This window comes from Lagenorhynchus albirostris, chromosome 2, assembly GCF_949774975.1.
Source record: "Lagenorhynchus albirostris chromosome 2, mLagAlb1.1, whole genome shotgun sequence".
In the NCBI taxonomy this organism is placed as follows: Eukaryota; Metazoa; Chordata; class Mammalia; order Artiodactyla; family Delphinidae; genus Lagenorhynchus; species Lagenorhynchus albirostris.
Window position 1 is genome coordinate 102,894,174 of NC_083096.1, and position 144,179 is coordinate 103,038,352.

At 43.3% G+C, this 144,179-nt stretch overlaps 2 protein-coding genes across 2 annotated transcripts; one reads left to right on the forward strand and one right to left on the reverse strand.

Moving 5' to 3' along the window:
• The first annotated feature begins 11,891 nt into the window (after positions 1-11,891).
• On the forward strand, positions 11,892-38,941 carry CNN3 (calponin 3). The gene is made up of 7 exons (XM_060139534.1): positions 11,892-12,195; positions 32,491-32,612; positions 32,820-32,886; positions 33,707-33,844; positions 34,193-34,309; positions 36,359-36,505; positions 37,826-38,941. Exons 1-7 carry the CDS (start codon positions 12,139-12,141, stop codon positions 38,165-38,167), a joined length of 990 nt encoding a protein of 329 aa, XP_059995517.1. The 5' UTR covers positions 11,892-12,138; the 3' UTR covers positions 38,168-38,941.
• A 1,577-nt stretch (positions 38,942-40,518) lies between these two features.
• SLC44A3 (solute carrier family 44 member 3) lies at positions 40,519-119,333 on the reverse strand. The gene is made up of 13 exons (XM_060142474.1): positions 119,197-119,333; positions 116,834-116,970; positions 115,584-115,677; positions 97,206-97,366; positions 95,462-95,551; positions 93,917-94,041; positions 89,708-89,894; positions 78,779-78,944; positions 67,941-68,097; positions 65,308-65,394; positions 44,584-44,721; positions 41,817-42,053; positions 40,519-40,721 (listed from the first exon to the last, which is right to left on the reverse strand). Exons 1-13 carry the CDS (start codon positions 119,328-119,330, stop codon positions 40,623-40,625), a joined length of 1,812 nt encoding a protein of 603 aa, XP_059998457.1. The 5' UTR covers positions 119,331-119,333; the 3' UTR covers positions 40,519-40,622.
• Positions 119,334-144,179: the final 24,846 nt, after the last annotated feature.

The following is a 144,179-nucleotide window of genomic DNA, read 5'->3' on the forward strand; positions in this document are numbered from 1 at the left end:
ATACAAGAATGCATTGTTTTATTGCACTTCATTTATTGTGCTTTGAAGATACTGCATTTTATATAAATTGATGGTTTGTGGCAACCCTGCATCGAGTAAATCTATGGTACCATTTTTCCAATAACATTTACTCCATGTCTCTGTGTCCCATTTGGGTAATTCTCCCAATATTTCAAACCATTTCGTTATTGTTATATTTATGATGGTGATTCTTGATGTTACTGTTGTAATTGTATAACATAAGACACCCATATAAGGCGGTGAACTTAACTGATAAATGTTGTACGTGTTCTGACAGCTCCACTGACCAGCCACTCCCCAACACTCTCCCTTTCCTTGGGCCTCCCTATTCCCTGAAACACAGCAATATTGAAATTAGGCCAATTAATAACCCTGCAATGGCCTCTAAGTGTTCAAGTGAAAGGAAGAGCCCCACATCTTTCTTAAAGATGTGAGACTTTAAATCAGAAGCTGGAAATAATTAAGCTTAGTGAGGAAGGCATGTTGAAAACAGAGAACGGCTGAAAACTAGGCCTCTTGTGCCAGTTAGGCAAGTTGTGAAGGCAAAGGAAAAGTTCTTGAAGAAAATTAAAAGTGCTACTCCAGTGAACACACAAATGATAAGAAAGCGAAACAGGCTTATTGCTGATACATAGCAAGTTTTAGTGGTCTGGATAGAAAGAAAGTTTTAGTGGTCTGGATAGATCAGACCACCCATGACGTTCCCTTAAGCCAAAGGCTAATCCAGAGCAGGCCTTAACTCTCTTCAGTTCCGTGAAGGCTGAGAGAGGTGAGAAGCTGCAGAAGAAAAGCTTAAAGCTAGCAGAGGTTTAAGGAAAGAAGCCATATCCAATAACTTAAAAGTACAAGATGAACCAGCAAGTGCTGATGTCGAAGCTGCAGCAAGTTATCCAGAAGATCTAGCTAAGATCATGAATGAAGGTGCTACACTAAATGACAGGTTTTCAATGCCTGGCTTCAGAGCTTCAAAGGCAGGCTGACTCGGTTAGGGGCTAATGCAGCTGGTGACTTGAAGTTGAAACCAGTGCTCATTTACCAATCCCAAAATCCTAGGGTCCTTAAGAATTAGGCTAAATCTACTCTGCCTGTGCTCTATAAATGGAACAACAAAGCCTGGATGACAGCACATCTGTTTACAACATGGTTTACTGAATATTTTAAACCCACTGTTGAGAGCTACTGCCCAGAAAAAAAGATTACTTTGGAAATGTTACTGCTCATTGACAATGCACCTGGTCACCAAGAGCTCTGATGGAGAGGTAAAATGAGATTAATGTTGTTTTCAAGCCTGCTAACACAGCATTCATTCTGCAGCCCACAGATCAAGGAGTAATTTCAACTTTCAAGTCTTATTATTTAAGAAATACATTTCATAAGTCCATAGCTGCCATCGATAGGGATTCCTCTGCTGGATCTGGGCAAAGTGAATTGAAAACCTTTTGGAGAGGATTCACCATTCTAGATGCCATCAAGACTGTTGTGATTCATGGGAAGCGGTGAAAATATCAACCCTCACAGGAATTTGGGAGAGGTTGATTCCAACCCTCATGGATGCCTTTGAGAGGTTCAAGACTTCAGTGGAGGAAGTAACTGCAGTTGTGGTGGGAATAGCAAGAGAACTAGAATTAGAAGTGGAGCCTGAAGATGTGACTGAATTGATGTAATCTCAAGATAAAACTTGAATGGATAAAGAGTTGCTTCTTATGGATGAGCAAAGAAATTAATTTTTTGAGATGGAATCTACTCCTGGTGAAGCTGCTGTGAAGATTGTTGAAATGAAAGCCAAAGATTTAGAATATCACGTACACTGAGTTGATAAAGCAGCAGCAGGGCTTGAGAGGACTGACTCCCATTTTAAAAGTTCTACTGTGGGTAAAATGCTGTCAAACAGCACTGCCTGCTACAGAGAAACCGTTCATGAAAGGAAGAGTCCATCTGTGTGGCGAACTTCATTGCTTTATGTTAAGGAGCTGTCACGGCCACTTCAATGTTCAGCGATCACCACCCTGATCAGTCAGCAGCCATCAGCATCGAGACAGCATCCTCTACCAGCAAACAGATTACGGTTCGCTGAAGGCTCAGATGATGACCAGCATTTTTCAGCAATAAAGTATTTTTTAATTAAGGTGTGTACATTGTGTTTTCAGACATAATGCTGTTGCACACTTCATAGACTACAGTGCAGTGTAAACATAACTTTTATATGCACTGGGAAACCAAAAGAATTGTGTGACTTGCTCTATTGCAACATTTGCTTTATTGCAGTGGTCTGGAACTGAACCCACAGTATCTTCGAGGTGTGCCTGTAAGGCCTAAAAATCATACCTATACCTGCTTCAAGCTGAAAGTAAAGAGTGCTTCCATCACTTTACAAAGCAGTTTCTCTGAAAACTTTTTGAAACAAAGGTTGAGTGAGGTCAAAATATTGTTAAAATCTGTGATCATGATCCAAGCATTTTAAAATGCAAAATTGGAGAAAGAAATGGAAACTAGTAGAGTAGCCAATTCTAAACACACAAAAAAGAGTGGAAAAATGTTTTCCTGTTATGTTGACTACATTCTCCCCTAAGTAATAAGGATTTTACTTGAACAAGCATTATAATGTAATAGGTGGTTATTTATCTAGAATGGCTGGGAAATGGGCCCACCTACTTAATTTCATTTTTTGGATGAGGTATCAGATAACTCACTCAAGAATTTCTTTCTTTCTTTTTTTTTTTTTTTTTTGTGGTACGCAGGCCTCTCACTGCTGTGGCCTCTCCCGTTGCGGAGCACAGGCTCCGGACGCGCAGGCTCAGTGACCATGGCTCACGGGCCCAGCCGCTCCGCGGCATGTGGGATCCTCCAGGACCGGGGCACGAACCCGTGTCCCCTGCATCGGCAGGCAGACTCTCAACCACTGCGCCACCAGGGAAGCCCAAGAATTTCTATTTTTAAGTCACCTCAATACTTCACTTCTCTGGGCTTATTTTAATCTTCCTTTAATTCAGAAAACAAGCACAAAAGAATTTTTAGGGCCTCAGATCACCATTGTTATTCTTTTAAGGCCAAATTCCTCACAGCCTTCAATACCTCGCTTGATCTGGCCCTCTGCCTACCTCTCCCACGTCATCCTTCTCCCTCTTGCTCCAGACCTCCAGCCACTTCTCTCTGTTTCTTGAATCCTCCAGCTCATCTCACCATTCAGATCTCAACTTAAATATCACCTGCTCCCTGACCACCCTCTCGGAAGCTGCACACAGACTCTCTAGCACAATATCGATTTGCTGTCTTCATGACTACAAGAAGTTATCTTGCCTATTGTATTTGCTTGATTAAGGCCTGTGTCATCGTCCCCCCGCCCCCGCCCCCTCCCAGGAGACTGAAAGCTCCTAAAGAAGGATCTTTGTTTTTGAGCAGGTTTTGGGGTGATTTTTATTTTATAAATTTTTAAAAATTTTACTTAAAATTTTTTTTTCTATTCTTTTTAAATTTCTTTTTCCATTGGGACTTCCCTGGCTGCCCAGTGGTTAAGACTCCATGCTTCCAATGCAGGGGGCACGGGTTTGATTCCTGATTGGGGAACTAAGATCCCACAGGCCGCACGACACGGCCTAAATAAATAAATACATAAATAAAAAGAAGGATCTTAACTGTCTCATTTACCATTGTATTTCCTGGGCCTAGAAGAGCCCCCAGTACAGGATGGGCACTCAACAAATAGCTAATGAATGGGGTGAAGGAAAGGTTGATCAAATGGCATACCTTCAAAAATGCATTCTATAAAATACATTGTTATCAGCTTATTTTTCATTCATTTATTAGATATTTATTGAATAACTACTGTGTATAAAGTGTGGGAGATACAATGTTGAACAGATTGGTTCCTGCCCTCCTGGAGTTTATAATCTAATGAGAGGTAAAAGAAAAACCAGTTAGTTTAGTTTACTATGTTAATGTTTTTAATACTATTGAATAAAATGCCTCTTTCCCAAATGCCTTCATTGCCAAAAGTAAACATGTTTATTTCAAGAAACAGGTGCTAAGCAACTTTCTGTGGAAATACTGTCCTTTGTTAGAATAGCTGTGTGCTGAAATTCAGACCATTGAGAAAATGATTCCTGCTGCCTCAAAGAGTGAAAAGGAATTGCATTTCAATAGGGAGCTCTGGTTTTTGCATTTCTGAGTGAACAAGTTTACAGAGGAATTAAACTGTATTAGTATTTTGATACCATCTTAAATTATCTAAGCTTTCCGAAAAGCAACAAAGATTGGAATGTGAGTCATTTTGCACTTCAAATGGTTGCTTAGCTGCGATTCTTGATGTTTACCCTACTCGCTGCAAACCGAAGCTTTTAACTACATCCTTATCAAAATCAAGAACACAATCATTATAAAGAATCTCAAAAGAAGCAACTGTATTTGATGAAGGTGAAAGGCAATGAGACTCCGAAACTTTATGATCCTCATTCCCTTTGAGAATCGACGAAAGCAGTAGGATCCTCTCCCAGAAAAGTGTCCCTGAGCACATACACAAAAATCACTCGCAAAATCTTGCGAAGGTTATGAATCCCTGATTGGGACCTCACTGCTCTTCCTAAACTCTTGCCACAGACTGCCAAGTTCTGGCAGCTGTTGAGGATTGGTTTGATTCTGAACACCAAACTTCAACAGTCGGCAATTTCTTTGATCCTGAATGACAATAGATAAAATGACTGGGATTTAGCAGTGGCTTCAAGCAGGAATAAGGCAAGAATAAAGGCCAAAGGAGAGAGAAGGGCAGAGGAGACACAGGGAGAAAATGAATGAGGAGTGAATGAATGAGGAGTGAATGAATATGGGAGTGAAGAGAGGAAGGAGAGAGAGAAAGGGAGACAGAGGCAGGAGGTGGGGGATAGGGAGAGGGAGGCAGCCTTCCCGTCCAGACCTCCAGAGGAAGCACTTACTCCCTCAGCTCCTCCTGGCCCCTCTGGTCCATGACCAGTCAATCTGTCCAGCTCTCCCAGGCCCCTTCCATTGGAAGCCTAGGGTTTCTTTGCTCTGCTTCTCTCAGCCCACCTGCCTCATTATTAAGGACCGCTGCACTTCTCTGCTTCTTCCCGTGAGAGATGGGGTTTCTACTCCTGCTGCCTCCGTTTCTTTACCAACCCTTCCCCGTCTTACCCAGTTATTTGATTTCTACCGTGGTCTTGGGGCTTCTCATCAAGAAGGACCATAGTGAAAAATAAAATGTTTTTTCTTGTCTTCACTTATTTTATATATAGTTACTCACCTTTGCCCGTAAAACTTTCTTCTACCTTGTTTTCTGGGTTCATTTTAGTGACTTTTTTGCACTTCTTCGTTGTTTCACTTGCTCCATCTCTTTTTTCCCCTCCAAAACTGAGCAGTCCCAGAGTTTAGCTCTCACTTTCCTGTTTTCTTTACACTCCCTCCCTGAGGAAACTATGGATTATAATGATGTAGTGTAGTGTGGTAAGAAAAACATGGGGTTCAGAAGCAGAAAAAAACCCTAAATTCTGGTTCTAATATCACTGCTGTGCAACCTTGAACAAGTCACTAACCTCTCTGAGCCTCTGCTTCTTCCATCTGAAAAAAACTGAGGACAATAATATATCTCTAAAATTCTTGTCGTGAAGATTCAATGGGTTAAGATTTGTAAGAAAGTGCTTGTCATAGTCTTTCACTGAGTAAGCATCTTGACCATCGAGTATATGCCAGCCTCAATATAAGATGGTGCAATCAACAATACACAATCTTCTGCCCTAAATCTACTCACAGTCTAGGAAGATGATTGGCATGTAAACAAGTAAATTAAATACACTGTGTCAGGAGCAACAATAGGAATATTTACAAAATATTTAGAAAGGACACACAGGAAAGGGAATAAATACATCTACAGGAGGTTTGTGATACAAGGAAGGCTTCTGGGGAAAGGTGATATTTGAGTTGGATTTTGAAGGATAAATGTTAAACAATAGAAGCAGAAAAAATCAGGTTATGTAGAGGCACCTAACTGTGAAACAGCATGGACTACTCAGGCTTGAAAATCATGGAGAGGCCAGAAAATACTGCGGTGATGACAATGGTGATAACACCCAATTATTGACAGATTGCTCTGTGCCGGGCACTGCCATATAATTAAGCACTTGCACACATGATTTCTTGAAATCCTCATTACAACAACCCTGTGAGGGGAAGAGCTTGGGGCTTGGCCCTGTGGCCAAATGAAGAGCCACTAGACTTTTAAGTAGGGCGGATACTATGATCATAGTGTATTTAGAAAAGTGATTAAGGCATCAGGGATTTTTTAATCATGGTGAAGTACACATAACATACATTTTATTCTTTTTTTTGCGGTATGCGGGCCTCTCACTGTTGTGGCCTCTCCCGTTGCGGAGCACAGGCTCCGGACGCACAGGCTCAGCGGCCATGGCTCATGGGCCCAGCCGCTCCGCGGCATGTGGGATCCTCCCGGACCGGGGCACGAACTCCTGTCCCCTGCATCGGCAGGCGGACTCTCAACCACTGCGCCACCAGGGAAGCCCCATTTTATTCATTTTTAAGTATACTGTTCAGTAGCATTAAGTATATTCACATTGTTGTGCTACCATCACGCCATTCATCCACAGAACTCTTCATCTTGTAAAACTGAAACTCTGTACCCATTAAACAAGAACTCATTTCTCCCTCCCCGCAGCCCGTGGCAACCACCATCCTACTTTCTGTCTCTGTGAATTTGACTACTCTAGGTACCTAATATAAGTGGAATCATACAGTATTTTTCCTTTAGTGACTGACTTATTTCATTTAGCATAATGTCCTCAAGGGTTGTCCATGTTGTAGCATGTTTCAGAATTTCTTTTTATTTCTTTTTAAGCTGAGTGATATTCTATTGTATGTATATACCACATTTTGCTTTTCCATTCATCCATCGATAGACACCTGGGTTGCTTTCACCTCTTAACTATTGTGAATAATGCTGCTGTGAACTTGGGTGTACAAATATCTCTTCAAGGTCCTGCTTTCAAGTCTTTTGGGTATATACACAGAAGTGGAATTGCTGGATCATATAGTAATATTCTATTATTATTATTATTTTTATTTTTATTTTTTTGGCCGTGCTGCATGGCTTGCGGGATCTTAGTTCCCCCACCAGGGATTGAACCTGGGCCCTTGGCAGTGAGAGCATGGAGTCCTAACCACTGGACCGCCAGGGAATTCCTAGTAATATTCTTTTTTTTTTTGAGGAAATCCATGCTGAAAGGCATCAGGTTTGAAGATAAATCTGGAAGAGGAAGCCTGTGGGCAGGATGCCATTCCCTGACTAGAGATGGTAAGAACCTCAACTTCAGGCTATTGGGAATGAAGAGAAGGGAATGTAGGTAAGCAATTGACAAGATCTTGGTGCCTAACTGGCGGTAAGAGAAGGGGATTCTGGATGACTCCCTTACAGGGTATCTCCAGACTTTTTGCCTGAAGTGTATATAAGTTTAGGGACCCCCTTTGAGAAAAAGAATTTTTAAAATGAATTTAAAAATTAAGTGCAAGGTTCTGAAAGGGGTCCATGGAAGTGAGGGGGCCCTTCTAATGTACACCTGAGGGAGAAGAGCACGTGCAGATGACATGGGCATCATTTTATCTGGCCTGCCGACATCCTTTTCCTCTGGGGTTATGCGTCTCCCCTTTCTCAGCTCCTGTGGTGATGGAGGAGCTGCCTACTCACCTTCCATACCATCTCAGGTCCAGATCTCCCAGTCAGGGCTTTTCTCCCTGTGGCTAAGACATTGCTGTGGAGAGGGGTAGGTGACCCAAAGTAGGTCAGTGAGACTCAGTTCTGGGACTTTTGTTGGAACTCTTGGGAAATGGTTCATTTTTCTATTATGCCTTTTTTTTTTTTTCTTTTCTTTGTGGCTACTGAGAGGTTAGGATGTAAGCCTGAACCTTTTGGTGGTAAATCTGACACCAAAAGGGAAGAGTCAGTGGAAGAGAAGAGGTATATGGAGATATACTGGCTTGTGATACACTTTGATTGAGTCCCTGGGTCCAGTCATGCCTAAAGTTAGAACGACTTCAGCCATTTTTGTCTATGTCACTTTGAGTTAGTCTTCTGTCTGCTCTAACCAAAATGTGCAGCTTCTGTATCTGTTCACCAAAAAGAACAATGGTGGGCCCTGCTTGGATCATATGCCTCCTTGGACCCAGTAACTGTGCCTCGGGGGATAGGGCAAACACTTTGACAAGTCGGCCACGTGAAAGCCTCTGGTGGGGAAGGAGGTGGCTCTGAGATTGAGAGACTGACAGTATCCCATGAAGTGAGTGGTGGGTACTCCCGAGATGAAGCCAAAAATTTTTAAAAAGGAGTAGATGCACCTTACAAAGGGTGATTTTAGATTCTTGAGGGATCTAGGAAGTTGGTTCTTCAGAAATCATCCTAAAGCAAGCCCAGTTTCAAATCCTAATTTTGCTCTCTATTAACCATCTGCTTTTGGCCAGGTTGTGTATCCTTTCTTACTGAGTCAGTTTCTGAGTGTAAAATGGGTATAGATAATATTTACCATTTTAGGATTGTTGTGAGGGATGCCTATAAATGAATGACCATTTTATTTATCATCTAAACAGGGACACTTTTGAGAGCAAAAAGGAACACTGTCAAGGAGCCTTATCAGGACTGCCTGAGACAAAAGATATTAGCAGTACCCTCTTTCACTCTCAAAAGTATCCCTATCTGGGTGATAAATTGTATGATCTCTCTGCCCATAATGCACCTCTAATATTGTTTAGCACATAGTAGCTGCTTAAAAGTCGCTTAGCCTCCTCTGAGCCTTCTAATAGAACTGACTGTTTCCTTCTTATTATACTTCTTTGTAATTCTCTGGCATTGTGTTTCTACAGGGGATATTCTCCAAAATATTTTTTACTATTGTCCTGGTGGGAAGGTACATGACAATACGATCTACAGATTTGTATCTGTGAAAGCACTTTCTTAAAGCTCCCCACCAACTGCTTTTAATTAATGGGTATTTGGAAAGGTAGCATTGACCTCTTTAAGAGCATTTATTTCAATTCAAAGCGTTCTGCATATTAAAGACAGCTCCAGTTAAAATACTTGAGATTGTTGGGACATACCCTGGTAGCTATTTTGTAATGTGAAATTTTACTTAAACTCTAACATTTGCTGACACACTTGATTGTTAGACTTTGGTCAGGATTTTCTAAATCTGTCCTGGCAATGATAAGTTAAAGATGTATACTATAATAGAAAACACAAAAAATGGAGAAAAGATTGAACAGATACTCCATGAAAAAGATATACACATGAAAAAATAAGCACATGAAAAGATGCCTAACATCATTACTTATTTGAAAAATTAAAATTTAAACCACAATGAGATACCACCTCACACCTATTAGAGTGGCTAAACTTAAAAATATTGACCATAATAAGTGTTGGTGTGGATGTAGAGAAGCTACAACTCTCATACACTGCTGGTGGGAATGTAAAATAGTACAATTATTTGGGGAAAAGTTGGCAATTTCTTAAAAAGTTAAATGTATAACTTTCATATGATCCAGCCATTCCACTCATAGGTATTTATCCAAGAAAAATGAAAGCATATATCCATAAAAAGACTTGTACATGAATGTTCATAGTTTTATTTGCAATAGCTAAAAATGGGAAACAACACAATGTTCATCAACAAGGGGATGGGTATATATATATATATATATATATAGTGATATATCCTTACAATGGAATACTACTCAGTAGTAAAAAGGTATGAACTACTGATATATGCTACAATGTCAATGAATTTCAAAATAATTTTGCTGAAAGAAGCCATTTGAAATGGACACACTGTATGGTCCCATTTATATAAAATCCTAGGAAACACAAACTGATATGTAGAGACAGAAAAGGAATCCGTGGTTGCTTGACCAGGTTGGGTAGCAAGGAGGAGAAAGAGGGAGGGATTAAAAAAGACCCACTTTTAAGTATGTAGTGGCATTAAGTACATTTTCATTGTTTTGCGACTGTCAGCACTATCTATCTCCAAAATTTTTTATCATCCCAAACTAAACCTTTGTACCCATTAAACAATAACTCCCGTTACACAAAACTCACATTTCTGTCAAGTTTTCATGACAAAATTGAATATGATTCTTGTACATTCTACAAGGAATGACCTTGAAGCAGATTAAAGTGATTTTGACCCTGTGTTCTCCGTCGCCACTGTAGTGAGACAGGCTTACATCATAGCAGGAACGGAATGTGATAGAACTGTGATTTGTACCTCAGATCTGGCCACCATTTCCCACACTCTTTACTCCCAAAGAAAAGTGGGTAAGGTCTTGTCCATGACACTTGGCCACTATCACACTACTGGAAAAACAGCCCAAACGGCTTGCCTCACTTATCCTGTGTCATATTTGTGTGGGAAGACTGAGCTAATTATCATTCCTACCTCCTTACTAAATTAGCAAATCACATATAAATCATTCACCTTCCTCCCTATTAGCCTCCTTCACCTTCTCCCCCCACCCCCCAGTCATTCAAAAGTCCTTGAAAAGCTAATAGCAGTCTTGTGCATTTTCTTTTAAAGTTGACTTATTCATTTCTGCTCCAGGATGGCTCACCTACGGTAAAATATTTGGTTCCTCTTCTCAAGCAGGTTGCCCCACCTGGTTCCATGGTCTGTCCTGGCACAGTAGCTGGTGTTTGATAAACAAAACTCTTATACTAGGGTCTCAGGGATGGAAACATGTCCTAAGTGTGCAGGAGAAAGTGATGGCAGGAGGCACAGCTTTGGAAGCTGGCAGACCTGTGCCAGGATACTTAGGTCTCTGGGTTTCAGCTTTCTCACCTCTACAACGGACATGATGTCTACCTACCGGTTGTTTGGGGGTAGTAAATGAGAAAGTTTGGAAGGCATCTAGAACAGTGCCAGGCGCTCAGGCGAGTGACCAAAGTTCTGTTCCTTTCCTCCTCTCTATCAAATTACTTCGAGATCAGAGGGAAAGAAAGTGGTGGGTTGGAAGCAGGACCACTAAAGAATGGAGGCCACTTTTGGCCTAAAGGATACAAGGATATTTATCTCTACACAAAGATCTGCTTCAAAGAAGCCTACAGATTGAAAAAAAAAAAAACAGCCACCTGGGATTTTGGATTAGCTGAACCCCGTATAAAGATGCTTGTAAAAAGGAGCTGGTGCGAATACAGAAAAGGACTTGAAATGCCCAGGCTCTGCCATGGCACATTCCCCAGTTTTTTCCGCACGGCACACACAGAGTGAACTCGAATTTGGCCCAAAGCCTTGACTGTTCCCATGGCGGCAGCAGGGGAGAGGTCAGACCAACAGGCGTGGGAAGCTGCTAGGTATGGGAGGAAGAAGCAGGTGTCGGAGGACGGGCCCCTTTTCTCAGGCAGAGGGGCCCCGAGGCTGCTCCTGGTGCTTCCCGCAGCGGGTGGAAGGGTCCTGCCCGCCACCTGCGCCCGCTGGGCCTGGAGGCGGGGAGGAGACAGAGGGAGGTGGCGGGTCGGCGGCGGGCCAGCCGTCGTGGGCTTCCCTCCCTTTCGCCGGCCCCCGAGCGAATGCCTGGAAGTTGACGCGAACTCCGGGCCGCTGGGAAGCCCCCGGGCGCGGGGGCAGGGCCGGCTCCCACCGCGGGACTTGCCTCCGCCTGCGCTGCCCCGTCGGCCGGGTCTGGAGGAGGGGCAGCCTCGCCGTCGGCCTGTATGGCGTGAGGGCGGGGACGGGGTCCAGGGACCCGCGCGGGGAGGGAGCGCCGCGCCCGCCGCCCTTCAATTGGCCGCGCCGCCCCTTCGCGGGAGAGGCGGGAGGAGGAGGCCCTCCATTGGTCGGGCTAGCCGGCCAATCCCTGAAGGTCCGGAGGAGGCGGTGGGGGGCAGTTCGTGCGGGACTCCGGAGCCGACCGGGAGGCTCTGCGGCACCTCGTCCGACTGAGTAGCGGAGGCACCGCCCGCGACCCGCCGCCGAGTCCGGGCGATTCCTGCGCCGCCCAGGGGAGCGAGCTCCGAGCATCTTGTGGTGCGGCCACTCCTCGGGGCCAGGAGCGGGGAAGCCGAGTGCGAGAAACCCTCGGACCAGAGCTCAGCCTCTTCCCGCCTACCGAATCATCATGACCCACTTCAACAAGGGCCCTTCCTATGGGCTCTCGGCCGAAGTCAAGAACAAGGTACGCCTGGGCAAGGGTGGGGCGGGACCCCGAGGCCAGAGGTGGGATGCAGGGCTCCGCCCAGGGGGCCCTGGGACGGGGGTGGCGTGGGCACTTCGCCCAGTGCGTCTTGTCTCTGGCGGGCTTCGCGGAGAGGAGATGTCGGGGCGGCGCGAGAGTCGCCGCGCGTCCCCGACCGATCCCCGGCTCCAAGCGCCGCCTCCCGGGCTCTCTTCTGGCTTTGTTCCAGCGCCGCGGGCCGGGACTGGCGGCGGGCGGTGGGTTCCTGGGCTCCTGGAATCCCGCAGCGCCTGCCTTCAGCTCCAGGAGCGGGTCTGCGGCTGCAGGACGCACCCTTCCAGGAAGAGGGCGCTCCTGCGTGGTCATTCGCCCTTAGGTGGGGTCAGTCCGCGCGACTGGGGACCCAGCAAGCAGCCTTCGCCACCCGCTCCGGCCCGGGCTCCTGGCGGACCCTGAACCTTTTCGCATTCCAAACCCCAGGCCGAATTCAAGTGCGCGAGTAAAGTTAGGCGGTTACGTGGCCAAACTGGGTCCCCCATTGTTCTTCGCCTCTTCCCGGGTGGGAGACCGCTGAGCATCCCACGCACAGACCTCAGGGACCACCGGAAGAACGGGAGCCGTCCAGAACCCTTCACGGTTGTCGAATACCGGTGCCAATTGCTGCTGCTTCTGCGGGAAGCGGAGACAAAGCCTGAGTGCGCCGCTTTGGGAATATCTGCTGTAGACTTGAGATTTATTTTTATAAAACACTGAGAAGTTTGTAGTACGTTAGACTTCAACGATATCAAGGAAATCTTTGTGGGTTGCTTTTGTTTAGAGTTTATTTGCTGAGGCGGGCTGTAGTTTGGAGTGATTGGGCTTTGGTAACGCTCGGTTCTGCCACTTTGCCCAGCATAAGAATGCGTTGGGTTTATCTTTAGTACTTTCGGTCTGGGAAAGAGATGAGAGGCGTCCCCCTCCCCAAATCCTCTCCTTCCTTCCTCCCTCCCTGCATTCCAAGCCCATGACATCAGGGGTTTCTGGGGGGAGAGAGCAGCCAATCGGCGCGGAACTGCTCACAGAACGCTCATTGTCTCCTTTCTGCTGTTCTGGCCAAAGCGCCACAAAGGAGGGCTGCTGTGGTTTAATTCCCATTAACCTCCCGGGAGCCGAAGCATGTCAGGATTGCCACCGCACCGTCCTACCGCTTGTAGAATTCACTGGCATTGTCAGAGCTGTAACATCCCAGCGTTGGGGGTGTACGCGCTGTGGAGTGAATTATGTAGAGGCCAAGAAGCGCACCATTGTCACACCCCAAGGGAGAATTGTGGCTCTTCTCACCCCGTTATATAGTCTCCAGATCATAGTATAATTCAGTTGTTAATAAGTTCTAAACAATCTCTGAAGCAAGGAGTTGATTTTAGTCTAGGTATCCAGAATTGGAATTTAGATCTTTTACCTTGTCAAGTGTGTTGCCCATTTTAGAAGACGATTTTCTGAACATTTTTGTAAAGAACAGAAAAGTGAGTGGTTTGTGTATGATTGATTACAAACCCCACCAATTGAAAACTTGCAGAATATTGTTCACTTCTTTCCAAGGTTTGCAAGCGGAGCTTTAGGAATCCTTTCAGAGTACTCAGCATGTCCAAGCTGCTGGATGTGATACCCTGGCTTGTGCACATTAATTTTAATTTGCCCTTGTGATTCTTGGCTGGCAACAGTTGAGTCTCTACCTTTTGCATTGTAAATGAGGTACTGATAACTTTGGCAGTCCTTTTAGAGACTTACTTTTCTTGGACGTTAATATCCATGTTAATTTCTTCTGGCTAACTAATGAAGCAACTTCTGCCCTTTGCCTACTTATCATTGAGCAGACTGAAGGAAATGCGTGGACTGAGGCTAGATCATTGTAATTATTACACATTTTTAAAAATAGTAAAACCTCAGCTTTCAGAACCTTTGGAAAGTTAGTTTTAACTTTAGGTTTATATAACTGTGGGTTTATCCCTTTAAGCATCAAACCATCCTTAATAACCCCTTTCATTTATATGGTTCTTTCATACAGTGTTCTTTCATAGGAAGTCTTTTTTATATATATATAAATTTATTTATTTATTTTTGGCTGCACTGGGTCTTCGTTGCTGCGCGCGCTTTCTCTAGTTGTGGCGAGCAGGGGCTACTCTTCGTTGCGTTGCGGGCTTCTCATTGCGGTGGCTTCTCTTGTTGCGAGCACGGGCTTCAGTAATTGTGGCTTGCGGGCTCTAGAGCGCAGGCTCAGTAGCTGTGGCGCACCGGCTTAGTTGCTCCGTGCATGTGGGATCTTCCCCGACCAGGGCTCGAACCCGTGTCCTCTGCTTTGGCAGGCGGATTCTCAACCACTGCGCCACCAGTGAAGCCCCATAGGAAGTCTTTTGATCTCAGCAGTAGAGCAGACCTCCGAGGATTCCTGGGATTATCCAACATTTACAGATCAGAATGCTGAAGCTCAGAAAGATGGGATTTGCTCAAGATCACAGAAAAATGTTGGAATATTCTAAGAATTTTAATTCTGTGAAATCTTAGTTTAGTGAGGTACTTAGGGATGTTCTGCTACATGTCACTATTGTCCACCCTCCTCCCTGCTATTTTTACTGTTCACCTGTCAGTTCCTGGCATCATGATTATTCATTTAATGCTGTTTTAATCTCTTCTGGGCTTGGAAATCAAATATCCATGTTTGCTAGTCCTTTGTATGAGATACTGCATTTCATTTGAGGGTTCAGAACCACCTGATTGAGTGGGTCTGTGGAACATGATCTTTGTCATTGCTTGGTTTGGACACCTTTTGATTTCTTCCTGCTTTTTCTTTATGTATGGCATAACTGATATGTTGCTTAAATATTAATTTTTTTTCTTAAAACCTCTTTAACAAAGTGGGGGGAGATAGTGTGGAATGGACCTTGGAGTGATGCAGATGTGGGTTCTAATCCCCCTTCTGCCACTTACTGCCTTGAATGATGTTGGGCAAATTATTTGGTATTTCTGTCCTAGTTTCCTAATCAGTAAAATGGAGGAAGCGATAGTTACCACCTCTAAACTCTGTATTGTTGAGATGTATCTGGCTTGCAATAAGTACTCAATGACTATGTTGTGGCTATCAGTTCTTAGTAATAGAAAACTAGTATTGGTATTATATTTCTTAGACTTGTATGTCACTGCCTCTTTAAGTATTCCATTTCTATTAAAAAAGCCTTTGGTCTTTTTATATTTGAATTGAGGAAGTATTTGATCTTAGATAGTTTTAATTAGTAAAATTTCAGGGAAAAGTCAGTAAATTTAAGATACTTGTTTGATAAGATAATAATGCCTGGTAGAACATACAAACTTATTTTTTTTTAATAGGCAAGAAGATGTTTCAAAACAGCCTAAAAAAAGTAGAATCCTTCAGCCTGCGATATAATCAATATGTCTCTAATGACAAGAAAAGGATCATAACTTGCGATCTACAAAGACTATAATGGAGTAGAAGGTCAGGGAATATATAGAAGCTGGTGTAGATAGTTCAGTGAGGGATGGAAACACTCGTAAAGTAGTAAGGTCTTACATGTATCACACAGGTTACGCCAGGCCCTTGACTGCATCTTGGGGACCAAAGGTAAATACCTCTGTGCCTTATAAGCCATGGAAACATGACAGGTCCCAAAAGGAAGCACAGCATTTCCTGACACTTGGCTCTGAACAAGTGTTGGAGTCAGGTACTTTCTTGTAGAGCTGAGGATGCAGTGAAGCATACCCTCACCAGTCTTAGAGCACATGCTGCCGGGAGCTTTCTTACAGGTCTCAGGGAACGTGGAGGAAATTAGTTGTGGGGTGGGAGTGGGTGGAGCTGAAATGATCTTACCTGGGCATGTTTCTTAGGAGGAGTCTAACTGAGATACTAAGAAGAATGGAATTGGAATGCACATTCTAACAGTTTCTGCTCCCAGGGAATGTCTGATTTGAGCAAAGTAGCTTCTCACAGAATCTTGGTTTCAAAATGGTATCCCTCAACAGATAAAAACCACTTTGGAAGGCTAATAAGCCTTTTGAAGTCTTTACCAAAATTGTAAGTCATTGAAGAGTAAGTTAAACAATCATATAGTAATTATTAAATAGGACCAAATGTCCCATGAGGCCATGCTGGCCTACCAGCCCAGTGCCACTTGGACAACCGGTCTGCTCTGCGGATCAGAGTAACCCCAGGGTGTCTGTGGACTCCTGTTGTAAACTGTATCCGAAGGTAGTCTGCCTTGTTTTCTGCTAGAGGAACAGAAGCATGGTAAAAATGTATTGATGGGTTTAGCTTTAGCTTTTTTTTTTAACTTTACAGTTCAGAAATAGGTTTTTTAAGATTTTTTTTCATGTGGACCGTTTTTAAAGTCTTTATTGAATTTGTTACAACATTGCTTTTTTAAAAATTCATTTATTTTTGGCTGCGTTGGGTCTTCTCTAGTTGTGGCGAGTGGGGGAGGGAGGCTACTCTTCATTGCAGTGCACGGGCTTCTCATTACAGTGGCTTCTCTTGTTGTGGAGCACCAGCTCTAGGCCTGCAGGCTCAGTAGTTGTAGCTCGTGGGCTGTAGAGCACAGGCTCAGTAGTTTTGGCGCATGGGCTTAGTTGCTCTGCGGCATGTGGGATCTTCTCGGACCAGGGCTTGAACCTGTGTCCCCTGCATTGGCAGGTGGATTCTTAACCACTGCGCCATCAGGTTTTGGTTTTTTGGCTGCAAGGCATTTGGTATCTTAGTTCCCCGACCAGGACCAGGGATCGAATCCTGACCTCCTGCATTGGAAGGTGAAGGAAGTCTTAACCACTGGACCTCCAGGGAAGTCAGTCCCCAGAAATAGGTTTTTAATTCAGAACTTTTTGTTTATTGTTTCTTTCCACCAGCAATAAGATCTCGGTCTTATTCACTGATGAGCTATATCAAGATCTATATTTTAGAATATAACTTGGCACATAATAGCTGCCCAATAAATATTCGCTGATTTAATGAATTTACCCATCAGGAATAGATTTTACCATCTCTAGAAACTGGAAAGTAACCATATTTGACAAGTCTGCGTAAAGGAATTCTGTGGTGCAAGTGTGATGTTTTTGAAGGACATGGTGATTTTTATAGTTTGCTTTTCTTGAGCAGTTTATTAGTTAATATTACACTGAAAACTTATCAGTAAGATAATTCCTTCTTTGTTGCTGAAGTTCTTTCTTAGACTCCCAGATTAGGGAGGAACAGTAGAGGCCCCTTCTGCAAGGCTCTGTCAGATGCATCTCCCAAAAGACCTCCTTCGAAGTGGCCATTTAGCCTGCCAGGGTACTGTGCTCCTCCAGGTAGGGATGTGCCATTGTGGTTTGCCTGCTTTTTTGGTTTGTTTTCCTGTCTTGGCCAAAACAGTTAAAGAAATAGACAGTTTGCTGAATTGAGAAGAGGTACCATGCTACCCCTTTAAAAATACTCAGACTTATTTACTCTGGAATAGTAGTGGGGATCATTATCAAGCTCTCTATCCTGTGATCTACAGCTTTTTACACTCTTTCCTTTGCCTCTGTTCTTTAAGATTCCAAAAATAAGCTTGACGATGAAGACCTTGCTGCTACCATCATCAAGCAGAGGCATGTCCTCTATTTCCCTATGCCTTTTCCCCTTCCAGGTGGAATCACGAGGTTAGTGTCTTTTCACTTAACAGTATATCAGGAACCACAGTTAATATTATCTGTTACATTAAAAAAAATTTTAAAAAAGAAGAAGCAGCAGCACAATTGGTTTTTCAGCCAATTATGACCATTATATCTAAGAGAGAGAGGAAATGTTTATTTCTCCTCTCAATATGACTAGGTGGTGGAAAGGAGCTTGTTCTTAGAATTTTCTGCAAGTTTCATTTTCTTCTAGGCATTAGCCTTCTATAGCATATACCACGTGCATTGGCTTTCCTTAACTCTGAACTTGTAGCCATGGTGGGCTCTTAGCTATTATTCATATGTACTTGTGCTCAAGTTTTTGTTAAGGGTTTTTTGAGCCTGGGGTTGATCCACACTGTTTGTGGGGCCTGAAGCCTATATAGTTTAGGGTTTATCATTACAAAAAGTACAAAAGAATTTTGCACGTTTTATAAAAACATGGCCATGGGAATCTTTGTGAACTTGAAGATGTCGGGTAGGTCCCCTCTAGGTTCCTCTCAGTGAGAAAGTAGAACCTGGGGGCCTTGGAGACTGACTGGGTTGTAATCTTGGTTCTGCCTCTTACCCTGTGACTGGGCCAATAACCTGTCTGTGTCTCATCTGTAAAATGAGGATGTGCTAGTTCCTACCTTTATAGGGCTTTGGGGAGAAATAAGCAAGATAGACAATCCACGTAATGTGTTTCAAATAATGCCTAGAACCAAAAGTACACATTATGTAAATGTTAGCAATTGTTCCATTTTGCTCTGCTGGGTAGGTTCAGTCCCGTGTTCTCCTGATTAGTCTTCTAGATTTTGAGATTATCGCCAGGACTTGGACATTCAGGCACGAATCTGTTTGTATCTGAATGAGGCTTCTGGCAAATAGGGGACTAAGGAGCCAAGCAGTACCTCTCGATTTCACTTCTGTGTCAGGACTGTGATCTGCCCCCAGAGTCGTGATCCAAGCCTCCTACCCCGGCAGCCTGTGATGCATTCCTGCAGTGAAATCCTGGGGTCTCTCTCCCTGTTCTCACTCTGTCCACATTGCCCACAGGGCCACGGACTTCTGTGTAGAGCTAGAGGCCTTGTTTTCTGGGCATGCCATTACTTGGGTTTTTCTTCCTAAGAAGTCGATTTCTGTTAGACAAGACACATCTTTCATTTCTTGGTTCAGACAGGGCTCGTATTCCTTCATCCACAGTGGACTGATAAACATATTTACCTTGTAGTGTTGTCATTGGAGGCCTTCAGTTTTAAATGGTCTTTGCAAGGATCTACCTAGACCTGTGTGGACCTGAAGCAAGTCCATGAGTAGAGAAGCCTAATTCCTAGCTTTCCCCCGGGTGGTAGGGAGAGGACCTCTTCAACATCTTCCTTCCTCCCAGGACCAGGAAGCTTCAGGGTGTGAGCACGGGCACTGTTGGGCAGGCACATCTGAAGTGGGAAGGCCAGGAATTAGGGATGTGAGTGCAGAGAAAAGAGAAGGCCCTCTGGGCTGGGAAGGACTCTTCTGGGCAAGTCATAAGCTAAGCATTTATGGCCCTTTTCCTCTCTTCCCCCACACATTTTCTAGGGGATCCTAGCTGCTGAGTGGTGGCTAGGCATGCTGGCTATGATATCACTGTTGTTTCTTCTCTCCCCTTCTCAAATGTTTGCACACTAATCTTTCTTCATTATCTCAAGCCTCTCTGCCTGCTTAGCACTGCAGAAGGCCCTACAAATGGATAGAGAGAGTGCTTTATCATTGCAGTTTTCCCTCCTTCCTTTCATTTCACGTGGGAGGAAATAGAGAAAATAATCAATACCATGTGTAGTGAGTCTCTCATCATTCAAACATGTGATTCTACTTTGGATGCAAAAATAGCAACAGCAATCATACTTATAATCGAGTATAGAAATTATACTTATATTAAATAGCATATTTTGAGCTTGTTGGAGTCCTTAGCCCTTAGCAGCTGAGCTGCTCTTCAGAGTCCACACACAGCCAGATCTCTCCCCCTGAATGGACATGCATTTGTCTCTTCTTTTCCCTTTCCTCAGAGGCCTGGATGTTGAATAACCCCCCGTCCCCCAACCTCACCTCGGCCACACACACACACATACACACACACACAGGTGTGGGCTTTGCCAGTCAGGCTTTCGTTCCTAAATTTCTTCCTCTGTGGGCTTCGTTTTTCCATTTTCTTTTCCTCCTTTCAGTGACAACTCTGCTATTGACATCCTCTTCTGCAGTCGGTCTTACAGCATTTTCTAAAACATGCGTGCGGTAGGAAGCTACTTTTTATAGGGGCCAGGGGAAGAATTAAAGTCTGAGGCATCTCTGCCAAATCTCTTACTGTGAACTTTTGAACCATGCTGGCAACGCCCTTTGAGACTACAGATTCTGGGGCTGGTTTGAATCAAAGCCGCAGCAAGTTCATGGTGTATCGGTCTGCTACAGTGATGGTGGTGGTGGTTACTTTTGGTTGCACTCTCATTTCTCCATGAGTTGGAAGGACTTTATGTTAAGCCACAGTGTCTAAGGCACCACCCTGTTCCTGGTTCTTAATCCTCTGTCTGCAAGCGGCGTAGTTGCCTGTGCTGTATTCTCTGTGTATAGCTTAGAGTTCCTATATCTCAGTTTGGTTAGAGGGGTGGGGTGAGTGGGAGAACGTCCAGTGGTGGAAAAGCCTTAGACTTCGGAGCCAGACCTGGGTCCGAATCCCTGCTGAGCCCATGACCATGGACAGGTCATCTCTGCGTGAAGATGATGCATCTACCTTGGGGTGCCACCTTCCTCGCCTATGAGAACCTCTTCTCTTTTTTGATCCTTATTTTGTGAATGAAATATTTGTCAGGAAGAATGCAAACCGTACCAAAATACAAAAGTAAAGAAGTGAAAGCATCCTGCATCCCTTACCCCTACCCAACTGCTTGTACAGCTTTAAATATCATTTGAACATTTTAGAAAGTGAATTAAGGTTTACTGTGTGGATTTCCACTACGTATTTATTCATTACTTCCCTACTGGTTGATATTGTCTTAAAACGTACTTGTGTGGAAAAGTGTGTAAGTTTTGACCTAACATTTAAATGTGTTTATAGGTATTACCAACTTGCTGTCTAAACAGTTGTATAGTTCCCACCAAAGGTTCAGAAGAGAAGGAAGATCTCCTCTTGACGTTAAGAACAAATAAAACTATCAAAGCAGCCTTGTCAAAACTCAAGTCACTTGCTTTAGTTCTTTATTTTCAAGTCTTGAGTCAGTGACATTTGTGACCCCTACGCCATCTGTCACCCCCACCAGACTCAAGTGGGAGTTGGCAATGAGATGAGGCCAAAGAATGGGGCGAGGGCAACTCTTATAAATTATATGATGAGATAATTTTTTAAATAGAAAGCTCAGACAGCATCACAATGACCTCTTATCAAAATAGCTATCAAATAGTAGTATCAAGTAAATGGTTTTTATAGTATATTGGATTTGAAAGAGGAAATCTTTCTAGTATCTGGACAGAAGTGGCCAGCAAAGTGTAGATAGAAGGTTAGGGGTGGACATTTATTGAGTTCTTAAGATTTATGTAAATTAAGTCATTGATTCTTCTCAGCAGCTTCTGATGGAAGTGCTATTAATGATCTCTGATTACTGGTGAGGAAACTGAGGCATGGTGGAGATGGAATTCTAAACAGAGCATTCAGTTTCCAGAGCCCACGCCCCTAACCATTTTAATTGGAGGCCAGAACTCAGGGAATCGGCATCTTTCAGGGGAGGAGGAGAAGGCAGACCAGAGAGGGAAACTCCAGGTCCTTTAACAAGAAGCCAGAGGGAAGAGAGACGGGAGGGGGCCCCAGGAGTGCTGCAGAGAGGCCAGGAAGAGGAAACAGGCCACTGGACTTGGCCACAGAGAGATCACTAGTGACCTTTTAAGAGATTGTTTTCAGTAGAGCAAATTTCCGGTGGGGGTTAGGAAGGAGTAATAAGTGAGGAAATGGAGAGGTTTGTCTTGAAATAAAAGAGAAACAGGACAGTGTTTGAGGCTGGCAGCAGGTTCAAAGATGTGCTTGTTTCAGACAAGATAGGGGGTAGTCTGTGCCCACTGACGGACCAGATAAAGGAAGGGCTCGATACACATGGTGGGTGGGAGCAAAGCAGCAAAGAAGCTTCTTCGCCATGAAAAGTTGGGAAAGGAAAAGGAAAAGGAACAGGAAAACAGAACTGAGGTGGATAAGACATCCCCTTTTCTGTTGCAAGTGCTGTGTTCCTCTTCTCATGGAACCACTGATGTATGATGGTGTATGCAGCCAGGGGTAGGATGAGAGGGTCCAGGCCAAGGCCTGCTCGTGGAATACACTGTTGATTCAGTTGCTTCTCTCTGCTGAGTCCTGCTGGGGCCCCTTTGCAGCCTGGGTACTGCTGTCTCCTCAGTCCCTCGGCCCTTGACCTGGAAAGGATGCGAAGCTGGGCTTATTTTGTTCTTTGTGCTTGGGTGTCCCCTAGCAAGCCTTCATGACATCATGTCCAGGGGACCTTGGTGTTGCGGTGCAGCACTCTGATGGAGGGTGCAATGCTTCCAGAGACACTCACTTTCTCCCCACATTTCTGTGCTCTCAGATGACATTACAATCAGGTAAAATGTGGAGTTAGTTTTTACTGTTGAGATGTGGAGAGTAGCATGTGACCTCACTGAAATTTCACACCCTCTAGTTTTCATTGGGGAGAAAACAGCAGTGATATCTAGCACAGTTAATACCTCTGTAAAACTCCATTGAAATCTCTCTAGCCAGCATCTATCCTACATTTAAAAGGAGGTGTTTCAATTCTGTTCTTCACTGGTTGGATAAAGCCATCTCTCCTATGGGCCGACTCAGCTGTAGTAAGCAGAAGAGGGTCCCCAAGAGGAGCTCCAGATGTACTGAAAGCTGACTGAGATGCTGGGGTCTGTTCCTCCTTTGGCCTCCTTTCCACCCTCGTCTCATCAGTAGTTCAGAGTCAGGGGGCAATGTGTGTTTTGACTGTGTTCTGGGGTAGACAGCTGGGAGCACTTGGATGAATGTGGTCCGTGGTCTGGGAGCGGAAAGGGTTTCCCAGCTCCAGAGAGATGAGTTTACGGTTGACACTTGGGACAGTGGGGGTGGATTTCATGCCTTCTTCCTCAGGTCATAATGGACTCCGAGACTCATCCTGTGAAGCAGACTTGCCAAGTAATCGATGAGGAATGAATAGACATTCCCAAGCTACTGCCGTGATTTTCCTTGTAATTATGGAAAAAGAAAGGAAGATTTTTCAGTGCTATTCACATGCCCAACTCAGATTATTTAGGAGGCATCTAGAGTCCTGCTGAGGAGACAAGTGTTGAAAACCTGGATAGCAGCAAAAAATCTGGTGGATACCTGCAAATACTGTGATGAGTGAGGTGTAGACCCTTAAATATTCTAGAGGTGAGGCAAAGCAAACAAAAACTTGAAGACCATCTCTGTTTTCCTTTATCTCTGGGGGCTTTCGTTAAGATCCCCTTTCTGCAAGATCTCTACAGTGACATAAAATTCAAGACCCAGCCGGCCTCCTTCCCGAGTGAGAGGATGTCCTCCAGCAAGCTTTCTCATGGGTCTCCTTCCCACCCTTGCTGCATCGGCACACGTGCTCTCTCCTCTCCTGTGTGCCTCTCTGGTCGGCTCCCTAGGATTTCTGCGTTTTTATCCGTGGTCTGCCCTATGTGTGGCATTCAGAATTTCTGTGTGACTTCCATCTAAGTAGTTAGATGGTACTAAGCTGTTTCTCCTGCCCCCAAAGCCCCTTCTAGGCCATATGTAGCCATTCCTGGCTGACCAGTGTCTCATGATAGGCTGTGTATGATTCTCCTAATCTTTTCTGCACCCAGTTTGCTCCTTCTCAAAACTGATGCCAGTTTGTAAATGTCCCCTTTTAGAGTGTGGCCCACAGAATTGACTACTAGGTTACAGTGGGATTATTAATTACCTCCTTTGTTTGACTACAAAGCACTAACTCATTCTGTTTTGATCAATGCCATCACCTGGTGAGGTGGTTCGAAGGAGGATTCCAATCCTTGCTTTGGCAAGTTGATTTTCTGAGTCTAGAGGTGACTAATTGCCTAAGATTTTATAGTTCACATACTCCTCTCACACCTGTTTCATTTAAATAATTCTTCCCTTGATTACCTCATGAGGCTGTTTCCATCAAACAAATAAGATGAGCAATAGTATTTTATAAATAATTGTAGACCTGTGCAGACCAAGATAGCATTTGCTTTTTTAGGCTCACTGAGTAAGCATTACTAGTTAGTTCTAGAACGTTGGACAGGATCTTACATATATCTTGAAGAATTTGTTTTATTAAGCTAGGATCTTTCTGAATCTTGTTTCTTTTTAACTATTCCCAATTTATTTTTTATAAGTTTATTAAGTATGCCCAATAGTTTCAAATTGTTAGCTACCAGAACAGAAGAGCACAGATCTAAATCTAAGCCTCCGGGTACACATCCCTAGGAGCTCCTCCCACCTTGACGTAGATCAGCACAGTGGGCATGGTTGTTCCTTCTGACCAGGCCCTACTTCTAGGGTTACGAAACTGGACTTCAGGAGTGCCATAGACATAAGGGACTTTTATCAGAAAGTAAAACAGATATGTCCCTAGTGATCCATCTAAGATGAGATCTAGGAGATGTGACGCCCATAAAAACCAAGCATTCAAATGCAGATGCCTTTCCGTAACAAGAGAGATCTTTAGATCTGTGGCATTTCCCTAGTCTGGTAATACTATCGGTAAATAAAAAATCATTTACTGAGTACCCGCTATGGGTCAGGCATGGGCTCTAGGGGTAGAAAGATGAATGAAGCGTGTTTTGACCTCAAGAAGACATAGGCAGGTGTTCTTGGATATGCCTCACATACCTACCCTGGCTCCTGGTGATGACTACCCTGCCCCCCCCCCCCGAGTGCACACCCTCTCTCTGTAGTCCACTCGAATATGACAGCCAGGTTCTTCAGCCTGTAGTGGAGACACCCTTGGCTTCGGGTGGGAGTGGGGAGGAGTGGGCCCCTCTCTAGGTTCCTGTTACTACTGTTTGCCAAGATTTCTTACATTGTGAGCTATTCAATGTGCACATCTTTATTAATCATTATTTCTGAGTCTAGATTTTTCTGGGAATTCAGCCTCTATGATTACTTCCTCATTGTTTAAGTTTCAACTTTCAAAATCCACCTTTAACTGTGTATGTTCTAAGCTTTGTAGTCTGATGGTCATTTTCTAGATAGAGAAGACAAAGTTGACCTTCTATTGTTTCTGCATTTTTCCTACCGTTTGTTAGTTACAGTATTTGCTTTAGACACTGGACCAACTCCTCTTAAGTTATTTTAACATCTTTCATTTCTTGTTAGTTTCACAATATTCATACATTGAGCCATAGTATCGTTGTATTTATTTGACTATACATGTTTGGAGGGAAAAATTTGCTGATACCTTGATCTGAAGATGTGGCCGTACCGCTCAGAGAAGGGCCAACATTTAAAATGCCCTTAGACGTCACTCTGGTTTACCCCAGGCAGATGTGATTTTCTCTAGTTTTGGAATATATAGTCATTTCCTCTCAAATATTTAGTAAGTTCATGCCATAGAATGAGTCTCAGATTCTATAGTGAACTTGAAGAAGGCATGCAATCTACCTTGACATCAATGTAAAGTGATTTTCTCTAGAATTCCTACCCCCCTTCTCCCCATAAAATACAAACCCACTTTTAATTTTTTTAATTAAAAAATTTTTTTCCAGTTTAAAGAAAAAATATATATTAAAAATACAATTGCTCTCTGATCCCATTCTTTCTTCCCTGTAGAAACTGCTGTCTTACATTTGGTATTTACTATTCCCACAGGATCTGATTTTAATCCAGTGTTTAAAGTTGATGATAGTAGACTGAACATTTGTACTAGCTACTTCTTTTTTTTTCTTTAATTTTATACTTTTTATTATTATTTATTTTAAAAGTTAAAAAAATTTTATACAGTTTTTAAATGTTCCTTTCCATTTACAGTTTTTACAAAATATTGGCTGTATTCCCCATGTTGTACAATACATCCTTGAGCCTATCTTACACCCAGTAGTTTGTACCTCCCACCCCCAACCCCTAACTTGCCTCCCCCCCCATAACTACTAGTTCTCTATGTCTGTGGGTCTGCTTCTTTTTTGACAAACTTACTTCAAAAAAAAAGTTACTTCATCTCTTTCACCAGCAGTAATCTGGAAGAGAATGAGAATTTGGGATGCAAACACAGGCAGGAAGGAGAGTGGAGATGTGTGGTGATGGGAATGGACAGTGGGGATGGGCAGTATCTGAGGTGAGCCTGTCTGTGGTAGAATGCTTTTTGAATTGTAGACAGTAAAGGGAACAGGTTGCGGTGGGGTTTGGTTCATACCAGTTCTGTACTCAAGCTGATATAAATGGCGAGTGTTAATTCTGAGGTGTGTCAGGCACTGAGATGGGCTTCCTCCTCACAATGGCCCTGGAAGGAAGGAGACAACTTGCAAGAAATGAGGTCACCAGGGTTAAGTTACTTACTTATGTCACTCTGGAACTGGGAACACAGTTTTTGGAAGTTTTTGAAATTTGACTTCAAAGCATGTGATCTTTGGTTTGTTGTATCCCCAACGTGAATACTTAAAACTTTGCAAAGGTATTTTACATGTTTGGAGGATCTGTTGGGGGAAGGGTTTAAGGTAGGTCAACCCTGTTAAAGCCTGTTCATTCTCTTGCATGAGATATCAACAAGGACAAGTGATAAAGCAAAGGAAGGGAAGCGGCATCTTGATATTTCAGATGGAAATTTACCATTCGTTTCTTGTTTGAGTCTGTTGTGGACCCAGTCTTTCTAGTCTCCCCTTATTTTAAATACCCTACTTTATTCTTTTTTTGACAAATAACACACCTTATTTAATATTTGTCTCTTTCCACTAGAATGTCAGCTTTTAGGACAGAGACTTTGCCTTTGAACCATGCTTGTTATGAAGTGGCCATTTGAATGAAGGACAAAAGGAAGGAGTAATGCAGAAAGAAGTTGAAGGAGGAAACCAAGACACACAAGGATCACTTGAAAGAGAGGGACGCTGACACTGAATATGATTTTACTCAGAGAGTTTGGGGTAATGCTGGATTATTCTGGTGGCTCAGAATGGCATCTAGTGAGAGTTCAGGCACGACTGACATTTGGGGGACACTCTTGTAACCACCAGAGACAGTAACCTGTCTGTCTGCTTCAGGTTTTAACGACTGCTGGGATAAAAAATGTATCGTGGGAAGGAATATAGAGGAAAGACATGTCTTAATTCCTTAGCAGACTCTGCAATATCCTGGGTGTAAGCCAGCTGTCAGACAGTTCTCGTACATATGTGATCATCACTCAGCCTCATGCCAGGTACAGCCCCCTCTTTCTACTAAATCGCGTCTTGGCCAAACGCTCCATAGAACAGTGTGGAACAGCACACTGGGTCAGTCTGTGGAGATGTTTTTGAAGCTCGGTTTCCCTCATTACTCAGTATCCCCTCTTAGGGATTCTGCGAGGGAAACTTCTCAGACCTCAGCGCCAGGCAGGGCTGGGCAATTCTTAACAGCCAGAAGGAGCGGGCTTTTATCTGATCTAGTGTCTCCCTTTACTGCTAGGAAGTTTAGGCCCTCAGGGCTTGTGTTGTTGAAGGGGATCTTTTTCTAGTGCTGTTTTGTACACGATTCACTGTAAGACATGTGCATGTGGTCTGGAAGAAGACTTGGCAGACGGGAAGGAGCTTACTTCTGGGGAGGTGGGAAAGGGAGTAGGATTTGGAGGAGGGGTGAAGAGAGACCTGTGCTTTTTTGCTCTGTCTAGTGTTTCGCAACTTTGTTTTCCGCATCTCTTTCCCAAAGAGCCTTTTCTTAGACGTTTTTCCTAATTGCCTCCCGACCTCCACCAAATTTAAAACAAAGGAACAGAGTTTGTTGGGGAGGGTCACAAATTATTGTAATATCTAAGGTGGTCTTCACTCCCTTGGGGGGCAGTATCACCCCCACTGAGAACACGTGCTCTACATACTTATACCTGTTTAATTTTTTAAAAACAAGTGCTATAGGACTTCCCTGGTGGCACAGTGGTTGAGAGTCCACCTGCCAATGCAGGGGACACGGGTTCGAGCCCTGGTCCAGGAAGACCCCACATGCTGCAGAGCAACTGAGCCCGTGTGCCACAACTACTGAGCCTGCGCTCTAGAGCCCGCGAGCCACAGCTGCTGAAGCCCACGTGCCACAACTACTGAAGCCCACGTGCCTAGAGCCCGTGCTCCGCAACGAGAAGCCACCGCAGTGAGAAGCCCGCGCGCCGCAACAAAGAGTAGCCCCCGCTCACCGCAACTAGAGAAAGCCCACGCGCAGCAACGAAGAGCCAACGCAGCCAAAAATAAATAAAATAAATAAATTTATTTTTAAAAAAAAAGAGGTCCTCAACAGATGGCCTAAAAAAATAAATAAAAATAAACAAGTGCTATTTTAGAAATCCAGAAGAAAGGCCTTTGTCCTGGAGGGTGACTCCAGACTGGTGCTCTTAGCTGCTCTGAGGAGAATGCAGGGACGAGCAGAGGCTGCAGCCCCTCTGGGCATGGGCCCTGGGCTCAGAAGCACTGGATGGCAGGAGGTGGTCAATCCCATCAGATGCCCTAGAGGCTTTTTTCTTAGTCTTCATTACTTTGCTTTTTTATTGTATTTGGGGGGGGGGAGGCGTTTGGTGAGCTTTAGCGAAAAGCCTCTAGCAGGTGTTCTCAGCGACCATACAAAAGTCATTTGCAAGTGTGTCTTGATGTGAGAAGAGTTGGGAGGCCCCGCTGCAGAGAATTCGTGGGTGATTAGGCAAGGAGGCAGGGCCATGTGAGGAAGAAGGGGCTGCTGTGGACTTGAACGCATCAGGCAGAAATTCTGAAATCCACTTAGGAAGGTCAAATAAAATAAATCTTAAAGAATAGTAAAGAAGTGAATGTTTGTAAACGACTTGGAGGAGTGATTTTTAAACAGACTGGAGTGAAATTTCCATGCGGTGTTAATGAGATAAGATTAAGGAAATTTTGAAGCTAACTTTCTTGTTCTGAGGAGGAAATACCTGCATTTACTTCCTGCCTGATGTTCAGTAATTAAGGCTTTTTAGATGAAAATAGTAAATAAAGTTTATTGGCCAAAGCTTACATTTATTTTTAATTGCTCTCAGTCCCTTGATTTTAAAAGATGTGTAGAACAAACAATTTAAAAATAACCTGTGTAGTTAAAGAATATAATTATGTTAGCTTGGGTTGTATTCTAGTATACATCTAAAGGAAACTTAGGATTTCTGTATCCTATGGAGCAGAGCTGCAGGCCAGAAGCTAAGAGACAACTTGAAATAGATTTTTTTCCCTAGATGATTTTGAAGAATTTTTTTCTTTTTTAGTTTTGAACTTAAAAAAAAAAAAAAAAGGACGGGCTTCCCGGGTGGCGCAGTGGTTGAGAGTCTGCCTGCCGATGCAGGGGACACGGGTTCATGCCCCGGTCCGGGAAGATCCCACATGCCGCGGAGCAGCTAGGCCCGTGAGCCATGGCCGCTGAGCCTGCGCGTCCGGAGCCTGTGCTCCGCAACGGGAGAGGCCACAACAGTGAGAGGCCCGCATACCGAAAAAAACAAATAAATAAATAAATTTTAAAAAAAGGACACATTCCTAAATCTTGAATTCTATTTAGCTGACGTGACTTCAGAAAGCTCACTTATTAGCAGTATTTGGGTAGAAAAATCCTTGCTGCTCCTTCACTTAAAGGAAAACTCTAAGTCAAAACCAATATGATGTGGAAGCATACCTAGTTTTCATTTTTAGTTTACCACCTGGTCTCTTGGCTTTGCATGTACGTGCTTAAGAATTTTTTCTGTGCCTGTGCTATTACATTAAGTCTCAGAGACGGAGTCAGTGAGCCACCCAGAGCCCCACATATAACTAGTCAGAGTCAGGGTTTGAACCTGGGTTCATCTGAGTCCAGCCCTTGATTTTTCTTTCATCATTCCCTTGATTAGAACAGTGAACAGAGAAGATGAAAATTCTCCCTGGCGTTCCTACTTGGATATTTCATGTTAGATCTGTAATCACTCCGTGGTTTGGGGCACGGCACCGAACCTGTCAGAAACATTTTGAACAAAGGAAACATAAATACGCTTTTATGCTTTTTTGGTTGAATAAAAATAAATAAAAATAATAAAAATAAAAAAATTAAAATGGTTGAGAATTACCACCACCACTAACCAACACCCCCCCAAGAAAGACAAAACTCCTCCAACATAACTTCCAGCTCTACATTTGAAAAAATGAAGAGAAAGAATTTCTTTACAATTTTTGCTGATTGACCAAGTTATTTAACACACAGCTTAGAATGGAAGGAGACCTAGTGCCCTTATTCAGCCAGCCTTCCTGTCGTACAGACAGGAACAGGTTCGGAAGTGAGACGAATGAACCAGTGTGCCATGGCAAGATGGGGGGAGCCAGGCTCTAGCCAAGGCAGAGCCCCTCCTACCCTAGCATATTGTGTTTCTTTAGATTTATTGAAATGCATCTCCTAGTTGAGAGTGCTTTGCTTTCGAAAAAAATTCAACTCACACTTAGATATTGCTTTTCATAGCTGATGCTTAAGGAGTACTACTGCCTACTTTTCTTCCTTGCCTGTGCCTTTCTGTTTCCCCCTACCCCTACATTCATATAGAGAGAATTTCTTTTTCTAGCCACCTAGAACAAGACTCCAGTGTGAAAATATAGCCGTCTTAAAATTTTTCTAATGTATTATTTATCCGTTTTCTAAAGGTGCCGTATGTAAGTGGATGCGTTTGATGTGTTGAGGAGGTACATTATCCAGGACTGTTGTCTGGGATGTAATAGGAACGATGGCTCCCTCCTGTGCACCAGAGGCTGTGAGTCCCTGTGGCAGAAGCTTCGCGCATCACTGCCTCCTCCTTCCCTGTCCACACATCCAGATGCCAGTGTAACTCAGACTGGCAGGAAGTCAGAATAGATGTGCGATTTTTAGGGGTTGGGGGTCCCCGGAGCAGGAAATTAACACATTAACATTTTGCCTGATCTCTCTCATAAACTAACCTCCAAGCCAAAACTTGATCCGGGAAACATTGCACAGTGTTAGTTATCTTAACATGAAAATATAAACGCATTGAATTTCCATTTGTGATGCTGGTTAAGTAAATCTACAGCTTAAATAAATTATCCATTATTCTTCAGAGGTGTAGAGCCATTTCTCTAACTTGGAAAGCAGTGCACACGGTGAGGACTTGCTGTCTCCTTAAATGACACAGCACTTAGTGAAGTCATTTGCCCTCTGGTGAAGCAGAGGCCCCTCCTCCACACTTGGTGGGAGGCAGGGGGAAGGTTTCCTCTGTGACTGGGGTAGACTGGAACTTGGAGGGCCTCTCCATGACGAAAATGTCCTCATGCCATCTCATTCCTTTCGGTAATTAAACCTAATCGTGTGTTACAGAAGCAAACATTTCTACTGATTATTTCCATTTCCAGCAACGCTGCCACCCTGCAGCTGACTCCTAAGCTCACCGTCATTACCGTCCCCCTGGGCATTGTCTGTGGCTTGTTGGCACTTTCACCTGTGCTAATGAGAAGAAAAATGACACATAATCTTTCCTTCTTCCCAGGTGTGTTCTTCTCCTTAATAACTCTGATTGATAAGGACTGACCCTGGGACGAGGAATAGCATAAGAACTTGAGCGTGTGATCTTTAACAGTACTTAAATTGTATTATTATTTTTTAATTGAGGTTTATGGTCTTATTATGAAGGGATCTTTCAAAACCTGTGTTTAGCAGGTAGTTTTAGCATGGATGATAGTAAAGCATCTGTGTTGGTAATGTTGCCTTTATCGTAGAATTCTGTAAGTAAAGCGTTAACAACTTTTAATTTTATTAAATGTTTGGGTGTTGGATGCAATGCTGGGTAGGTGCTAAGGGTCCAAAAGTGAATCAAATGCTTTTCCTTCCTGTGAGGAGTCTAATACGACACAGACTATACATAAGCAGAATTTCAGTATTCTAGTGTAAGTGCAATAATTATTACAAGGAAAGCGTGTGTGTGTGTGTGTGTGTGCGCGTGTAGGGTGCAGTGTGTATTTGGCTGAATAGAAGGCATAGAAACACCAGAGCTTTCCAGGCAACAAAACTACTAGACTGGTAGGTATTGCAATACTGTGTAAAATAGTTGGATGTATCAGGAACCTGCCAGTCTCACTCCCTCTCACTCTTTTGGAATGTGGTAACTGATGACTTAATCTTTAACGTTTCCTGTGGCTGCTGCCATATTGTAATGCACTATTAGCCCCTGTCACTTCCTGTCATGAATGGGAATCTGTTTTATCTTGATCCATATTTTCTCCCCCTTAGTCCCAGCTTCCCTCCATGTGTTGCTCAAAATGTGTATGACACCTCCTTAACCAAAAACGTTTATTAGTTACTGAAGCTGTAATGGTTAGGTTCGCCAGTGAACTCCAATGAGTGTAATTTACTGCAGGTCACAGCTGTGGTCTTAATGGATCATTAAACCAGAAGAAGCCAGCAGTTCCGGGTGCTTTAGTGAAACTTCTAAAGTTAGTTAACTTGTATTTCAGATTGCTTCCAAGTATGATCATCAGGCAGAAGAAGATCTTCGCAATTGGATAGAAGAGGTGACCGGCATGAGCATTGGCACCAACTTTCAGCTGGGCCTAAAAGATGGCATAATCCTCTGCGAGTGAGTTTTGGTCCTGATGTGGCCACTCTTCCAGTCCTTTCCACAGGCCTCTGTCTTGCCCACCTTGCCAGTCCAGGGTGTCAGACCTTGATATTCTGCACATGTTTTTAATGCTTTCCTTTACTGATGTCAGAAGAACCAACTTTACATTCCAGTCCTTGTTTGTTGTTCCAATAAATATGGTATCACTTATGCTTTTCTTTTCAGACTCATAAACAAGCTACAGCCAGGCTCAGTGAAGAAGGTCAACGAGTCCTCATTAAACTGGCCTCAGGTAACAGCCAAACCAGCAACCCCTGATTCCAGTCGGTTACTCTTTATGCAGTGAGAACTTGATAACAATTTTAAAATAGACATTTTAGCAGAAATTTGTGCACATGACTATGTTGTTTTTTACAATGTTATTTTTAATGTTTCCGTAATTACTTACAATTAGTTCTGTGATTATTAGATGTTTAGCTTAGAAGTTTTCTTATTATGTATTTAGTCTGTGTACTCTCAGAGAGGATTTGACACAGCTTACACAGAGAAATACAACCTATGGTCTGGGTCCTAGAACATGGGATAAACGAAGGAAAAAGCAAGGAATTTAACATAACAACTAAGGGTTGACTGTAGAGCGCTGTATTAAGCACAGTCTTAGTTCATGAATGTGTATGATAAGTAAAATTGGATATTTTGTCTTGAGCATATGCTTTGAGTTATGAGGATAAACATTTAGTAACCACACATTTTTTTAATTAAAATTTAAACATAATAAATTGTGCATTAATTTTGTACCTTTTGACAGAGAAAATTCCAGCCCTGGATAGGTCAGACACAGAATTCTTTAAAACATGCAAGGAAGATCTTGACTTTAAAGAACTGAAAAAACTTGACTGCTTAAAAATATTAAAAAGACCATTATGTGACCAACTATGAAAATACTCTTCCTTTTCCAGAGAGAGCTACACACACCGTGTATCTGGTTGAGAATCCTTGCCAAGGAGCTTTCTGCCTGGCATCTTGTACCCAGTCATAAAGCCTTAGAATTCTTAGATAATATGAATGTCAGTATTTAGCTCCAAAAGTTGTCTGCTTTTTTTTCTTTATAGTTGGAGAATATTGGCAACTTTATCAAAGCTATTCAGGCTTATGGTATGAAGCCACATGACATATTTGAAGCAAATGATCTTTTTGAGAATGGAAACATGACCCAGGTTCAGACTACGCTGGTGGCCCTAGCAGGTCTGGTACGTATATGTCTTTAATGACTGGTTAAAAAATTCCCCACTGTGTTGGTGATTAATTGCATCTTTGCTCTCATAGGAGTTCAGACTAGGCAGGGAGGAGCCTGTCTCTTCCGTAATTATTAGCTTTGTGGAAAGGCTGCTGACATCTGCTGCCTAGTACTGGATAGCTTAATCAGAATACTCACATTTCAGAGGTCTGGGGTGTTTTTGAATGGCTTTAGATGTGTTTTTACCCCTAGCTTGGGTCTTAAATGAAACCTTCATCTATGGACAGTATCATTTCTTTGTTGTTCCTTCTGTAAAACTCTGTTGGCAGAATCACTAGTTAGTGTGTATATTTCCGTCTAGGCTAAAACAAAAGGATTCCATACAACCATTGACATTGGAGTTAAGTATGCAGAAAAACAAACAAGACGTTTTGATGAAGGAAAATTAAAAGCTGGCCAAAGTGTAATTGGTTTGCAGGTAAGTAATGTATTGCATATCAGTTACTTATTCAGTGTCATTAATTCTTACCATGCAAAGCATCTCTCATAAGTAAGGAACAGATAGATATACTATAGTGTATATTTTGGGATGGATCTGTGGTTTATACAGTTTATGTCCATTTAAAACCCATGAGACGATGATGGTTTTAGAAGCCTCAGGCGTGCCATCTGACTTAGTAATTGTTTCTCCAGGAAATGATTTTTTTTCCTAATTACATTGTCCTATTTTTTTAAGAAAATGTACTTTATAAATTCCTAAATGTTATTGACCAAATGAAGCAATTTTAGAAAACCTCAATACCATTTTTTTACCCTAGTAAAGCATGATTTATCAGTCCTGCGGAATACTTTGTTCAGTTATTTTTTTCCCTTCGTGTTGTTCCCCTGCAGAGTGTCACAAAAACACCACTGCTAAATGCCTAATATGCTAAGGGCTTTACTGTCTGATACCTGCTGGATACAGTGCCTCACTGTTGACTGAGTCTACATGAGTTGGGTTTATTTATTTATTTCAGCTTTATCGGGGTATAATTGACATGTGGATTTATTTTTATACAGTACAAAATCATGTCAGCGGCGAGAAATTGGAAACCGGAATTTCCAGACAGTAATCAGTTGTTTAAATTGTGAGAGCTCCATAAAAGGAACTAGTAATGAAGAAAATGATATACAAGAGTTCAAAGATTAAGGAAGACAAATCAGGTCATAAAATATTAGGCTGGCTAAGAAGTTTGTTTGGGGTTTTTCAGAAGATGTTACGAAAAACCCAAATGAACTTCTTGGCCAACCCAATACTATATAGTCAGTGTGATCCCAATTTTATTTTTTAAATGAACATGCATATTTTTGTATGTATATGTATGTGTATCTGGATATGTACACAGAAACATAAGCTAAAAAAGCTAGATGGTTGGGCTTCCCTGGTGGCGCAGTGGTTGAGAGTCCGCCTGCCGATGCAGGGGACACGGGTTCGTGCCCTGGTCTGGGAAGATCCCACATGCCGCGGAGCGGCTGGGCCCGTGAGCCATGGCCGCTGAGCCTGTGCGTCCGGAGCCTGTGCTCCTCAGCGGGAGAGGCCACGACAGTGAGAGAGGCCCGTGTACCGCAAAAAAAAGCGGCTAGATGGTTATACACAAATCTTTACAATGAATGTCTAAATGGTAGGATTTCAGTGATTTTTTTCCCCTCCCTTCCTTTTTGCTTATATGTGCTTTTTTTTATCTTCTCCAGTGACAGGTTTGACTTGTAGTAATAAAGTTTTCCTTTAATCATCTTGTTTTATAAGGAAAAAAGACCAGCAGTAGAAATGTGTCCCCAACCAGTAGAAGAACAAGGTGTACTGGTTGGTCCTGAAGCCGTGTTATTCTCAGTGGGGAATGAAAGTTAATTATTATTCCTCTGAATATTGCTAAGTTCAGATTCGCCATTCTGCCCCTCTCTGACTCTGTCTAGTGACATGAGAACTAGAGGAATAAAATGTGGTTCTTTTCCCATGAAAATGTTGGTGATTTTAATGAAACTTAAGCCCTTGCTAAGCTGCCAGAGAAGACACCTGGCATTTACTGTCACATTTTATGCAAAACATGTTTGGAGTAGAAAAGCATGTTGTTTAGCCAAAGATTGCTCTGTCCCTTTAAATGGCTGAAGCAGGTACCCATAAATTTGGTTATTTGTGTTAAAGAGGGTAGAGGAAAGAGTTGGAGAGGAAATTACTCATCATTCTGCCACTGTAATAACTTTTCGTGTCTGTCCTTCTCTTTCTATGTGCATGTTTGTATCTGATGAATTATGTTGTGAGGCTTTATATCCAGTGAAGCTTTTGAAATTTTTCTTTTTAAAGTGAGCACCTTGAAATTTATTTGTAAAAGCGTAGATTTTGTATCTAGTTGACTGCAACCTCAGCATTGGAAGGGGCTTGTCAATTGCGTCCCTTCTAAGAAATCTCTTCAGTAGAACAGAAAGTTTTGTTTGTGTCATATATATTGGTGACTTCTGATAATTAGTGATTTTATTTTTAACTTAAAAGATGGGAACCAACAAATGCGCCAGCCAAGCAGGTATGACAGCCTATGGGACTAGGAGGCATCTTTATGATCCCAAAATGCAAACTGACAAACCTTTTGATCAGACCACGATTAGTCTGCAGATGGGCACCAACAAAGGAGCCAGCCAGGTAAGCACTCCCTTTTTGTACTTGTTTCAAAGAGTACAAAAGGGCTATTTAAATTCACACTTACCTTATTCTTATTAACTGAGTCCAAAGCAGTTATTTTTTGTACGAGATATAGATATATAGATATGTGCCTTCAGGAAAGTAAGATTTGCTGAGAAAGCGAAAGAATCAAAGGGCCTTTCCTGTAGCCACGCAAGTATGGTGTGGCCCATGGCTGTTGTTGGCAGTTAGAACAGCTGGCCTTTCTACCTAACCAGAAGAAAAAGATATGTTTATTACAGTGTTCTTGTTCCAAATCCAAGTGAATTGCTCATTCTGATGCTTCTTTTATTTTTAAAGAAGCCCTCAGCTAATTTGGTGGGTAAAATTATCTGGTGTTTTACAAAGAACTCTAGCTAGCATCATGGAAAATGTGTGAATCTAAGGAGATGGAAATACAGCATGGTGAGAATGCTAGTATTCTACCACGACACGAGATGGAAGTATTTCCTGTGAAGAATAAATAGATCACCAGCACCTCGCAAGGCGGTGTGCACATAACCATATCAGAGCGGGACATGTCTTACATCCAACAGGAGTGGGGGTAAAGTTTGAAAAAGCTTTTCATCATGACCTCATGAGGTGTGGTGGTGGTGCCCTTTATGGAATATGTCCTGCCACACGGGGCAGTGTCTCAGCTGCCACTCAGGTTTGCTTTTTTACCGATTAAATCTGAAAGCATGTGCTTGGCATAAGTGGAGAAATGAGGTGAGTTACAGTACCCTGAAAAGGAGGGGAGTGGGAGTAGTTGTTCTGAAGTAGCTGGCTCTTTGGTGTCTCAGAGCCTTCCGAAAGACTCAAGTCCTTAAGGACTGCTCAGCATAATTTTTGTTGAATGTATTACAGACTTTTGAAACTGGTAACCTGGATAGCGTGTATGGTCATACTAGGTACTCAGATGTAGCTTTCAGGTATGCCAGCATTATGCTTTGTTTTTATATTCGTTATGTCCAATCTTCTTATTCCAAAGTAGGTAGTATTGTCTCCATTTTGCATATGAGAAACCTAAAACTAAAAGTAAGTTAACTTGTCTGAGGCCACATAGCAATTTTATAGCAGAGCAAGGATTTGAAGTAAGGGCTGACCTTAGCTCGAAAGCCAGTGAATATTGCTTTGTAAGAGAATCAGCATCAGGATATTTTGGTAAGCTAGCTTTACCCCTGAACCGAATGAAAGTTATTAGTGTTCACATTCGATGGGAATTTCATAATTTATAAAATACAAGGAACAAGAATAGATTTTAGCTGCTGTTTTAACTTTTATACTATGTTTTAATACCAGGCGGGGATGTTAGCACCGGGTACCCGAAGAGACATCTACGATCAGAAGCTAACATTACAACCCGTGGACAACTCGACAATTTCTCTACAGATGGGTACCAACAAAGTCGCTTCCCAGAAAGGAATGAGTGTGTATGGGCTTGGGCGGCAAGTGTATGATCCCAAATACTGTGCTGCTCCCACAGAACCTGTCATTCACAATGGAAGCCAAGGAACCGGAACAAATGGGTCGGAAATCAGTGATAGTGATTATCAGGCAGAATACCCAGATGAATATCATGGCGAGTACCAAGATGACTACCCCAGAGATTACCAATATGGAGACCAAGGCATTGATTATTAGATTCACAGAGGAGCTCAGTATTTAGCCCGTTGTTTTTATTCAGTGAGAACCAAGCTAGCCTTGAGTAATTTTTATCTTGTCTTCCTAAAACACTATTATGCTTATTGTACCTAAAGGAAATACTGCCTTACATACATTCCTTTTTCCTTTTTCTGCCTCTTCCCTAAATAGTTGCCTTTTAGTGCTGTAACAGTTAAATCCTACAGCATAACCAATAACTCACATATGAAGTAAAAAGGAATACTGTGAAAGGGGAGTACTCTTGTACAGTCAATTCTTTTATTAAAGATCTATGCATTTTTACAATCCTCTACTTAAATTGGTATTTTCAGACGATAGGAAGCTTTGTTTTTTTTTTTTTTTACAGTTTAGTATCTGGTTTCTCCATGGAAGACTAAACTCATGCTTATAGCTAAATGTGGTCTTTGCCAACTAAATTTAAGATGCAGCATTTTAGAAATTTATATATCAATGTTTCTACAGTATTGTTTGCTAATTTTTAAATAAAGTCCTGATCAGTGTGCATTTGTGATTATATGTGTACTCATTCTTAACCTAAGCCGACAAGATCTTTTCCGAGTGGTGTTTCGAAAGGAGCATGTACAAAGCTGGCCTGCAGACATCGAGGTCTGGGGGGTGCGTTTGCTCTTCCTGTTTGTGCCAATGTATCGATGTAGAGTTGCTCTGTTTTCTTCCACTGTATTTATTGCTGCATTTCTCAGCATAAACTTATCCCATTGTATTTTTTATAAATAAATATTTTTTTTGAACATTCCTACGAGCCACAGGCTGATTATTTTCTGGCTAACTTCCAGATGGGTAGAGTCAGATTTTTTTTTTTAAGTATTCTTTCCCAGGTACTGTTATAAGATACTTGAACGTTTCTTTACTGAATCTCTACACCAATGCACTGAGTACTTGAGAGGGAGGCTTAGAAAAACGAAGGGACCTGCCCATCGCACACAGGAAATGCCAGCCGGGATTCAAACTATCATCTGACCTTTGCTTATTCCATTGTGACTCATCTGCCTCCAGTTCATTCTAAATCCAACTTGGAATAATCTGAAAATCATCTTGGGGAACATTGGTGGGGATGGGGTGGAGCGATTTTATATTCATATTCTAGCGTGAATAAATATTAAGAAACACACTGGATCAGGAATAGGACACGCTGTTTGATAATGAACTAGGATTTATAGTAGGAAGTGTTAGCAAAACCTAACCTTCAGTTATGATCTAGAGGAGGTCAAACAGCTAAGTGTTGTAATGATAAAAAATTCAATCGCTAACACACTTTTTGACATTTTCTCAGCCAAGTGATTTCCTCTGATAGCACTGGTTCTATTAGGCCTTGGGGGTGAAATGTGCCTGCTTGTTTTTTGCTGAGGCAGATAATGAGGACATAGGGGTGTTTGATGAACCCACAAAAGCACAGTTGACTTGCTCATCGTGCTGCAGTGACTAAGGTTAATGCCTCGGAGAAACTGCTCTGTCGTAAATCCTTTTCCTAAAGGAGACTGTCAGAGCTCAACTAATAGTCTTGTTTAAGAGGAAAGTTGTAATTTGCATTGTTCAAGGGGACCTGAGCTAGCATGCTGTTTCCTGCCCTCCAGGAAGAGGGGTTTAGGGAAACCTTATATTGCACTGCTTGCCCTGCCAAATAAGCCAGATTGGGCGTCCTGTTAGGAGAGTTAGTAATTCAGTTTACCTGTTATCTAGTTGAAACGAGGCTGCCAATCAACACGTTAGATGTTCCTATTTGTTTAAAGCTTTAAAAAGGAAAAGCCGCCAGTGCACGCCCACCGTGGCCCTTTCCTCTGACCCACCACTGAATCTAAATCTGGGAATGGGGTCCAGGCAGAAGGACTTTAAACCTTCCTCCGGGCAATCTCAGGTGGGGCTGTGGTTGAAAACCCGCCTCTGCAGAACGTTTGCTAATTTGTAAGACTTAGCCTTGTACTTTTAACAAAATTTAACTCTTCACATCTGGTTAATCTTCTGCCCGTTCTATACCACACCCATCAGGTGGTAGTTCCTTTTACACTTTCGGTTTTAATTGTCCCTAAATCTAAGAATTGTACTTTGAAAAGCTATAACATATTTAGCACATTTCCAGGAGTGGAAGAGTAGGGAAAAGTCCTCTGTACTAGGGCAACATTCCAGAGATTTTTGCTAAGGTTTACTGGTTGTGAGTGAGGAACTGTCCTTTAAATTAGTTTTTACATAATATGCTTTTTAATTGACCACATAAACATGTTGTTAAAAGGTTTTTAAGTCCCTGTTGGTACAAAAAAGGTTATATACTTTTATGGTTCTAGTATTGTAATGTGGTCAAATAGTGGGGACAAAAACAGGAAGAATAGGGTCCACGTTGGGCCCTATCGTTTATTCTGCGCACGGCTCTTAGGAGGAGGAAACTTTTTCCAGGTACAAATACCTGATGGGCGCGCTTATCTTACAGAGGCCGGAGTTCTGTTCCCTCTTCATTCGTTAATGAGTTCTTGTCTCTCTGTGCCCTTGCATTATTTAATTTGTTGATCCTTTTTATAAAACTCTGAAAAACAAAAGAATGAGTTAGACCAGTGTTCTGTATCTGCACGGATTGGCAATCATATACTTGGCCATATCATTTCGGGGAATTTAATCCTTAAAGTTTTCCCTGTTGAACTAAAATATCTTGGGGGGGGGTGGGTAGATTTCAAAGTCGGTTTTTAATCAGAAAAGTGTAAATTGGAGAAAGAAGACCTAGTTAGCTTCCTACCACCATCAGAAGTATTTTCTTTGGAGTACATACCAAATATGTTAAAGTGCTACTGTATTTTTATGTTTTATTTGGAGAAGAATGAGGATACACTTAATTATAAAACTGTAGAAGTGCTTGTTAAACTTCAGTGCCTGGCCGGACTAAGGAGTGCTTTGCATGCTCTGTTTAAAAGCAAAAGGGCCTATGTTTTAGGGTAACAGAATGAAAGAAAATTGTTAAAATGTCACTTGACCCAGACAACAGAAAGAGATGAGAGACTTCATTCAGCTGTTAAAATATGCCTGTCTACACAGGATAAGGCAAATCAGCAACAACTGTGTTGCAAAAGCTGTTGGAAACAGCTGCCTGCTATTTCCAGATAGCAGTATGGGGGCTCTAATGAGGGTGTGACATTTCTCAACATTGTGTGCTGTGGTTAATAAAGGGCTTCAGAATCGCAGATCTGTCATACTGGCGCTGAAGGTGATTGGTCTACACTGGAGTGGGTGTTCCCTAAAATACACCGGGTATGACATGACGCTTGGGGATGCAAAAATGCCTTAGAAAAAGATCAACTGTGAAACCTCCAGACCATCCAAAAGGCCAGACCAAGCCATTAGCACCAAAGGAGACTTGCACTGCTACTCCACCCAGACCCTCCTACCCTGGGTCATTTGCTTAGTGATAATGGCTCAGTTTCACTTCTTTCCAGGGAGAAGGTTTCAATAAGGGAGGTGGGGTCAACCTCAGATAATATGGCCCAAATCTCGCTCTCAGGACATTGGGGTCATGTGGGCCTCTGGAAGAGAAAATAAGCTGGGAACCAGCCTCCTTTATGTGTGAGTCTTCAACACTTTTGAGATTGTGAGGATGGAGTCTAAAACAGGAAATGAGATGTTTACTTACCAAAAACTCTTGGTCCATAAAGTAGGGCTTTTCTGATGATCCATCATTTGTTTCCAGATCAACAGCAAAACACAGGAAAAGTGCATCCAGCACAGTTTCAAACATAGATAAAAAACTATGGGCTACTAAGTAGGCAAAAAACGCAACCAATAGTAGTGGGATTGCCCACACCTGGAGCACACGGTGGTAGTTAAATGCCATCAGTCCTCCAAAAACTGTGAAACACACCACTAGCACCTGTCCAGAACAAGAGTTTGTTGAAAATGTTTATAAGTTGGTTGGTTAGGATATTTTAGAAAAGACATTTGTCAGGTATAAGCAATAGTTTTCATGTATGTGCATGTGTGGGAGTGTATGTGCCTTACTGTAAAGAGTGCTTGTCAGAAAATTGGGTACAATGAAATAGGAAGAAGAAAAATGAAAAGCTATGATACCAAAAGAAAACCCAGCTAATTTGGAGGATGAGAAGAGTATATATACTTTCATTTTATCTGTGCCCAGTTTTTGTATTTATGCAGATGTAATGGTACCTCACAAAATTTTTAGTGTTTTTTTCACTAAATGCTACAAAAAGCATCTTCATTAAAAACATTTTTTTTAATAAATGCTATTTTTTAAATTAATTTTTATTTATTTTTGCGGTACGTGGGCCTCTCACTGCTGTGGCCTCTCCCGTTGCGGAGCACAGGCTCCGGACGCGCAGGCTCAGCGGCCATGGCTCACGGGCCCAGCCGCTCCGTGGCATATGGGATCTTCCCGGACCGGGGCACGAACCTGCGTCCCCTGCATCGGCAGGCGGACTCTCAACCACTGCGCCACCCGGGAAGCCCTATAAATGCTATTTTTAAAAACAACAGCACAACAACCCACTGAGTGGATATACCGTAGTTGAATATGTGAGTACTTTTACCCTGGGGATTAAAGTGGATGGGCTTTCCAATGCTGGTGTAGGGAGCTAATAGGATAATAGGCTTTTGCTGTATGTAATTATTATATTTCCAGGAATATGATTACAGGCCATGATGTACCTAACTGTTTAACAGACAAATTGGAGCCCCTGTGGAGCCCGCACTGCACTTGGATATCCATAAAGATGGACGCGAATGTCTGCATGCCACTTCATTCGAAAAAAAAAAATCAGCAATTATGCGTTCCTTTTGGGAAATATAGGAAAATGAATTACTGCCTAAAATAAAATACAAGTCTGCTATAGAAGAGTAGCTCCTGCTCACCGCAACTAGAGAAAGCCCGCACGCAGCAAGGAAGACCCACTGCAGCCATAAATAAATAAATAAATTTAGAAAAGAAAAAATGAAACCTCCTTCCAAAAATTCTGGGAAGTAGTTATTACAAAATATATCATCCACAATCCTACCAAGCTAATGTAAACAATACCACTTAGATACAACTACAACTTAGATTATTAGGCTGTTTTGAAAGGCGTAATCAGTTTGTTCTTCTAGAGCTACTGTCCCATGAAAAGTCTCTGGGGCCCAGCTGTGCCTTAAAATATATGTGCAATTAACACACACCTGTGAAGTCCATGCATGTTCTAACTTGTTACTGACAGCTAACCATGACAGTAACGCACCAGAGATATACACCAAATGCCACAGAAACACAAAGTGCTAACAAGGAGCCCAGGGTCCCCATATTTGGCACTGGCACAACTGGAGCCTGATATCTTGTTCATTTTAGGGCACCACGAATGTCCCTGGCATTCGTGTCCTATGTGGAGGACTGGCTGGAAGAAGCAAGGATGTCTAGCTTAGAAGAGGGAAGATGTGGAGGGAGGGTCAGGACATCTGTGGTCAAGAATTTGAAGGGCAGTCAACTGGAAATAGGACCAAACAGGTGTGTAGAATTAAGCCCAGTGGGTGACATGGAAAGAGACACGCGAGTACAGTATAAAGAATCTTCAACTTGAGGCATGGTCAAGTAGGGGCTGCAGCACCACTTTCATCACTCTTTTAGGGATTCTTCCCTGTAACCCAGAAAGGGGATGTGTTATCTTTAGTTCACAGATAGGAAAAATGAGGTTTTCAAAAGACTACATACAACTCCTTGGAAAAAGATGACAGCAGAAATGTAACTGGCTCCACCTGGGACGTTAACCATTCTATCTTTATATTTATGGATCCAATGCTCTTAAAATCATCAGGTTGCAATACTATTTCCATATATTGTTATGACAAACAACCCCTATTAAACATCCATTTTCTGAGGTTAGTAGCATTTTCATTTTAGATATGAGAAAGCAGGATTCAGAATGGTAGAAAGAAATGATCATAGCTAAGAGTAAGACTAGGATTCGAATCCTAGCTCTACCTATCGTGGGATCCTGGACAAGTTATTAAACCTCAGTTTCCTCATCTGTGAAACGGGGTTACTTCACAAGATTGAGGATTAAATGAGAGGATGAGGCATAGCATCTACCACAGAGTAAGCACTTGGGAAAGAGTAGTTCTCCTTCACGGTCTTGTTGTATGGCTTAATTTTTTTTTTTTTTTTTTTTTTTTTTGCGGTACACGGGCCTCTCACTGTTGTGGCCTCTCCCGTTGCGGAGCACAGGCTCCGGACGCGCAGGCTCAGCGGCCATGGCTCACGGGCCCAGCCGCTCGGCGGCATGTGGGATCTTCCCAGACCAGGGCACGAACCCGTGTCCCCTGCATCGGCAGGCGGACTCTCAACCACTGCGCCACCAGGGAAACCCTGGCTTAATTTTTGGATCCCAAGTTCCTTTATTATTTTAGTGAAGACATCTCACCTTTCCTAGAAAAATTACGAAGTCTCCAAAGCAGTTAACAGATGTAAAATGACTTGAATTCTTGGATAAGAGTTTGAGTGCATCTTTTGCTGATGTACAAAAATCTGTCCCATTAATGGCAGTTGTAGTGTATGCATTCTGAAACAAAAGACAATAGTTAAAAAGATGATGAGTCTTACTGTTGTAAAGACAATATAATGCCAATGCAGAATATTTTCAAAATAGAGAAAAATAGTTACTATTAACCCACTATCTCTACCCGTAACAGGTCATTTCATTTTCAAAGTCCCTTCCAGTCTCTGGAATATACACACATATATTTTCATATAATTGTAATAAATGGAAAAGATAAATAAGTATTTCTGGTCAGTATGGTGGATTGAGCATCACCGCTACAAACACATGGAAATGATGCATAAAGCATAACTATCTTAATGCACAGCAGAGTTTGAGGGGAGGAAAAGAAGTTTAGGTGCTAGAAACAAAGCAGACCCTAGCTAATGGTGAGCGCTGAACCCAAAGACTCAATGGGCAGGGAATCAGTAAAGGCTTTAGGAGTGAGGGGCTGGGGATTTAACACCTTGGGGCTAAGAAACAATGCTCAGGCCCATGCCAGGAAACTGAGCTGTCTGCATAAATACAGAATTTATATTCAAACTCAATCAGCCATTCCAGGAAAGTGGTATAGAAATGCAACACCTGCCTACGACCATTGAAATTACTAGGGTCTGGCCATAGGCAGAGCAAAACCACATACGCCCAGGCCAGGGAATGGTGGAGGCCCACAGACAACCATCCCTGAGGAAGATGAAGAAGCCTTCACAGGAAAAATGTACAGGTGACTCAAGGAAATGAACAGCACGTCAAACAAAAGAATCTGCACCTTGAGAACAATCTGAAATAAAGCATTCAAGGAAGTATGTTTAAGATGTTAAGGAGATAATAGAAGGAAGAGTGACCATAAAGAATGAACAGCATGGTGTAAAAAATGAAGAGGCAGTGTAGAAAACAAACGGAATAGAAATTCTAGAAATGAAAAGATATACAATTTAAATGGTTCAGTGTCATTGTTATATATCTGACTTATTTTCCTTTATATAGAAAATAAGCATTTTCATGTTGCTCCATGGCTTATTTATAATTTTAATTTTTAATAAATACATATTTTATCAGGGGGGTGTGTGTGTGTGTAGCTAGGGCATATTTAGACTATTTCAAATATTTTGCTATTATAAATAACTATGCAATGAACATCTTAATTTCCTCATTTTGGATAATTTCTTAAGGATAAATTTCCAGAAATGAGATTACTAAGTCAAAGAGGACAAGTGGGTATATGTGTTCATATAAGAAAATTTCTTTGGTAATTTTTCCAATATACCTTTTCCTTATAACTATACGATAATTTCAAAACCATCTATTTCTTACATTTCCCTTGAAATCTTTAAAATGCTACTTGCACTGCAGTTTACAATTTATAACTTCCCTGGGAAAATACACTGGAATGCTACCTGCTTGGGTTTTGCCTTGCCTTTTGGCTTAAAGGATGAAAGTTTTATCTCATGATATAAAAGTAATCCTTTCATACACTCATTCAAAAACATTGTAAAGAAACCAATTTGGAGTCTACTGCAGTAATTTAGCCCCAGTGATGCAGGTCTTAAGCAAGGTGAGTTACAGAGGAGAGGGAGACTAAGGCCGTGGAATTAACTGACCCTCTCTTGGTAACCCCCTCTTCCCCAAGGCCAACTAGAGAGGAATATTTGGCTCTTAAAGATGAAAGGCTGGTATTCACCTCCCCACACAGGGTACCCTGCTTGCCTCAGAGGGGATATTCTCAGTCAGATGTCAGATGAGGTCCCTGCAGAAATGCCTTAATGGGGCTTCCCTGGTGGTGCAGTGGTTGAGAGTCCGCCTGCCGATGTCAGGGGACACGGGTTCGTGCCCCGGTCCAGGAGGATCCCACATGCCGTGGAGCGGCTGAGCCCGTGAGCCATGGCCACTGAGCCTGCGCATCCGGAGCCTGTACTCCACGACAGGAGAGGCCACAGCAGTGAGAGGCCCACGTACCGCAAAAAAGAAAAAAGAAAAAAAAAAAAAAAGAAATGCCTTAATGGTATTCCACAAGAAGTTTTGATTTCTGACTTATGTAGAATGCATGTGAAATTGCTTTTAATATCCCAAACTGGCTGTTGGTGGACTTAAGTCTTGAGTGGGGACGTGGAAACTCATTGCTCATAATTTGATCAAGCATCTTTGATCATCTAAGGTTCTCAGAGCCCTGAGTACCAGCTCATCATCCTGAAGACACATGTGCAGGGTGGGTAGGTACAGACTGGAAACCAAGGTCAAGGCATTGTCCCAGGTGCTCTGGAAGATCAGGGAACTTTTGTTTTTTCATTCTAACTTTATGGACACGACACTAGCAACTTTAATTAGAACAAAGGGCTATTTAAAAGCATGGTGGTTAAGGTAAGCACAGGCCCTGTAGCCAGTCTCTGGGTTCCAATCCTAGTTCTTTTTTTTTTTTTGGCTGTGTTGGGTCTTTGTTGCTGTGCGCAGGCTTTCTCTAGTTGCGGTGAGCAGGGGCTCTTCGTTGTGATACGTGGGCTTCTTATTGTCGTGGCTTCTCTTGTTGTGGAGCATGGGCTCTAGGTGCGTGGGCTTCAGTAGTTGCAGCACGTGGGCTCAGTAGTTGTGGCTCGCAGGCTCAGTATTTGTGGCGCACAGGCTTAGTTGCTCTGGCATGTGGGATCTTCCTGGACCAGGGCTCGAACCCATGTCCCCTGCATTGGCAGGCGGATTCTTAACCACTGCGCCACCAGGGAAGTCCCTCAAATCCTAGTTCTTACCACCAACTGACTCTCGGTCTTGGGCAAATGATTTAACCCCTCTCAGACTTCAATGTCCTGATCTGTAAAGTGAGTTATAGCACCTACTGCAAAGGGTTGTTGGGAGGATTAAAGAACAGCTTCCCTATAAAGCATTTAGCAAAGCGCAGGCACATAGAAAGCATGTAATAAAGGGTGGCTATTTTCCTCCAGACCTCACCAATGATGAACTCATTTACTACTGGGAAACACAGAGGCCACTCTTTAAGCACGGAGGAGGTGCGGAAAGGACCCGTGGTTTCTTCATCTGTAGACTTTAATCCCTCACATTCTCAGGGACCCAGGAGGGGCAGGACCTGCTTCCCAGACCACGTCCCAGGCCCCCACGTGGTCTTGCTCCACAGCAATACCCCATGCCGCTCAGCCTCTTTCTTTGCATTCGGGCTCTGTCCCCAGCCCCCCACGGCCCCACTTCTGCCCTCTGAACTGAGGTTCTTGGTGTTCTTCCTGATTCAGGCTGGGAACAGAGTTTCTGCGGGACTTCCTTTACCTACAGATCGTAACCTCATAGTCAGTTTAGCACAACTGCTTATAAGCAATAAAAATAGATTTTGCTCCCTGGCTAAAATGATTAAAGGTTAAAATAGTACTTTCCCATGCATGTGTTGACTCCACAGATCTTGGGGGCCCATAACCATTTATCTTTTCTTTAATGTATCATGCCCAGTGAAAGACGGCATTAAAACCACTCTGACAGGGAAATTATATATACGCCTTCCTGCAGCTACTACACCACTAGTATTTGACCACAGGTTCAACCCTGATTGCCGCAGAGACCTAGAATTAATGTCTGAATGAAGAACTGGAGGAGGGAAGAATTGCTCATGACACAGGATACGGATTGTGAATTTCTGCAGTTTCAGCATTAGCTAATTTATACTTATTCTGAGGAGAAGTGCTTCCTTGCCAGGCAGCTGGAAGATGGACTGCAGTAAATGTTCAGTGTTGTAAGTCCTGGATTGGAGCATTTGCATTTGCCTGGCATGACAGAACGCTAAGGCAATCTGCAGACCCTCACAATGTGTGGAAAGGATAGATATAAGGAACAGGGAACACGTTTTGTTGGTTGTGAAGGTTAATCAGGAGATCCTGAAGCAAGGAAAAAGGAGGTAGAGGTACCAGGCTTTTATTACCAGACAAAATTCAGTGTGTCTGTTTAGCATCACCAAGCAAGTGGACACATCTATGCCTGAGACTGAACCCGTGAAAACACACAATCGATACAGGGAAGGATTCCCCGCTTGACTATGGAAGCACCTCAACACTAGGTTGCATTCTCATTCCTTTGCCTGGGACTGAGGACTCCCTGCGCGTACAGGTGGCTTTGCTTTCAGATTCGCATGCACTGTCCACCAAGGTCTGTCACAAGCTGCAGGGGAGGGTGGGTGGAGGTCTTGTGTGGCTGGGAGGATTCGTGAACAATGAACTACAACTCAAGCTCAGGTGAGACAGCAATGTGGAGTGGAAGCCCAGTCTGGGGTGAGGGAGAGGAGAGAGCATGGGGGAGGGGAGGGGGTAGAAGACGTCACATTAGTGGCATTAGGCCGGGCCCCTGCAGGGAACGTGGGGCAGATGGGGCCAAGGCAGCAGCAGAATGCGGTGGACTGAGACTCAGGGGTCAAGCAGAGAATTGTGGTGGGACTCCTCTAGACCCAGATCTCGGCGGGGCTGAAACGCCATGCTGTGGAGCAAGGGGAGTGACAGGAAGGTTCAGCCTGTGCTTCTGGAAGCTCTCCCAGGCTGCCCTGTGAAGGTTCAGGGCAGACCTCTCATTACTGTCTAACGCTGAGCTACAAAGCCCTGTACCTCCCAAAGCTCATTCTCACCAAAGCCCTTGGGGAGCCCCCAAGGCACTTCCACTGTGCCTCCTGGGCTCTGCTTGAGTTGCACATAAATGCCCTGTGACCACTCAAACGTTGAGTGCGTTGGTGTCATTAGCAGTCATAAGCCAGGGGCCAGGCCCAAAGAAAATGAGCTCTTCTGTGGGGAGAAAATAAGAGTACTAGGAATTGTGGGACTTCCCTGGTGGCGCAGTGGTTAAGAATCCACCTGCCAATGCAGGGAACACAGGTTCGATCGCTGGTCCGGGAAGATCCCACATGTCACGGAGCAACTAAGCCCGTGCGCCACAACTACTGAGCTTGCGCTCTAGAGCCCACGAGCCACAGGTACTGAGCCACGTGCCACAACTACTGAAGCCCACATGCCTAGAGCCCGTGCTCCACAAGAGAAGCCACCACAATGAGAAGCCCGCGCACCACAACGAAGAGTAGCCCCCGCTCACCACAACTAGAGAAAACCCGCTTGCAGCAACAAAGACCCAACGCAGCCAAAAATAAAATAGTAAATTAAAAAAAAAAAGAGTACTAGGAATTGTAACTCTTTCCAGGTGCTCTGCTCCCTTCCACCCCACTTCAAGAGATGCCTTAGTGATATGTCCCGAATGGCTTGCCACAGACCTGGCAGTAGCTTCCTAATTTGTCCCTGTGGCCTTTTTTTCACTTTCACTATCAATAGGCAGGTGTGCAACTTCTGTGTGTAAATAAATAATAATAGTAACTAATAATGGTAAGAATCACGGAGTGCAGACTACGTGCCAGGCCCTATTCTAGATCCCCCTGAATGCAGTTAGTCCTCTTAACAACCACAACTGGACGATGAGGTAGCTGCAGAAACCGGGGTGCAGAGAGGTTGGGTAGCACACCCCAGGCACACGCATGCGACGGAAGTTGCATCACTTACAAGAAATGGACCTCTGACTCATTCAGGCCCATCAGTAAAACATTTACTTTGAGCTGTACTCTGTGCTTTTCCTTCCAAAAGGTTCAAAATAATAAAGTGGTGCTCTTAGGAGACGTGTCATTAAAAAGAGCCAAGGATGCGGCAGGATGGTTTAGTAGAAAGAGGCTGGGTTCCAATCACATTGCCTCCAAAGACTGGCTGAATGGCTTCCACTAGGTAATGTCACTTCGCACTTACACGAGCCCTCAGGTTCTAGCTAAAGATGCTACACGTCTGTGCGGTACTTCAAAGTGGACTAGGCACCCTCCTGCTATTGTCTTACTTAATCTGCTCCTCAGCACGACTCAGTGAAATAACCACCATGGGTATATTATTCCTATTTGACAGAAAATTCTAATCTTTGAAGAGAAATGAAAGATTTAAGTGTACTTTTAGGTAACAGAAAAGTTGGATTACCTCTTTACTTTGAGAGTTGTCCAAGAATGTTAATTGCAGCTTTTACACAGAAAGAACATTTTTCCTCCTTAACTCAAGCCGGAAGCCAGCCCAGTCTACCCTGTGTCCTTCATCAGTGAAGGGCAGCCATTCGTCCTCCCACGAAACCGAAGCGGGCCCTTCTTTTGGTGGCAGAACTGTGAACCCGAGCTTCTGCTGACTCTTCAAAAAGGTAAACAGAGTTTCCCTCCGTTTAGGAGGGAAAGGCATTTGCCAAAAGCCATGCCGTGAAGAGCCAGCTTTATTTCTGGAATGGCTTCCTAACAAAATTCTGATATTTATTAACTCAAAATAAAACAGGAACTAGGAAAACAAACCTGAGAAACTGGATGATGAATAAATAACACTGGTATTCATCCTTTCCTCAGAACCAAAAGTAATACAGTGAAATCTGAGGCCAGAGTGATCCCCGTACATCCAAGGGTCTTTTCTGGTGAAACCTGCAGGAACCATCACAAGCTAGTTTCATCTCAGCCCTGTTTTTATCACAAACACATGCTGAGGGAGGTGGGGCACAGCCTCCAGGCCTGGCGCTCGCTGCTTGGATCAGTCCAAGAGCTCACCGCTCACCAGTTGCAAAAGTCCGGCGAGACGGCGAGTGGGGGAATCTGCCGGCCCCTCGGGGTTGGGACCAGGTGGGGTGGAGGCACTGTAAAGCCGGGTGCTCGGCAGTGCTGTCCTGTTTGCGCCTTTTAAATGTATTTCCTTTTTGCTTATTTTTTAGAATAATGGCTTTAGCATTTTCATGCTCATCATTAAAGAAAATCAAGCAACATGGAGACAAAGAAGAAAGCAAGAAAATCGCTCTGATCCCACCCCTCACATCACATGGACCTCACCCCAATGTTTCCCTGCAAAGATACACAGAAGGGAGACAGACAGAGGGAGGAAGTATGGGCAGGCAAGCAACAGTTATAAAAATGGAAACAAAAAGTACAGTTTAAGTAAAAGCACGAATGTGAATTTGACTTCAGCAAAGGAAACTGAAACTGAAGGAATATTTGAATGTCAGACACATGTATCTTCACACACAAGACCTAGGTTTCTAAAGAAAACTTTATAAAATTATTATGAAAAACATTAAGAGGTTAGAGTGCTTATTTTGTTTTTTTTTTTTTAACACTGTGGCTTAAGTTTCAGCAGCATGGATGGTGAAAGATGAGTTGTCTTACGCTTTCTCCCGCGTCCCGAACTTAGTGCGTTTCGTTATTATTCTGACTTTGTCAGGCTTTGAACATCTACAGCCTCTTCTGTGGTGACGGCTCTAGTTACTTAATGGAGTGTACCCAGCACAGCTACTGTGCCTGCCGCCTTACCTTCCTGCTCTGTGCTAGCTGCTCTGACACTCTCCTGCAGGACGTGGTGGCGGGTGGGATTCCTTGGCCAAGACGCCCTCCCTGTGAGGCTCGTGCTCATTGAATGGCTACAGGAAGATGCTGTGGCAAACCAAGAATGGCCTCCAAATAATACTTCTTCATGCAAAGCCAAATTCAATTCACTGGTACATTTGTTCCTTCCGTAGAATGTTAGGATTAAAAGGCTACCCCAGACGTCACCCAGGAAAACCCTCTCATTTTACTGATGAGGAAACGGAAGTCTCAACAGGCTAAGTGACCAGACAGAGGTAACCAAGATGGACATGAATCAGATATTCACAGCCACGCCCCTTCCTCCCCCAAATCCAGAAAAAGCCAAGGAGGCCACTGCATTTTGCTGAACTTGGCCATCATTGATGTGCTAGCAGAGTTCTGCCCTCCCAGTGAAAACCCACCGGGACAAGGATGCGATGCTTAGTGATGAGCAGATCCTGGATACGGGGCTGCGCAGCAAGTGCCGCCTGCCTCCCCACAGGCCCACAGAGGGCTCTCCCTGCGTCAACCTCATCCGACCTGGGTATAATCAGCGGAGGAAATGAGAGAGGCGAAGGGAGGCCTGGGCGTCCATAAGGCAAAATTAAAGTTGCAGCCTGTGAAACAGAAAGCGCAGGGGATGGGAAATGCGCGTACTGTATTTTGATCTTAGGCTTTATTAGAAAGAAGACTAAATGGACGGGCTGTCCCCTGTGAGTGACGACCATCGGCTTCCTCTCCTCCTTACTCTTACTCTTGACAAGGAACTGCGGGCAGCACAATGAAGCCATTAAGGCTACAGACCTGGCGTCATACGGATTCCCACAGAGCAGCTAGCATTCTAGATAAGCTCTTCAGCCTCTGGGCCTCAGCTTCCTCATTTGTACAGCGGGGGTAATACCCACTTAACACACAGAGTCCTTGAGAGGACGAACTTAGACCGCATATGTAAAATGTGTACCAGGGTTCCTGGCAGACCCGCAAAACTCAATAAATGGCTATGTTATTTACAGACCTGAGGAGGTTGGTTCTTTAGTTGAGAGAATGCCAAATATCTCTCATTTGAAGCTCAGCCCGCAGAAACGGCAAGAGGGAGATGGAGGGCAGAAGCGGGAATGTTTACATGTTTTCGTGTATTGCACATCCGGGGGAATAACTTTTGAAGTCAGGTGTGTGTCCCTCCGTGAACACACTGTTGATGGGTGTGGGGCTGGTGAAGCAACGGCCGACCTGTTAGGCTGCATGAGAAAGGCCTGCTGACAGAGAGCCTGGTAGTTGACTAAAGGTCGCAGGCTGCTGGGAGTAATTACTGCTTTGTGCATGGCTTAGCTCAGCATGCAGTGAAAACTCTTATAAGAAAAAAGCATGTATTTAAAGACACTGGCTGTAACAACAGAACTCTTCTTTCTGAAGCTCTGTAGACTATCAGCCCTTCCACTCTGGCCTTCTCTAACCACTGGCACTTCTGCCTGGAAAGCAGCTTTTCTTGCAGTCCGTCTTAGGTGTTGTTAGGGCAGTTCCAACAAGAAAGGGCAGCTCTTTGAGCTTGTATTTCCTTTTTCTTTATTGTCTCCCTGCTACTCTTAGCAGATGCTCCAGGCTCTGTGAAGGCCGCACGAAGCAGGGCTGGGCTGAGAAAGTAGGGGCTCATCCTTCCATCCACAGACGCGTACGGAGGGTGTGCCTCTGCTAAGCTCGGGGCTGGGCACGGGCCACTGAGCCAGACCGACAGGCTTATGTTCTTGCATCTCAGGAAGTTCCTTTGTTGCTGCCGTGATGGAGGCAAGACGTGGGCATGGCCAGCAGGCCCAGAGGGCCCTTCTCACCCCCACTGAGATTCATCCTCATGAAGTCATCTGGCCTCAGCTGTCTCACTGCTTGGATGAATGCGAGTCTAGCAAATGCTTCTCTCTGCCTCACCCCTATGCCAGCTGAGGCCTTCTATAAAAGGCAAAAGGAGGGGGAAGATGAAACCATTTGAAGAGCATCAAAGACTGGATCCACTTGCTGAAACTTCTAGGAACTTTCTAGTCCTGCCTAGATAAGAATGCTAACTGAGCCAAAATTCTTAGTCACTTCCTCTCCTATTTGTCACAGACCTCGTTTCTGAAATGTCTATAGAGATGAGACTCTAAACGGAAGGAGGACTGTCCAGCTATCCCCAGTGTGTGTGTGATCGTTCACTTTGCTATCCTGACTTCTGTTTCGCTTCCCTCATGTATTTCCTCCTTTCTTGCCTCTCTGCCCACCTCATTCCCGCAGGACTCGGAAGGCTCATTCCCCCAGGTGAGGGGAGGGAGCTGGGGGTGTGTGCAGGAGAAGACACCCAGTCTGCATTTCTTACTGGCTTTTGATTTCTAAAATTTTAAGCTCTTCAGGCCCTTCCTACCAGTGGAGAAGGTGAAGGAAGGGGTTTCCCAATATGACCCGAGTCTGGGAGCAACAGGTGGGTGTGCAGGTCTTCCTCCACCCCCGGATTAGAAAATGAGACTCCCCTGCACTGGGGAAAGAAGCGGGGGAAGAGATCTGTGGGTCCTGACCAGGCGTCCAGCTCTGCTTTTTTTTAAGCAGAGCACGGAACAGTGGCAAGACTCTAAAGGCGAGTGCCCACTCCTAGGGTCTGAGTTTGCCAGGAGTGAGGGGGTTCCAGAGACATGAGGGGCTTTCATTGCTAAAACCAGAACAGTCCCAGACAAAGCAGGAGGGTTGGTTACCCTACCACGAGCACATCTAGGCAGACAGGGCCATAGGTGGCCTTCCAAAAGACTCCTGCTTCCCAAGCAGAGCTTGAAGGAGCCATGAAGATGGGAAGATGGATGTCTCAAGGGCAACCTGCGTGTACTGACGCCTGGGGCTACCTGACACCTCATATAACCCCATGGGGGGACAGCCCAAGAATAATGGATTAAACTTTCTGCCAGTCCAGTGGAATGGGAGTTCACAGACAGAAATTAGGTTGAGAGACATGATACAGTATTTCTTGCACATCTGAGATTGTGGATGAGGCGCACATCTGGGTGGAAGTCGGTCAGAGATGAGACTCAGGCAGTGGCAGCACAGAGCACTGTCAGACTCTAGCTTTGAGCAGAACATGGAATCCGTAGCCACTGCATCAAAGTGGCTTTTATTCCCTTGACCACTGTGACTCACACCGCCTTCCTTTTTTTTAAAAACATTTTTATGAATGCATTCTCTAGTCTCTGGCCAACAATCACTACCTTCTCCCAACAAGTCTAATGTCTAAGACAAAGACAATTGGGGAGCGACAGCTGAGGACCGTATTCAGAGTGTCTTGCTTAGAAGGGTATGGAAGGGGATGAAGCATGGACTTCAGAGGTGGCCACTCTGACAATGACTCTGTTCCAGAAGCAGATGCAGGTAAAGAGAAGTGACATGAAGAAACCTGCTCTCCATGATAAGGAAGATCAGATTTGGGGTAGGAGCTATTTAATGGTTTAATTTCATTTCCCACACTAAATGAATTTGGGAAATGTCGAAACTAATCTACAGTCTTTCCATTTCTTAAGCACTTAGGGTAATGTTGAGAACTTGGATTGTGAAAGTTCTATCTTCCATTTGAACCAGCCCCCCACCCGGCCCCCACCCTGGCTGCCATCACAGCTGATGGGCCAGCGTCGGTGGTAAGCATGGCGTCCACAGCGGACACTAGGCTGTGGATGAGAAGAACACAGGAGAAGCCAATGGGCAGCTGCCTCAGCCCCACGTGGAACACTGTCCATCAGAGCACAGTGTTTTCATGGGTCACCTGCTTCCTTACTTCTGGGGCAATTGCTGACTCCAAAGATAGTTTTCATAGAAAGTTAAACACACAGGCAATCTCCCTCAGTATATTTGCAGCATACCTAGAGCATGTCATGACAGGAAAGGAAGGACAAAGAAAATTAGGGTTTGCTTGATGTCCTGCATGGAGCTCAGACTTATGAGAGGAGTCTTACAGATAAGCAAGTGGCGATTCCTTGAATCAGATCACCTTTTGAACCAATGTTGTTGGAAACAGTCCCAGTCATCCTCCCTAGGCTGTGGCACAACTACCCTTGAAAATGGGAGTGAAGAGGAAGAAAATGAATGCTAGATGCAGAAAAGAGGGGGCCAAACCGATGTGCTATGCAGGGGATGTTTCCTTAACCTCAGGCCACAGTCATTTTCTGGTCATGGGTTTGGATTTGAGTACTGGCTTTCCCTCACCATCATCCTTTGTGAGGGGAAACTTAGTCATTAAGTTCCTTGGACTGCAAGGACCAGAAGGGCTGCTCTTAGCAATTCAACTCCCCCCAACAAGTCATGAGTGTGGTGACTCTGGCTGAGGGCAGTGGGGAAGGAAAGGTGTTCTTGGAGAAGTTCCCTGTGGATGCTGATATACCCCTAGCTGAATAATAACCCCAGGAACCCAGCTTTGCTCTAAGTGCACAGGATAGAATAAGAGTTTGTACCCTTAGTGGGTTGGTAATGATCATGACCCCCATTTATTCAGCACATACCTCAACATGCTAGGCATAAAGCCAAGAGTTTTGCAAACATTATCTCTTTAATTATTTATAATAATCTTGGGAGACAGGCATTGTTATACCCAATTTGTCTGGTACATGGTAGACTTCCAGTATGTGGTGAATAACTAAGCCTCTCCTTGCCCTCACAGACGAAACGAACATTTAAGGAGCAATACTAAGAGCCAGACACCACACCATGTTTATGTGTATTAGTTTAGTTAACCCTCTCAGCTGCCTATGAGGTAGGTGTTAAGAACTTTGCTTTACATATGGGGAAACCAAGGCTAAGTAAGAGAGGTGAAGTGACCTGCCCAATGTCACACAGTAAGTGGAGAAGCTATGATCCAAACCCCGACCTGTCTGCCTTCTTCCCATTCCATCACGCTGCTGGGAAATGAACAGAGGGTCCAGAGAGGGAGGAGGGGGAGGAAGGAAGAGCTCTCATAAGAGGTGGACAAACATCTTCCAGAAGAAGGGGAGCGCTAAGGTGTAAGAAGGGAGGATGCTTGGAGAAGGAAGCTGGAGGAGTGGTACCATTAATAAGAGGTGCGATCCCATCCTTCCCAGATCCAAGCATTCCCCACCCTCTGCCCTGTGAGCATGGGCCCTGACTTCCATGTTGCCCAAGGGAGTGGGGTGATCTACGTATAGTTCTTTTTATGAGGTGAGCCGGGGCAGCTCTCATCGACATTCTGTGTACTGTGACATACTTGTTTGTCCCCAGTGTCTCAGTGAAGCTCGGGAGGGTGGGGGGAGAGAAGATGCGAGGTAGAGAAGAGGAGAATCAGAAAGAGCCCCGCCCACTGTGTAAGCCTGGTTGAAGCACTCAAGCCCTCTGGACCCCAGATTCTGCTGTAATGAGGGGCAGGGCTTCCATGATCTCTTAAGTTCTGGGGTCTGAGTTCCTCCCTGGGGAAGGGGTACCCTGGTGGACTGGTAAATACCTGGTTTTAAATCCTGGTGGAGGTAACCCTGTGTTTGTATTTCCATGGCCATTCATTCCCAGAGGAGGTAGATGACTTGAGGGACTTAAGGGTGAGTTTGGAGGGAAGAGCAGAGCACAGGCTGGCTCAGCCCTTTGTCATTGTCTTTGGGATCTACCTAGCACTGAGGACACACCTCCTCAGCTTCTCAGCTGAGTTTGCAGGGGAGACCCCAGGGGCAGGTCTACATTGTTGGCTGGGCCTGGGACAGGGTGAGTTGGTCTCTCCATTTCAAGGCTGAAAACTTTAATAAGCTGCTCCTACACTGTATTTTCCAACCCGGCCATTAGGTACTCAAGGTGATATTTTTAATCTTCACCTGCTGTCTCTTGGGTCTCTCAGTTGTTCAGAACTTTACGGGGAATAGGGGATGACTTATTATGGCTCCCAAACCTTAACACGCAACTCTGTTACTTTCCTCCTGTCTAACCTGGAGCAGGTTGCTACTTAACCTCTCTGAACCTAAGTGTCACCATCTATCAAAAAAAGAAAAAGGATAATGATTGTACCTTTCTCACAGGATTGTTTGTGAGGATGAAGGGAGTTAATACATGTAAAGCAGCTAGCCTGGTGCTTGCTGCACAGAAGTGCCCAATAAGTGGTAGGAATTCCTGTCTTGAGGAGCTGCACACCTTGGAGGGAGCCTAACAGTTGCCTCCCAAGAGGTTTTCTGATTAGCTGAGGGCCCCTTGCAAAACTCACCCTCCCTTCCCTATAGTGAGGCAATCATTCATTCGACAAACATTAACTGTTTCTCCGAGAAGGTAGAAGAATTTCAAGTCAGAAAGGACAGATGGCAGCTGCACACTGGGCCTTTCCCCAGGAGGAGGAGAGGCTGCTGAGGCCCATTTAGGGCTGAGGGCTTTAGGGTATAGGAAGTGAGCTTGAGCTCAGCCTCTTGAGCCCCAAGCCTTGCAACACACCCACAGCAGGTGGGAGCCGGGCTCCAGAGAGGCTGCTCCCCGGGAAGCCACATAAAGCCACAGCGCTGAGCCCAGTAGCTCCTGAGCCACGCACCAGGAAACAGGAGGATACAGTTGGTTTTCTCCCAGACAGCCTGGGGTCTCTGACAAATAGGCGTCTCAATTCCTTTCTATCTAAAGTCAGGACAGGAGCATTTGCCACAAAGCAGCTGGGCTGTGAGGATTACCATCATCTAGAAATGGGCTCTAATGTAAACGATCATATTGACACACATGCGAGCTTCTTCTACAACATGCACACACGGAGGCATCTCTCCGGGGCTCTCAGCATCAGCTGGCTGCCCCAGAATAGCTCTAAGCCAGTCGGTGGGGGCAGGAGAATTCGGAACCGCCGCTGTCATGGAAAGAACAGCTGTCTGCATGCTCTGTGATGAGGCAATGTCAACTACCCCAAGAACTCTGTCCTCTTAAGAACCTTTATATCATTTTCATAATCGAGTTCGAGAAATTGCACAATATTCATGACTTTTCTTTTCTGAGCTGCACACATTTTTCTGGGGAGAGGAGAGGAGTCCCTGGAGGTCTGCCAGCTGGCTGACGATGAACCAAAATCAGACACGGAAAAGTTACCCAGTGCCTTTGCTCCTGATGGACTGTGAGAAAGAGAAGCATTGAAGTCGAGCTAACTGCAAAGGAAGTGGAGGGGGGAGAGAAGGCTTTGGGATATTACAGAGTCAAGTCTGCCACAAAGGCTTAGAAGACAGAGACCGACTTTACGTGCCCTGAAAAACAAGCACTGGCAGGCAGTGTGGGCTGGGGTGTCGGGGTGGGCTATGAAGCAGGGAGGGGAGAGATGTGTATATTTTCCTAGTAGCGGCAAGTTTTTCTCTGCACTGGACTCGACAAGATTATCTGGAGCCTTTCTGACCAGTATATTTGTTAGTCAGGAAGCCAGGAAGCTATGGGCATTTCAAATCAAATGCCAAGAGGCAATAATCTATGCATTTCTTGGTATCTCATATCTAGACGGACGCCACAATAGAGCAGGCTGGAAGCCTGATGGGCTGTATGAAGGCAGATCTGACCAGGAGACACAGCAGCGATCCACTGGGCACCCAGCTACCCTGCATAATGGCCCACGGCAGAAATGGGAGGTGAAAGCGGCGGCACATTACCCTCCGCTGTTGAGAATGACCGAGCTGACTGGCATTTTACCAGCATCTCATCACCAGTTCAATGTACTTGTTGCTGTCACTACAGCAGCAGTGTTGGGAGAATCGCCGTAAGGGGATGCAGATAGCGGTCCACTCATATTCTCAGTCCACTCAACAAAGATTCTGGAGGCTTGAGATCCGGGCAACATAAAGCATCATTAACCTTTGTGATCCCCGGGTAAGTCCTCAACATGGATAAGAAAACCAACATTAAAAAAAAAAAAAAGATCCTGCCGTTCAGGACACAGTGGGAGGACACATCCTGCCCCACGTCCCGCACCAAGCGTGTCACGGATATGATGCGGCAACACGGTACCCGTGTGCCCCAGCTCTCGGCCGGCACCACGGCTAGGCTGAGCACGCCCCACGAGGACCTCAGATCGTTTAAGCTGATCCTCTTCTGCAGAAGCTCAGTAAGGTGGAGGGATTCACCCAAGTTCCACAAAGACGGCAGAAGCCAACTGCTGCCACACCTGACTAGGGGTTGCCTTTACCTAAGAGCTCCTCCCAGCAGACGGAATGGAAATCGTCGTTCTCAAACTTGTGTGACCTCAGCCCACAGCTCACTTCCTATACCCATTCCCACTTCTGCTGGAAGAACGAAGAATTGAAAAGGAACGCAATGCTCACCATGATAAAAGTACAACACATTAAACAAGAGCCAAATACGCACCAGAAGTAAGGTGGTAAACAAGGCAAGTATAACTGCAGTTGAATAACACAGCCAATCCAAGGCGACTCTGGTGGCACTCATAGCAAAGGGTTCCTTCCCCAGTCTGCAAAATCCCAGCTCTGCCTGGGCTCATTCACAAGCACTGCATGGTCACCAGGCATGGCCCTGGCAGTCAGAGACATCTTAACAGAATTACGAATTTGAGTCCTCAGGAAACCAAGTAAAACATCAATGTGGGTTCATAAATGACACATTTCCGTAAGCTTTAAGTAACACACTATGCACTTTATTGATTGGTAAAAAGCCTTTAGTTGTATGCGAAAATGAAAATCCATGAATTGAAGAAGAATGAATTTGCCTGTAAGAATTGAAGAAAGAACACTCTGGAACATTCAGTCAGTTTGGAATCATCAGGAAGAGTCCTGTGGCCCACCAGTGGGTTTCAAACCTAGAGGAACACTGACCTAAAGCCACCATCAGCTCTGGGACAGACATCTGTGTCCTCCATGAACAAGACATGCACTCAGGGAGACATTTCCACGAGGAACCGTGCGTGGACCGAAAGAATAAGGGGCAGGCGGTTCCTGCCGAAGGGTTAGCCGCCAGAGTCCCATGACGGGACTTCTCAGTCGGGCTCCTGGAAAGTGCTGGGAGCTGGGGGGGGAGGCTGCAGGAGCTCCTCGTCTGAAAACCTCTGAGAACACCCAGGCCAGTTGGCCTCCCAGAAGCTTTGACACGGACTTGCCTGAGGGGAGGAGGTGGGCTCAGACCACCCTGACTAGCCTTTTCTGCACGATGCAGCCTTCAACGCCTTCACTGTCCCCACACCTTTCCTGTCCTCCTCTACAAAAGTCTGTCTGAAGCCAGGCTTGCTCAACAGCCAGCAACTGACTTGTCTGGACTCTGGCTTGGGCAGGCGCTCAAGCGATCCACCCCAGACAGTGGGTGTGACTCCCTCTCTGACTGCTTCAAAATGCACAGTAAGTATGGGCTTGGGTCCCAGGGGCAAGGCAGATATGGATTCAAACGCTAGTTATGCCACTAACTAACTATGCGCCCTCTCTAAGCCTCGGTTTCCTCACCTATAAATTGGAGATAACTATCTCAGGGGGCTGTAGTTAAAACTCAAAACTGATCCAATGCAGGGGAAGTGCTGAGCACACAACTGGCCATACAGTGAGTGCCAGGAGGCCATGGCTGTTGTCGTCGCTATCAGCCGGTGACCTCCGGTGGTGCTCTATGCTCACGCCTGACAAATCCAACCTCTTCTGTGCAAGCTCTCCTAATCATCAAGTCAAAGTACCTCCCCATACCGACTCCCCTCTTCTGAACTTGGCAGTCCTCATTCCAGCACATATTGCTCTTTAAACGTCTCATGCAAGCGCCTCATGATCTTCCTCATTCCCCACGCTAGCTTGTCAGCTCCTTGAAGGCCTGGCTTGCTTTATATTGACTCTGTTTCACCACGGTCCCCTCCCCCATTAACCTGGTTCAAATGGCTTGAATACAGCATAAACAAATAGATGTTGGATAAATAAATGTGTGAGGTGTACACACATAATATTTTCAGCTATCTACACATTTGGTATTTATGATGTAGAGAGACAAGTAATGAAAAATGATGGGATGTGGGATTTCATCCCCCACCCCGCAAGTGAATTACCGCTTAGCCTTAGGCTGGGTGTCGACAAATGTGGCAACTGCCACCAGCCTCCCTCCCTCCCAGGACCCGTGAAGACGGATTAGGCTTTTAAGCAGCAATGCTGAAACACAGCGGGCTACTTGATCTTAAGTAAAGAAGAGCATCTGGGTTCTGTTGGCAACAAATGGATCTCATTCTCTTCTAGCATTTCCCAGCTCCTTCTGCACAAAACTAGCAAAATAAAAAATAAGCCTCAACTCTTATAAATCTGATTTCCAGAGCAAACCTTTTCCTAGCAACTCATTCCCGTGCCAGGAAATTTTTCAAGAGGCTAATCTAAATTCCTTCTCTCACTTTGAGCTCACTTTCCTTTGTCTACTGCCAAATGAGATCAACAATAGCTTTGACTACCATTATACAACAATTATCTTTATTCTTACAAATCTTTAGTTCACGCTGCTTTCCAGTAGGTGAGTTAGACTAGAGGTGACCTTTCCCTCCCCACCAATAGTCACAGCACTTCTTTCTTTCTTCTCCATCCTTCCTTCTCTTCTTTCTCAATCTCCTAAGCCTTAAGCCTCCCAGTGGTGTCCACATCAGCTGGCAGTGCCTAGTCCTGTAGGAGTCACCCCACGTTAAAGCTGCTCCGACAGCTGGTTTAGGCCCAGGCCTAGTGCACGGGCACCATGAACAGAATCCAGAAGACCTAGCCCTGTTTGCAGCACTGATTCACTATGAGCTGGATCCTCGAGGCTCGCTGAGCCCTTCTGTGATTCAGGGACAACCATTCCCACTGTAAATCTGTTATAAGGATTCCTCCCCTTTATAATGGTAATTATAGTGTGATTAAATCTAACACTACTTAGGATCTTGGAAACATTTTGAACTCCCCAAAGAAAAGGTACTGGGCTAATGTAAGGTGCTGAAACTTCAGAATGCAGCAAACACATCCCTTAGGATAAGAGGGCAGCGAAAACAAACATGAACATGGTATGAGACAGTGACCTTCAAACATGTTCAAGCAGCAGAGCCTGTCTTTAAATGAAACCTTCAGTGGAATCCCACTCCTAAACCAGATAAAAGTGGAGCTGCTCTGGTTGCAAGGCAGGGGTGGGTGCTGGTGGTGGTGCTGGTGGTGATGGTGTTGCTGCTGCTGGTGGTGGTGCTGGTGCTGGTGGTGATGGTGCTGGTACTGGTGGTGGTGGTGCTGGTGGTGGTACTGGTGCTGGTGAGGCTGGTGGTGGTGGTCTTGGTGATGGTGGTGGTGGTGGTGGTGCTGGTGTTGCTGGTGGTGTTGCTGGTGAGGCTGGTGGTGCTGCTGGTGATGGTGTTGCTGGTGATGGTGCTGGTGATGGTGTTGCTGCTGGTGGTGGTTGTGGTGATGGTGTGGTGGTGGTGGTGGTAATGGTGCTGGTGATGGTGTTGGTGGTTTTGCTGGTGGTGGTGCTGGTGGTGCTGGTGGTGGTGGTGTTGTTGGCGGTTTTGCTGGTGGTGGTGGTGATGGTGGTGGTAATGGTGCTGGTGCTGGTGTTGTTGGTGGTTTTGCTGGTGGTGGTGGTGCTGGTGATGGTGTTGCTGGTGGTGTTGCTGGTGCTGGTGGTGGTGCTGGTGTTGCTGTTGCTGGTGTTGTTGTTGTTGGTGGTGGTGGTGGTGCTGGTGGTGGTGCTGGTGGTGGTGCTGGTGGTGGTGCTGGTGGTGGTGGTGCTGTTGCTGGTGGTGGTGGTGATGGTGGTGGTGGTGGTGGTGGTGGTGGTGCTATGGGCCCAGAACCCACCTTTCCTCCTCCTCACCCATTTCTTCCCCCTCCTGAGTGGTGGTCCCTGCCGCACCCACAGGGAGCCCCTAGGCTTCCATGGGGCAGTGAACGAGGGACATGGAAAGAACCTGAATTTACATAATACAATGAGGGCACTGCAACTCAACCTTCAGTTCTTAAAGGGCTATGTGGCCAACATATTAGTATATCAATGGTCCCACTGCTTTTGTCTTTCTCATCTGTCTATATGTTTCTTAGCTTGATTTTCATGTAAGTATATTTTATCACAGTACTTTTTTGTAATGCATCTCAAAATCTTTGTGGAATAAGTTGGTATCTGGATATGTGCACAGAGTTCTAGGAGAGAGAGGCTGGCATATTACACTGCGGCAAGACACTCATAGGGTTTGGCCTGACTTTGCTACAGGACCCACCATTCTGAAGGTGCTGTGGTATTTTACTGTGTTTTATACATACTGGCTTGAAGTGATCCAAGTGAAAACTAAATACACTCTAAAATGTATTCCAAGATTCTTAAGAAGAGTCTTAAATATAGGGTTTTACAACAAGACGACTACAGTCTCCCCAGAACAATGAAAGATATTCTTAATGCCACTTACAAGACATTAAACATAGATGGCCTCATTAGTCCCTTTACTGCTACTGGCATATTTATTGGGAAGAGGGGCAATAATAAGAAGTACTTTTCTAAGTGAGACAAAGTATAAAACAGCCTGCTGACTTATAAAAATAATGCTTTGTGTAAATTTTACTAAGGGTTATTAAAATTTCCTAAATTATCTACAGAAAAATAAAACATGTATTTAAATTTCCATCAGTTTGAAAGACTCAGGAGAAAAAAAATCCGAAATTCAAACAATCACAGTATGCAAGTTTTCTGATTTTCAAAGGAGTATTTATAGCTTGAAAGGGAAAGGCTGGCAAAATATGTAAAAATTAGGGAGGCAATTCTTTTCCTATTTCAGGAAAATTATAGTTCTTGGAGAAGACATTGAAAATTAGCTCTCAGTTGATACACACGCCTTGTGTTAGAGTTTCTAAAGCCCCCTCCTCTTTTTATTTCTGAAAAGAGAGACACTTTTCTTTCAGAATTTGAAGAATGGCATTTATGACCTAAAGTTCTAAGGTAAAGGTCTGCAAACTACAGCTGAGGAACTAGATCCATCAGACACAGAGTGCTTCCCTCTGGCCGGAGCTAAGAATAATTTTCACATTTTAAAAATAGCTGGAAAAATTCAAAAGAAGACTATTTCTTGATACACCAAAAATACAAAATTCAGATTTCAGTGCCCATAGGTAAAGGTTTACTGGAACCCAGTCAGGCCCGTCCAGTTACCCCTTGCCTACGGCTGTTTCTTTCTGCCGCGGCAGAGCTGAGTAGTCGTGACCCAAACTGAATGACCCAAAGGCTGAAAACTTTTACATAATCTGGCCTTTACAGGAAAACTGGCCAACCCCTGACCTAAGAGATGATGCCCACTGGCAGGCCCCTCCGTGTGTCCCTGGGGCACGTGGCAGGAGACATACCTGGTTGAAATGGCCCAGGCATTTGTCAAGACACCGGAAGCAGCTGTAGCAGCATCGGGACACACAACTCGACCAGGCGCCGTGCTGCTGGGGTCAGGTTAAGAACGAAAGGATCAGTGTCAGAAACAACACAGGAAAGAGGTAAGCAGGCAGTTTCTGTGAACATACCGTGTTCCTACTTGGAGACCCACGTACCCGGGGAAGCACTGCAGCAGTTCCCACTCGGTAGAGAAGTTCTTCTATTCTGTATATGCTACTCCTACTACTAATTATTATCATTTCTACTGCTGAGGAGCATGATTTCTCTCCTGGGGGCTTACCTGTTAGGACTGCTGTTAACTTCAGCAGAAAGGGAAATGGGTTAGTCCATATGTACTAGCAAAGGTGAAGCAGACCTCCTGGTTCTAGTAAAGAAAAAGAATCAATCTCTCTTCCCTCTTCACCTTCCCCTAAGTGTCTTCAATTATAAACTCTGCTTTTTCAAACCAAAGTCTGTATTCATGAAAAATTCACATCCCTGAGACAATAAAGCTAATAAACTGTAGATACTAGTTACGTGTCCACGTAAAAAGAGTCAGGTTTAATTTTTTTGGAAATACATCCTATAGTGAGCCTTTCAGGGCTAAATTTTTAGGGATAAATCAGTCCTTCGAAATATAACTTGAACTTGTGTATAACTCAGGAATGAATAATTTAACGAAACTTGTTGGGGGGAGGGGTGATTGAATGTGCCCAGACCCAGAGTGGAGGATCCCTGAAAACAATCCTGAAATAGCTCTCTTTGAGGACCCCAGGAATAACTCAGCCTTACCTGGACATTTTCTTGTCTCAATGTTAATTCAATTGGATGAAATTTGACCTGGATACTTTTCAGCCTGGCCATGGTTGTAAATAAGACACTTAATGTAAGAAGGGTCTCACAGTGGCCGTGTGAAATGTTTCACTTGTAGGTACAGTATGGGGCTGTAAGGCTGCTTAGGAAGACCATTTTTTTTTAACCTAAGAAAGGACACATTTCTCCAACAGTGACACCACTAAAAGGGAGTTTGGCCCCTTAGTCCTTATGGGATCTGGCGAGTAATAAATAACCTTTTAGACCTCTGCCGGAGAGGATGAACCAGTAACTTCTCTTTCAGATTTATGGAGGCTGTTTCCCCAAAGAATTTAAGGTGTCTAGCTCTAGGGGAGATAGTTAGTCCCCTACTGCTCATTAATTTGTGAGTATCTATTACTAATGCATACATATACCTATAATACCTAAATATGAATATATTTAATATATATAAACTATATGAATATATTTAAAATAAAAAGGCTGCTCTGTTCTTCAAGAAATCCTTCTCCCAAGTTTCCTAAGATTGAAGGATCAATTTCAAAATGCAAGAGCCGGAGTAGCTTGATTTGTCCTGGATGTGCAAATGCTTCTTCAAGTCACAGACATGTAGCTAAGCAGTACTTCAACAGAAATACAAGAAAATACTCTCTGATCAGGGGCAACGGTTTAGCATGCATTTCAAGATGAGGAAGCTAGACAATTTTATGCGAAATTCAATCAATTGTTCCTAATTAATATACTAATCTTAAATCTTGATTACAGACTTAAATATCAACAATTCAGATTTCTGCTTAAAAGAGCAAACAAAAACAATTCTAAAGTATAATTATGAACCCACATGTAAAACTTCCCCAATTAACTAAGAGCACACATGTATACCCAAAAGGTTGGACTCACGTACGTTTGAGAAACTCTGACCAAGTCACCAACGCTGAGGTGGGGATGGGGTCGAGATTAACATTGTGTGAGAACAGAAAAGTTGGGGAAAATCCAACCTTCCCTTGTTTGGCAGGCCAGAAATACCATGAGAACAGCTGTTTTCCTGGTGTTTTGGTTTCCACTGCCATTCATAACCAAATGTGCATGGAAATAAAAACCAGGGAGGAGAAAAAACCCCAGGCACAAAAGCTCCACAGTTTTCTGTCTTTGGAGCTGAGATTGAGGTCAGCTTGCCCATTTCTAACTATCAAGCACGTGCGTGTGTGCGCGCGCACGCGCGCGCGCGCACACACACACACACACACACACACACACACACACACACACACACACACACACACACACACACACACACACACACACACACACACACACACACACACACACACACACCAGCAACTTCCCAGGTCACCGTCCAGGAAACACAAAAGGTGGGGAATATTTTAGCATTAAAACAGAAACAAACAAACATTATTCTTATAGTGTATTTTTCTTTCTTTAAAAAATAAAGCATGATAAATGTCCGTAAAAACTTGCTTAAATTGCATGTGAAGAATTCCTCCCATTTGTTCAGCATTTAAATAAGAAGGAAAACCAGCAAACTCAGAGCTATGCCCTCTCCACCCCACCTCTGCCACCACATTAGAGAAAATCCAACAAACAAAGCTATGAACAAAACAGGGACCGGGACAAAAAGATTGCTGGGGGTGGGGGGATGGGACCTGAAGAACACTGGAGCTTTCTGAACGGCCACTGGCACAGGTCACATTCCTGTCCCAGGACCCAGTGTAGTTTTCCAGCAATTAACTTTTCTGTAACCCAAACATGGAGCGCACTCTGTTTTAGGGTGCTGCCTTACCTTCTCTTTCAGAGTGTTATAGATGTACATGAGAACGGCTCTTGGCATCCTCACCACAGTGATTAAAAATGACCCTTTGACAACTGTTCCCTGATGGTAGCAGAAAAGAATGGAGAGAGATGAAAGGACCGGGCGATCAGGAGGGTCATTTTTATTTCTGGGAACAGGAGAAAAAAAGACAGCATTTAAAAAACACTATTTAGAAAGAAACGAGAAACTTCTCTCTGGTTCAAATCATCTGTGGTACTAACAATTTAGAAAGCAGGGATGCCATCTGCATTTGGCAAGTTTTTTACACTCCTTGGTAGCTAAGGTTAAATGATTTCTTGGACGAAGTTAATTCCATTTGGTGGCGCTCAATGTTACAAACATGGAACAGAAAATTAAAAAAAAAATACTGATGAGTTAAACGAGTTTTCCCCTTTACCACGCCTACCACCTCCACCAATCCATTAAATTGCGAATTGATCCCATTTTCATTTTCAGAAGTTTAATTATATAATAATCCCCAAGGTTTAAATTACACACGTGCATCTGTAAATATTGCCAGTATTAGCTCGGTGATTAAAATCACCACCAAATCACATGACCAGGATTGGCAGCCAGAGAGGAACCAGCTTACAGCGAAGAGAGGAAACGTTCTGGCTTTCACACAGCTCCAAGCTCCTGAAATCCAGCTGATTTCTGCTCTGCTCTGTAAAGGTCACTTCACTATGAATCATTTACCGGACTTGTCATGACACAGCTCTCAAGAATGCAAAAGTCAGTTTCACAGGCAGGAAAAAAAGTGAAAAAGAACAGAATGGGCATATCCCCTACCCAAGCCTGAAAGATAAAACAAAGGAGGGAGGGCTGATGGAACCCCTCCCCCGACACTCTGATGCCAGTTCTAGAAAATGAGGCCCTTTCCGAAAAGCCACTTCACTGATTCCAAGTGAAGCTTGCTTTCTTCATAATGGATTATTCTACAACTTGCTCTGGTTGCTAATAAGTCACTATGAATTAAGGTTTTGACAAGAATCTGGGTTTTGAGGGAAGAAAAGGAAATTGGCCAGAAATGTTTCAGGAGTTGGCAACAGCCGTATTTTGCTGTTACTTAAATCATCCAGGAAGGAATAGAGAATATGAAAGTAATATTGCGAGCAGAATAACTGCAATCCAGTTGTGCCACAAAAAGGGCGATGTGTGTTTCAACTCAATATTGTTGAAAATAGGAAATACCAGGGAAGCTATTGCTGATATGAATTCATTTAGATCTGATAAACTAGAAAAGTAGCACAGCCAGGAAAATCTGACACATTTTTTTTCCTTTTCCTCATTCTTTTTTTTTTAAAAGGAAGAATGTTTACTTTCCCATTTAGGAGATTTATGTGCCTTAGAACACATTATGGTGCTCAAGAGGGGATGCAGAGAGAAGAAGGCAGCACCTGCTTTCCATCTGGTAGGGAAACAAAGGATTCACAGGCCACTGTGAACTGGGCCTTGGGGGCTGGTCCTCCAGGTACTGAAGTTTGGGGTTAGGCACCCGATTGCCAAGGCTTTGCTGGGATGGGATTAACCATTTCAGGCAGAGGAGTGTCTGCACTGTCTGGACTGCCCTCACCCATGTTGCATCCCAGTGATGGCTCCAGCCGCTCCAGGGCTTGGCTGGAAGAAGATGCAGACATTCCAGAAGCTGAGTTACCACGTGAGAGAGAAAACCTGAAAAGAAGGCTAGCTTGTGGAGCCAGGAGTCACTCGATACCCACCCTGAGAACTATAATGCCACCCCACAGGGAAAGGTCAATCGGTAGAGGGTCTTGGAGTCCCCACTTTCTCTCCCTAGACCTTTTTTCCACGTTCAAAGGTAACATCATCTTATCAGCCCTCCTCCGCTATGCATGTGGCTGGGGCCTTCACCTCTGTTACCTTCACAACCAGCAAAAACTGCCTTCAGGAAGAGGCTCTGATTACACCTGGTGAAGCTTAAACTGAGACTTCACCATATTTTGAGAATTGGCGTTCGGGACTGCAGTGCAGCGAGGGGTGTATTGGGCAGCTCAGTCATGGGCTTGTGAGGATGCTAGGGCCTCCCGTCAGGCCTGTGCCTCTGTCTTTAGGGAGTACTGCATGCTGAGCATCTTCCACTGGGTTCTGTGGGTGGTGGCAGTAGGAAGACCCCGGGCAGTGTGAGAGAGCAGGAGACTCGAGGATGCGCCCCACACGCCTAGCTCCCCTACTTTTAAACTTGTGGCTGCTGAGTGCTAAAGGTGCCTGGCCCTGTGCAGTGGAGCCAGGGCCCCAGGACACTGCATCAGCTCAAGTCACTGGACAAAGCATTTAATGGTTCCATTCATCCAAGTCTGTAGCACCTCTGGGTCATGGTACGTAAGTGCTGTTTTGCAACTACTATTTGCTGGGACAGTAGAGCGTAAGTCGAATCCAGCAACTTCGGGGTCCTAGAGGCACGTTTTAGCTCCAGTTAGATCCAGCCTAGTGCTCATTGAGAACTCTTCAACAGTATGGAAAATTCATTTTGTGCTGTGGCTCCTGGACAAGGACTGGGCTGCACAGGATGGATGGATGGCCTCCAATGTCAACCTGGTCCTGGGCAAAGGAGCATGGTGTGTCCCTGCAGAGACCTTGTCCTTTCCTGATATTTCTTTCAGCAAAACTACTGCAAGATGGGATTGTGATGACTGTGGGGAAGCTGTGAGATTCATCTTTCCAGTCTCAAAGAAAATGGAAGCTCTTTGCTATGAGGAACAGGTCCTCGGCGGCTCTTCTCAGGGTTAGGAAACTCATCTGTCTCCTACCTGAATTCCTTAGGCTCCGCTGTGATTCCACTTCCTCACTTCCTCCTCAGCAAATCCAAAGCAGCTGGAAACCATCTTTTGTATAGCTGCAAACGATGAAGTCATGCCTCATGCGTCCCTTCTCCAAACTGAGCGGTGCTGGTTCCTTCCTATCACATCTCAGCCACATCTTTATGGCTCTCAGTTGACCCCTCTTCAAGCAAATGGTTGTAAGAGGGAAATGACATAGGTTGCCCATGTCCTGGTACTTGATGGTCTTTGTATGAACTCTTCAGCCCTCTTACTGCTTAAATGAATGACAGAGATGAATGCACTCTGGCTATATTTAATTCTCACCCTGAGTGCAGGCTAGAACATGAGATTAAAGAATGGTGAACCCTGAGATAAAGAAAAACCTTGAGGTTTCAAAATTAGCACACGGTCAAAAAGAATGCAGAGCTCTTTAATAAATGAAACAGTAGTGCTAAAAATAAATCAGCATGCATTTTACTTTGAATTAGTTTGTTTATTTTTATCAAATATATGAAATATCTTAAAAAGTCAAATAGTACTGCTAGGCGTAACAGGAAAAACAACAGTTTTCTTTCCCCACCACTAATTTTCTCTCCCTGGAGGTAATATTTTAGCTGTTTCTTCTGGAACTCACCCTCACACTTCTAAATTACTTGTTCTTACTGCTATTTCTTGATTTTTTTTTCAGCCTCAGAGACTGTCAACTGACTTCCCACCATGGACGATGCAGGTTTTATTCTCCTACACAGCCTAAACTCCCCAACACACTCATTTTCCCACCCCTCTTCTTCTCAACATAATTACACTGAAGTTTTTAATGTTTTCTTCCCAGCTTTATTGAGATATAATTGACATATAACATTATGTAAGTCCAAGGTACACAATGTGTTGATTTGATCCACTTATATATTGAAAAGTGATTACCACCATAGCGTTAGCTAACACCTCCATCACCTCATATATTTAACCATTTCTTTTTTGTGGTGTGAACATTTAAGATCTACTCTTTTAGCAACTTTCAAGTATATAATACAGTCTTATTAAGCATAATCACCATGCTGTACATTAGATCCCCAGAACTTATTCATCTTCTATCTAGAAGTTTGTACCCTTTAACCAGTTATCTCCCCTTTCCCCTACCCCCAGCCCCTGGTAACCACCATTCTACTCTGTTTCTGTGAGTTCAGCTTTTTTAGATTCCACATATAAGTGATATCATCCAGTAACTGTTTTTCTGTGAATTATATCACTTAGCATAATGCCCTCAAGGTCCATCCATGTTGCTGCAAATGGCAGAATTTCCTTCCCACGGCTGAATAATATTCCATTATATATATCACATCTTCTTTACCCATTCACCTTTCGATGGACACTTAGGTTGTTCCCATACCTTGGCTACTGTGACTAGTGCTGCAGTGAACATGGGAGTGAAGATATTTCTTCAAGATAATTTTTTTATTTCCTTTGGATATACACACAAGAAGTGGGATTGCTGGACTGTATAGCGGTTCTGATTTTAATTTCTTGAGGAAGCTCCATACTGTTATACTGTTTCCATAATTGCTGTACCAATTTACGTGCCCACCAACCGTGCACAAGGGCTCCCTCTTTTCTACATCCTTGCCAACAGTTATCTCTTGTCTTTTTTTTTTAAATGCTTGGCTTTATTTATTTATTTATTTTTGGCTGTGTTGGGTCTTCATTTCTGTGCGAGGGCTTTCTCTAGTTGTGGCAAACGGGGGCCACTCTTCATCACGGTGCGCAGGCCTCTTACTATCGCAGCCTCTCTTGTTGCGGAGCACAGGCTCCAGATGCGCAGGCTCAGTAGTTGTGGCTCATGGGCCTAGTTGCTCCGCGGCATGTGGGATCTTCCCAGACCAGGGCTCGAACCCGTGTCCCCTGCATTAGCAGGCAGATTCTCAACCACTGCGCCACCAGGGAAGCCTTCTTGTCTTTTTGATGATAGACATTCTGACAGGTATAAGGTGATATCTCATTGTGGTTTTGATTTGCATTCCCTGATGATTAGTGATGTTGAGCACATTTTCACGTGCCTGTTGGTTATTTGTATGTCTTCTTTGGAAAAGAAGTTCAGTTCCTCTGCCGATTTTTTAACTGGATTTTTTTTTTTTTTTTTTTTACTATTGATTTGTGTGAGTTCTTTATATATTTTGGTTTTTAACAGCTTATCAGACATGCAATTTGCAAATATTTTCTCCCACTCCATAGGTTGCCCTTTCATTTTGTTGACTGGTTCTTTTACTGTGTAGAGATTTTTAGTCTGATGTAGTCTCACTAATTTTTGCTGTTGTCACTTGTGCTTTTGGTGTCATATTCAAAAAATCATTTCTAAGACTGATGTCAAGGAGCTTTTCCCTTACGTTTTCTTCTAGGAGTTTTATGGTTTTAGTTCTTATGTTTTAAGTCTTTAAACCATTTTGAATTAACTTCTGTGAACAGTATAATACAGAGGTTTAATTTTTTTATTCTTCATGGGGTTATCCAGTTTTTCCAGAACCATTTATTGAAGATATTATCCTTTCCCCTTTCTGGGATCTCAGTTCTCTTCTATTGATCTATGGGTCTATTTTTATGCCAGTACCATACTGTTCATATAGTACCATACAACACTATAGCTCTGTTGTATAGTCTGAAATCAGAAAGTATGATGCCTCCAGGTGTGTTCTTCTTTCTCAGGATGGTTTTGGCCATTTGGGATCTTTTGTGATTCCCTACAAATTTTAGGATTCTTTTTCTATTTCTGCGGAAAATATAATTGAAATTTTGATAGGGAATGTATTAAATCTATAGATGGCTTTGGGTAATATGGATATTTTAACAATATTAATTCTTCTGATCCATGAACACAGGATATATTTCCATTTGTTTGTGTCTTTCTTTCATCAGAGTCTTGTACTTTTCAGTAAACACATATTTCACCTCCTTAGTTAAATTCACTCCTAAATATTTTATTGTTTTTGATGCTATTGTGAATGGGATTGTTTTCTTTATTTCTTTTTTAGATATTTTGTTGTTAGAGTATAGAAATGCACCCATTTTCTGTATGCTGATTTTGTATCCTGAAACTTTACTGAATTCATTGATTTAGTCTAACAGTTTTCTGATGAAATCTTTAGGATTTTCTATATATAAGATCATATCATCTGCAAACAAAGGCAATTTTACTTCTTCTTTTCTGATTTAGATGCATTTTCCCCCCCTTTTTCTTGCCTGATTGCTCTGGCTAGGTCTTCCTGTACTATGTTGAATAGAAATGGTAAGAGTGGGCACTCTTGTCTTGTTTCTGATCTTAGAGAAAAAACTTTCAATCTTTCACCACTATGTTTTAGTTAATGTTTAGGGTTTACATTATCAGTACATAAATAAACTAAAATCAGTACATAAAAAAAAATACAACTGATCCAAACAGTGTATTCTGATTATATTTCCTTTTCTGTACAACTTTTGGTTTTTCCTTAAGTTGATAATGTTTCACATTTTTTATTTGCTTGGTTTTCCATGGACTTCACCAAATGCTTCACCAAAGTATAAATTTTTTCTCCACATATTCAAACAACACATCTGATATTCTCTCAGTTTGCTTTTTATTTTTTCTTAGAGACATCCCTCCTGGAGCCCACTGCTCTCCAGCTCCTTCTTGGACTGGTTGTGCCCTATACCTGCTGACTAGCTACCCTCCTGGGGATTCCCTTCTTTTCTTCACTGTGTTGGAGCCCATTTCCTGAAGCTCATGTTTTCCTCCCTGGCTTACTCATTAGTTTCAGTGGAGAAAGGATGTGGGGAGGAAATCTTTTGGGATGTTGTATGTCTGAACAGGACTTTATCCTCCTTTACCCTTGACTGATAGTATGAGTAGGCCTAGAACTTTAGGTTGGAAATAATCTTTCCTTAGAATTTTGACAGCCTTGTCCTACTGTCTCCCTGCTTCAGAGTTGCTGTTGAACATCAGATCTCATTCTAGTTTTTTTTAAATTTAATTTTACTTTTTATTGAAGTACAGTTGATTTACAATATTAGTTTCAGGTGTACAACACAGTGATTCAATATTTTTAAAAATTATACTCCATTAAGGTTATTATAAAATATTGGCTGTATTCCCTGTGTTGTACAATATATCTTGTAACTTATTTATCTTATACATAGTAGTGTGTACCTCTTAATTCCCTATCCCTACCTTAACCCTCTCCACTTCCCTCTTCCAAATGGAAACCACTAGTTTGTTCTCTAAATCTGTAGGTCTGTTTCTGTTTTGTTATAGTCATTCACTTGTTTTATGTTTTAGATTCCACATATAAGTGATAACATACAGTATTTGTCTTTCTCTAATTTATTTCACTAAGTATAATCCCCTCCAGGTCCACCCATGTTGTTTCAAAATAGCAAAATCTCATTCTTTTTTATGGTTAATATTCCATTGTATAAATATGCCACCTCTTCTTTATCCATTCATCTACTGATGGACACTTAGGTAGCTTCAATATCTTGGCTGTTGTAAATAATGCTGCCTGAACACTGGGGTGCATATATCTTTTGGAATCAGTGTTTTCATTTTCTTTGGATGTATACCCAGCAGTGGAATTGTGGGATCATATGGTACTTCCATTTTTAGTTTTTTAAGGAACCTCCATACTGTTCTCCATAGTGGCTGCACCAATTTACATTCCCACCAACAGTGTACTTGGGTTCCATTTTCTCCATGTCCTTGCCAACATTGGATATTTGTGGTCCTTTTGACTACAGCCATTCTGACAGGTGTGAGGTGATCTCTCATGGTCTTGATTTGTATTTCTCTGATGATTAGCAACGTTGGGCATCTTTTCATGTGCCTGTTGGCCATCTCTATGACTTCTTTGGAAGAATATCTATTCAGGTCTTCTGCCCATTTTTAAATTGGGTTATTTTTTTTGATATTGAGTTTTATGACTTCTTTATATATTTTGGATATTAACTCCTTATTGGTCATATCATTTACAAATATCTTTCCCATTCAGTAGGTTGTCTTTTCATTTTGCTGATGGTTTCCTTTGTTGTGCAAAAGCTTTTAAGTTTAATTTGTTTATTTTTGCTTTTGTTTCCTTTGCTTGAGGCAATAGATCCAAAAACTATTACTATGGCTTATGTCAAAGAGTGTTCTGCCTGTTTTCTTCTGGGAGTTTTATGGTTTCCAGTCTTACATTTAGGTCTGTAATCCTTTTTAGTTTATTTTGGTATACAGTACGCAAAAATGTTCTAATTTCATTCTTTTACATGTAGCTGTCCATTTCCTGGCATCACTTATTAAAGAGACTTTCTTTTCCCCACTGTATATTTTTGCCTCCTTTGTCATAAATTAATTGAACATAAGTGCATAAGTTTATTTCTGGGCTCTCTATTCTGTTCCATTGATCTATGTGTCTGTTTTTATGCCACTGTAGCTTTGTAGTTTTGATTACTGTAGCTTTGCAGTACAGTCTGAAGTCACGGAGTGTGAAACCTCCACCTTTGTTCTTTTTTTCAAGATTGCTCTGGCTATTTGGGGTCTTCTGTGGTTCCATATAAATTTTAGGATTATTTGTTTTACTTCTGTGAAAAATGTCATGGGTATTTTGATCAGGATTGCATTAAATCTGTAGATTGCTCTGGGTAGTATGGACATTTTTACAATATTAATTCTTTCAATCCATGAACACAGGATATCTTTCCATTTATTTGTTTCATTTTCAATTTCCTTCATCAAAGTTTTATAGTTTTCAGTATATAGGTCTTTTACCCATTCTAGTTCTTGATATTTTGCCTGTGATCTGTTATTCTCTGTAAAGCTTCTGGGATCTTCTCTTTACTCATGTCCTCCAGATCTGGGAAATTTTGATAATTTCTTCCCTTCTTTTTTCTTCGTTCTCTATTTCTGGAACTCATATTAGTCAGATGTTGGGTGTCCTAAATTAGCCTCTGATTTTTTATCCTTTTTCTCCCATTTTGCATCTCTTTATCTTTTTGTCCTACCTTCTGAAAGAGTTCTTCAACTTTATATTTTAATCCCTCAATAGAAAAATATCACTCTGCAATCATATTTTTAACTACAAAGAGGTCTTTCTTGTTGTCTCAATATTCTTTTTTTTTAATTCTTATTTTATGGAAGCAACATTTCTTGGTTCTTTCTGAGGATATTATAGTTGTCGTTGTTGTAGTTTTCTTCTGCTGCCTGCATTGTCCCTATTTTCCCTAAGTTCTTTTTGTTTGTTTGTTTTGTTCATTTTGATCTTTTTCTTTCACTAGAGGCTCCTTCTAATGTTTAACAATCACTGGTTATCAGTTCACATTTAAGAGTGGGGCACTGAAAAGTGAATTAGAGGTTCTATATGAGGGTGACTGCTGACCGGTGAGTTCCACGACCTGGTTCAGAGTCAGGGAAACAGGCCATTTCATTGGGGGACCCCCACATGGCACCATCTGTAGGTCCTTTCTTTGGGTTAGACAATTTCTCCAAAGAAGAATCCGATAATCTCCTGCCAAGGAAATATCAACCTGGCTGTCAACATCCTGGAGGCTAAGCTGTGGAGTGTGGGTTGGTAGTAGGTAGAATACTATTCAGTATTTAGACTTTCACTTGCTCCCCCTTCTTTCAGTGCAGAGCCTTGCCCCAGCCTCAGCTGTGCCAGATGCCCCACGTCCAGACCCTCTCTGATGACTTCTCCAGAGAGCAAAGCTCCCGTCTTGTCTTCTGCTGGTGTGAAGGAGGGGCCCTGAGGCCCAACTGCTCCTTAGGAAGACCTTTTTAAACTAATCTTTGGAAGCACATTTTATACTTGAATTCCTGAGCCTCTCTAGTTTTTGTGGCTCAAACCAGCCTCCTCTCCCACCGAATGCACAGAGATAGGGAGATATTCATTTCACTGGAATTTAAATAAAAAGCTCTCATTGAAAATGCTTTGATTTTGTGGTACTAAAATAGCACAAAATCACTGCTGTCAGAGAGATATGACCTGCTGGCCAATTTGGTTAGAATAATCTCTGCTCCTCTACTCAGGAGTAAGCAGCACACATCACCCCCTCCAACGGCTCAAAGGTTCTCAATGCCAAGGTCTACAGCCCTATGTGCGTTCTATGGGCTCTCTAATGACGGAGGCTCCCAACAGCACCTCTGTAATAAAACCCACAGTACCCCTTACCATCAGGAGGTAATTGCTCAGTGGCATGAATCATCCCTGGTTGACTTTCTTACCCCCACGAACCCTCATGTTTTTCTGCTCATTTAGGCTGAGAGATTAGAGGAGGATCAGCCCCATAGGAGTAAACTTCCTGTTCTGAGTCCAACCCTGTCATTCTACTGGCCGTGTTCTTCTTGCCTGTGGCTTTCTCTTTGCCTCATGGAGAGTAGCATACACAAAACAGGTAAAGGGTTGAGATTGTGTGTGTGTGTGTGTGTGTGTGTGTGTGTGTGTGTGTGTGTGTGTGTATGTCCTCAATTATTTTGATGAGGTAAAGGAGGATGAACACTTAAATAAGTATCATAGCGAACAGAGAAGCAAGTAATTAATTCACTAGCACTTAACTATATGAACATGAATTATATTTTATAGTCATGTACAATTCCCTTAGGATTTAAAATTGTTTTTCAAGAAAACATTCTCCTCATTTTGCATAGGATGAAATGAAGCTCGCAGAATTTACTGAAGTGTGCTCCAAATAGATCAGTAATGTTTTTAAAGTTTGAAGCCCGTAATAATGGATATTTACAGGAGAAGTCAACCCCTTCTTTTGGATATCTTTCAATTCTAAGCGGTACAAATACTTCCCTGTTGGGCTTCCTTCTGGATTTTCTAGCTTAAAGTAAAAGAGGTTGGAAATGTGACAGATTTAAGATACAACATTTCTTTTTACTACCAAATGAATATCCCTCCTAATTTTGAGCTTGGTCTTTTACTCTTGCCAATCCTTTTTGAGAGGTCATGTCAAAATTTCAAAATATCTTTTGAGATACACAACATGAAGCACACAGACAAATCAATAGGAATAACATGCTAGACCTACCTGTTGAAATAACATGTAACCACTGCCCCAGCTATAGTCATTTGCTGGCATGCAAGGATGAATTCACTAGTCCAGATGAGGCCAATTAAATGGTACCACCACATATACCGAATGCCCGAAAGAGGCTTATATTCCACTTGGCCGCCTTCGATGACCTGTGCAGCTCCTAAAGTTTAAAACACAAACATGCTTTATACCTATGTTTTCCTAAGTATGGAAGAAGGTTCAACAGGCCATGCTTCCTCATACCTGGGCTTTGGCATTACACAAAACACAGATGCCAAAGTAAATTTTGAAATACCCACCATGATATAAGATCTTCATAGCAAAACTAAAAATTGAGCACACACATTTAACTTATGAATAATATTAACAGGGATAATTATGATGACTGATTGGCAGGCAATCTGCAAGACACTTGACCTATACTCTAACACTCGCCCCACTTTACAGATATGAAAACTGAGGTTTGGAAGAGTCAAGTGACTTTTGCAAAGTCTCATTGCTCATGACTGGTGGAGGGAGAATATAAACCTGGACACACTGGACTCTAAAACCCATGGTTTTTCTACCACAACACTTAGTGATGCAAATAAAAATTACGTTCATGGATGCACACAAAGCCATTAGGACTCTGTTATAGAACCCCACTTCACCAGAAGTTTAGACTTAATAAAAGAGACAAGGATCTTCATTTTTTCAAAGGGATTCATTTCAGATTTCATTTCAAGAGCAAACTCTTCTAGGACATTTAAAATATCTACTGGGCCTCAGTGTTAAGCTTCTAGGTTTAAATCTCAGCTTCACCCCTTTTTGGGTAGCTTGGGGCAAGTTATTCGGCCTCTTGGAGTTTTAGTATCCTTATCTGTAATACCCATATGCTGGTGGTAGTTCAAGAGAGAGTAGAGTGGGATTACCTGGTCAGTGCTGGCCCAAAGAAATATCACTACATAAGTGATAACGATTTTTATTATTATTATTAAATTTCAGGAGCGCAACACTGTATTAAAGCGAGGCCAGTGATGCAACCCCAGCAATGCTCTGCCATTCACTGGTTATACCCTGCTTTATTTGCTCTCATCTAAAGAAGCCTTTGAATTAGCTCTGCAATTCAATTCAATTCCATTTGGATCTAGTAAAACCAAATCCCAGCTCTGCAGCTGCATTTGACCTCTAGACGTCCTCCGCTGTGTGTCTTAAATAAACTACTGTGAGAAAGAAGACGGCACTTTGCTCTTTGGCAAAACCTACAACTGGAAGAAAATTTAAAGATAGTTTCATATTTCCTTTCACAGCTATCAATTGCTTTTAGGTTCATAATTCATGCGTCTTTAGACATTCACAATAGGGTCTGTGCAAAGGAAGTGGGAGAAGATAATCATGCTGTAGAGCGAACTAATTCCACAGACTAAGGCTGGTCTTAGTAACTCACGCTCTGTGTTCTGCTGAACAAGAGTCACATTGTGAGACATAGTGCAGCAGCTTGGTTTACAGAGAGAAGTTAATATTTTATTGAACAGTGGGCTCATTCTGGCTTGGAAGCAACCTCTGATTCAGGTAAGGTGCTGATAAATGCTTATGCTTTTCCAAAATGGGTGTGTTTCAGAAAAGCATTCCCAATCCCAAACGAGGTGACCCCTCCCAACTAACAAGCAAGTGTAGGTAGATCAGGTGAGTGGAGACTTGGAGAGCCACTCCTGGAATAGCAGAAGTGATGGGGCCAGTCAACATGCACACTGATGCCCCCACAAGGTCACCAGTGATGGGGACAGACTACAGTTTGCAAGAACAGGTCTACGACATCACACGTGGTTCGGAGGGTGGACGACGTTTCCAAAGAACAGGAGGGATGATTTCCTTGACAGACAAAAGGCAAGTAAGTACAAAGGCCCTGGGTGCTAAGGGGGGATCGTCTCTCCTTGGGGCTGCCCTGTGCTGCCAGGGGCACATTCACATACATCCCAGCTTGGCACACAGATGGCGACAGTCAGCAAGTAGAGAATGGCTAAAGGGATAAACCAAGATCCACGCAGGCCTTCACACCCTTGGCATTCTGCACAGAAGCAGAATTCATAAATTATTCTTGACTGCCTACTTGCTTTTGAACATCTTTACTGAAGCCATCATCTACTTATTTTTCTGGTTCCATTACACCAGACTATTTAAAGGTTTTCCTTTAGGACAGGGATTTTCAACCTCTCAACGTAGCAACTGGCATTTCGGGTCAGATAATTCTTTGTTAGGGGCGGGAGGGATGGAGGCCTGTCCTGTGCATTGGTAGGATGTTTAGCAGCTTCCTTGGCCTCTACCCATTAGATGCCAGGAGCTTCTTCCCTCCCCTCTTCCAGTTATGACAACCCAAAATGTCTCCAAACATTGCCAAATGCCAGGTGGGGGACAGAACTGCTGCTTCAGAACCAGTGCTTTAGGCAAACATTCTCCGAAGAATCAGGCGCTCTGGCTTCAGGAAGAAGCTTAGGGTGGGGCAGGCGTGTTTATGCGCACAGGACTGCCCTCTCCTGGATGGCTGGGTCGGTGCAGGCAAGAGCCTCTCATCAAAATACCAGTCGCTTGGTTACTAAGGACCATTACCATATAGCTACCACTAAGTGTAGCTAACGCGCGTGGATAGCTATCACTAAGTGTAGCTAACGCGCGTGGGAACTGGATCCCAAGATAAGATTGATCTGGGGGATGGCGGTGGAAAGGACACTGAACTGGAAGAGGGCTTGGTTCCAATCTCAGCTTTGACGTTTGTGATAAGCAACCTGGGCCTCGGTTCTCTTATTTTAAAGATGAAGTGGGAAGATGAGATGAACTCCAGGGCAGTAGTTATACAGTGTGAGAGTCACGCAGGCTGAGATTCACATCTCTGTTCTGTCTCCTAATGGCTGACCAACCTCAGGCAAGTTATGAGGTTGTGGGACATTTTAAAATCTCTGTTTCATCATCTGTAATCTGAAGACACTAATACCACTCGCTTGTTGATTCCATCTAGTCTCACGGCTCTAAAAGCCATACACATAGCTGTTACGAGGATTAAACAGGTAGGTGCTTAGAACAGCGAATACTATATAAGGTCAGCTATAGATGAGGTACAAGTAGATATGATTCCAGTTCTGAAATGAGCAAATATTTATTTAGCATATACTGCATGCTAGAATTATGCTGGACATGAGCTATCAGGGGAAAAGATGAAAAAGGCAAACACAAAAATCAGATATCATCAGAGTGAATATCACATTTGCTACATTAGTTTATTCATCTCCCCTTCTTCTGGACTGTTTATAGTTCCTCCTCCAACCTCTAAGAGTTTTTCCCATCCTCGCGCTCAGTCAGTGGCCTCACTTCCGGTTTCTCTGAGAAAACTGAAGCAATCGGAAAATCTCTGCTAGCACCTACCCTCATCTCTGCCCCTTATCGGCATGTGTCCATAACCGGACCCCCCCTTAATATGATAAACTGTCTGTGATCCTAATGCCAACCCCTGCACGAGACCCCCCTTTCTCACCTACTTGAAGATATCACTCCAGAAATTTTCCCTCTCTTTCTTGCTTCATCAGAATATTCCTCTCTACCGAATCATTTTTAATCACCTCACATCTTTAGAAAACAACCCTACTTTTTTGTGTGTGTGTGTGGTACACGGGCCTCTTACTGTTGTGGCCTCTCCCGTTGCGGAGCACAGGCTCCGGACGCGCAGGCTCAGCGGCCATGGCTCACGAGCCCAGCCGCTCCGTGGCATGTGGGATCCTCCCGGACCGGGGCACGAACCCGTGTCCCCTGCATTGGCAGGCGGACTCTAACCATTGAGCCACCAGGGAAGCCCCCAAACCCTACTTTTTGACTCCCTTTCCTCCTCCAGCTTCCTTTCTATTTCTCTGTTCCTATTTACAGCCGAACTTCTAAGACTGTCTCTTATTCTTTCCAATTCTTTTTTCTCCACCTTTCTCTTAAACTGCTCTAATCCTGATCCAGCCCCCACGCTTCTCTGAAACTGCTTTGTTTCACTTCCATGTCGCTAACTGCAATGGTCAATACTTAGTTCTTACCTGATTTGTCAGCAGCACTTGACACATTGAACCCTTCACCCCAATTCCAGGACAGCACATTTTTCTCCTCCTGCCCACTGGCTGCTCCCTTTCAGTTTCCTTTCTTTATTCTTCCTCGTCTCCAAGACCTCTTAACATTGACATGCTCCAACGCACAGTCCTTGAATTTCTTTTCTGTCTACACTCATTCAAATCTCATGGTTTTAAATACTATTCATGTATTCCCCAATTCCCAAATGAGGTCTATAGCTGGCCCTCTCCAGAAACTTCAGACTCAAACAGCTAACTCCCTACTTGACATCTCCATCCAGCCGTCTAAAAAGCATCTCAATCAACACAACTAAAAAAGAACTTCTGCTCTTCCCTGAAAACACTCCAAAGTCTTGTCCCATCTCAGCTGATGGCCATCCCATCTTCCAGTTGCTCAAGCTAAAAAAACCTCAGTTTTATCCCCAACTCCTCTTTCTTTCACACCCTTCATCTAATATCCGGAAATCCTTCAGAATCTGATATGTCACACCATGTCCACCATTACAACCCTGTTCTAAGCCACCATCACCTCCTCCCTGGAGCACTGCCATGAAAATGTAAGTCAGATCATGTCACTATGCTGCTTAAAATGCTGTACTGACTTCCCATTTCAGAAACAAGGTACCTATAATGGCCTACAATGCCCCAGGATCTGACCCTGTGCTCTCTCTGACACTCACCTGAACCATTCTCTCCCTCGATCAGGTCACTCTCACTGAATGGGCCTCCTTGCTGTGTCCCCAGCACCTCTCCCTCTTGCTGTTCCCTTTGCCTAGAACATTTTCCCTTCCTTTGCTTAGTCTCATGGCTCTGCCCTCACTCCCTTCAAATGTTTGCTCACAAATTATCTTCTCAACAAGGTCCTCCCCAGTCACTCAATTCAAAATTGGACCCCCCTCCTTAAGCATTTCCTATTACTCTTCTCTGCTTTATTTTTCTCCTCACCACTTATCAACTTTTAATATACTATAAAATTCACGTACTCATTTAATGCCAATCTCCCTCTAGCTTCCAAACTAGAAGGAGAGCTGTATCTCCAGCATCTGTAACAGGGTCTGATATAATAAATGTTCAATAAATATTTGTTGAATGAATGACTGTATGAATGAATGAACCAACCTTCCTCAAGTAATACATCCTATCATAGAGATTTGAGACAACTTTCCAGGCGTCTTCCTAGAGATCATCATTATATCCCGGAGGAAAGGCATCATGCAGCTAGCTATAAGTCTGGGTATTACAAGCAAGCTTTAAAGCATTTTGAAAGACTGAGGTGATACTGATATCATATTAATGATCAATGTAAATGGCAGTTTCTCAAGGGAGGCAGTCCAGTTGCTTGGGATAATTTCCCAAAGGATGCAGGCCCGACTTAAAAGGGTTGTATTCTGGCACATTCTGTGCACTTGGCCTTGTCCAGCAGACGGGCTCAGTGTTCTGCTGACACCCATCCTGCCTGTGCCTCCTGCTGGTTCAGCTTCTGCTCTGACAGCACGAGGATTAGGGAAAAAGAGAAGAAAACCTCACGGACAGCGCACCTGTGGTTCACCTAGTTCCTTCTGTGTATACATCTCATTTAACACAACATTGATGTGAATTCACTTCCTGACTCAGCACACACGTAACTGAACTCACTCAAGGGCCGTGCACTGACCGCAGAGACAGAAAGAAAGAGACACAGTCCAGGCCCTCCAGATGTCCATTCTCTTGAGGGAAGACAACACACATGCCATTATCTTGCATTATTGCTTTTTATAGACCTTATCACTACCTGACATAACCTATTTACTTATTTATGCTCTCTTTCCCCACTCACTAGTACCTTTATCTGGTTCACCGCTGTATCTCAGTACCCAAGCCACATAGCAGGCATTTGAGGAATATCCGTTGAAAGAATGAAGAATATAAAAAACGCAGGGAAAAACGAAGAAGAAATATCTAAGTATGCCTGGGCAATTTATAGCAGATTTTCCAAGAAATATATTACTCAAAACAAATCTTGGATAATGACTAGCTTTCCATGAAGTTTGGGGGAAAAAGTTGGGGTGAAAGTTAGAAAGAGGAGCAGATTCTAGACAAAGACCACAGCAGGTGCAAAGGCACCGAGATGTTCACGGAGATTGTTTCCCCTCACATTTCCCCACAGGGACCATAAACTTCTGAAAAGCAGGGGCTGTTTTAAATTTCTCCTGAGCAATCTCCCTTCCCCCTGTTCCTAGGACAGGACTGGGCCACTAGGAAACTTTTGTGAAATAACTTTAATCATCTTCTAGATCTCTGATAACTTAAAAAAGGACAATTTTCTTTGAGACTGTGTTCTCAAATATAACAGGCAGAGCAGAGAATAAACCACAAAGCTGAAGCTAGTGCTAGACATTGTCTAGTTGACATTAGTTCCTAATATAAGGAACACATACTGTCCCTTATCTGCAGAGCAAAGCTCTGGTCCCATCTCAGCCTCCTAACATCATTATGAGGCAGCCTGGGGAAAGCACCATTTTTCCACTGTATAAAAGGAAAACATGAAGCCCAGAGGATTAACGTACAAGGAAGGCCGGAGCCATCCTGGATCCCAGGTCCCTTGACTGGAGACCCTCTGTCTGACCTTGCTGCCTCCTTTCCAAGCATGGTCCTTTGCCTTTAAACACGCTGAGCACATCCCTGCGATGACCTCTTCTGACTGCAGTACCACTGGGAGAGAAAGCCCCCCCTTCCCCAAATGGGCCTCTTTCTTCTACTGTTCCGACTGTGGGGCATCCTGACCACCTTACGGTAACTGGGGGTCATCAGATCAACTGGGCTCTTTCCAACCTGCCAACTGCACCTACTGGATTCCCAAGGTTATTTCCGTTTTCCTGTAACTACTATTTTCACTGGATTTAGTAGTCACTATCACATTGCTGGTGGCAGACAAGTCCCAACTGACTCATTACCATCATTACTGAGGGCCTGGTTATGCTCCACTGAAACAATCCTCAAACAAGCCAGAGTTTGTCAACTAGTTAAGAGACTGATTGACAGTCACTAGAGAAATAGCTCATCAAAAAAATGGCAAAAAATGATCAACCTAAAGTTCACTTTTTCTGCATTTTCTTTTCTTTTTTACACATTAAAATATTAACTCATTCAATCATCTGACACAATAAAAGTCTTACAGTATTTACCCACTGAGGACACCCCACAGCATTGGGAACATTGGGTGGAGACTGAAGAGAGAGCCTGAGGGTCCTGGGACTTCCTGAGGGACATGAAATGAGAGAGTCAGGTGCTGTGCAGGCATCTCTCACCACCCGGATCACCTGGGCACCTGCTGAAGATCAAAACAAGCAGCAGATGACCTGCCCAGGCGCAGAGCCCATCGTCCGGGCCCTGCATGAAAAGGCCTTTGAAGTCAAAGGGAGTTCTGTGCACCTGGGTCAGCCCACAGGTGAGTGGAAAGAAGAGGCAGGTGGCCTAGGGGGACGGCGGGTCTGGTCTCTATGACGCCCAGCCCCGGGGAAGGGGGAAGGCAGTCGCTCTGTGCGACACCCTCTCCTGTGAAGCGGAACATCACCTGCCCACAGACCCCTACAGTAGGTCCTGGGCACCCGGTTTCCTCTTCTTGCCTTTCAACTCCTCTCACTTTTGCTCATTTTGCTCCTTCCACAGATAGAGAAGGGCTGTGCTTTAATATGTGACCTCTGATGTGTTGCCTTCGGCCCTACAGAGCAGCCCATTCTCTCCCGGCCCCTCCTCTCAGTCCTGAGGTTGAGGCTGTTTAATGTCCCCAGGCCCTGGGCGCAGCTGGGGCCCAAGTGGGGGAACTGAAGGACAGCCCTACTAGCAGCTCACCCCCAAGCTGGCCCTGGGGCGTGTTCCTCTCCAGCTATATCCCCAACTCCCAGGACCAGCTCTCGCCTTGTCCCCTGTGAGCAGGCTCCCTCCTGAGCTTGGACATGACCCCATTAATCCCCTTTGCCTTTTTCTGTACTTTCCGATCTTCTGGTAATTTCCAGCCCATCCTCTGAGAAGCCTTCCCTGACTCGCAGAGGGGGTTGGAGCCTCACTGTGGTGCTCCATAGCTTCCCAAATGTCTCCTCTTGCGATGCTCATCCGCCTTTGCCATCCACACCGTGGGGAGAGGTCACCGCTCTTCCCCAGCGCCTTGCCAGGGCCTCGTCCCCCCAGTGCTCACCTAACGTCTGTGCATTAAAGAACGAAAGAACGTGTCTTGCTCCAAATCATTGAGGGTTTAACCACAGAGACAATTCCCTTCACTCAGACTCAGAGCCCATAACGACAGCAGGGCGGACAGCTGTACCCTGGAGGCTGGAGTAGGAAGGTCCCTCCCTGGTCCTGAGCTGTACTTCCCAGGGCCTCACCTCTCCTCTGTGATTCTTTTTTTTTTTTTTTTGTGGTACGTGGGCCTCTCACTATTGTGGCCTCTCCCGTTGCGGAGCACAGGCTCCGGACGCGCAGGCTCAGCGGCCATGGCTCATGGGCCCAGCCGCTCCGCGGCATGTGGGATCCTCTCGGACCGGGGCACGAACCCGTGTCCCCTGCATCGGCAGGAGGACTCTCAACCACGGCGCCACCAGGGAAGCCCTCCTCTGTGATTCTTTAGGGCGAGGGCCCAGCACTACAGTCCACCACCAGGGCGTCAAGCCCTGCCACCTCCTGCCACACCTCACTCCCAGCCTGATCTGGCTTTAGCTTCTGGCCCTGTCATGTTGCCCTCTGGCCACAGGTCCCAAACACCACATTACAGGCACAGCTTGCATTCACCAGCCAGCTGCTGTGGTCACAATACTGCTTCAACTTGAACAGACAAACCTGAGGAGGTCTAATTTGATCTCCTAGCTTTGTATCCCAGACACAAGGGACATGCGACATAGTGGAAAGAGCACAGGCTCTGTTCTAGAGCTCTGGTGTCAGTAAGAGCCATCACACTTTCTAGCTGGACCTTCAGCAGATTGCTTTCTCAGAACCTCAGTTATCTTGCCTGTAACTTGAACATAACACAGGCATCGAAAGGGGGTTGCGACACTTAAAGGAGAGAACATAAGACAGCACCTAGTGCAGAGCTTAGAATTTGGGAAATTTTCAATAAATGCTTGCTTTCCTGGAGGCACTGAAGCCATTGCTTCCCTTTCCGCCAGGACTAAGACCACATCAAGGGAACGAGCTGGAAGATGCTTGTTCAGTGTTGCCCTAGTTAAGACTTCCAACTGTCTTGCAATTTCTGTTCTTTCATCTTTTGTTGGTAACAGAACCTCTTATTTTTAGGCTGTGCATGGCCGCCACCAACGAAATGACATTTCCTGTCCCCCCTTGCACAGAGGAGTTGCCATGTAACTGCGATTTGGCCAATGGGTGTAGGTAGAAGTGTTGTCATGACTTCCCTGCTACCTTCCTCACAGCCCAATAAGACGGGGTGGTTGGAACTCGAGTGTCTATTTCAGCTCTGAGGTGGAAGCAAATGGTAGGCTGTGCAACAAGAAAAAAGGTGCGTGGGTCTGTGACCCCTGGCAGCCCATGCTGGCATGGGGTCTCCTCCCGTGGGCTTCATTTACATGAGAGAGGAATTGCCCGTCATCTTGTTTAAGCCACTGTTTTGAGGTTTCTGTCACTCTCACACAAAACTCATCCTGATTGATTACTCTCCTGTAATCAATTTGAACAAGGTTCCCTGCTGGATAATTTTCGGAAGTGCATTGCAGGCCTTCAGCAAGCTTCCAGAGACCCCCGCCAGAAGAGACTGCCCCTAGAGCATCTCTAAGCTGGAAACATGGGCTTTCAAGGGCTTGGACCTCCCGAGAGCTGGCTGCCCATCTTGAAGTAATCTCCATGGGGGCAGTTGACTCCAGAAGAGAGGTAAGAGAACCTAGTTTACTAAGAATCTACTACATGTAGTTATTCCTACATATACAACTGGAGCCTACAGGGAACAGAATAAACTTGATAAACATTAAGAAATTATGTTAGCCTGTTGCTTTGACATCTGCTGTGGTTCTTATCTGCCTGGTGAAAGTCTCCAAAAGCAACTTACTCTTTTGTACTCACATCAGAGTATGAGTCTGGGCCTTAACTAAATCAAATGGAGGAGTGAGTGAGAGAAGATCTAGAGCAGTATCACTCAAAGTGGGGGCCACAGACTAGTGGCCTGGGCTCACCCCGTATGTGATTAGTCCACAGCGAGATAAGGAGCTCGTGCCAGAAGTTAGGTCAGCTGCATCACGAGGCCTATCGTCTCATTCTGCTGACTTTTTTTTTTCACAGCAAGACTTTCTTGATGGAGGAAGTGATGGAGGGATAGACATTCTGGCATAAGCTCCTTATCCGGTGTCAGACACCCCTTTGAACAGCACTGTTCTAGAATGTGGTTGCTCTCTCACAGGGATCCAAAAACACATAACCCTACCACAGACCAAGTGAATCAGAGTCTCCGAGGATGGGGCCCAGGCATCTGTATTTTAGTAAAGCACCATAGCTGATTCTGAGGAATATCTCTGGTGGAAAACCACTGTACAGATATGACAGCAGAATGGAGGGTAGTATTGTCTTCTCAGGAGCAAAGCAATATGAACATCTGTGCACACTTGCTTTAAACTTAAGCTTGTTCTTCTGAGCACAACGTTTTAACAGGGTCTTTCCTGGGTTCTTTTTTTCACATACTGATACAAAAGAGGAAAAAGAATTTCCTGCTTTTTCTCCCATGACAGAGACCCAGGCACCGTCACTGCTGGCATCAGATGCCTTTAGCTGCATGGGAAATTCGGTCCTTACAAAAACAGGCCAATGGTTCCAGAATGGTGAGGCCTTCCGTGCACGACTCCAGGGTGACGGACCCCACTCCCACTGCCCTTACCTGCAGTTCCCAGGCTCAGGAGCACGGCCACCCAGGAGACCCAGAAGAAAATGAGGATGGCAAACGTCCACAGTGGCTGGAACAGCAGGAAAGGAGAGTTGCTGATGGCTTTATTTGTGACTCGGAGAAGTTCAACTGTCAATTTTATTCTCTTTCTGAGGACAAAAATCAAGACGAGCAGAACTGCCTGGTGAGAAAGGGGTTAAATTATTCAAAATAATGAAGAACTGAGACGAGCTGAAAACAAACCCTAATATTTTATTGACATCTCAGTAAACAACTCTTTTAAGATAGTTACTCCCTACTCTTATTATAATAGAAGAGCCATATGCTCACATACTAACTGAGCATCTACTATGTGCTGATACTTATGCTAGATCCTGCTGCTACAACAGTGGACAAGACACAGCCCCTGCTCTAAAGGAGCTTGCAATCTGGTCAGAGAATGAGAGAAAACGAGAATAAGGTCCTCTGGGGTCAGGGAACCGTCTATTTCTTTTTCCCTCCACAGCACCCAATATGCTCAGAGAATGCGGAAGGACTGCAGAAGGTCAAGGGGACACAAGTACGAGGGAAGAGGACAGTGATCGTGCCTCAAAGCAACCTTCTGTGCCTCCTCCTCTGCTGGCTTTGGCCTCCCTGTATATAAATATCATATTAACGAAACAAACCTCCCTCTACCCTCACACCGCGGCCCAGCCACCGTCATCTCTCATCTCCTTCACAGGCGAGCTTCTTCAAGTTCTAGTGCACACTAGCCATCTGCACGTCCATACCTGCACTCATCCTTCAGCTGCCTGTAAACCTCCGGACCCCAAGACTCTCCTGAAACTGCTCTCCCCAAGGTCACCTCATCTGACCTCCTGAATGTCAAATCCCACAAACATTCCAGATCTTGTTTGACCTCAGCATGGCGTATGAATCTCTTGTCCCCTCCTCTTTTCCTAAAACTTTCTCCTTCGACTTCTGTGACTGCTGTTTCCTCTGGCTCTCCTTCTACTTCCTCAGTTGCTATTTCTTGGGATCCTTTGGGTGGTCTCTCCTACTCCTCTGTGGTTTTAGAATCCTTCTTAGATGCTGATAACCTTTAAATAAAAATCTCCAGGGTCCAGTGGTTAGAACTCCACGCTTCCACTGCGAGGGGCACGGGTTTGATTCCTGGTTGGGGAACTAAGATCCTGCAGCCAATTAAAAAAAAAAATCTCCAGCCTCACCTTTCTCTAGGTGCTGGATGAGTAAGCACTTCAGTTACTGACCAGGTGTTGGGTGTCCTACAGTGTGTCAAACTCAACTTGTCCTGAACCGAATTCATTATCTTCAGACAAACACTTATGTCCCCTGGATTCCCTACTCCAGTGGCCCTAATTTTCCTAGACTCTCCAAGAAAAAATCAGGCTCCTCTCTTGCATGCTTCCATCTTATCCCATACTTACCCTACTGTAGCACTCAACATACTCTACTGTAGATGTTGATTGCCTGCATTTCACATTACATCAAGCTCCTTGAGGGCAGGGCCGTCTGTGACTGCCAAGGACTGGTACAGCCCCAGCGCACAGCACAATCTCAATCACCTTGGACTCAGTTTCCCGATAGAGCTCTCAATCTATCCTCTCCTCTCTGTTCCCATGTCGATGCCACAGCTCAAGTCTCAACATCTCTCACCCAGACCCCAGTAGCCTCTGCACTACCTTCTGCTTTTAATCCCCTTAGTCCCCTACCCCTGCCTCAATCCCTCCTCCAACCCAAGCTAAAGGGATCTTTGTAAAAGGCAGAGTCAAGGATATCATCTCCCTGCTCAAAATCCTTCAACATCTCCCCAAAGCTCCTGGATAAAGATCGAAATCATCATCACTGTAAATCAGGATCTTCCTGGCATGGTCCCTTCCTGTCGAGGGAACTTTCTGCAGGCTCCTCTCTTGTCTCTGTGACCCCTCCCATGCTACTCCCTTGGCCTAAGATGCCCTTCCTCTTCCAGCTGGGCTGGGGCATTGCTGCCCTCAGGGACCTCATAATCAAGTGGAGGAAAGTCAGAGGGCAGTGGGATAAACTGTGCAAAACTGCTCCAGGGGTTGGGAACAGGGCCTCCTGCCGTAGCTGTGGGGACTGGACCTGAGGAGCCAGGGAAGATGCCCGGAGGAGACGGTAGGAATTTCCATCTCTGTGTCCTCAATGCCTAGCACAACCAACAAGGAAGAGGGACATTTTTTGTTGTTGTCGTTTTTTACTAAAAATTTTAATGAGGCAAAATGATACAATCTTTAGGCAAATAAACTTGGCTTCTAGCTCCTGAGTGGAATGGTAAAATGTGTGTGTTTAAATGTGTGTGTTTTTCAACTATATTTTATATATATATATATATATATATAAAATGCTCCCCTCACGTTCAAAGTACACCAGGATATTGACCACAAGTGATGAGTTAACTCTAACCCGTCACTTCCCCAGTCTCAAGGGAGATCAGCATTACCCACTAGGGATGGTGCTAGGGGTGCTGGCTGGGCGGGGTGGACAGCAGAGCTGACTCACCACAGGGGTCAAGCCTCAACTTCACCCTTCTGGGCTCTAAGATGCACCCCTAGGCTGACACACTGAGGCGAGCATTCGATGCCATTCATCCCATTTTCTTCATCGCTGCTAGTGGTTTTATTGAAACCACTGAAATAATATTCCTAGGCAGCCCCTCTCATAGGCCGCCATCTCTCCCCGTGTACCACGTCACGGCGTTGCTAGCCCTGTAATTCATCTCATCGTGGGGCGTGTGCTACCTTCATGTTGTGTCTTGCCAGGTCCATTGCTTAGTGCAGGGCCCTGGGCGTAACAGGCGCTCAGTAAACGGTGATGGTGACGAAGAAGCTAGGGCTCTTATGAGAACAGCTCCTCAGCAGCAGTCCTTGGTAGAGACTGAGCGGCAGTGACACGTGTGTTAAATGAACGGTGTGCGAGCCGCGGTGCGCTTCCTCACTCTGCTCTCACAGTCTGCCCTTTCCCTAGCCTTTCGCTTGGTGAAGAGCATTCCCCCCCGACCCTGGCATCGGCGGCCATTAATGGCTCAGTGTGTGAAGACAAAGGGAGCCCTGTGGAGGGCTGGGGGTGGGGGAAGGGGAGAAGCAAGCTCTCCCGGCTCCCAGCCCTTCTCCTCCCTGCCCCTACTGCCAACAGCCCAGCACGCGGCCTGCGGTGCAGGGGGGCCTTTCTTCTCCAGCCTCCTGCACACGCCCTGGCTCAGCTCCGGGCCTGGTGCCGGGACGAACCAGGAGCTTTGCTTTATCGGATACTTGCTCACTGAGATGCAGTTCACGTGACAAACGCAAACCTGACACCTCACTAGAAAGGAGAAAACGGGAAGCCTGTACCAAACATGAGAACCGAAGGATCCCCTTAGAGGAGAGAGCTGAGCTGGTGGGAGAATCTGCCCTTGCTGAAAGATTTAATGGGCGTGTGGAAACCCCGGCTGCCATGCCTGCGTGAAACAGTTAGCAAGCAACACACCAAAGGATGCCCGTGGGCCACCTGAAATCAGTTCCCGACCCTTTCCGGGGCGCTATGATTCCAGAACTGCTATCAGCACCCGGGGAGGGACCAGAATGATTTTCAGTTGCCAACCACCCTCCCCCAACAACCAGGATCTCCAGGCTCAATGCTCTCTGTTTGCCTGCTCTCAACTAGGGAATTCACCAAGGAGGCAGCGGTTCTCTCAAACCAACTTACCCTAGCAGCCGCACATCTGGAAACAAAGGGCTCTCTGTGTTCAAGGGCAGTGCGAGTTGTCACAGCCTTGAGAGCAGAGCATCCACTGGCTAGAGGGGTGGCGACTCTCCGCAAACCAGGAAATGGGAACTGTTGTATGTCTGGCTCCCTCTCCGCGCTGCGGCATCCCCCCTATAGCCGCCTGTGGGTGCAAGCGGTTCTACTGTGTTCAAGGGTAATGAGTCAGCAAGGGTAACGAACCAACCTCTGAGATGGCGGACGTGACGGAACGAAGTCAGAGCGTTTACTCATCTTTTTTAAGGCTGCAATGCATTCCTATGTAGGTATCTCAAATAAAACACAAAGGCACTAGACATGTGTGTACACTCACTACACTAACATGTATATACATTCTGCAGTGAAAGAAAACAAGTGCTCGTTGCTTTTTGGTTAAAATCTAATTATTTGGATTTCAGAGTTCTGCCCGGCTACTTGATCTACTGCTGGAACGGTGCTTCTTACCGTGATAACTGTAGACACAACAGCAAACCCCAGCAAACACTTCATGTTCTCCCTTTCTGTGTCCAATTCTGTGCTGAGGTCATTAGTGTAGTCATAATACAGCCACCATAAGACACCACAGACAACTGGAAAGCAAAACACCAGCAGAACTCAGCGCGCATGCCATGAGGTAAGCATCCGCCCCTCCCTTCATACCAGGCGGCCCTGCTCAGGCAGTGGGTCCCAAACCCGTGGGGCTTTGCAGGCACTGACCGGCCCTCTGAAGCAGCTGGATGGGGCCAGCTGAGGACCTGCCAGACCTGGGGTGGCTGCCTGTCTCTGGGAGACGCAGGGAGGTAACTCCGGAACACAGATGTGTCCTGTCAGCCTAGCCCATGGGTGGGGCTGGGTGTGAGCAGGGAGGAAACCACACTGACGGGATGGTGAGAGGAACAATATTAGAGTCTAAAGTCTAAAATTTCCAAGTGAGCTCTGCGGGTGACAACTCCAGGGGCAGCCTGGATACTGGCTTGGCACCTACAGAACTGGGCGGACGCCTCGACATTGCACATGCTCTGCATTTAGGTACTCAGTACCACCTGCAGCACATCCAGTGACGACAGGGAGGTCACAGTCGTCTTTACTAGCCGTAGGTGGGGAAGGCACCCTCACAAGCCACAGTGCGTGTCCTCCAGCACCTGCACACTGGGCACCTGTGATCTGCAGAACTGACTGTTTAGGGGATGAAACTCCTACGGTCAGGCCAATTATTAAAAATTAAAATATCCTATACTAGTTCGGAAACAGCTGCTGCCTTGAGCTCCCTGCATGCCTCTGCCCCTCGGACCTTCTTCCCCGACATCTTCTGGGTGGATCCAGGATCCAGCACTGAAAAGGAAAACAGTGGGCACCGGGCAGGGTCTCCGAGACCCTGCCCCAGCTCAGGGCCTGCGTCTCTTCAGATTGGCCAGAGCCTTTGCATGACAATGTAGGTACCCACGGGTGATGTGAAAATTCAGAAGACATCCTTTAAAGCAACGGTCCCCAACCTTTTTGGCACCACGGACCGGTTTTGTGGAAGACACTTTTTCCACGCACAGGGTGGGAAGGATGGTTCAGGCCATAATGCGAGCGATGGGGGGGGGATGGAGAGCGGCAGATGAAGCTTCGCTCCATCGCCTCCTGCTGTGCAGCCCGGTTCCTAACAGGCCTCGGACCGGGGGTTGGGGACCTCTGCTTTAAAGGGCGTCCAACAGGCATTGGAACTGACTTTTAATGGTGTGGAAACCAGTACCACTCACCTGGCCAGCTCATCTGAGAGGCGGCACAGTGCAGAAGAGACAGAAGGCTGAGCAGGAACTCTGCTGTGATCTGTGAGACAGAAGCAATCCTGTGGTCCTCCCTGACCTCTCTGGGCCTGGGTCTCCTCATATGTAACATGAGGGAGTTGGACGAGAGACTCTCTAAGACCCCATGTAGCTCAGCAATGCCAGCTTTTAAGTTCTACACTTAATGGAAAGGCTTTTCATTTAATCAAGAAGAAATCAATCAAGTGGAAATACTTACACAGCAATCCCAAAACAATCAGTGCAATGAAAATGTGAACCAGAAGGGTGGTGATGAATCGGAAGGTGAACATCATGGCCAAAGACAAGGCTAGAAAATTAAGCAAAACATATAAATTCTAACAACCACCAAGGCATGAGGGGGATGATGATGGGGCTGGAACGCCTAAACCTTCCAAAAGAGTGAGGGCTGAGGACTTCCTTCAATCTCTAGATATCTTGGCCATCTACCAGACAAAAAAACAAGACACACCCAGGCCCCTCTCTGAAGCATACACAAGTTAGGTCTGTGACAGTGCCACTTCCTGAAAGTGCTAGCATTCTTCTTGACTTAAAAAAAATTTCTTTTAAAGCAGGTATTATTCCCAAAAAACCCTAAACTTTCTTTTTTTCTTTTAAGTCCAAATGAACCATCTAAAATTTTTTATCAAACTTAACTCTTTTGATTTCATAACTTATCTAAAGTTCTAATTTTGTGTTCTCAGATACTCTCATTAAATATGAAAGATGAATGCCTTTAAAAATGAAAAATTTAAGATTATAAGATGTATGTATAAAAATCTGCACATCAGTTTCCAATTCGGGGGTTTTTAAGCCTATGAATTTATTCTAAGTACTTCAGTGAATTTATAAATACTATATTACTTTTTTTTCTAAACAAGAATTCAAGATTACATATAGATATTTGGGTGTAGTGGTTAAGAACATGGGTTTAGAATCAGATAGGTCTGGGCTGAGTCTCAGCTCTGCACCTCTGCCTGGCCAAGCCTCAGACCTCTCTAAGCCTCAGCTTCCTCTCCTGCAAACGGTGATAGGGTTCTGATGAGGTTTAATGTGTTAACAGCAAGCAGGATGTCTGGCCCATCCGGGTCATAAGAAGTCTGGAAGTTACATAACGGTGGCTAGTTAAGCATCCCCAAGCATTCAGGAATTAGTAACCTTTAGGTAATGAAATTATGGAAAACTCAATTTGTAAACTGGCAAAATTATGTTAATGGCTGATCAAAGAGTTTCTTTCAACCTTCCAAGGTTGGGAGGCAGCCGCTGTAAATAACGGGGTAAATAAGAGGCCACTACTATTGCCTACAGCAGCAGAGAGAACTAATTCGTTCAAAGAGAAGGTCGACTCTTAAAGGAGCTCATCGAGCTGAAATAGCAAATGGGAAGTCCAATGGTGACGAGCGCCTGGGGGGCTGCTTCCAGAAAGGCCGGGAAAAGGCATGATCTGGCTCAAGACCTTGACCCTCCTACAGCCCAGCAGGCCTGTTCCTAGGAGGAGCTGGATACATCAGGCCAATGCCCTCTGATGCTATACCCTCTATGCTATATGCAATGATGCACACACCTCCTTCCCTTGCTCACCAAGCAGCCTTGTGATCGGGCTTGCCTAGGGGAGGAGGGCACACGGGCCAGAGGACGTGCGTTCCTGGTACTTATCATGGCCAGTTCACAAAGTGGCAATCTGCTCTGCACATCCATCCTTATGCAGAGCTGAGGGGCAGGCCCTGGAACGCGGTCACTCTCTAAGGCAGCCCCACCTAGTGAGGCTTTGGGGCAGAGAGCCAGCTGGCCTCTCCCCAGTCTTACTGTCCCCTGCTCCACTTGAACCTGAAACACTGAAAATAACTACAAAGAAAATATATGAAGTTTTATATTTAAGTCAAGAGGCTAATTTCCATTGTACAACATACATAAGTGCTAGAAACTTTGGTATAGTCACTGAAATAAAATTAATTGAAAATTACCGAAGGCGAGGACACAGAGACCGAGGATTGTGTCTCTTCCTGACATTATTCCACTTAGAATTCGATGGAGGGCGTCAACATCATTGATCAAAACAGATGCAAACAGGGAATAACACTCAGGAGTTTGAGGGATGCATCGATTAAACAAGGGAAAAGACTTGCTAAAAAATAAAAGAATAAGTGGCAAAGATGTTTACTTAATTACTTATCTTAAAAAAAGATGTTTACTTAAAATTCTCAGCAACCAAAATGTATAAGATCTACAATAATAAAAAGAAGTTTAACATCTTGTTTGCAGTCTACACCTTACAAAGCCAGACATCTGTGCCGCCACAGTGTTCAGCTGATGCCCGGATGGGAAACTGATTATGGAGACCCATAGACACCAGGAACCTCATCTTGGGGAGTGACGTTGCTGACTCTCATGTCTGGAACCTCATCTTGGGGAGTGACATTGCTGACTCTCATGTCTGGATAACAAACTACCAACTCCAACGCAAGAATCACATTTCTTTTAGGAACTATTAGAGATAAGGACCGGCTCAATCAAAAGCTGTACTAATGAAACCACCAGCTTTATTTCTATCCTCTTTAAGAAGACGTAAAAGCCTTGAGAGTTTTCTTACAAACAGAGTGAGTGCTTAATAAATGAGTGATAAACGTATGAATGAAGCTGTGGTTGATAACTGCCTTGGGTAGATGAAAAAGCTGACCTCTTTTGGGGCCCTTCCTGAAATGGAAAAATGCCCAGGAATGTTCATCCTAATGAATCCTAATGAGGCCACACATACCTTCACAGCATCCTGCTCTTCTTTCCTTCTGTGGGTCCCAAACAGTGGAAATAATCCTGATCCAAGAAGTGCTAAATTACCCGACAAGTTGCTAAAACATTAGGCGGTCGCCAACATCGCATTGCCATGAAGGCAAAATGCCTTCTGAAACCCCAGTGAAGCTCAACACAGAACATACAGCAGGATCTTTCTCAGGAGTCACAACAGTATGTGAGAGTTCCCGAGTCGCTGAATGGTGATTTAAGAGAACAGTAATACAACCGAGCCGTTGTTTTTTTTACATTAAAAATTTTGCAAGGGTGATACATTCCCACAGCTCAGATTCCAAAAGGTGCAATAGGATAAACTGTGAGTAACTGCACTTTCTTCTCCTTGGGCCACGGAAATACATTTCTTCAGAGGCGATCGTTGTTTTGGTTTCTTGTATATCATCCTAGAGACGTTTTTAGCATACACGAACGTAACAGGAAATTTAAATAGGAGTCTGCTGCTGGGGCTCAAAGAAAATAAAAATTATATCCCCAAACGAGATGCCAGACCCCACCAAGCAGGGCTTGTCAAAAGACAGGTAGGAGAAAACTGGTTATTCTCTTAAACCTTCACCCACACTGAATATAAGAGTGTTGGAAGTTGGAGATTAGAAGAGCATTTTATAAAATAAACTTTTAATTTTGGGATAACTTTAGTGTTACTGAAAAATTGCAAACATGGTACAGAGAGTTTCCATGGACCTTCACTCACCTCCACCTAATGTTAACATCTGACATAGCCACAGTACATTTGTGAAAATTAAGAAATCAACATTGGTGGGCTTCCCTGGTGGCGCAGTGGTTGAGAGTCCGCCTGCCGATGCAGGGGACGCGGGTTCGTGCCCTGGTCTGGGAAGATCCCACATGCCGCGGAGCGGCTGGGCCCGTGAGCCATGGCCGCTGGGCCTGCACGTCCGGAGCCTGTGCTCCGCAGCGGGAGATGCCACAACAGTGAGAGGCCCGCGTACCGCAAAAAACAAAACAAAACAAAAACCAAAAAAAACATTGGTGCTACACTATTAACTAAACCACAGTCTTTATTTGGAAGTCACCATTTTCCACCAATTCCTTTTTCTGTTCCGGGATACCACACTGCATTTATTTGTTGTGTCTCTCTTGGTTTGTGACAGTTTCTTAGTTCTTCCCTATTTCTCATAACTTTGACACTTTTGAAGATTCATGGTCAGGTATTTTATAAAATGTCCTTCAAGCTACAGAATGACCCTCACATTTTCTCATGATTAGGCTGCAGTTATGGGTTTATAGGAAGAAAACCACAGAGGCGAAGAGCTATTCTCAGAGGATCACATCAGGGGACACGACAGCAACATGACACCACTGCTGAAGTTGCCCGAAATCACTTGGTTAAGGTGCCTGGTACCTGCCAGTTTTCTCCACTGGAATGTGACTATTTTTCTCTTTCTACACTCTGTTCTTTAGAAGTGATTCACTAAATCCAGCCTGCTCTCAAGAAGAGGGAAATTAAGTTCCACCTCCTGGAGGAGGAAGATCTACACACATTATCTGAGATCCTCTGTAAAGATTTATCCCCTTTCTCCCATTTATTTATTTACTTAATCAGTCATTTATTTATATAAGTATGGACTCATGGATATTTACTTTATCATCAACCCTAGTACGTAGCTTCAAAATTGCTAAATAGTACCCCGTGAGAAACAAATTTACCAACTAGAGCACAGTGTTTATGTACAGTATTTTAAATTTTTTGGTGGTTTTTTTTTCTTGGCTTTAACTTACAGTATGTAGTCACAGGGTTATTTCCCAAAGTTACCTAGGCCAGCTCCTTTTCTCTCTACCCCCTTCAGTTAGGTTATGTCACACATTTATAATAAGTTAAATTCATTGGTTGCAGTCAACATTTTATCCTGAGATCTCCTGATACCTTGGTTGATTGTATTTTTTATTTGGATACAGTTGACTGTGTACAGGTGCTGGCAAGTGCATAGACTCACGTACAAGAGCAATTCTAAAGAGATGTTTTTGTTTTTGTTTCGAGAGAGAGAACTGCCATGTGAATCTATCGCTGTCCCTTAGGGCGAGGGATACTACTCCTAAGTCAGATGAGAAGTGTTTCCTGGAAAACTCAGAGGCTTTACAGACCTTAACCCATGGGTTAAGGTCTGAGCCCTGAGAACGGGGTGGGGCTGGTGTCCAGGATGGCTACATGGACGACTGTGGGGACCTCAGCGGAAAGAAGCTGTGGGTAGCTGCTCAGTGCCTCGGGAAAGGGGAAGGAAGGCCCGACCAGAGGAATAGGGAAATGATCAGCCAGGGCAGAGATGCACTCAACCATGTAAGGGGCACTGCTGGTGAGAAAGCCCATTGGTGGAACTTTCCAAATAACCCGAAAAGTGCTTCATGGAGAAAGCTGGCTGGAACATCTCCCAAGCCCAGAAGACTCATCCTAGAATCAGTACTAGTCAAGTAAAAATGCTCCTGGCTCCTTCTGTCTTCTCTTCACTTTTGGTGTACCAGCCCCAAGAGTCAGAAGCCCGTTTTAGCAAAGCTGGGAAAGGAAGGGGTGAGGAAGTAGGAGAGGAGAGAGAAGCAGAAGATTGCACCTCCCCTGACCCAAGCCGTCCCCCTGCTCCTGACCCAACCTGGGGGACGGAGAAGCTTCAACTTCCGGTCAAGTTTGAAGTCTGTCACACTGCGCTGAACATTTTAATTCCTGAATTGAAAGTGTCTTTTACCACTTAAAGTGACTGAGTCCTTACTACCTAAAAGTAACCAGAGAAGTCTTGCGAACTGTGTTTCATTCAGGGGCAGAGAAAAAACTAGTCTGGCTGAATAAATTTAAAGAGACAGAGAAACAAAACTAGAGTAGCTTTCTAACTACATCCTATAGGTTATGTTTGATGTAATGATTATACAGGCAAATATACACGCACACACGTATACATACTTATATGTATATAAACACATAAGTCACACTTATGATATTTCCTTTTTATGGAAAAGGTGGTACACTGCATACTGCTTTATAGTTTGCTTTTTTTTTAACTTCATACATCTTGTAGCTCTGCTCATATTAGAATATAAGAGATTCCTCTTATTTTTACTGAGGTAAAATTTACATATAGTGAAATGTACAGATCTTAAACATAGTTAGTGGCTTTTGACAAATACATATGTCAATGTAACCACCAGCCCTTTCAAGGTGCAGAACAGCTTTTTTACCCCAGAAAGTTCCCTCATGCCCCCTTCCAATCAATCTCCATGCCTTTACAGACACTATTAATCTGATTTCTATAACTAAACATTAGTTTGGGCTCTTGTCTAATCCCATTGAAATGGAATCACATAGTATGCGCTTTTCTGTGTCCAGCTTCTTACACTCAGCTGTCACATGTATCAGCAGATCATTCCTTTAACTGCTGAGTACTATTCCACTGTATGAATATACTACCACTTGTCTGTCTAGTCTCCTGTTGATTGCCATTTGAGCTATTAAAAATAAAGTTGCTATCCAGGACCTACTGTATAGCACAGGGAACTATATTCAATATCTTGTCATAACCTATAATGGAAACCTGAAAAAAACATTTATATACATACATATATATGTGTGTATAACTGAATCACTTTGCTGTATACCTGAAACACTGTAAATCAGCTATACTTCAGTTAAAAAAAGATGCATCATCATCAGTTTTAAAAAGCTGCTAGCAACATTCGTATATGTCTTTTTAGGGACCTATATTTTCATTTCTCCAAGTAACTACCTAAAGGTGGAATTGTTGGGTCATATGGAAAGCGTATACTTAGCTTTATAAGAAGCACCAAACTTTTTCCAAAGTGGCTGCAGCATTTATATCCCACCAGCAATGGCTGAGACTTCTAGCTGTTCTACCTCCTCACCAGCACTTGATATGGTTCACCTTTACAATGGGAGCCCTTCTAGTAAGCATGTAGTGATATCTCACGGTATTTTCGATTTGCATTCTCCTGATGGCTAACAATGGTAAGCATCTTTTTATGTACCTATTGGCTCTTTGTTTATCTTCTTTTGAAAAGTGTCTGTTCAAGTCTTTGGCCTGGTTTTATTGGGTTGTTTGACTTTTTGTTATTGATTTAAAGTAGGGATCAGTCAAATTCAGCCCACCATCTGTTTTTGTACATGAAGCCTTATTGGAGCGCAGCACAATGCATTTCTTTATGTATTTTCTATGACTGCCCTTGCCCTGCACTGGCAGAGTTAAGTACTAGTGGCTCCTGAGATGATAATGCCCGCAAAGCCTAAAATATCTACTATATGGCCCTTTAAAGAAAAAGATTGCAGATGCTGATTTAAAGAAATTCTTTATATACATATTCTGGATTTAAGCATTTGTCATATATACATACTGTGAATATTTTCTCCAAGACTGTTGCTTCTTTCTTTTTTTTGTTTTGCATTTTCTTAACGGTATCTTTAGATGAATAGAAGTTTTTAATTTTGATGAAGTCCAATGTATCATTTTTTTTCTTTTATGTATAGTGCTTTGTGTGCCCTCTCAAATTTTTGCCTACTTCAAGGCGGCAAAGATATTCTTCTACTTTTCTTCTAGAAGCTTTATAGTTTTAGCTTCTTAGGTTTAGGTCTAGGATCTATCTAAAATTAGTTTTTGTGTGTGGTATAAGGTAAGAGTCCTCAATCAAAATGACCAAGTCATTTTCCCCCATGTCTTCCCACTTATTTTAGCACCATTTGTTGAAAAGACTTCTTCTCCCCATGAAATTGCCTTGCCACTTTCACTAAAAATCAATTGGCCATGTATATGTTACTCTATTTCCGGGTTCTCTATTCTGATCCACTTATCTGTCTATCCTCATTCCAATACCGCACTGTCTTAATCACTGTAATTTTATAATAACTTTTGAAATCAGGTGTTATGAGCTCTCTAACTTGGTTCTTCTTCAAGTTTTGTGTGTGTGTGTGTGTGTGTGTGTGTGAACCTATGTCTTTAGCATTTTCTATAATTTTTAGAATAAACTTGTCAATTTCTACAAAAATTATATTGGGGCACTGTGTTGAATCTATAGAACAATTTAGGGAGAAGAGACATCCTAACAATATGAAAACTTCCAATTCATGAATTAGGTATATTTCTCTACTTATTTAGGTGTTCTTTAATTTCTCTCAGCAATGTCTTATCAAAGTTTTCAGTTGAGGGCTCAAATGTCTTCTGTTAAATATATTCCTAGTTATTCTATACATTTTTGATAGTGCTGAAGATGGACTTCAAAATTATTTCCTAATTGTTTGCTGCTAATACATAGAAATATAACTTGACTTTGTAGTTTGCAGATTCGCTAAATTCACTAAGTAATTATTTTGTAGATTCCTTTGGATTTTCTATGCAAACAATTAGGTCATCTATTAATAAAGATGGTTTTGCCTCTTCCAATCTATTTTTTTCCCTTACTTTATTGCAATTCCTAGGACCTCTACTACAGTGGTGAGTAGAAGTGGTAAGAGCATATATCCTTGCCTTGTTTCTAATTTTAGGTAGAAAGCATTTTATAGTTCACCATTATGTATAATATTAACTACAGATTTCTCATAGATGCCCTTTATCAGACTGAGAAAGTTCTCAGCTATTCCCAGCTAGTCTCTTATTAAAAAAAAGAGCTAAATAGTGTTACATTAAGTGATATACCATTATTTATTTAAGCAGCCCTCTATTGAAAGCCATTTAGATTGCTTTAATTATTTTGCTATTATAAACGCTGCAGTGAATAACCTTATACAAATGTCATTTCACACTGGTACATGTATACCTGAAGATTAAATTCCTAGAAGCAGAAATGCTTGATTAAAAAGCGATGAATGTAGGGAGGGGGATCAAGATGGCAGGGCAGGAGAATGCGGAGCTCACCTCTCCCCACAAACACATCAAAAATATATCTACATGTGGAGCAATTCTCATGGAAAACTAACTGGAAACCAGCAGAAGAACTCCTATACCACCAAGTTTGCAAGAAAGATTTCTACATAACCAGTTGGGACAGAAAAGGCACTGGGTTGGGACCTGTGCCCCTGAGAAGCAAGCAGGTCAAGCCACAATCTGGGCATCCGAGTCCTGGGCTCCTGTGTAGAGAAGACAAGCCCCCTTTCCTGCTGGAAAATCTGCTGCGACAGACAGAAGGGCTAGAGAAGCCTAGACTCTGCTTGCAAGGAATGTGCGACTGCTGTCTTGCTGACAATCAGGGTGGAGAGAGCCATGCACGGGTGGCTGCTGCCTTGTCGCACTTCTTAATCAGAAGGGGCAAACACCCTGGCCCTGCTCATTCCACACCACAGTCTGCTGCGAGATTAGGGCAAAGATTCAGGTTAGCTATGCAGAACCAGACCAGGTCACCTGGGGGGTGATCCAGGGGAAGCCACAGAGGCCATTGCACATGGATGGGGCGAGTGGAGCCATAGTGGCCACTGTCAGGGTGAGCACAGGGAGGTGCCACAAGAGCACACAGAGGCTAAGGGCTGAATCTCGGGCAGACAGGCCCTGGGAATTCATCTAGCTACACAGAGACAGCCCAGAGGGCCTGGAATGCGGTCCAGGTGGGGCAGTGATGGCCACCGTCAGTGCATTCAGGAGTAGCAGATTATCTCCCAGTGAGAGCACCCCAGCTAAGCCCACTTCACACCACAGCTTAGCCTAGACCTGGGGCAGACAGGTCCTGGTAGAAAACTGGCACCAAAGCAGCACAGATGGCAGGTGGGAGCATAGCCACCTAAACTCCTGCAGCCACAACGTCCTGACCTGCAGCCCCAGCCCACTCCACACCACAGCCTTGCACTAGATATGGGATGAACACAACAGAGAAAGGGATGCGATCTTCGGCTGCTTCTAAGCAGAGCCATGGGGGCCCACAGGTCCTCTGTGACCGCACGGGCCTCAATTGCCTTAGTATTCACCTCCCTAGGGGTGGGGCACGCACTCAAGGGCAATAGAGCCTGACTGAACCTGACCTTCAGGGCTTCTAATCCAACAACTGGGGAGCAGACCCTGCCCCTGACAGAGTGACAACAGCCACAGAACAGAAGGGAAGCCCCACCTCATATCCTGCACAGGGTCTGGAAACAACAACACGAACTACACCTCCTATCAAGGGGATAATGGCCAGCAAACTCTGAGGAAAGACCTGGCTGGCAGCCATACCCAAGCCAGCAACTTGCACCAAAGACATTGGACATGGACAGTCTACATAGAGATGCTTCCACATAAAAACACCCCTTCAAGACCACAGTAGATAATTGTGTCTCCTAGATTTATAAAGACAGAGAAAGTTAAATAAAATGAAAAGGCAAAGGAACTACTCCCAATTAAATGAAAAAGAAAAATCCCCTGAAAGAACGAACAATGAAACAGACCTCTCCAATCCACTACACCCCAAGTTAAAAAAGTTGGCAATAAAAATGATAATTGAATTAAGAAAGATTATTGATAGAAATGCAGATCACTGTAACAAGGAGCTAGAAACTATAAAGATGAACCAATCAAAAAGAGACAATTCAACTGCCAAGATAAAAACCAACCCAGAAGCAATTCATAGCAGAATAAATGACACAGAAGAATGAATAAGTGACTGGAAGATAGAATAATGGAAATCACCCAAGCAGAACAGCAGATAGAAAGACAAATGAAAACAAATGAAAGCAACATACGAGACTTATGGGATAATGTAAAGTGTGCCAACCTACACATAACAGGCGTTCCAGAAGGAGAAGGTAGCAGGGATTGAAAATGTATTTGAAGAAATTATGGCTGAAAACTTCCCAAACCTTAAGAAGGAAACATATAACCAGGTGCAGGAAGCACAGAGGGTCCCAAACAATATGAACCCAAACAGACCCACACCAAGACATATCATAATTAAGATGGCAAAAGTTAAAGGGAGGATTCTAAAGGCAGCAAGAGAAAAACAAAGAGTCAGTTACAAGGTAACCCCCATAAGGCTATCAGCTGATTTCTCTGCAGAAACTTTGCAGGACCTGAAGGGAGTGGCAAGATGCATTCAAAGTCCTGAAAGGGAAAAACCTAGGATGCTCCACCCAGCATGATTATCATTTAGAATAGAAGGAGAGATAAAGATTTCCCAGAGAGGCAAAAACAAAAATCATCCAGCAATACTAAACCTACCCTAAAAGAAACATCAAAGGGTCTTCTCTAAATAGAAAACCCACAAGAATTTATAGGAAAGAGAAAATCATAATAGAAAAGGCAAATATATAAAAGGATTGACGATTACTTAAATAAGCCAGTACATAGATTAAACAAAAATAAAAAATTGTAAAAGCAATTGTACTTACAATAAATAGGAAAAGGATAAGCATGAAGATGTAAAATATGACATCAAAAGCACAAAATGTGAGGGAGGGGAGTATAAAAATGTAGATCTTTTAGAATGGGTTTGACCTTGAATGACTATTAGTTTAAAGCAAGTAAATAGATATAGTTGTGGGTCAACATGCTTGAACTTCATGGTAACTACAAATCAAAAGCAGAACAGATCCACAAAAAACAAAAAGAAAGGAACTCAAGCATACTACAAAAGAAAGTCATCAAATCACAAAAGAAAATACAAAAAGAAGAAGAAATGAATGAAGAAGAACTACAGAACAACTGGAAAACAAGGATTAAAATGGCAATAAATACATACCTATCAATTATTACTTTAAACGTCAATGGACCAAATGCTCCACTCAAAAGACATAGCATGGCAGATTGAATAAAAGAAACAAGAAACTACAATATGCTGCCTGCAAGAGATTCACTTCAGGGCAAAAGACACTCACAGACTAAAAATGAGGGTATAGAAAAAAATATTTAATGTAACTAGAAACAAGAAGAAAGCGGGGTAGCAATACTTATATCAGACAAAATAGGCTTTAAAACAAAGGCCATAAAGAAAGACAAAGAAGGACATTAAAAAATGATAAAGGGTTCAATACAAGAAGAGGATATTACACTCTTTAATATTATGCACCCAGTATGGGGCCTCCTAAATACATAAATACTAACAAGCATAAAGGGAGAAATGGACAAGAATACAATAATAGTAGGAGACTTTAACCCTCCACTGACATCAATGGACAGATCATCCAGATAGAAAATCAATAAGGCAACAGAGGTCCTAAATGACACAATAAACCAGTTGTAACTAACTGATATCTACAGGACACTACATCCAAAAAAACCATAATACACGTTCTTTTCAAGCGCACATGGAATGTTCTCCAGGATACACCACGTACTAGGTCACAAAGCAAGTCTCAACAAATTTAAGAGGACAGAAATTATTTCAAGCATCTTTTCTGACCACAAGAGTATGAAACTAGAAATCCACCACAGAAAGAAAAAGAGGAAAATACTAAACAACATCCTACTAAAAAAAAAAACCCCAAAAAAAACAAACAAAAATGGGCCATGATGAAATCAAAGAAGAAATTGGAAAATACCTTGAGACAAATGAAAATGAAAATATAACCTTACAAAATCTATGGGATGCAGTAAAAGCAGTTCTAAGGGGGAAGTTCATAGTGATACAGGCCTTCTTCAAGAAACAAGAAAAATCTCAAATAAACAACCTAACCAATCATCTAAAGAATTAGAAAAAGAACAAACAAAACCCAAAGTCAGCAGAAGGAAGGAAACAATAAAGATCAGAGAGGAAATACATAAAATAGAGATAAAAGAATTGAAAAGATCAATAAAACCAAGAGGTAGTTTTTTTAAAGATAAACAAAATCAACAAACCTCTAGCCAGGCTCACCAATAGGAAAAGAGAGAGGATCCAAATAAACAAAACAAGAAATGAAAGAGAAGAAATAACTTAATAACACAGAAATATTAAAACATTAGAAAATATTATGAACAGTTATACGCCAACAAATTGGACAACCTAGAAGAAATGGTAAAGTTTCTAGAAACATACAGTCTGCCAAGGCTGAGTCAAGAAGAAACAGAAAATTTGAACAGACATTACTAGAAGTGAAATAGAATGTGTAATAATAAAAAAAAAACCTCCCTGCAAACAAAAGTCTAGGACCAGACAGCTTCACTGGGGAATCTTACCAAACATGTAAAGATGAACTTATATCTATCCTTCTCAAACAATTCCAAAAAGTTGAAGAGAGAGGAACACTCACAAATTCATTCTATGAGGCTACCATCACGCTGATGCCAAAACCAGACAAAGACACTACCAAAAAAGAAAATTACGGGCCAATATCTTTGATGAATATAGATGCAAAAATCTCAATAAAATATTAGCAAACCAAATCCATACATAAAAAGGATCATACACCATGATCAAGTTGGATTAATTGCAGGGTTGCAAGAAAGGTTCAACATATACAAATCAATCAATGTGATTCACCACATTAACAAAAGACAAAAATCACATAATCATTTCAATAGATGCAAAAAAATTTGACAAAATTCGACATTCATTCATGATAAAAACACTCACCAAAGTGGGTATAAAGGCGACATATCTCAATATAATAAAAGCCATTTATGACAAATCCACAGCCAACACAATACTCAACAGTGAAAAACAAACGCCTTCCCACTAAATTCAGGAAAAAGACAAGGATGCCCGCTCTCACCACTTCTATTCAACATAGTATTGGAAGTCTTAGCCACAGCAATCAGACAAGAAAAAGAAATAAAAGGTATCCAAATTGGAAGGGAAGAGGTAAAACTGTCACTATTTGCAGATGACATGATACTCTATGTAGAGAACCCTAAAGTTTCCACACAAAAACTACTAGAACTAATACATGAATTCAGCAAGGTAGCAGGATACAAAATTAGTATACAGAAATCTGTTGTATTTCTTTACACTAATAACAAAATATCAAAAATTTTAAAAAGTCCCATTTAAAATCTCATTAAAAAAACACATAGGAATAAAATTAACCAAAGAGGTGAAAGACTATATGCTGAAAACTATAAAACATTGAAAAAGAAACTGAAGAAGATTCAAAGAAATGGAAAGACACCCCATGCTCTTGGATTGGGAGAAGTAATATTGTTAAAATGGCCATATTACCCAAGGCAACCTACAGACTTAATGTGATCCCTATCAAAATATCCATGACATTTTTCACAGAACTAGAACAAGTAATCCTAAAATTTATATGGAACCACAAAAGACCCCATACTGCCAAAGCAATACTGAGAAAAAAGAACAAAGCTAGAGGTACAACCCTTCCAGACTTCAGACAATGCTACAAAGCAACGGTAATCAAAACAGCATGGTACTGGCACAAAAGCAGACATATAGATTGATGGAACAGGATACAGAGCCCAGAAATAAACCCACACACCTATGGTCAATTAATCTACGACAAAGGATGCAAGAATATGCAATGGAGAAAAGACAGTCTCTTCAATAAGTGGTGCTGGGAAAACTGGAGTTACTTGTAAAAGAATAAAATTAGAACATTCCATAACACCATATACAAAAATAAACTCAAAATGGATTAAAAACCTAAATGTAAGACCAGATACTAAAAAAATTCCCAGAGGGAAACATAGACAGAACACTCTTTGACATAAATTTTAGCAATATTTTTTTGCATCTGTCTCCTAGAGCAAAGGAAACAAAAGCAAAAATAAACAAATAGGACCTAATTAAACTTAAATGCTTTTGCACAGCAAAGGAAACCATCAACAAAATGAAAAGACAACCTATGGATTTGGAGAAAATATTTGCAAATGATGAGACTGACAAGGGGTCAATATCCAAACTATACCAATAGCTCATATAACTTAATACTGAAAAGATAAACAATTCAATTAAAAAATGGGCAGAGAACTCAATAGACATTTTTCCAATGAGGAAATGTAGATGGCCAAGAAGCACGTGAAAAGATGCTCAACATTGCTAATTATTAGAGAAATGCAAATCAAAACCATAGTGAGGTATCACCTTGCACCAGTTGGAAGTGCCGTCATCAAAAGTCTACAAATAATAAATGCTGGAAAGGGTGTGGAGAAAAGAGAACACTTGTACACTGTTGGTGGGAATGTAAATTGGTATAGCCACTAGGGAAAACAGTATGTAGGTTCCTTTGAAAAACTAGAATTAGAGCTACCATATGATCCAGCAATCCCACTCCTGTGCATATACCAGAAAAAATGAAAACTCTAATTCAAAAAGATACATGCACACCAGTGTACATAGCAGCACTATTTATAATAACCAGGACAGGGAAGCAACCTAAAATGTCCATCAACAGATGAATGGATGAAGAAGATGTGGTATATACATACAATGGAATATTACTCAGCCATAAAGAAGAATGAAATACTGTCATTTGCAGCAACATGGAGGGACCTAGAGAATATTATACTTAGTGAAGTAAGCCAGACAAAGACAAATACTATATGATATCACTTATAATGTGGAATCTAAAAAAATATTATAATACAGATGAATCTATATACAAAACAGAAACAGACTCATAGACATAGAAAACAAACTTGTGGTTGCCAAAGGGGAGAGAAAGGGAGTATGGGATTAACAGATACAAGCTACTATACATAAAATAGATAAGCAACAAGGATTTACTGTATAGCACAGGGAATTATATTCAATATCTTATAACATATAATCAATATAATCAGAAAAAAAATAACTGAATCACTATGCTGTACACCCAAAACACAATATAGTTTTTTTAAGAGTTCTTTAAATATTTATTTATTTATTTATTTTTGGCTGCATTGGGCCTTCCTTGCTGCACGCGGGCTTTCTCTAGCTGCGGTGAGCGGGCTTCTCATTGCGGTGGCTTCTCTTGTTGCGGAGCATGGGCTCTAGGCTCGCGGGCTTCATTAGTTGTGGTTCGCAGGCTCTAGAGCGCAGGCTCAGTGTTGTGGCGCATGGGCTTAGCTGCTCCGCGGCACGTGGGATCTTCCCAGGCCAGGGCTCGAACCCGTGTCCCCTGCATTGGCAGGCGGATTCTTAACCACTGTGCCACCAGGGAAGTCCCCTAACACAATATTGTAAATCAACCATACTTCAGTAAAAAATTAATGAATGTATGTACCTTCATGACTGATGAATATTGATGAATTACCCTCAGGATCCTGCCTCAGCACTGTATGGAAGTGCCTATTTCCCTACACTCTTGCCAAAGGTGTTTTTTTAAACATGTTGCCAGGCTATGGGGTGAAAACATTAGGGTCTTAAATGGAATTTACCCTATCATGAGGGAGGTTCATTCTTTTTTAGTATCTTTAAAAAATATTGTGCTTTTTCTCTGCAGCATCTATTCACATTCTTTTTTCATTTTTATATTGAGATATTGGTCTTTTAAAAGTTGACTAGTAAGGCCTTTCATAAATTAGAGATTAATCTTTTTTATATGAATAGCAATTTATTTGCCTGTTAATTTTACTTCTAGTGTTTTGTCATGCAGAAATATTTGTTTTTAATGTAGTCAATGCATTTTTAATTTTATGCCTCCTGAGTTTTAAGTCATGGTTAGAAGCCTTCCTTACTTCCAGGCTATAAGAGAATTCTCCCATGCCTTCTAGTACTTCCTGGTTTCACTTTATAAGTTAAAATCTTTAACCCATTTGGAATTTATCCATATAAGCCACGAGGTGTAGATCCAGCTCTTCCCTCTGGATGCCTACCCAGCCGTCCCAACCTACATGTTGAACAGTCCAACTTTTTGTCACTGATTTGAGGTGCCTTTTTTTTTTCATCATTTACTAAATTCTTGTAAGAATTTGGGTCTATTCCTGGATTATATAATATCTTTCACTGATCTTTCTACATATGAACTAGTACCCAGCATTTTAATTATTAAAGATTGTTTTAAAAACTGGAAGGGCTGGTTTTCCTTCATTGTTTTTCTTTTTCAGATTTTTCTTGGCCATTTAAGAAACTTTTTTCCTTGCAAACTTATATCAGCTTATCTAGCTACTGAAAAAATCCTGCTATTATTTTTATTTTAATCATGATAAACCTATTGCTCAACTTAGACAGACATAACATCTTAATAATGTAAGGAGAAGTAACATTTTTATAAGGTTGAGTCATACTGTCAAGAACAATTTCTGTCTTCTGATTTGTTCAAGCTTTCTTTGTAGCTCAGGAATATATGAAAGTTTTCTTCCTGTGGCTCTTGTATATTTCTTGTTAAATTTATTTCTAGGCACTTTTGTGTTTTTGTAGGTGTTTTTTCTTGCTGTGGTAAAAGGAGTCTTTTCAAAAAACATCTGAATGCTACAGATTTCAGTATATTTATCTTGTTCCCTGCCACCAAAGTTTCTTGTCATTTGTAGCTTTTCAGTTAATTTTCTTACCACCTACAGAGTAATAATTTTACCTCCTGCTTTCCAACTTCTAAACCTTTATTTTCTTTTTCTTTGCTTTTACTAAACAGTCTTAATACCAAAGAATCTGAATTGTTTTGAAAGAAAATGTTTTCTGAACTTTCATTTAGTGTTTCGGAAAAATAAGGTCAGATATATAGATTCAATGTCATTTTATATTCCCCCAAACACAATTTTCCCTAAGAGCTTAATTTTGTCAACATAGTTTGTTAAACATGGTGCTTTTTAGGCATTTAACTTCCCTGTACTGGTAAAGAATGACCCATCTTACCCCAGAGAGTGATGGAGAGAGGCATGTAAAGTGTGGGTCACCCCTAGTGACCAGCTAGCTGGTAGGTGGCTGACCAGGTAGCTGCCTACAGAGTACCTCATTAGCTGGGGCAGGGGATGTGTCTCTTGGCCACAAACTGTGATTTCTTCCCCACTTCTGCTTTTCCTCTCCCCACCAGCAAAGCCACTCAGATATGCTGGAAGTAATTTGGAGAGCTGACTGTATATTTAGGTGACTCTCTATATGGAATTTATTCAAGCAAACAATGCAGTGACATGCACAGGCACCAAGGTGAGAGGCTAGAATTTACTGGAGGGAAAAGCCCAAGCCTTTTACATTTTAAATATATGGGGGACTCAAAATACAAATATTACGCTGAACACCAAAAGGAAAAAGATATGCTTGCTTGTTATCTTCTGCAGTATTTTTTCACTGCTCTTAGAAGCTCATTCCTAGGTACACAAATCTTCTTGATACTCAGTCATTGCTCTAAAAGGGTATGTTATACCTCACGTGACCAACCCAGAGAGAAGAAACAATTGGCTTAGTCAAAAAGAGGTATTTAGAAAATGTGCTTTGGCCGTATAGCCACACTTCTCATGTTCTCAAGCTTTTCACTCTTGGCACTGCTCTTCCATGATAAATATGATAATTTCCATCTTAAAACAACCACTTGCTTGTGTAGGAAAAGGAAATGGAGCCCTCGAGCCTATTTCTATCTCCCTAACTCCATCCAAGAAAAGCCAATCAGCAGTTTTGTCTTCATTTGAAAAGTTAGTGTTGGAAAGGTCTGCATTTAAGGGGTGAAAGGCGTAGGATTGGCTTGAGCGGTAGAAAAGATGGTGCCCCGAGGACACAGTGTACAGGACCAACCTCCCGGCCCCCCCGCCCCCCACCCCCAAGCTTGGTGTGAGCCTAAGGAGGCCATTTGCCAGGCAAAATAAAACCAACGAAGTCTCGACTGTTTGTTTTGGGTTATAGGAACAAATATGGACGCTGTTTGGGTTTGAAGGCCAGCTCTTCCACTTGTGCAACCTTAACCTACCTCTGCATCAGCTTTCTCAGCTGTAAAACAGGGTTGAAACAATATCCACAACACAGAGGTTTTATGAGGTCCAAGTAAATTAATACAGGTAAAGAGCTTAGAAAAGTACCTGGTAAGTATCAGAGCTCAATAGATGTTTGTTGTTATCATCATCAATATCAAGATATAAGCTTCCCATGGAATTACAGTTACCATCCCATTTACAGTAAGAGGAGAGTTTATCCAACTCTGGTTAAATTACAGCCTTAAAAATTCTATTCTCTTTCAATTCCTTCTGCAGGTCCAGTTACAAATAGTGTTCTTTAAAAAATCCTTCTCAAAAGACAAACACTGCACTACATTACTTATATGTGGAATCTAAAATAGTTAATCTCACAGAGGCAGAGAACAGAATGGTAGTCACCACAGGGGAGGGAGGGAAAAGGGGAGATGTTGGTCAAAGGGTATAAAGTTAAAAAAAAACTTCTCTCCGCCTGTTAAATAATTTTCTTTCAAGTTACTACAACATTTTTGGTTTTTTTCCCCTGGATTTAGTTATGTTTCATTGAGACATGTTTATGACATCTAACAAAAATTAGAATTAAAAAAATAAGATATTATAGAAAAACGATATGGTATTCTCCTCTGGAAATAATTCTCCCCTCTTTCAATTACTTATAACACAAAGTATTTATTTTAGAAAAGAAGGGCAAAAGGATGGTTAACTATATTCTTCCTCCTATTCTGTTAAAATCTCATTTTTTAGCACCTGCTATCTCAGCATTTTTCAAGCTGCATTTGCAACCCTGTTAGAAGATTATGAAATAGATTACTTTTTAAAAAAGTGAAAAGAATAGAAACTATTAGTGTGAATCATATGCAGTAAGGGGAAGTCTTGTTTTGTGAGACTTTTATTTCTGTTCCATATACAGAAGTATGCATGAAGCTATGTATACTGGGGTTGTGATGTAATACATGTCTTACTGTGAATCCCAGTCACGAGTTTGCTGAACACTATAGCAGGGGGCTGGCATGATGCCTTGGTTCTACTTAAACTGTCATTATCTTGAAGGGATTGTGCACAGAGGTCTCATTCACCGTAAACATATGTACAATTTTCAAAAGAATGGCAATGCAAAATAAACCCAAGTCCTCCTTCAGTACATCTCAGCATCCTGATGGTGGCAATGATTATTAACTGCATTTTTCCCTTTAGTCTTCTCAATGGCTCACACATGAGGCATTTACCATGATAATACAACTACTGCTTCACCATTACAACTTTAATTATAGGGGACCTCCTCTGTGCCAAGTACTGCCCTAGTTGATTGGGATGAATAAGATGCTGAAAGCAGTTCACTGAGTGGTGTTCTTGAGAAGGACCTGTTTTCTATTCTCATTGAGAAGAAAGGTATGGACTCATTTGGCCTTGCCCACCAAGGCCTGTTTCTTATGGAGAAATCTAGAGCTAAAAAAAACTAACAATGTCTGGTTGCAATAAAAAAGCAAAAGTAAATGATTTCTACTTTGTGATAAACAGCCGGAGTAGAAAAAAACACACCAACTACTTTATAAAATCATTCATTTGGTAATAATTCATATAGTACTTTTTGCTAGCTCCAGGGTTGTCATTTGAAGACTACGTGTATTTTTACTGTTTGAGTTTTTTCCTTATTTAGCCTGGTTTCTAATCCATTGTCCTAAACCAATACGTATATTGCAAATAGCCCCTCCTTGTTTATCCCTGGCCTTCTGTAAACCGTAAGCTCCCTGCAGGCAGGGGCTCTACTGGATATCTCCTTTGCAGCTGCTTTCTGTGATACCCAGAGGAGTAACAGCCTCCCACCAAGTACCCAATAACTTTTGTTAATGGATAAGGAAAATGTATGGAAGCTTTTACCTTGGAGGAACTGGTAGCCTGGGGCACAGCGAGTCTGCATTTGGATTCTGGGTGTAGTTGAAGGAATTCAAACTATAAACACACAGGAAGGACCCTGGAAGCAGAAGACACACAGACTGTACCACCTTTCTACGTTGTGCTTATCTTTCTAGGGGAGCCAGTAAGGAAACCATAGTCATTTTACCAAACCGGGGAAAAAAAACCAAAACAATAAATCACTCAGGTTTAGAAAACAGGTCTCTGGGTGACCTAAGACAAAAAGAATCAGCATCACAACTGAGACTGAGCTAGGTCCTCTCTTTTTCTCTCTCCAAAATGCCAAATTCAAAACTGAAAGTTATACGATAGGTACTAAAACGATAGGAAGATGAATTATTATATAGGCTTCATATTTTTTTTGTTTGTTTGTTTTTGTGGTACGCAGACCTCTCACTGTTGTGGCCTCTCCCGTTGCGGAGCACAGGCTCCGGATGCGCAGGCTCAGCGGCCATGGCTCACGGGCCCAGCCGCTCCGCGGCATGTGGGATCTTCCCGGACCGGGGCACGAACCTGTGTCCCCTGCATCGGCAGGCGGACTCTCAACCACTGCACCACCAGGGAAGCCCAGGCTTCATATTTTTAACCCAGCCTTGCAAACAGTTTTTAAAACTCTGGCACCCCATTTCACAAGCAGATGAAATTTGCAGTGGGTTGTCTCGAATTTCTTTTTACTTTTTACTTTCCTTTGCTTGTTTAATGCTTAAAATATAAATCTGAAAAGCAGGCTCAGAGCAAGTTACACAAATGCTTTTGGAACAGCTTAAGGCTATCCCACTGGTCAGTGAAACTATCCATGGCCCGAACATCTTAATGAAAGAACATACCTGTCGGCAATTGAACCCAAAGCCTGTGGGTGCCTCTCTAGGACTGGATGTGCCAAGTGCACGGAGCTCTCTGACCTCCATCTGACCTTGCCTTTGGGCCCTAAATGTCTGCTGCCTCCTCCCGCTCTCTACGGCAGACCAGTCCCTGGCAGTTAGCAGAGAACAGCTAGGGTTTCAGATGAATTCCAGATAAACCTGAATGAAACTGAACAGCTCAGGAGAAAATGTTTATGGCCCTTTCTACACAAGGAGAGGCACCCACAGGAAGGACAATTTCCAGTTTTGCAGAGAAAGCCAGGGCAGGGCAAGTTATCTAGGTCTGCACAGGTTACCCTGCTGTGGTCCCCAGCCTCAGAAGGAAGAGCAACCCCATCCCTCGGTACCTACCAGTAGTGTTTGCAAAGAGCTGGACCTCTTCCAGGGTATTAAGCTGCTCTTCAGGACAGCTGGACACACAGAGAACGGTGGAACTGAACCTCACATCCTTGACTTCCAGGTTGCAGGAATTCATAAAAAACACGTGTCTAGGAGACAAATGAAACAGGAGAAGAATGTCGTAGAGCATTTCCTGTCATTCAGTTTGATTGGGGGACTTAAAAATAGCCACACGCTATCAAATGTGGGAATAATTAAGGCAAATTTTCATCATCAAATACTTCCACATAATTTAACATGTATTATGCCTACCTGGGTTCATCTATGGAGTTGTGCAGCTTGGCAACCATATTCAAATGTTAACAAAACTTCCCTTTTCCAGATTCAGCATTTTCTGGGATGTTGATTAACCCTAGGGAGTTCTCCGAACAAGTCACTGAGGAAGGGAAAGGACTGATTAAACTGTCCCTGGTTTGCTAGGTGAGGCCAGTGCATGAACGACTCATGAAGTCCACAGAAAGCGTATTTGAACCCAAGAGTGTTCAATTATACCTCAGAGAATAGCTGAACCCAGGGAAGTGAGAGGTGGAGAGGAGGAGACCGAGGCTGTGAATTAAAGGCTTACCCCTCCCCCTGCCTCCCAGTTTGAGACAGGAAACTCATGAGACCCTTCCTGCTGCAGCTGCCCAGCCACTGGGCACAAGAACAAAACTGGTTGTTGACATTAACAGGGTCACATGCTGGTTGGCAGTGGCAGCTCTCAGGCCCATGCCCTACACTTAACCGGGTTGCTGAGATCAGAGGAATGTCAGACCAAGAGCCCTGTAGGCAGTCCTCCAGGGGAGGGACTGGAAAAGGGGTGCCAGAAGCTTCTTTTTCCTCCAACTGGGGTTGGGAGAAAGGTGGGTGGTGTAACAGGAGATGGGGGAACAGATTTCCTTGGTGTAGGATAAATACGTATTTTATTCTACTTATTAATTTTAAAAAATTGTAGTAAAATACACATAAAATTTTACCATCTTAAAGCTTTTATGTGCGCAGTGGCATTAAGAACATTCACATTGCTGTGCAGCAATCCCTACCACCCAGAACTCTTTTCATCTTGCAAAACTGAAACTCTGTACCCATTTAACAATAATTCATCACTCCCAAACCCTGGCAACCACCATTCTACTTTCTGTCTCTATGAATGTGATTACTCTAGATATCTCATATAAGGGGAATCATAAAATATCTTTTTGTGACTGACTTATTTCACTTAGCATAATATCCTCAAGATTCATCTATGTTGTTACATGTGTCATAGTTTCTTTCCTTTATAAGGCTGAACAATATCCCAGTATATATATATATATATATATATATATATATATATATACACATTTTGTTCATTTATTCATCTGCTGATGGACACTTGGTTGCTTCTACCTTTTGGCTATTGAGAATAATAAAATATGTACTTTTCATTTCAAAGAGGATGACTGTTTCCCAGCATTGCATTATGAATACAATGTCTAAACAGGAGCACAGGTGCATCTGGGGAGCCCCTTCCTCTCCTGTCTTCTTTGTGAGTGACACCCACAAGTGCAGGGAGAAATGCCTCTCAGGCAGTCCATGTTCAGCAGTGCAAAGCCCCCCCTCCTCAAGAGCAAATTCAGGGGTAGAGGAGGCCTGGTCGGAGATTTGTATTTGGTGATTCCAAACTTATACTCAGGACCTATCTAGACCTTTAAGATTTCTTTCCTAGGAGCTGCTTTTGATTAGCAAGTCTTGAAATTATCACAAAGCTGTATCCATCTTAGAAAATCATGGCCAGGGATTTCTCTCCCCTCAGGGATTCCTGTCTCTTCTCTCCCCTTTTTGTTTCTGTGTTGGAGTTGGCGGGAGAAAAGTGAGACACCAAAGCTGAGAGTGCCGTAGCTGAGAGTGTAGGCTGGGGAGGGAGTGGGACACAGGTTCCCAGCATTCCCAGGTGGGATTCAGGTATTTCCACACAGAAACAATACTGTGGATGGTGTATAATTAGTAACATGATTCTGATACATTATGGATAATAATAGTGACAACTAACATTTATTAAGCCTTAGCTCATGCAGTGTCTCAGTGGATCCTTAAAACAATCTTGTGAGGTGGGTCTAATAACCAGTTTAAAAAGATGAAAACTCAGCTCAGAGAGGTTAAGTACTCTGCCCAATTTCAATTTAGGGCTGGCTGACTCTAAAACCTGTGTCCTTACTACCACACACGTCTCCCTCTCATGAGTTGGGCGGACAGAGTTTTGAGTGGGAAAACAGTTTCCAGGCTCAAACGACTAATTTATACAAAGTTTTGAAATCTAGCCCCTCTGTAGGTTGGGGACTTACTTGAAAACTTACTTTTTTAGGGTCATGTCCTGTCCCGAAAGAGGGGCCCCTTCTACTGGGGAGTTCTTCTTGCCACACACGTTGCCAAAGCTGTCGTAGCCGAAGAGGAGTCTTCCTGTGGCCCCAGCCGTCACTGAGTAGCCCATGATGAACACCTGGCAAAACCCAAGTAGCCGCCATGAGAGCCTGGCCAAGGGCTGGAAACTGGTCCCCCACATCCTTGGATGTTGATATAAAATGGAACCGGGTGGAAACGAATCTCCCCAGCATCACTGCACTTTCCTCCTTCATCAGTAATACCAGCGAATTAGAGCAGTTAGCGCGCTGCTCCTCTAGTACGTGCTTTACCAGGTTAGGGAGGGAGAACATTCTAAAACACTGAAGCAGATTCCTCTCTATTTTCTCACCAGTTTGTGCTTCTCACCTTCTTCTCCAAGAGTCTGTCATTTTTTTCTTCTTGGCCTAAGTTCACCAGGATAATTCAATTTTTTTCCACTTGAGGTTCTTGTTTTATCTAAGGTCATAAGCAAGGCTATGCTGCCTTCCCTGAGGTTCTATCCATCCGTCCAACCCTTACTTCCTTCCACCTCCCTCAACTTTTCTTTTTGTCTTGTACTTAGGGGATTCTAACCCTCTGTCCATAACAAGTGAGAAAATGGTGTTTTGGAGTAAGTCCTTAAAAATACACAAGATAAAGAATCTCAGGAATTCTGCTGGACAAGAACATCACGCAATCTATAGTCACTTTTGTCCAATTCTGGAATGAATGTGGACTATTTAAAATATTCAGCTCAAACGACTGTTCCCTTAATATGCATTGACGGGCCCTCTACTCGGATTGAGTCTGTATCTTCCCATAACATAAGCTTAGTGTTGTAAGTTTCTCAATCTACAATGCGTAGAATACCATTTAATACTTGGAATCTATAGCACTGGTACCATATGTTCCAAAGGTACACTGTCCCAAAGTCAAATATGTTTCAGATACTCTACATTCATTACTAATTTAGGAATCAAAATAACAGTCTTAAAGTGCCCAGTGTGTGCTAGAGACTCTGTTGCTGAGGGACATAGAAACAAACACAACCGAGCCCCTGCCCCCAAGGAACTCGGCCTAGAAGACGGGCAGGGCTCAGGGCTTATAAACAGCTGGCTTCCTGGGGAAGGAGGCTCTCTGTCCCTCCTACTCTGCCAGCACCTCCTCAGTCTTGAGGTCAAACTGCAGGACGAGTGGGTCACCCTTGCCGGCGGACAGACCGCTTACCCTTTACTCTGAGGTTCTGCGTGTGACCGTGGGCCCATGTGGCTGACGTGATAGGCTGACCCAGCCCCCGGGTGTTCCCTTCCTGCCCTTCCTTCTGGAGTGTGGTCAGATCCTGATTGGTTTTGGACTTAGAGGGAGGAAAGAAGTCCTGGGCTTTTGCCCGGCTCACCAGAGGTCTAATAATGAAGTGATATTTCCCATTTATCAGCATTCTTTATGTTAATGTCCCCCTTGGGAAGCTTGTGGGGAGGAGTAGAAGGTTTTTTTTTTGGGGGGGTTTCTGGGGGGAACAGATTTGGGTAATCCTGAGTCCCTGTCATACTACTACTACTTTAAACCATCAAAAGTTTTTTCCAATTTCAAACACGCAATTCCAAAGAGTAGGCGTGTATAGCAGTTATAGTGGGTTATGAAGGAGGTCACTGTCAACTGTACTGGGGGAGATCTGGAAAAAGGAGTGTTGAAAGATGAGTAAGAAAAGGCAAGGTGGGAGAGGACACTGGAGAGGTAGTAGAGTCAGAGATGGTCCAGGATTTGAGCCGTTCTGTTCTGTGTCTTACGCACATATAAAGAAAGGCTGGCACTCTTTCTCTTTATAATAGACTGTCCCTGCTTGTAATTCTGGCCCCTCACCCCAAACCTCCTTCGTCTAGCCCTAACTCAGGGCAGCACTATCAATAATCCCATCCCACATGTGCCTTGTCACTGGTCAGGATGTCACAAGACCGACCAGAAAGCCGAACAGCAGAGAGGCAGAAAAAACACTCCTTGCTATCTTGGCTGTGGTTAAAAAAATGTTGCAAAGATACTAAAAGCTAGTCACCTAAGGAAGAACTATCATTATTCAAATTTAATATAGTAAAGAGAATGTGGGCATTTCAGATTTAATTTGCAAAGGACATATAAATTTAAAGCAGCTTCTAGCTCTGTACCACCTCTCAGATGGTTCTTAATTCTTCAGGCTGTGATGGGACATCTACAAATCCTCTCCTCAGAAAGCCGTTGGTTGAAGGTTTGGTAGTGCTGCACTAGGTTTGAATTGTAGAGGGGCCAGGGAAGATCATTAACAGCCCAGGTTCAAAGCTGCCAGGTACTGGCAGAACAGCTGCTCCCTGCATTTATATAATAGCAGATCCAGAGAGAAATACCAGCATCTGTGGGCAAGTATAGGTGGAGGTGTTGTAGGCACAGTTTCTCGCAGCTCCTAGAGAAGAGCTCCAAGGGTCATAATAGAAGCAACACAGAACATTCAATTATGCCTTTAAGGACCAACCTTCCATTGTGCCTGTTACCCATCTGCCTGTGAGAAACCAGTCGGTAAGTCAACAACTGAATAAATGCCTTTCTTACTTGGAAAGAAGAACAAATATATTTTAGGGTTTATTCAAATTTGTTTCCTTTCAACAGAGGTAATTATGTGATAGCTATTGTCCAGCTTTATAGATTGATCATTTACCATGCAGCAAATAGCACGGCTCAGTCTGGAATGGATGCTTTCATAAACACACTCTTTGAAGAAGTTGAGTGAGCTTTTTTCTGCTGTTAACTACAACTCTAAAGTAAGTACAAAGGCTACAAGATTCAGCTTCCAAGAGACCCTCCCAGGACAAAAATGGCACAGCATGATGAGGTCTACCATCAATCAGACGCACCTGGAAACTAGAGTAGGAAGGGGGAATCCCATTACCTACCAAACTAGAGGGTTTATAGCAAAGGCTTGTTTACCTATTAGCTGCTAAACACAACATATGAAGAGGGCATTACACTCAGCTAAAGTAAGAAGAATGTATTGATATTTCTAGGCTTGCACTGGATTTCCCTTTGTTAGAGGAACATTTTATCAATATGTGGGGGGGCTGAGATGAGATGGTAAAAGAACTTCCCCTCCGTGAGCTGGGATAATAAGAGACCACATATTGGCCTATTAAATAACAATGCCACTGCAAACGGTGGTTCTCATTTCCTAATGGAGTCTCGCATTAGAACGTGACTGACGGCAATAAGCCAGCCTCTCCAATTTACCTAGCCTAGGAGGTTGAGACACCTGACAGGAATTTCGGAGAACTGCTGTTTACCCTGCGGTACTGGCAGATAGATCGCTCCCTGAAGCACAAACTTTAACCTCGTACCACCCGGAGCCTTCTCCCCAGGAAAGGCCCTGGGGACGCTATTTACATTTGGGGCACAGCTATCTCAGGACACACACACATACTCTGGTCTCTTCCCTGCCAGGCGCTCACACTTACCAAACCAGCCCAAAAGAGAAAGAACAGGAACAACCAGGCCTTATCTGTGCATTTCCTATAAATCTGAGGTCGCCACTGTCTTTGCCTGGGTGTTGTCTCCGTGGAAACCTTCCAGAAAAAGAAGGAAGAGTATTGAGGAAAAGAGGATAATCATATAGGTCCCAACCTGGAAAATGAATCGAAACTTACTTGAAGACTGCTCAGAATAACCCATTCCTTTTTTTTTTTTTTTAAACGTGGCCGCCTGAAGCTCTCATGGAGCCTTTGAAACACCTGTCCTGTGCAGAGTGGATGTTAAGGTCCCAGTCGCCGAGTCCTTACCTGGAGGTGCCCCTAGAGGCGGCCCCAAGTTGGTGCTGGGCGGCCAGCCTCTCCCGCGCCTCCGCCCCAGGACTGGGGTCCGAGGTCCTCCCCGCCAGGTGCCCCCAGGACGCGGCGGCGCCGGAGGGGGGCGGGGCGGTGGGTATTGATCCGAGGGGGATCCTGGGAGGCGGAAGCGTCCGGGCGGGCAGGTGCTTGGAGGGGCCCGAGCCTTCCCCCGCGGTCGTTCCCCCGCGGTCCCTCCCCCGGGGCCAGGTGCAGGCCTTACCAGGTGCTCGGTGCGGAGGCACTGCATCCTGCGCTCCGCCCCAGGGTCCGCGCACTGGGAGCCCACGCAGAGCCCACGGCGGGCCGGCCCGGGGCCCGGCAGTCAAGCGGGGGGAAGGGGCGCAGCGCCGCCCCGCGGCCGCCTTCGAGCGCCACGGACTTCGCCCCTGGCGCTGCCCCGAGGGCCCCCCGGCCCCCGCGAGCACCCGGGCCGCCCGCCTCAACCTCCGCGCGGTGGGGCGCCCGGGAAGCCCGTGTCGCCCGCTGAAGCGCGAGGCCCCAGCTGGCCCCGCCACGACCCTGGGCGCGTCCTCTCTGGGGCGTAATGAGCCGGCGGCCACCGCAGTGAGCAGGAAGCCGAAAGTCTCAACAAACCCTTCCAGAGGGCGGGCCTGGGTGGGGTGCTGAATTACATCTACATAGCTAACAGGTGAGTGCCCTTACCCTGCCCCTGATTCTGTTTTAACTGATTTAAGACATTATTAAACAATCAAAAAGGCAGAAACTACCGTTATCCCCAGTCTACAGATGAGGGAAACTGAGGCACGGACAGCAGGCATGTAACTTGCTTGGGGACACACAGCGAGAAAACCGTAGAGCTAGGAGTTGAACCCCGCCACGACACTCGAGGGGTTTTCGCGGTGGTCCTCTTTCCATCAGGATGGCAGCCAGGGGCTGCTGGCTCTCTCCCATAACGCGTGACCTGGAGAAACTAAAGCAGCTGGAGGAACCACGGGTTCCAGGAAGTAAAACAAGAATAAAAAGCCTGGGGAGTCTGAGGACTGCCGTAATCTGTGAGCATGTGGGCAGTGGGTGGCGGGAGGAGAGGCCAAAAAGTTAGTTGGGATGAAGGAATTTCAGGTTCTGTTCTCACCTCTCTGTCCCAGTAACGGGACAATCATTGTCAGGCTGTTTACAATTGAAATGATAGCCACTGCAGAAGCCACTGGTGGAGGAGTCCTTCGGGTAATAGCTGACCGGTACAAAAGTGCTATCGGGGTGAGACATTAAAACAACTGAAAATGGGCCCCCTACCCCCTTTCACTCTCTACTCCTCCCATCCACACCCCCACGGCTGCTAGGTTACTGTTTCTTTTCAGCACTACTTCTCGCTGAGGGGAGAAACCTGGCTGAGGAATGATCTGATGTAGTGTCAGAGAGTGGGATGGACAGACGGTGGTTCTCTGGTGCCTGAGACTTAAGTTCTGGGCTCATCACCGCCCTCCCACCCCTAACTCACTGGGCCTTCTGGTTGTATATTTATCAGAGTAGCTGAAACTCCAAGCAAACATGGATTCACAGGCCAAATAACTAGACCTGTGAGGAGTACAACTACTATAAAACAACCACAGTTGAACAATGCATGCCATCTGAAACTGAATTGTTAGAACTGATGGACCAAGGTTTTTAAATAAGTGTGATAAGTCTATTCAAGAAGGTGAGGAATGACAATAGCAATATGAATCAGGAAAAAAAATCATAAAACTAAAATTCATAGAAACATTAAACATGAAAAGTATGATAACGAATGAATATTCATTGATGCTATTTATTAACATGGGATAAATAGAATAGATGCAGCTGAAGAGGAATCAGTGCTTGGAAACAGTAGTTTCAGCAGCTCTCCAGAAGCAACAGGAAAAGGTTAAAACAAATAAGGCAGCTTATTTTACAATTTTCTAATTAATATCAAGAATAGAACTAGAACAGAAAGGGAATTATATAAAAATGGAGAGGAGGAAATATTTGAAGACACTGTGGAGATAAATTTCAAGGTTGAAAGAAAGACATAAACCTCAGATTGAAAGGGCAGGTCTCAAGCCAAATATCTTTATTGTTTTACGAATTTCTTAAAAATCCATTCATTGGAGCAATAGACTGACTACCCAACTAATTCTCATCAGAATTACAGCTTCTCCTCAGAACCATAGATCAGTCAACTGGGTGATCCCATGACTGTGCCCTTCAAGGCTCACTTCAAACCTGCCCCTTGCTGTGACCACCAATCCTCAACTGTTGAATGACAAACTTGCCCAATCTAATCAGCCTCCTTGCATTGAAAGACCCATCTTATACCAGACCCTAAAAATCTTATAAATATCCTCTTCTTGAAACACATCAAATATATTTATGTTCATGAATTTACAGTAATATGAAATAGAAATAAAGCCGCATTGACTGCCCTTAGAAGGTTCTAGGGGACAAACTTATTATTTCAAAAACTGGTAAAAAAAGGGAAAGAATCAAGCACATATTCTGTCTCTTCTACCTGAACCCATACATCAGGGTAATCACATAACTGATAAAGGAGGCTTCTCTTTACAGAAGTATTCTGGCTTCTAAGTGCAGAAGGAATGATAGAATTTAGGACCTCACAGTTTTCCAAACATCACAAAACAATGTTTGGAAGGCTGGCAATCAGACATCAGCCTCCTCTCAGTGAAGAACACACACTGTCACCTGTTAAAAAACTGTGCCAGAAAAGTTCACATGAATCTGACTATCGATTTATAAGAAATATAGGAAATAGAGGAAACAAGTCAAATGACACCACAGGGATGCCATCAGCAAAACCAAGAATGGGAACATCTTCAGACGCACGACCTAGGGTTTTAACATCAACAACAAAAACAACAGTAGCAACAGCAGCAAAAAGATTCTAAGAAAAAGGACAGGGAGGGGAAACCTGTAAATTAAAAGAGCTTGGGGGATATTTTAACTAATGATGATGCATGGCCATTGTTTAGATCCAGATTAAACCAACTGGGAAAATAAAAGGAAAGAAGACCATTCAGAGGACCATCTAGGAAATGTGAATCCCGATTGGATATTTGACAACTTTAAGTAACTTCTATTAAGGAATTTGGGGATCTGATGATGTCATTGGGGTCAAGTTTAAAAAGGAAAGTCCTTATCTCTTAGATTTACATACTGAAACTTTTACAAGATGATACAATATCTGGGATTTGCTTTTAAAAATCCAGGGCAAAGGGCAATGGGTGGAGGTGTGGGGGAAACAAGATGGATCATCAATTGATACTTGCTGAAGTTGGGAGCAGTATACATGGGGGTCCATTAAATTTTTTTTTCTACTTTTATATGTTACACACACACACACACACACACACACACACACACACACAGAAAATAACAACGCATGCCACCTCCTAGTCTCCACATAGGAAGCTTCTAACCTGTATGCATGTACCTGTTATTGAACATACTTGCCTTCTCTCCTTTTTTACTCCCTACTCCCTCAACCTGAGCCCATCCGTTCCTCAGGAGCAACACTCCCTGCTGGGCCTTAGGATGGTTGTGTCTGGCTCTTAGCATAGCCAAGTTGCCAGCTCTCATGGTTTCCCTCCCCCTCAGTCTCCTCTCCGACCCCATCTGGGCCCCCAGTGCTTCTGGAGCACTTTGGTCGTAACATTTTCTCCTCTTCTACGTGAATCTCTTCATCCCCTCCCTCACGCTGCCTCTTTTGCCAATCTATCCCTAGGTTTCTCATGATTCTTGCACTTGTCTTTCCTGATATTCTAATCCAACGCTTTGGCACCTTCCTTAACTTCTAGCCAAAGATCCTGGACCCTTGCTCCTGTCCCAGTCCAGCCAGGGATGCAACTAGAACCACTCAAGTTGCCTGCTTTGCTTTCAAGTGTCTGACCATTCCCCTTTGGGTCAGGTACTCCAGGTGCAGATTAAGGCTTGAGCTAAGCTTCAGCTGGTGTGTCTTATTGATGCTGTGCTTTGGGGCCAGCACCCGGGAAAGGTCTGGTTTCCCAGCCTTCATTCCATGTTTCTCAAGCTTCCTTCCCTTCCTCACCAGCTCCTGTGGCTGAGTTCCCAGCCTGCTTTGAACCATAGCCTGACACCCTATGGTTAAAATACTGTGATGTTGGACTGTGATAAAGCAATTTCCCTTCCAGGAATTATGGCTCACCTTAGAGAGGCAATTAGTAGAGGCTCCAGAGGGGCCAGGACTGTCAACCCAGGCCTGTGGGATCTTTCATCATTCTTGCCTTTCCTGTCAGTTGTGAAGACTAATCCCTCAGATTGGAAGCCAGAAGTAAGTTGGATACAAGGGGTCTTGGGTTTGAACTTTGGTCTTTGTAGTTGGTCCAGGAATGATTCAAGATGCACTTGACAGATAAGGGGGCTGCAAGAGGCCATTTGGCTATGAGATGGGGAAGGGGGTGGGAGAAGGGAGCCACGAAAGGTATGTGTGTAAAGGAGTCTCAGCCCTTTGGAGCTGGGTTGAGGTAATTTCAGGATGAAAGAGTTGGAGGCTCAGAAAAGTCTTTCTTTTCTCCTTTAAATCTTTGGACAGAAATCTGGTCTCTGGGACCTTGATTCTTTTTAGCCCATCTCTGTTCAGCAAGGATTGACTAAGCATTTACTTTGTACCAGGACTTGGCCAACCCTAGGGGCACAAACACCAAGCAGGAAGATTTGGCCCTTCAAGGTCACGCTTACTTGAGGGTTGGTGATGAGATATGAGACACGTGATGAGGGTTCTTTGCCCAGCGTGATGTTTCTTGAAACCTTCCTGGGAAAGGCTGCCTGAGTGGAGGGTCAAAGGATGAGTAAGAGATGGCGAGGCACAGAAAGGTAGGGAGGGCATTCCAGGCAGGGGACACAGCAGGGATAGAGGCCTGGCTGCATGGAACCACACAGAGAACCCCAAGCAGTGTAGCATGATTGGAGGAGTGTGAAGTGAGGGAAGGAGGGTGTGGTGAGTCTAACGGCAGAGAGTGTCAGGTCCGGCCTGCCACAACAAGGAGCTGCTTGTCCTGTGGTTATGTCTTTCCCATTCACCCTCACTTTGTAGGACAGCTTTTAGAGAATGCTGCCCTGCTCTGGTTGTGCTCAGAGGACTTGAAGGAGGGGGGCTTGTGTTCTCCTTGTACCTCAGCAGAGCCGGAAGCAAGAGTGACAACCTTGGGGCTGGGCTTGGTGAGGGCAGCAATAATCAAGTGAGAAAACTCTCATGGGGAAGTGAGACAGTACAGCCTCCAGGCTCCCAACGAAATGTGGTCCTTGGAACACAGCTGTCCTCAAGCCCGAAGGGCTTTCAGTTTGGTTATTTTTTTTTATTACAAAATGTTCTATATATTAAATTACATTGTGTTAATGTATTCCTTTGTATGTATCAAGTGTTGAATAGCATTGTATGTAACATATATATGTTACATATTTCACGTGTGCGAGTTCTAAGGCATGTTAACGTGAACACTCAGAGTCCACCAGCCAATCTCAGAGCTGGAATATTACCATGATGTTCCTCCTTGAACACACCCCTGCCAAACCTTCAATCTCAGAGGTAAACAATGTTCTGAATTTTGTTTATCAATCTCCTGCTTGAGCCTACTTATCTCACATTATCCTGTTCCTTATAATAATTTAGTTTGCTTTTCAGGGGATGTTTTAAAAATGGTGGTATATGGTATAGAGTTATTTGGAACTTTTTCACTCATAATTGGGTTTTTTTTTTCATGCTTGGTTTTAAAAGTGAGGCTGGTTCTTCACAGGCTTAATCAATTTAAGCACAGACTTTCTGACTGTCATGTGGAAGAGCAGGACAATCAGATTCCCGAGTTCTCAAATTCTGTTGAAGATAAAATGCTTGTGCTGTTAGGGGCTGACTGCTGGGTCTCGTTTGCTGGCTTTCATTTGTCCCACCACTTTCACTTAGTCTGATTGTAATGTTGTGTAGTAATCAGATCTCTTACCTCCCAGGTTTCTATATTTGTGCGGTGCAGAGCCATCCTGTGAATGACTTTGAGACACTTCCTGCTTCCCCTCACCAAGCGTTTGTACCTGTCTCTAGGACACCACTTGCCAAAGCATTTTATGTCCCCGCAGGTCTTCAGAAACCATTTCCTTCTTTCTGTGTCTTATGATGGTTACTGAGAGTTCTAAGGGCAAAGCCATAGGAAAGCCTTCAGAATGGTTCTTTGATGGGGCTGGAGACTGAGCGGAAGGAAGTTTATGACCTGATTCCTCTTGCCTTGTATTACTTTCCCAGGGCCGTAGCAATTAATTGCCACACATTTGGTCGCTTAAAACAACAGAAATTTATTTTCTCCCAGTTCTGGAGCCTAGAATCCTGAAATCAAGGTGCCAGCAGGACCATACTCACTCCGAAGGCTCTAGAAGGCGAGGAGTCTTCCTTTTAGATTCTAGTGGCTTTAGTGTCCCTTTGCTTGTGGCTGTATCTCTCCAATCTCTGCCTCTCTTCCCGTGGCCTTCTTTTCTGGGTCGCCATGTGTCTTTTTTCTGTCTTTTGTAAGAACACCCATCATTGGATTCAGGGCCCACCCTAGTCAATTCAGAATGACCTTATCTCCAGATTCTTACCTTAATTATCTTCATTCCGAGTAAAGTCACATTCTGAGGTTCCAGGTAGATGCGTCTTTATTTTGGGGGGAGGGGGGTGACATTATTTACCCACTGCAGACCTGCAGATGCTACTTGAAGGAGATGTCCTGTGGTTGGATACGTTTTGGAAGTATTCTCTACACCCTTCTCAGAGCATCACACTGTGCACCAGTGTATCTGGACCACAATGTGTGTGTGTGTGTGTGTGTGTCAACAACTATAACACTGCTTTGGGAAGTGCTGTTAGGGACTATACATTTTTGGAGAACATGGCAAACTTAACTTGTGTTGAAATATTCAGGGTCTTAGAATGGATGGAATTATTTTCAAGCACCTGGAAAGCCCTCCTTCCCCATACCTACCTACCTGATCAATGCTCCCTCACATTTCTTAGACAAGAAAGCCTTTTAGCTTACACTGAAGGAAAACTTCAAATACAAATGGCCCTGGAGAGGGCATTTGAGCAACATCTCCTTACTAATGCAAATGACTAACATCAGAGCCTTTCTTATCCAAGGTCTTGGTAGAGGGAGGAAGAGACCCGGACCTCGAAGCCACCAGGGCTTCTGAAGTCCCAGGGGTGGCAGGACAGGAGCCCAGAAGTCAAACTTCAGCTTCCTTCCTTTTAACCCATTCAGGGCCAGTGCTTTTTATGCACAGTGCAATACATTTTACGGCTAGAAGTCCTCACCTGTTTAACCTGAAATATAAGACTACCTTTGCATTCTGACACCAATACCCGATTCATTAAGATCCTGTCTTTTTTTGCTTTTTGCCAAATATCTGATATAAATATCAGAATTTTTAATCGATACAAGCATACACTTCTAGAAGGTAGGTTGAATTTTGTTTTATAAAGTTGTACTGTATATGATTACCTGTGACACTTCTGTCTTCTCATTCAACAGGTAACCTGTCCCTTTGCATTAAACGGGCCACGTTGTGTTGTTGGTTGGAAAAATCCACCAACACAAATGTGCTCTGATTTTTAAGTTCTTATGTGCAACTCTTCTGAGAGAGACATTTGCCTATTTCTTCTGAATTTTATCAATCTAAAAACCTTATCTTTTTCTCTTCTGGGCTGGGGAAAGAGGAACAGGAAAGGAGAGAGAGAAGGGAGTGGGAGAGTGGTGGTGTGAGGGGAGAAGCAGTGGATGGAGAATGTGGAAGCTCTGTTACCAGCTGTAGGTTTTAGGCAAGTGCTCTTTCCCTCTGGGCCTCTTTGTAAAATGAGAGAGGAGGGCCACGTTCTGTCTCCTTCCAGCTCTGAAATTCTGTGATTTAAAATTACATGGTAGAGGTATGGAAAGTAAGAACCCAAAGTAAGTAGAAGGAAGCAAATGACAAAGATGAGCAGAAATAAGTGAAGTAGAAATGAAAATATCATAGAGATGGTCAATAAAAACAAAAACTTATTCTTTTTTTAATAGATGAAGAAATTTTATTTTATTTTTATTTTTAAAAATACTTATTTAATTAATTTATTTATTTTGGCTGTACCAGGTCTTCATTGTAGCATACAGGATCTTTTAATTGCGACGTGTGCTTCTTAATTGTGGCATGTGGACTTCTTAGTTACAGCACATGGACTTTTAGTTGCGGCAAGCGAACTCTTAGTTGCGGCATGCGAACTCTTAGTTGTGGCATGTGGTATCTAGTTCCCTGACCAGGGATTGAACACGGGCCCCCCCTGCATTGGGAGTGTGGAGTCTTACCCACTGGACCACCAGGGAAGTCCCCAAAGCTTATTCTTTGAAAGACTGAAAAAAGAAAAAAAGGCAAGTCTGTGTCAGACAGATCATAACTACAATAGTTTGGAGGTAAAATATGCAAAATACCCGGTGCGTAATAAGAGATAGATACTAATGACACGATGATTGGTGATGTGACACCTCCCTATGTTGCTATCCTTTTTTCTTCCATAGTCTTTAGTTTTCCTCCTTTAAAAATTTATATTTATTCTTAATTTCACTTTTATTCCATAGCCACATATCATATCTGATACTGGCACTCACTCTGTTAGAAACTTGGGGTAATAAAGAGATTATAACCTCAAAGCCCTGGTATTGAGGTCCGATGCCGTTTCCACTTTCTTACAACAGGTGGCACTGTAAGCCAATGGCTGCGTAGTCAAACAAGCCATAAGTTGTAGCATGTTTTTTTCCCCACTAATTCTAAGATCTCTTCCCCGTCTTCCTTCCTTACTTCCTCCCTCCCTCCCTCCATTCCTTTCACATTTCCAAAATTGTGATGCGTCTTTCACTCAACACATGGATACTGTAGAGTTTTATGCCCCCTGAAAGCTGTTATCAAAACGATGTTAAATCTCATTAAATCTTAATATTGTCTTAGAATGGAAGACATTCAATATGTTATGAACTTATGAATCTGAAATGAATTGATTACCTGTAGAGAATGTTCAAAATCACTGGACACAAGTGAATGGAAAGTGGTGCATTATTTAGTTATCTAGGAATCACTTTTGCTTTGGGGTTGGACAGACTCAGTAGTTTGAAATGCAGCTTGGACACTTACTTGCTGTGTGATCTTGGACAAATTTCTTACCCTCTATAAGCCTGTTTCCTCATCTTTAAAATGGAGATAACAATGGCTAATTTGGAAAATTGTTATTCTATGCCTACCGTATATCTTGGCTCAAGACAGTTTCAATAACCTCTAGCTAGGGTTATGTAATTTTTAAAAGCTGAGGTTAACAATGAAATGTGAAACAGACCTCTGCTGATTTATCAATATAACAAATAGGGAGAGTGCACCTGTGCTATTCCATGAATTAGCTAATTGACTTGGGGACTGTGGATATCGGGCCCTTGTTTGGCACTCAACCCAGATGGCATTTTTTATCATCTCCAATGGTTCCCAGAAGAGAATCTCCTGGGATGTTTGTTAAACAAGTGGTGGGTTCCTGGGCCCACCCAGACCTACTAAATTAAAAATCTCTGGAGGTGGGTCACAGAATGTGTCTTTAAAATGAGTTCTCCATATTGTTTGTAGGGAATAAAAATGTGATAACTCTGACCTAGAGTATGATTTCCTACAGACTAGTGTTGGGATCGTATTAACTTAATTTCTGTAGTACTTGAATGATATGTGATTTTAATTTGTTTATTGGTATCGGAAAAACAAAACTAAAGGACAGCTCTGGTTCTTTCTGTTCTGTTTCCCAGCATGTCACTCATCTTTCACAAGTCAACTGCAGCTGAATGGGTCTTGAACTTGCAACTAGAAGGTAAATAAATTCTGGAGATTTAATGCACAGCAGAGTGATTATAGCCAACAATAATGTATTATATATTTCAAAGTTGCTAAGGGACTAGATCTTAAATGTTCTTATCACCAAAAAAATAATTTTATGACTCGATAGAGGTGTTGGCTAACGTAATCATACTGTAATATATAAATGTATCAATCAGCATGTTGTACACCTTAACTTACACTGTGTTATACGTCAATTAGTTCTCAATAAAAACCTACAACCTATGTTAAAAAAACGAATGGGTCTGCCATGACAGTGATAAGGTGTCATCTCTATCGTGTGAAATAGTCAGAAAAGGATAATTCTAGATTGGTGAGTGACAGTTCTAGATAACTGAAGTTGAACCTTTTTTTTCTTTTGCGGTACCCGGGCCTCTCACTGCCGCGGCCTCTCCCGTTGCGGAGCACAGGCTCCGGACGCACAGGCTCAGCGGTCATGGCTCACGGGCCCAGCCGTTCCGCGGCATGTGGGATCTTCCCTGACCGGGGCACGAACCCGTGTCCCCTGGCATCGGCAGGCGGACTCTCAACCACTGCGCCACCAGGGAAGCTCCTAGATAACTGAAGTTTAACCTTTTTAAATGTCTACACTATTTTAACATTTTTTTTTTTTTTTAACATCTTTATTGGAGTATAATTGCTTTACAATGGTATGTTAGCTTCAGCTTCACAACAAAATGAATCAGTTATATACATACATATATTCCCATATCTCTTCCCGCTTGCGTCTCCCTCCCTCCCACCCTCCCTATCCCACCCCTCCAGGCGGTCACAAAGCACCGAGCTGATCTCCCTGTGCTATGCGGCTGCTTCCCACTAGCTATTTACCTTACGTTTGGTAGTGTATATATGTCCATGCCTCTTTATCGCTTTGTCACCGTTTACCCTTCCCCCTCCCCATAACCTCAAGTCCATTCTCTAGTAAGTCTGTGTCTTTATTCCTGTTTCACCCCTAGGTTTTTCATGACATTTTTTTTTAAATTCCATATATATGTGTTAGCATACGGTATTTGTCTCTCTCTTTCTGACTTACTTCACTCTGTATGACAGACTCTAGGTCTATCCACCTCATTACAAATAGCTCAATTTCGTCTCTTTTTATGGCTGAGTAATATTCCATTGTATATATGTGCCACATCTTCTTTATCCATTCATCCGATGATGGACACTTAGGTTGTTTCCATCTCCGGGCTATTGTAAATAGAGCTGCAATGAACATTTTGGTACATGACTCTTTTTGAATTATGGTTTTCTCAGGGTATATGCCCAGTAGTGGGATTGCTGGGTCATATGGTAGTTCTATTTGTAGCTTTTTAAGGAACCTCCATACTGTTCTCCACAGTGGCTGTATCAATTTACATTCCCACCAACAGTGTAAGAGGGTTCCCTTTTCTCCACACCCTCTCCAGCATTTATTGTTTCTAGATTTTTTGATGATGGCCATTCTGACTGGTGTGAGATGATATCTCATTGTAGTTTTGATTTGCATTTCTCTCATGATTAGTGATGTTGAGCATTCTTTCATGTGTTTGTTGGCAGTCTGTATATCTTCTTTGGAGAAATGTCTATTTAGGTCTTCTGCCCATTTTTGGATTGGGTTGTTTGTTTTTTTGTTATTAAGCTGCATGAGCTGCTTATAAATTTTGGAGATCAATCCTTTGTCAGTTGCTTCATTTGCAAATGTTTTCTCCCATTCTGAGGGTTGTCTTTTGGTCTTCTTTATGGTTTCCTTTGCTGCGCAAAAGCTTTTAAGTTTCATTAGGTCCCATTTGTTTACTCTTGTTTTTATTTCCATTTCTCTAGGAGGTGGGTCAAAAAGGACCTTGCTGTGATTTATGTCATAGAGTGTTCTGCCTATGTTTTCCTCTAAGAGTTTGATAGTTTCTGGCCTTACATTTAGGTCTTTAATCCATTTTGAGCTTATTTTTGTGTATGGTGTTAGGGAGTGATCTAATTTCATACCTTTACATGTAGCTGTCCAGTTTTCCCAGCACCACTTATTGAATAGGCTGTCCTTTCTCCACTGTACATTTCTGCCTCCTTTGTCAAAGATAAGGTGACCATATGTGCGTGGGTTTATCTCTGGGCTTTCTATTTTAACATTTTTGATGGAAACTATTTATTCGACAAATACTTGTTGATGGCTTCCTAGGTCCCAGGCTCAGGGTCTCTTGTCAGTACGCTGAACACAAGGAATAGAGCACACGGTGTGTGGAGCTGGGAGACCCAGCTGGACCAGCTCTCCACACACAGCAAGGTTCCCGAGAAGAGGGCCATCAGTCCCCTCAGTCAGGACCTGTCTGGACAGGCGTTCTTCCCGCTGCCCTTCACACAGTTGTCATCAGACTTTCAAGTCTCCCATGACTTTTATGATGCCCCTCAAAATATCAAGTTGCCTGTTTCTTCCTCCTCAAACGTTCCTTCTTTCCTTCCTTCCTTCTTTCCTTCCTTCCTTCTTTCCTTCCTTCCTTCTTTCTTTCTTTCCTTCCTTTCCTCCCTCCCTCCCCCCTCCCTTCCTTTCTTTTTTTCTTCCTTCCTTCCTTCCTTCCTTCCTTCCTTCCTTTCTTTCTTTCTTTCTCTCTCTCTCTCTCTCTTTCCTTCCTTCCTTCCTTCCTTTCATTGTGCTGAGTCTTAGTTGTGGCAGGTGGGCTCCTTAGTTGTGGCTCATGGGCTCCTTATTTGTGGCATGCGAACTCTTAGTTGTGGCATGCATTCAAATGTTTTCATTGAAGGCAACTTAAGGTGCCAAAACCCATGAATATACAGCTATCTATATATCTACAAACGTGTATACACACATACATACATATGTATGTGTATTGGGGTGGAAGGTCCAGCACACTCTCGCTTCTGCACACTTGATCTACTTCTTGATCTACTTCTTTAGGTCAAAGTGGGTTTCTAGGATACAAGTAACATGACAGGAGACAAGGTCATAGTGAAGTGAGCCACACACAGTGTTGGATGTCAGCGTGGGATGAGGCAGCAGAGGGCTCCTGGCTGAGAGCATTTGCAGATGCAAGTCAACACTCACTGCCAGTGAGCACAGCTGTCATTGTCACAGAGCTTAGGACAGCGCTCAGAGCGTGGGAGAATATAGATTGCCATCTGCTGTATGGGTTGGCATCTCTATTTACTTTGATAGCTTACTATTTCAGAGACAAATGGCATTATAATGAAACAGTAGTATGGCTGCTTCAAATGGGGGCATGTGTGTCTCAACTTTCTTAATGACAGAGGGCCATTATTAGGAACATAAATATTGTACTGTGAGATCATCTTGGGACTTATTGTGAGTAATTTGTGTGGCTGGTGGTGGGCAGGTGCATTTGCCCCCCGCTGAGTGGCTCAGCCCTCTCGGTGCTGTGACCGTCTCTGCGTCCCAGGGTCTTCTTGTCACTGTGTGAGCCTCTTGCCCCTCCTGGCACCTTTCTGCTCTCTGATGCCCTCTTCCATCTTCTCTCTTCTCTTTCCTTTCCTCTCTCATTCTGAATTTTATTATCTTAGATGCTTTGTTTTTAGAGCCTTTTCTAACCAATGAGAACGTGTCCTGCATTGCTAACTAAGACCGTTAAATAAATCTGTCCTTGCCCCAAACCAAAGCATTTTGCTGTATGTTTTTGAATAGCATACAAAGACTGTTGAATCAGGCCTCACATATATGTAGCCTCCAGATGCTAGTTTTACAGTGCATTTTGTTATACTTGCTTTCATCTGCTTATCTCTAGTTCTTAGATTTTTAACAGGCTCTTGTTCTTGTGTTCAAGGCTTTTCTGGGTGCTTCTGGGTCAGTGGTTGTTCTGGACAGTTAAGGGTGCCAAAGGCCAGAGTGCAGGTCGTGACTCTATTGACCAGTAAAGCAGTTCAGACAAAGTGTTTCTCAGATTGAAATCAATGGGCTTCAGGGAGGCTGTAAGAGCACTCCAGTAGGTGTCAGGCTCTCACACTGTTCTAGGTTTTTTTTTTTTTTTACTATCAAAATGCAAAAGTGACCTGGATAAGCACATATGGGGCCCATCTCCCAAATGCGTGTGGTCACTACCTGGCACCCCACAGCCAGCCCCCTGGGGTGCGGCCAGGACAAGGGTGAGGAGAGTGAAGCACCCAGGGGCTCTAGGAGCTTGTGCCTCCTGAAATTTTGCACCATGGGCACTGCACCTGCCTCACTCTTGTCCTGTTTGTCTCTGGGAACTTCCAAATGTCTTCACTCCAAATACTCGGAATTCCACCCTGAGGATGGAGCCAAATAACTTTAAAAAGAATATATGCCTCTCGTGTTCTAAGTGGTTATTAACCAGATAAAACGAACAGCTTAGAAAACGCTACCCTTCTAGTTACAGCTTGGGCCTCTTAGGGAGCACTTTGTTAGCTTATTGTTTAAGTAAATGAGAACTGATCCAGGATTTCTCATCTGCAGTAAATAAAAGTCCTATTGTGTTATATTTGGATGTACGCAAGGAAACAGGAGGATACAGAGTGAAACTGAAGTGGGCCAGAAGAAAGGGGACCAAATGTGACAAACAGAAATAAAAGCACCGGTTTTACTAAGCAATGCAAAGGAGGCTGGAAGAAAGAGAAGGCCCCCGCATGTTGAGAAAAGGAACCATCGTGAAAGTGAGACTGTTTCAAAATTAATTCAGAGGCTTGATGCAATTTCAAACTGAATCCAATAGGATTATTTGTGAGGGAGAAGTCTTGGCAAATTTAAAGTCTCAAAATTTATCTAAATGTATATTCAGACAAGATCACATCAAATTCTAAAGAAAAGGAGGAGGATGAGACTGCACCATTAAGGGAGCGCTGGTGTCATCAGAGAGTAGCACAAAAATAGTAATGGGATGGAAGGATACAGTTCTTGGAGCAGAATCGATGGCCTAACGATGGTACATGTTATATGTACGTGAATTCAACATGTATTACAAAGAGAAAGACTAAATAAATAATAATAAATCAAATTAATCCTTGTTGGAACAAGGCTGCACATAAATAAATATATGAAATAAACAAATAAATAATAGTCATAAATAAAGAGAAGGAATCAGTATAAGTTCTCATCTCACACCATGGCCCCAAATACATTCTTCTTTTTTTTTTTTTTTGCGGTACGCGGGCCTCTCACTGTTGTGGCGTCTCCCGTTGCGGAGCACAGGTTCTCGACACACAGGCTCCGGACGCGCAGACTCAGCAGCCATGGCTCACGGGCCTAGCCGCTCCACAGCATGTGGGATCTTCCCAGACCGGGTCACGAACCTGTGTCCCCTGCATCGGCAGGCGGACTCTCAACCACTGCGCCACCAGGGAAGCCCCCCAAATACATTCTTGATGAATTCGAGTTAAACAGATAGTACATCACAGAACAACTTCATGGATGTAAGTTTTAATATTTGTCAAACTTCTAGAAGATGAAAGACTGAGTTTCCAAGTGGTAGAAAGAAAATCATAATGGAAAATACTTGAGTACAGAACATAAAGTAAAATTTCTGAATTCAGGACTTCCCTGGTGGTGCAGTGGTTAAGAATCCACCTGCCATTGCAGGGGACATGGGCTCTCTCCCTGGTCTGGGAAGATCCCACATGCCGCTGAGCAACTAAGCCTGTGCATCACAACTACTGAGCCTGAGCTCTAGAGCCCGTGAGCCACACTATTGAGCCGGCGTGACACAACTACTAAAGCCCTCATGGCTGGAACCCGTGCTTCTTAACAAGAGAAGCCACCGCAATGAGAAGCCTGCGCACCGCAACGAAGAGTAGCCCCCGCTCGCCGCAACTAGAGAAAGCCTGTGCACAGCAACAAAGACCCAACTCAGCCATAAATAAATAAATAAATATTGACTAACATTGTAAAAAAAAAAACTTCTGAATTCAAAATTAAATAAGAGATTGTCATATTTGCTGCAAAGAGTTTCTAAAGACCTTGGTATACTTATTCTAAGGTATGATCATAAAGACTACAGAGAAAAATGGGCAAATGAAATAATTGGCCAGTTCACAGCAGAAGACACACAAGCACAGGTATAAACACACATATGGAAAAATGACAACTCCTGATATTAAAATGAAACTGCAGGTATAGAACAGTCATTGATGTAAACATTTTAAATACATGCATTTAAAAATAAAATGATCCGTTGCTGGAGAGAGGGTGATCTAACAGGTATGCTCACACTTAGAAGAAATTGGTTTGTGTTTACCTTTTTTTTTTAACATCTTTATTGGAGTATAATTGCTTTACAATGGTGTGTTAGTTTCTGCTTTTTAACAAAGTGAATCAGTTATACATATACATATATCCCCATATCTCTTCCCTCTTGCGTCTCCCTGCCTCCCACCCTCCCTATCCCACTCCTCTAGGTGGTCACAAAGCACCGAGCTGATCTCCCTGTGCTATGCAGCTGCTTCCCACTAGCTATCTATTTTATATTTGGTACTGTATATATGTCCACGCCACTCGCTCACTTTCTAGCAGCTTCCCCTTCCCCGTATCCTCAAGTCCATTCTCTAGTAGGTCTGTATCTTTATTCCCTCTTGCCCCTAGGTTCTTCATGACGATTTTTGTTTGTTTGTTTGTTTTTAAGATTCCATATATATGTGTTAGAATACGGTATTTGTTTTTCTCTTTCTGACTTACTTCACTCTGTATGACAGTCTCTAGGTCCATCACTACAAATAACTACAAATAACTACACTACACTACAAATAACTCAATTTCATTTTTTATGGCTGAGTAATATTCCACTGTATATATGTGCCACATCTTCTTTATCCATTCATTTGTTGATGGACACTTAGGTTGCTTCCATGTCCTGGCTATTGTAAATAGAGCTGCAATGAACATTGTGGTCCATGACACTTTTTTGAATTATGCTTTTCTCAGGGTATATGCCCAGTAGTGGGATTGCTGGGTCATATGGTAGTTCTATTTAGTTTTTTAAGGAACCTCCATACTGTTTTTTAAGGAACCTCCATACTGTTCTCCATAGTGGCTGTACCAATTTACATTCCCACCGACAGTGCAAGAGGGTTCCCTTTTCTCTGAACCCTCTCCAGCATTTATCGTTTGTAGATTTTTTGATGATGGCCTTTCTGACCGATGTGAGATGCTATCTCACTGTAGTTTTGATTTGCATTTCTCTAATGATTAATGATGTTGAGCATTCTTTCATGTGTTTGTTGGCAGTCTGTATATCTTCTTTGGAGAAATGTGTATTTAGGTCTTCTGCCCATTTTTGGATTGGGCTGTTTGTTTTTTTGATATTGAGCTGCATGAGCTGCTTATATATTTTGGAGATTAATCCTTTGTCAGTTGCTTGATTTGAAAATATTTTCTCCCATTCTGAGCGTTGTCTTTTCACCCTGTTTATGGTTTCCTTTGCTGTGCAAAAGCTTTGAAGTTTTATTAGGTCCCATTTGTTTATTTTTGTTTTTATTTCCATTTCTCTAGGAGGTGGGTCAAAAATGATCTTGCTGTGATTTATGTCATAGAGTGTTCTGCCTATGTTTTCCTCTAAGAGTTTTATAGTGTCTGGCCTTACATTTAGGTCTTTAATCCATTTTGAGTTTATTTTTGTGTAATTAGGGAGTGTTCTAATTTCATTCTTTTACATGTAGCTGTCCAGTTTTCCCAGCACCACTTATTGAAGAGGCTGTCTTTTCTCCAATGTAAATTCGTAGCTCCTTTATTAAAGATAAGGTGACTATATGTGCGTGGGTTTATCTCTGGCCTTTCTATCCTGTTCCATTGATCTGTCTTTCTGTTTTTGTGCCAGTACCATATTGTCTTGATTACTGTAGCTTTGTAGTATAATCTGAAGTCAGGGAGCCTGATTCCTCCAGCTTCGTTTTTCTGTCTTAAGATTGCTTTGGCTATTCAGGGTCTTTGCGTTTCCATACAAATTGTGATTTTTTTTGTTCTAGTTCTGTGAAAAATGCCAGTGGTAGTTTGAGAGGGATTGCATTGAATCTGTCGATTGCTTTGGGTAGTAGAGTCATTTTCACAATGTTGATTCTTCCAATCCAAGAACATGGTATATCTCTCCATCTGTTAGTATCATCTTTAATTTCTTTCATCAGTTTCTTATAGTTTTCTGCATACAGGTCTTTTGTCTCCTTAGGTAGGTTTATTCCTAGATATTTTATTCTTTTTGTTGCTTTACAATGGTGTGTTAGTTTCTGTTAGTTAGTAAATGGGAGTGTTTTCTGAATTTCAGTTTCAGATTTTTCATCATTAGTGTATAGGAATGCAAGAGATTTCTGTGCATTAATTTTGTATCCTGCTACTTTACCGAATTCATTGATTAGCTCTAGTAGTTTTCTGGTAGCATCTTTAGGGTACTCTATATATAGTATCATGTCATTTGCAAACAGTGACAGCTTTACTTCTTCTTTTCTGATTTGGCTTCCTTTTATTTCTTTTTCTTCTCTGATTGCTGTGGCTAAAACTTCAAAAACTATGTTGAACAATAGTGGTGAGAGTGGGCAACCTTGTCTTGTTCCTGATCTTAGTGGAAATGGTTTCAGTTTTTCACCATCGAGGACAATGTTGGCTGTGGGTTTGTCATATATGGCCTTTATTATGTTGAGGTAAGTTCCCTCTATGCCTACTTTTTGGAGGGTTTTTATCATAAATGGGTGTTGAATTTTGTCAAAAGCTTTCTCTGCATCTACTGAAATGATCATATGGTTTTTTTTCTCCTTCAATTTGTAATATGGTGTATCACATTGATTTGCGTATACTGAAGAATCCTTGCATTCCTGGGATAAACCTCACTTGATCATGGTGTATGATCCTTTTAATGTGCTGTTGGATTCTGTTTGCTAGTATTTTGTTGAGGATTTTTGAACCTGTGTTCATCAGTGATATTGGCCTGTAGTTTTCTTTCTTTGTGACATCCTTGTCTGGTTTTGGTATCAGGGTGATGGTGGCCTTGTAGAATGAGTTTGGGAGTGTTCCTCCCGCTGCTATATTTTGGAAGAGTTTGAGAAGGATAGGTGTTAGCTCTTCTCTAAATGTTTAATAGAATTCACCTGTGAAGCCATTTGGTCCTGGGCTTTTGTTTGTTGGAAGATTTTTAATCACAGTTTCAATTTCAGTGCTTGTGATTGGTCTGTTCATATTTTCTATTTCTTCCTGGTTCAGTCTCGGAAGGTTGTGCATTTCTAAGAATTTGTCTATTTCTTCCAGGTTGTCCATTTTATTGGCATAGAGTTGCTTGTAGTAATCGCTCATGATCCTTTGTATTTCTGCAGTGTCAGTTGTTACTTCTCCTTTTTGATTTCTAATTCTATTGATTTGAGTCTTCTCCCTTTTTTTCTTGATGAGTCTGGCTAATGGTTTATCAATTTTGTTTATCTTCTCAAAGAACCAGATTTTAGTTTTACTGATCTTTTCTATCGTTTCCTTCATTTCTTTTTCATTTATTTCTGATCTGATCTTTAGATTTCTTTCCTTCTGCTAACTTTGGGGGTTTTTTGTTCTTCTTTCTCTAATTGCTTTAGGTGCAAGGTTAGGTTGTTTATTTGAGATGTTTCTTGTTTCTTAAGGTGGGAATATATTGCTATATACTTCCCTCTTAGAACTGCTTTTGCTGCTCCCATAGGTTTTGGGTCATCGTGTTTTCATTGTCATTTGTTTCTAGGTATTTTTTGATTTCCTCTTTGATTTCTTCATTGATCTCTTGGTTATTAAGTAGTGTACTGTTTAGCCTCCGTGTGTTTGTATTTTTTACAGAATTTTTTTCCTGTAATTGATATCTATCTCATAGCGTTGTGGTTGGAAAAGGCATTTGATATGATTTCAATTTTCTTAAATTTACCAAGGCTTGATTTGTGACCCAAGATATGATCTATCCTGGAGAATGTTCCATGAACACTTGAGAAGAAAGTGTATTCTGTTGTTTTTGGATGGAATGTCCTATAAATATCAGTTAAGTCCATCTTGTTTAATGTATCATTTAAAGCTTGTGTTTCCTTATTTATTTCATTTTGGATGATCTGTCCATTGGTGAAATTGGGGTGTTAAAGTCCCCTACTATGATTGTGTTACTGTTGATTTCCTCTTTTATGGCTGTTAGTATTTCCCTTATTATGTATTGAGGTGCTTCTATATTGGGTGCATAAATGTTTACAATTGTTATATCTTCGTCTTGGATTGATCCCTTGATCATTATGTAGTGTCCTTTGTCTCTTGTAATAGTCTTCGTTTTAAACTTTATTTTGTCTGATATGAGAATTGCTACTCCAGCTTTCTTTTTTTGTTTGTTTGTTTTTTGTTTTTGCGGCACGCGGGCCTCTCACTGTTGTGGCCTCTTCTGTGTTGCGGAGCACAGGCTCCGGACACACAGGCTCAGCGGCCATGGCTCACGGGCCCAGCCGCTCCGTGGCACGTGGGATCTTCCCGGACTGGGGCACGAACCCGTGTCCCCTGCATCGGCAGGCGCACTCTCAACCACTGCGCCACCAGGGAAGCCCTCCAGCTTTCTTTTGATTTCCATTTGCATGGAATATCTTTTTTCATCCCCTCACTTTCAGTCTGTATGTGTCCTTAGGTCTGAAGTGGGTCTCTTGTAGACAGCATATATACGGGTCTTGTTTTTGTATCCATTCAGCCAGTCTATGTCTTTCGGTTGGAGCATTTAATCCATTTACATTTAAGGTAATTATCAATATGTATGTTCCTATTACCATTTTCTTAATTGTTTTGGGTTTGTTATTGTAGGTCTTTTCCTTCTCTTGTGTTTCCTGCCTGGAGAAGTTCCTTTAGGAATTTCGTTGTTCCTTTGTTGTACGGCTGGTTTGGTGGTGCTGAATTCTCTTAGCTTTTGCTTGTCTGTAAAGGTTTCAATTTCTCTGTCAAATCTGAATGAGATCCTTGCTGTGTAGAGTGATCTTGGTTTTAGGCTTTCCCCCTTCATCACTTTAAATATGTCCTGGCACTCCCTTCTGGCTTGCAGAGTTTCTGCTGAAAGATCAGCTGTTAACCTTATGGGGATTCCCTTGTGTATTATTTGTTGTTTTTCACTTGCTGCTTTTAATATTTGTTCTTTGTATTTAATTTTTGATAGTTTGATTAATATGTGTCTTGGCGTGTTTCTCCTTGGATTTATCCTGTATGGGACTCTCTGTGCTTCCTGGACTTGATTAACTATTTCCTTTCCCATATTAGGGAAGTTTTCAAGTATAATCTCTTCAAATATTTTCTCAGTCCCTTTCTTTTTCTCTTCTTCTTCTGGGACTCCTATAATTCGAAT

Bases quoted from the DNA above. Each gene is read 5' to 3' on its own strand.
- CNN3 (XM_060139534.1), top strand. From the start codon at position 12,139: ATGACCCACTTCAACAAGGGCCCTTCCTATGGGCTCTCGGCCGAAGTC. The intron at 33,845-34,192 runs GTACGTATATGT...ATTTCCGTCTAG, and splicing joins TGGTGGCCCTAGCAGGTCTG to GCTAAAACAAAAGGATTCCA. The intron at 34,310-36,358 runs GTAAGTAATGTA...TTAACTTAAAAG, and splicing joins AAAGTGTAATTGGTTTGCAG to ATGGGAACCAACAAATGCGC.
- SLC44A3 (XM_060142474.1), bottom strand. From the start codon at position 119,330: ATGGGCTACTCAGTGACGGCTGGGGCCACAGGAAGACTCCTCTTCGGC. The intron at 115,678-116,833 runs GTAGGTACCGAG...TTCTGCTTCCAG, and splicing joins GCTCTTTGCAAACACTACTG to GGTCCTTCCTGTGTGTTTAT. The intron at 89,895-93,916 runs GTAAGAAGCACC...CTTTCTCACCAG, and splicing joins TTGTGTCTACAGTTATCACG to GCAGTTCTGCTCGTCTTGAT.